General features: G+C 47.1%; 1 protein-coding gene across 2 annotated transcripts; it reads right to left on the bottom strand.

The window, feature by feature from the left end:
* Positions 1 to 19,329: 19,329 nt before the first annotated feature.
* Scara5 (scavenger receptor class A, member 5) lies at positions 19,330 to 117,753 on the bottom strand. Of its 2 annotated transcripts, NM_028903.2 has the most exons (9): positions 117,410 to 117,753; positions 113,482 to 113,599; positions 94,260 to 94,388; positions 52,961 to 53,635; positions 45,652 to 45,732; positions 43,768 to 43,866; positions 41,977 to 42,024; positions 24,377 to 24,571; positions 19,330 to 21,434 (listed from the first exon to the last, which is right to left on the bottom strand). In NM_028903.2, the coding sequence occupies exons 2-9, from the start codon at positions 113,591 to 113,593 to the stop codon at positions 21,298 to 21,300; spliced, it is 1,476 nt and encodes a 491-aa protein (NP_083179.2). In that variant the 5' UTR covers positions 113,594 to 113,599; positions 117,410 to 117,753; the 3' UTR covers positions 19,330 to 21,297. The 2 variants fall into 2 exon arrangements, with proteins under 2 accessions (NP_083179.2, NP_001161790.1); NM_001168318.1 differs by lacking the exons at positions 19,330 to 21,434; positions 24,377 to 24,571 and adding an exon at positions 39,213 to 41,014.
* Positions 117,754 to 118,115: the final 362 nt, after the last annotated feature.

Here is a 118,115-nt window from a genome sequence, read left to right as displayed (position 1 = left end):
TAACCTTGGGTGTCAGGATTCTTGGTCTCCAAGACTTGGCAGAACCCAGGGCTGGTCATCTATGATGACTTTGGATTTTTAAAGCCTCTGACGTCTGTACTCTTAGGCTACCTTTCTCATTCTGTCCGTCTACAGTCTTTGTTATCCCCACCACCTACATTTGCCTCCTTTGCTCCCCATTCTGTCCATCCCTCGCCGGAGGGGTACTACTGCTGGGGCCCTCAGTAAAGAATGGAGTCTACATGTGGGTGAAGACATGCCATTGTTGCCTCCATGTTCAGTTGGTCAGTCACCTGGATACCCCTCAGGAGAGTGGATCTACCTTAAACCATGCTGAAGAGAAAGGAAGAGTCATTTTTCCTTTAATAAGACAATCTGTAACACCCCTCTGTGCCATTGTTTCAGGGCTGCCACTGGGTTCTGTTGTGTCTGCCTTAGAAACTGTAATTTCCCATTTTCTGCCTTCTCATCTATCTTTGGAAGCTAGCCAGAGCCTAAGCAGCTTTCCTCAGCACTCCTGGCTTCACTCTTTCTTTACCATGCCCCACCTTGCTGTGTAGCTGCTTGTCCATCAGGTGGCTGGCCTCCATATTGGCTTAAGGCAAACAACATGAATGTTTCCTCCTCCTCCTCCAAGCGGCTGTTGAGAGAGAGACAGTTTGTCTGCCCTGGTGTTTTTCTTTTAAACTCCGATTAAATCACTCTTGAGCTTTCTTCTGGGTTTGTTCTTCGATTCCTTTATTAATGGGACTCAGAATCTCATAAAGGAACTCTGATTTCTGCGGGGGGTGGGGGGACTGCTGCTGTCACTTCAGCGGCTTGACCACCGACTGTCTCTCTGTCATGATAGTAGCAGTTCAGCCTGTCCTACTTATGACAAAATGTAGGTTGACTCAAAAAGTGAACTCAGCAACCCAGTTAGACAGCCAGGAGCGTGGTATGGAGTGACAGTGTGTGTTCAAATGTGGTGACTGGAACACCAACCACAACACACCCTCCAAAGTTTCCTCCAGCCTGTGACTCACAAGGTTTTAGGCTAAGTCATGAGGAGAATGGTCTCCGGCCTCCAGCCCCTGCAAGGTCTAGAGCCATCGCCTGCAGGATCATGTAAATTTGCTCCAAGCTTGTCTTGCTTAGGCTAAAGGTTCCTGTCACACTAGTTCAGGCTGTGGCTGGTCGGATGCGGGACACCATTTTAACCCACAGGATTTGGCTTTGAGGAGGAAACAGGACGGCGGCAGGAAGTGCAATCAAGGAAACTATGTTCTTAAGCGTGGCCGACGACTATGGGGTCCATCCACTCACGCCACTCAGCGTGACTAGGGTCTCGACATGTGCCAAAACCCGGGCTGTTTACTGAGGAGATAAAGCTGAGTGGGACTTAGACCCCAGGTGACAGTCAGCTAGCTGTATAAATGGCTCTCTCACATATACTGGACAGGATAGAGGGCTGTAAGTGTGACATACAGGACAAAAAACATCTTGCCTATAGTAGCAGATTTTTCTACTATATAGATTTTGGTTAGCAGGGTGTTTGGTTTTTGTTGTTGCTGTTTTATTGTTGTTGTTTTGTTGTTTATGTTTATATTTTTTAAATTTTGCTTTTGTGTATATGTGAGTGCGTATACATGTGAGTGTGTGTATGTGTGTGGATTTGAGTGTGAGTGTACATGTGTGCATGTGTGTGAGTGCATGTGTGTGAGTGCATGTGTATGTATGAGTGTGTGAGTGTGTGCAGATGTGTGTGTATGTGTGTTTATGTTCATGTGTTTGAGTGTGAGTATGTACATGTTTACATGTGTGTGAGTGTGTTTGAGTGTGAGTGCATGACTGTGTATGTGTGTGTTTATGTGCATGTGTGCATGTGTGTATATGTGTGAGTGTGTGTATGTGTGTGTATGTGTTTTTGAGTGTGAGTGCATCCATGTGTGTATGTGTGAGAGTATATGTATACATGTCAGTGTGAGAGTGTATGTGTGTTTCTGTGTGAGTGTGAGTATTGTGTGTGTATGTGAGGGTATGAGTATATGTTTGCGTGTGTTTGTATGTGTGTGAGTGCGCGTATGTGTGTGAGCGAGTGTACGTGTGTGTTTGTGTGCGCCACAGAATGAATGTATTGCTTGGAGGACAGCTTTTGTGAGTCAGTTCTCTCTGATCGCCATGTAGGTTATGGGAATTAAATTCAGGTCATTAGGCTTGTGTGGCAAGCACTTTGAGCTGCTGAGCTTCACTTGCCAGCAGGTGAAGAGGCTTTGAGGTAATAAAATACTGGATCTGGAAGAGAACAGAGATATCATCTAGTTCCAGCCCTCCCTCTTACAAACACAGAAATGTGACTTCCGCAGAAGCTAAGACGCTTGCCCAAGGACACATCCGGCCAGAGGCCGACTCCAGGAGAAAGTTCTTATCTTCTGCTTCCCCAGTGCAGAGAATTTTCCACTGCCCCATGCCAGATTACACACACAAGCATCACTTCTGCATTCCCCGCTCCCATACCTTAGCCACTTCTTTAAATGGTAATGTTTGTGAGTTCCAGGAGTCTGTGCTTATTTTCCATATTCTGCCAATTAATTGTGGTCTGGAGATAATCCATTCCAAGTCCCTGAGCTATAAAGTATGGCATCAGCTAATCTTTTTTCAAGGTAATTCATTCAAAACCTTGCATCAATTACACCTATTATAGTTTAGTCTTTGAGTTAAAAACCAATAATGTTCTTCTTTTTCCCCACAGCATGGTTACTGGGAGAAACTGTTTGTTTCCTGCTTGGAGACTATGTAGCCCAGGCAGGTCCTTAGCTGGCCTCCAACTCGCAATGATCTGCCTGCCCCTGTCTCCTGAGTGCTGGGATTAAAGGCTTGTACCACTACACATGACTTTTGGAGTAACTATACCACTGCGGAGTGCAGGCTGTCCACAGAACCGAAGTAGATATCCTGGGGAGTGAAAAGGGTCAGGCTTGAAGGAGCCCCATCATCGCTTGGTCAGTGACAGGCAGGAACAGTCTGGGACCTACTTTTCTCTGTTACTGCAGCCAGGTGCAACAGTAAGAAGAACTCACTGTCGCCCCACACCCTCCACTCCTCTTCCCAGCAGTCTACGCTGGGCCACTACCATCTGGAAATTATGAAGTCTGTTTGGAAGCCAGAAACACCTTCCACAGCAACTTAAATGGATTGCTTCCTTAGTCAACAGCACATCCAAAAATAAGAAAACAATTAGGCATTGTACAAACCGCCATTTTTATAGCCAACACTTCCAGCTATCAAATTAACCTGTGATGGCTTCTGACTCACAAACTATTCTGTCAAAGAGTCAATGATGTGGTGTTTACAGAAGGGAAGAGGGGGTCATATGGGCTAGTTTGTGTTTAGATAACATGGCACTAATATGGCTTTCTGATGTGGCTGGATGTAGCCAATGCTAGACATCTGGGATACAAAGCAATGGCTGACACTGAATGTCTGAGGATCCCCCAAAGCAAGCAGTGGTGTACCCTTTTATAAACCTGTGACCTTTTATAAACCTGTTCATGGCAGACACCACTTTGGTGTGATTCTCTATAAATGCAGCCTTGATGTCGGAGGTGAATGCCTCCACCTTTTGTGTTTGTCAGCTAGCCTGTATAGGTATGTATGCCTATCTTGTGACCTGTGTGCCCATCTACCCGTGTATGTACCCAGGTGTCTGCCAGTGTCTGCCTGCCTTGTGGCCAGTGTGCCTGTAACTACAGTTTCCCCTATTTGCTGCTGATTCCTTGGATTCTCTTTAACCTCTGGCTATTTATAACCCTCTTTTGTTCCTGGCTGTGGAGCTTGGACCTCACATGCACTCTCTTGTCTAGCAGTATAGATCTGGGCCAACCATTAAACATATGAGCCAGAAAGTACAGGAGGAGGAGAAGGAGAAGAAGGAGGAGAAGGAGGAGAAGGGAGGGGGAAGGGGATGGGATGGGAGGGGGAGTTCTTTTTATCCTTCTTTCCTGTTGTCTAGGTCTCTTATAACAAAAGACAGATTTACAAAAGGTAAACAAACAGATGTGTACTAACATGTATGTCTCCTACACTTGTGAGAAGAAATCCAGAGGTAAACAGACTCTCAAAGACATAGAGTAGAACTAATTCAGACTTAAAGAGATTGTCAACAGACAACAGACAGCATTGGGGACAGTGCAAGGTGGAAATGCAAACATGTGGGAAGCCAGTTACCTGCTTCATAAAGACTTCTTCATTGCATAGAATACCCCAGTGTGGTGTCCAGGCTGTGAAGGGTCTTAGGTCATCTCATGTGATAATTTAGTCCCTATTTGGTAGAGAAGGAAGGAGGGACGACTTTACAGAGTTCTACCCCACTCTAGGGGAAAGGTAGAAAGATGTCTCCTGTACATTTCTCCTTAATTGTTTTCAGCTTGAAACAGACCTTATATCAAAGTATTATATGTGGGGGATTCATACTCTGACGTTCTTTGAACGCCTTCCTGGGCACTCATGGTTCTCTATTACAGTCAAAGCCATAAAGCTTAGGAAATGAAACACTGAATGCACTTGCTCAGTCTCTGCTCCTCTGTTTGCAGCTTTCCCACCTATAAAACAAGGAGGCCGAGTGATAGACCTCTAGTATCCTTCCTGACTCTATCTAGTATCCTTTCTACCTCTGACAGCCATGAGCTGCAGGGCTTGCTGAGCCTGGCTCCTCCTCAGATGGCCATGGGCAAACAGCAGCAGCAGCCAGGAATTCCTCAGAGATTCACCACAACCAGGTTTGACCCAGTCTTACTGATGAGACAGTATGGTGATCTTCATATACTTAAGACCTGGCTTCAAGTCTGGCAGTGGTGGCACACGCCTTTAATCCCAGCACTTGGGAAGCAGAGGCAGGTGGATTGCTGAGTTTGAGGCCCAGCCTGGTATATAGAGTGAGTTCCAGGACACAGGGCTACACAGAGAAACCCTGTCTCGAAAAACCAAAAAAAAAAAAAAAAAAAAAAAAAAAAAAAAAAAAAGACCTGACTTCAAAATTTGAGGTTGACTCTAGACTTCTTGGAGTAGTTTCTCTTGTCTGCCTGTAGATGTCACCAGAGAGCTGACAGCAGACATGTTGAAGCAGGGGTAAACTTGAAGTTTGATTTGCTCCCAGCTTTTCAGATAATTCTTTTCAGTTTTCTGACCTGATGCCCTGTGAAACTGCAGAGAACTGAGCCCCAACGTGTTTTCTTTAATAAGATATATTTATTTTTTAAATGTACACTGTCACTCTCTTCAGAAACACCAGAAGAGGGCATCAGATCCTATTACAGATGATTGTGAGCCACCATGTGGATGCTGAGAATTGTACTCAGGCCCTCTGGGAGAGCAGTCAGTGCTCTTGACTGCTGAGCCACCTCTCCAGTTCCCAAAGGTTTATTTATTTTATGTATGTGAGCACACTATCACCATCTTCAGACATATCAGAAGAGGGCATTGGATCCTGTTAAAGATGGTTGTGAGCCACCTGTGGTTGCTGGGAATTGAACTCAGGATCTCTGGAAGAGCAGTTAGTGCTCCACCAACATGTTTATTTAAAACCACCCACACTGCAGACATTTAAGTGCCTGCCAATTTAGAACAGAGTTGAACCCAAGGGCCTCTGCGCAACCCACATGGAATAATTTAAAAAAAAAAAAAATCCAGTGTTCTCTTTTTGTTTGTGTGTTTAAAGACAGGGTCTCACCAAGTCTGGGCTGGCTGAAAATAAACTTGAAATTGACCTGAACGTTGTGTTTTATAAAAAAGAAAGAACCAGGATATGTTTGGTAGAAGCAAGGTATGGTGAGGTGGAAGGGGGTGCCTCTGTGGGCCCATGCTGAGACATCCCTTCCCCCTGAGGAGCATGGGATAGAGTTTATTTAGGGCATAAGGTGGGGGGAGAGCGAAAGAGGGGGGGGAGGAAGGGAAAGAGTGAGGGAAGAGAGAGAGAGAGGGAGAAGAGAGAGAGAGAGAGGAGGAACATGTGGAGAGAGTGTGGGGAGGGGGATGGGGAGAGACGGGATAGAGAGGGTAAGTGAGTAAGAGAATAGAATGAGAAAGTAAGATAGAGAAGAGGGGGAAAACAGCTCCTTTTATAGTGAGTCAGGCATACCTGGGTGTTGCCAGGTAACTGTGGGGCGGAGCCTAGAGGGAATGCTAACATTCTGATGCTCCAGACTCCTCCTCCTAGGGACTGGTGGTATTCACCCTCCACCTACAGTGCTTTGCTTGCTGGAGGGCACTGTCGCAACAGGATGACACACCCAGCCCCTCCTTTTATTTATGTTCCAAGTTTAGACAAAATTATGCTGGATGTTCCCACTGTAATAATGACATCTACTGAAATACAACCCGTTCTTCACCTAGAATATTCGTGACGGTATCTGTCGCACTATAGTTTATATTTCTTTACATATTCATTTTATTTTATGTGTGTGGGTGTTTGGACTGCCTTATGGGTGTGCCTGGGACTCAAGACCAGAAGAGGGTGCCAGACTCTTTGGACCAGTAATTGCAGATGGCTGTGAGCCAACATGTGGGTGCTGGGAACTGAACCTGGGTCCTCTACAAGAACAGGAGTGCTCTTAACCACTGAGCCATCCCTCCAGCCCCTGTGTTATTCTTTATTGAACACCAATTCCCCACACTTATAAAAAAGATTACCTCTCCCATAGCCCAGAATCTTCCCTGTTATCCAAACTATTATTCAAGTGCTGCTTCAGAGTTTGTAAGCCACTTTCAAATGACCTCATAACTAAAGGTGCCTAGGATACATTCATTTGTAACAATGGCTGGAAGCCCTTCTTCATCCACGAGTTTGTGGAACCAAGATCGGAATCTCGGTCCTTCGATCCCATATTCCTGTCAAATAAAACTTTATAGGAGACACTGATTTGGACTAAGCCCAACAGTCAAGCCAATATGGAATTTAATCACAGTAGCTGGCCTTTATTTAGTTCATTGCAGGAGGCTCTGTAGCCAATTATCTAATTAAGCTGTAACCAATTAAATTGTCTCTCACAGTTCCATTTTCTATAAACGTCAGATTATGTTGTTGGTTGGAGCTCTCAGAATCTGCTCCGGTTTTGGAAGCAGCCTGATTCTTTAACCATTTTTTTTTTTTTTTTTTTTTGGCTTTTGCGTTTTCTTTTGCTTACTTTTGTTTGGTTTTTCTTGCTCACACTAATTTTGCTAAATGTAATTGGTCACAGGAATTTTCCTTTCAACATTCCATAATCTTTCTATTGTCCCAAAGACCTCCACTAATTATAATAAAATCTCTGCTCTGTAATCGCGCCAAGCTGCAGTTACCCACGACTGAGACGTTTCATGTAGGGATTTAACAGTTTTATTTTTGTCTTAAAATGATTTATTATTATTATTGTTGTTGTTGTTATTGTTAGTGTGTGTGTGTATGTAGACATGTGCATGTCACAGTGTACATTTGGAAGTCAGAGAACAACTTGAGAGAGTCGGTTCTCTCCTTCCACCACGGGATCTGGGGGTTGAACTCCAGTCAAGTTTGGGAGGCAAGCGCTTTTACAGGCTGAGCCACATTGCCAGCCCTCCATCTTTATTTGCTAATATTTTCTTCGGCAGTAACGCAGAAGGTAGGTACTACCATTCCCAAAGATGAGCCCATTGAGTCTGCTATTGGGAAGTTGCTTCCAGGTTTTGAAAGTGATGGTCCAACAACAACAACAAAAATGGTGACGTTTACCTGGAGAGCAAATCATATCCCTAGTTCCCACACACCACCATACTTCTTTCCAGTGCAGAGGGGAATTTTTCCTGTCCCCTTTCTTCTTCCTTCTTCTCTTAGATATTAAATACCTAGTGTCCCACTTGAGAGAGTGCCAACTCTCCGATCTAGTTATGCCTAGGTTGAAGTTTGCGTCTTACTTATGCTCGCATGCAACAAAGGTATCTGCATGCTAGCAAAAACCTATAGATTGTTCTGTTTTTTTAAATTGGTCTGTGTATGGGGGGGGGGAGTTGCTGTGGGGTGTTGTATGCGCACATAGAGTGGGCAGTTTCAGAACAGAGACCGCCAATCATTCTCTGTTTTTTCCCTCTGAGACAGGGTCTCTCATGAGCCTGGCACTAGGCTGGCAGCCAGTATATCCTAGCAACATTTCTGCCTCTGCCCCCGACAGTGCTGGGAGTTCAAGCAGACAAGGCCACACCCTAGATGTTCACGTGGGTCCTGGAGATTTGAACTCGGGTCCTCCTGCTTTGGCAGGACCTACTTTTACCTACTGAGCCATCTGCTGAACCCCTTATTCAGGAATTTTATAAATGTGAGCCCTCACCTATGAATGTTTAACTCCTTCCTTTCCAGACCTAGTCGCTTTCCTCTCCTTGCTGGGTCTCTGGACGTGGCAGAAAACCAGCAGAGACCTCTTGACACTTCACCTTATTTATTGCCATGTTCACACTTAAAATATTTACATTAGTATCTGTTTATTCCACCTTGTTGATAGAGTTTCTTTTGTCTGTTGTTTTGTTTGTTTGTTTGTTTGTTTGTTTGTTTTTGAGACACACTTTTTCTGTGTAGCCCTGGTTGTCCTGGAACTTGCTCTATAGACCAGGCTGGCCTTGAACTCAGAGATCTGTCTTTTGAGTGCTCAGATTAAACCCATATAATACTGCCATCACCTAGTGTTGACAGAGGTCTTCCTGGGAAGTCATCAACTTTCTTTGGCCCATTTAAAATGTTTTATTGTACGTAAATATTGAATTTTCTGTGTTTACTGCGATAGTTGTATATAAAAATATACTCCTTGAGTTTGTTAATGTGAAGAGCTGTAATTACCGGATTTTTATCATATTAAACCAAGTTTGCATTGCTAGGAAAACTCCAAGTCAACCTAATGTATAATTCTTGGTGCTTGGTGGGTTCTGTCTGCTAAAATGTTGTTTGTGGCTTTCGTGTGTATGTTGCTGGGTGAGACAGGCCTGGAGTCTCTCTGCTTTCCCGACTTTTGCCTTGTTTTGTTATGAAAGTGATTCAGGTTTCACAGAATGACTCAGTGTGCTTGCTTCCCCACTGTCGTGCTCAGGCGGCTTGGCTGATGCTCGCCCTGTGTTCTGTGAGCACCAGGCTTCACCTTGTAAGTCATCGGTGCTGCTTCCCTTGTGGGAAGCTTCCAACCACAGGTTCTTTCTCTTGGACTCACTGACTCTGCAAGTCTTTCTCTTGGTTCTATGTCCACAGATGCATCAAACTGCAGTCTCACCTAATTCCCCCAAATTCCATTGTTATAATCTTGCTTATAATAGTCATTTGCTATGGTCTCCGATGTTGCTACTTCTCTTCTTCGCCCTCATTCACATTCCCAATTCTTGTATTTACTTTAAAATATTCTTTTGGATTAGTTATTATTATTATTAATTTGTGGTACTAAGAACTGACCTCAGGCCCTGTGTATGCTACATAAATACTCTGCCACTGAGCTACATCCTGGTATTTTGAGATTTTTTTGTTGTTCTGAAAAGGCCTTACTAAGTTATCCAGACAGGCCTTCACTTGGCGATCCTCCTGCCTCTGCCTAGTTGAGATTACAGATGTGTGTCACCATACCCAAGTTATTTGCCATTTTAAAGCGAGCTTCATGACCAAAGGCAGCTTAGGAAGGAAAGGGCTCATTTGGCTTGCCCCTTCACATCACAGTCCATCATTGTGGTGTCCAGGCAGGGACCTGAGAGCTGGCACTGAACCAGAAGTCACAGAGGAACACCTCACTGTGTTTCTATACAATGAGCTGTTGTGTTTTGCAAACAAGTTCAGCAAACAAGCACCAACCCCTTCCCCTGTGTATTTCCTGTCAGTGGATAGTAATCTCCCTGGGTTGTCAGTGTTCTACTGAAAGGTAGTGACAAGAAGAGTTTCTGGGATCACAAGGATCAGATTTGTACACACCTGCACCTTTCTCTAATGTGCTTTATGCAGAGAATGCAAGGCAGGTCCTGTGAATCGTGGCAAATGGGCCTCACACTTTGTAGATGCTCAGTCAGCACCAAGTGAACGTGGTGGTTTGAATGAAAATGGCCCCCACAGACTCACAGGGAGGAACATTAACTGGAGGTGGGCCTTGCTGAAGTGGGTGTGGCCTTGTTGGAGGAAGTGTGTCACAGGGGGTGGGACTTTGAGGTTTCAGAAGCTCAAGTCAGGGCCAGTTTCATTATCTCTTCCTTCTGCCTGCGATTCAGATATAGAACTCAGCTACCTCTCTAGCACCATGTCTGCTTCTATGCTGCCATGCTTCCCTCCATGAACAATAACAATGGACTAAACCTCTGAACCGTAAGCCAGCCCCAGGGAAATGAGACTTGCTGTGGTCATGGTCTCTCTTCACAGCAATAGAAACCCTAACTAAGACAATAAGTGAATAAATAAATAAATAAATAAATAAGCAGGATATAAGATCTGTGTCCGTGACACTTCCCATGGAGGGGGCATGGGTTTCTGCAAGGAAAGAAGACTGAGTCTTTTCCCACTGCAGAGCTGTGAGGTCTGTCCTCAGGACCACAACCAAGTCACGAGGAGTGGAACCCAGGTGGATGACAAGGACCATAGCTTGGACAATAAGAAATTGGCCCTGGTGATGACTAGACAGGACCTGATGCTGCAAAAAAAGAAGAATCCAGGTCAATACCGAGCTCCCCGTTCACTCCCCGCTGCTCAGGGATCACGGTCTTCCAGTTACATGGGTTTCAAAAAAGTTGTGCAATTACGAATTTTGGCATTGACTTGGACATGTTGACTTAGGTCATTGGTTGTCTGTTGATTTTCTGCACCTCCTTGTATTGAGTGAGCATGCGAATCGGTGTATGTTGTTACCCTGACTTGGCTGATGTCCTGGTTTGATCTCTGTAGCTGTGATAAATTATTTTGACCAAAAGCCACCGTGGAAGAAAGGATTTGTTTCAGCTTACAATTTCCAGGTCAGAGTCCATCATTAAAGGAAGTCAAGGCAGGAACTCACTACAGGATCCTGGAGCAATGCTGCTTGTTAACGTGTCATTGGATCACTCACGTGTTCATGCTTCACTAACTTTCTTATACAGCCAGAATAACTTACCTAGGGCCTGTGCAAGTGAGCTGGACAAGGGGACACCAAAGCATTACTAGCTCTTTGGGGCCACAACACAAGCTTTTATCGACTACTTTGGCAATCTGTCTGGTTAAACCTGTTTCTATTTTTACTGAAATGATCTCCTTGTTGCTCACCCATGGCTTAGTTCTGCAAACGCTAAAGGAGAACCCATGGAGAGCCTTGGGACTGAGTGAAGGGTGTCTGGAGGGGGAGGGGGGCTGGCTGGGGGAGGGCTACAAGAGAATGTTGAGGAAGCTTTTGCTTATTCAGTCACCTCTCCCAACCAGATCTTCCCAAGAGCTCATCTTTGCCAAATGGTGCTATGTTTGAACAAAGATGTTCTGTTATGATTCTCTTGGACCAGTAAATAGCTATAGGGAAGACTTCTGCTTCTAGCCTTAGAGAATACTTACCAGAATTACCCACCTTCTGACATAATTGGAAAAGTGGAAATTGCACAACTTTTTTTGAAACCTATCATTTTAGACATTGAAGTGCATGTAACTGGAAGTCCGTGATCCCTGAGCAGCGGGGAGTGAATGGGGAACTCGACATTGGCCTAGATTCTGTTTTTGCAGCATCAGAAGTAATCCGGGTCTACCAGCTGTTCAGAAATGAGGAATGGTGGGTGCTTAGAAATGAGAGGCCAAGCTTTGCAGAATTACTCAGTATTTGAGAGAGGGGAATGGCACAGAGAAAGTTCCAGAAAGGTGTAAAGGCATTCCTTTGAAGCTTTCGCAGCTGTGATAGTTTGTATATGCTCGGCCCAGGGAGTGGCACTTTTAGAAGGTGCGGGCCTGTTGGAGTAGGTGTGTTACTATGAGTCTGAGCTATAAGACCCTCATCCCAGCTGCCTGGAAGCCAGTCTTCTCCTAACAGACTTCAGACGAAGATGTAGAACTCTCAGCTTCTCCTGCACTATGTCTGCCTGGATGCTGCCATGTTCCCGCCTTGATGATAATGGGCTGACCTCTGAATGTGTAAGCCAGCCCCAATTAAATGTTGTCCTTATAAGAGTTGTCTTGGTCATGGTGTCTGTTCAACAGCAGTAAAACTCTAAGAAAGAAGTTGGTACCTGCAACTAGGGTATTGTTGTGATGGGTCTGACCATGTTTTTATTTGGAGGAATGTGAATTTTGAAACTTTGGATTTGGAAAGCAGTGGAATGCTTTAAATGGAGCTCAATGGGCTATCCTGTAGGAATATGGAAGACTTTGTTACCGAGAGTGATTTGAATTGTGTGGACCTGGACCAAGAGGTTTAAGTGGAGAATTTCAATATGTGGCATAGAGACTGTTTTTTGTGGTATTTTAGTGAAGAATGTAGCTACTTTTTGCACCTCTGCCTGACACTAAGGTGAAGAGATTCAGATTAATTGCATTGACAAAGGAAGTCTCAGAAACGCCCAGCAGAGACTTTGTTCTGTGGTAAAGTCCCATGAAGAGCATTTTAGACAAGCACAGCAAGCTGAGAAAGGAAAAAATACTTGTTTCAAGTATTAAAGGGGCACCAGGAAGTGAAATGGAGCTGAATCCTGTGTTCAAGGATATTAAATTGAATTAAGGGAGTAGTGAACTTGGGGCAAGATCCTACCCAGCTAAATTTAGGTCCAGGCATGATAGTACAAGCATTTAATCCCAGGAGGCAAAGACAAGCGGATCTTTGAGTTCAAGGCCAGCCTAGAACAGAGCAAATTCTAGGTGAAGAAAAACTTAAATCCAGGTTCAGTGGACCATACCTTTAATCCCAGTGTTTAGGAGACAGGCGTGCAGATTGCTGAGTTCAAAGTCAGTCTGAATAACAAATTCCAGGACAGCCAAGCTTAGGCACTGAAGGAATTGGAAAACAGAAAGCTGGTGATAATGTAATAGAACAAGGGAGCCATGTTCCAGCCCCAGCAAGCAGCAGAACTCAGTAGCTTTGGCCATGTGGTTCTGGCTTTAGAGTTCAGAGTAGAACAGATCTCTGGGACAATTATTGATGCTGGTTATCTGGAACTAAGAAATTAGCAGTGTTTAAGAAAAGACTAGCATCACTAAGATGAAATCTTCTGGGAAGTGTTTTCTGAGAGCACAAAGAAGCTGTGTTCCAGAAATAGCCAAAGTTGTATCTTGTTCTGCAGCTGTACTTGGTAATGGGTAAGAGTCACCCAGGTGGTACTGGTTTTGAAGGTCATGGAGAACAAGTGAGGCTTGACACTAAGAGAGGCCATGGAAGGCTATTGGTGAAGGTGCAGCCTCAGTTGCAGATGGCCCAGGATTGAAGGGGTCATGCAAAATATTTGAGGCTTGGCACCATGAAGAGAGCCTATGAGAGGCTATTGGTGAAGCCTAGTTGCAGTGGAAGACCCCAGCATATTGGGGATGCCAGTACTACGGGATGATCACCAAGAACATCAGCAGCAGTGGAGTGGATCAACCTGTGCTAAAGAGGGCAGAGCTGGAGAAGTGATGCCAGCCCTTTGGAGGACCCCAGAAGATCATGTGTGGGTTCCAGACATTGGAACAAGACGCTGGAACATTGAAGTTGCCTTAGAGACCCCAAGATGTTCCAGGTGCCAGAGACATGGGCTATATAGCTAACTGATAGCAGAGAGTGGAACCAACCCTGGAGAAAGAAGTTTGTTGTAGTCAACAAAGATGAAAAAGGAGTTTGAGATCTGAAGACCAATTTGACATCAGACATGGAGATGCAGAGTTTGGAGTTTGCCCAGCTGGTTTCCTGTCTTGCTTTGCAGATTACAGTTAAGTCATTGGCTGAATCTCAGAAGAGACTTTGAACTTTGGACTTCTAACATTGTAGAGATTGTTATAGACTATGGGAACTTTGGAAGTTGTACTAAATGTATTTTGCTTATGTTATGTTTAGGTATGGCCCCATAGACTCATATTTGAACAAGCCTATGGGGGCAAGGGTCTGGAATGTGATGATTTGGATATGGTTGGCCCAGGGAATGACACTATTAGAACGTGCGGCACTGGTGGAGTAGGTGTGTCCTTGTTGGAGTTGGTGTGTTACTGTGGGTGTGGGCTTTAAGATACTCATCCTAGCTGTGTGGAAGTCAGTATCATTCTAGGAGCCTTCAGATGAAGGTGTAGAATTCTCAGCTCCCTCTCCACCATACCTGCCTGGATGCTGCCATGTTCCCGCCTTGGTAATAATGGACTGAACCTCTGAACCTGTAAGCCAGCCCCAATTAAATGTTGTCCTTTATAAGAGTTGCCTTGGTCAAAGTGTCTGTTCACAGCAGAAAAACTCTAAGTCAGTAGCTCAGCAGTGATCAGCACATATGTGAAGCTCATGTGGTTGATACAACTTCTTCTTCTTCTTCTTCTTCTTCTTCTTCTTCTTCTTCTTCTTCTTCTTCTTTTTTTTTTTTTTTTTTTTTTTTTTTTTGAGACAGGGTTTCTCTGTGTCGCCCTGGTTGTCCTGGAACTCACTTTGTAGACCAGGCTGGCCTTGAACTCAGAAATCTGCCTGCCCCTGTCTTCCAAGTGCTGGGATTAAAGGCGTGCGCCACTGCACCCGGCTCTGATACAACTTCTAAAGAAAGACCTAAGACTAGAGCATACACTACTGACTCCATTTGGACTCACTCAATGACCCGTCCAGCAGGTCAAGTTATTTGAGGGTCTCTAGGGGACCTTCTCCTAAGAACCAAATGGGGGATAGAGAGAGACGAGAAGCTTGTGCAATGAACGACACATGGAAGCAGTCTGAGTAGCATCAAGGTCCCAATGTATTAGCAAGGCTCAAGGTTTAAATGCACAAGCAAAGAGGAAGTACTTCTCAGCAGGAGGAATGGGGCAGGGGAAATGCACCTCAGCAGGAGGGATGGGGCATCGGAAAAAGAGGAAGTACTTCTCAGCAGGAGGGATGGGTCAGCAGAAATTTTTCTTTTGGTGACTACACAGGGAAGCAGGAACTTGGCAGTATCAGGGTACATCTTGAGGTCAGGACATCTGGCACTGACTTAGGGCTGGAACAAACTGTGGTTGTTCTCGGAGTGGTGCGTCGGTGGCCCGCTTTTGACCCCCTTTTCTTCTCGGGGGGAGAGGCCCAATTCAGAGATCAGGACAATAGTGTTGTCTTAATAGCTCCCAACAGCTCAAGGTCTCCCCCAGGAGAGAGTAACTGTTCTTCTTGAAAGCTGCTTTGCCTATTCTACTTGGTGGAGAAGGATGAATAGGAAGGGTCTGACAGGTAGAATCCACCTTAGCTCTAAAGCTATAGGTGGAGGGAGGAGAATTCAAAGCTTGGGTGGGGCATGTATGCTCTACAGAAGGTTTCGGGAAGGGAGCCAGTTTACAACCAGAACCAAACTGATTCACACCCTGGACCTGTTAGAGAATGTTAGTGTGACTTTTATTATTTTGTTGTCAAAGTCAGTGAAGAAGATTGGGGCAGGAGTTCGAGAAACTTGTCCAAAAATATGTGCAGGTTTCCCTACTGGAAGTGGCTGTGTTTGACTTGTAGACAGTAGGGAGAAGAACAAATGGTGGAGTGCTGCAGAACCTCTGGGTCCCTATGTCTGCGTGGAACGGGTCTCTAGTTGCAGGTGGGCAAAGCGTTGGATGAGATGACAGACAGATGCACATAGGAGAGGTTGTGTAGAATCTGAATGTATTGTCACAAAGTGAACCTCAATCTTATATAGTACAGAGAATACAAGGGGTCCGGAAGTCACAGCAGGCAAGGTACATTGAAGTAACCAGGTACAAAACAAAGGAATGACTACAAAAGGATTTATAGGAACCAGGTAAATGTTTACAGTAAAGATAAAGCAGTCCTGCCTAGGATCAGGTTAGTGACAGGCAAGGATTTCATACTCTAGTGCTATACCTTTGAACCTTGTGAAGGCTAGCACCAGGGGGTTCTGCTCTTGGCAGGTCTCAAGAATAATGCAATATCACAACCCCCCTAATTTCCTAGGCCTTGCTAAATTCTTATATGAGTGTAACTTTTAAGTATCTGGAGAATCTCCATTTGTCAGGAGAATATACAAAGTTGCTTTTAATATGCAATGTAGCCTGTACTGAAGCTTTCTATCTCAGTGAGATTCCCTGGCTCTTTCTGCAGACCAGTTGAGCCACTGGCTCTGTCTATTGTAATGCCTAATTAGTTACTGAATAGGTTAACTTCCTTACTGCCTTCTCACAGGAATCTAAACTCAGGCCGCTTCTGGGATCTTGAAACACTGGGGAGACTAACTATAACAGAATTTAATCTTAAAAGGCATTTATATTAAAATATTAAAAGAGAGCTCATAGATCTATACACCAGACTAACTCGGGAATAGAGTATGAGTATATGGATAAACTCCAGGAGGTGAGCTTCCTTGAAACTCTCTGCCTTGTGAGTGGCTTTTAGGCTTCACAGCCTGTCAAGCTGACTCGACCGGAGTGCGTGGCAGTGGAGGGTACTGCCTTTCTCAGGGTCTTGATCCCATAGATGGAATCACTATGGTGACTACAGGGAGGGAGGAAGGGTAGGCTACCACCCAGGCTTTTGGAGAAAAGCATACTTCCTTGAGGGAGTTCCAGAAACATCTGCTGACTTTTAGCACACTGCAGTGGCCCACAGCAGACTCCCGGGCGTAAGGACTTTAATAAGCAACCACCTAGGAGCATCTAGGACTGTGGAGCCCAGACTTCTCCTCCCAGGCTGCTGTGGTTCTGTGCTGGACACTCCTGCCTATTGTTAGGTGAGTTAGGGCCCAGGGACCATGCACTCAGGACTTAATTGGACTACCTTAGCATCAGTGGTAGTTTGAATGAAAATGCTCCCTTAGACCCATAGGGAGTGGCACTGCTAGGATGTATGGCCTTGTTGAAGGAAGTGTGTCACTTGGGTGAACTTTGAAGTTTCAGGTGCAGTGTTTCTCATCCTGCTGCCTGTGGATCCAGATGTAGAACTAACTCTCTCTCTCTCTCTCTCTATCTATCTATCTATCTCTCTGTCTCTCTCTTGATTTTTCGAGACAGGGTTTCTCTGTGTAGCCCTGGCTGTACTGGAATTCACTCTGTAGACCAGGCTGGCCTTGAACTCAGAAATCCACCTGTCTCTGCCTCCCAAGTGCTGGGATTAAAGGCGTGCGCCACCACGCCCGGCCAGATGTAGAACTCTCAACTCCTCTCCAGCACCATGTCTGTCTACAGGCTGCCATGTTTCCAGCTATAATGATAATGGACTAACCCTCTGAAACTGTAGGCTAACCCCAATTAAATGTTTCCCTTATAAGAGTTGTTGGGATTTTTGGGGGAGCTGTTTGCCACTTCTCTGAAGCACCTTTAATCCCAGCACTTGGAAGGCAGAGGGAAGTGCACCTCTAAATTCTAGGCCAGCCTGGCTGCCTTAGTCAGGGTTTCTATTCCTGCACAAAACATCATGACCATGATGCAAATTGGGGAGGAAAGGGTTTATTCAGCTTACACTTCCACAAAGCTATGCACCGCCAAGGGAAGTCAGGACTGGAACTCAAGCAGGTCAGGAAGCAGGAGCTGATGCAGAGGCCATGGAGGGATGTTACTGGCTTGCTCAGACTGCTTTTTTTGTTTTGTTTTGTTTGTTTCGAGACAGGGTTTCTCTGTGTAGCCCTGGATGTCCTGGAACTCACTTTGTAGACCAGGCTGGCCTTGAACTCAGAAATCCGCCTGCCTCTGCCTCCCGAGTGCTGGGATTAAAGGCGTGCGCCACCAAGCCCAGCCAGATGTAGAACTCTCAACTCCTCTCCAGCACTGCCCGGCTTCAGCCTGCTTTCTTGTAGAACCTAAGACTACCTGCCCAGAGATGGCACCACCCACAATGGACCTCCCCCCTTGAACACTAATTGAGGAAATGCCTTACAGCTGGATCTTATGGAGGCATTTCCTCAAGGAAGGTTCCTTTCTCTGTGATAACCCCAGCTTGTGTCAAGTTGACACACAAAACCAGCCAATACCTCACTAAAAACAGAAAGCTGTCGAAAATGTAATTGAAGAAAGCCATCTTCCAACCTCAGCAAGCAGCAGAACTTGGCAGCTTCATCCATGTGGCTCTGGATGTAGAGTCAGAGATAGAAGAAAGGGGTTATGGGATCTCCTTTCACCACTAAGGAAAGACACTGAGGCCAGGCATGTGGCAGGGGTGTCCCTGCATGGAGGCGTAGAGGTGCCACTGTGTGAAGCTATGAAGGTGAAACTTGGATTGCCTTGGAGACCCCAAGAGATAGAGATGAGAGATGCCAGAGCCATGGGATACCTGTCAAGGAGAACTGCTAACAGGGAGTGAAAACAGCCAGAGAGAGAGAGAGAGAGAGAGAGAGAGAGAGAGAGAGAGAGAGAGAGAGAGAGAGAGAGAGAGAGAGAGAGAGAGTTGCAGTCAACAAAGCTGCCTGTGGATCCAGGTGAAGAACTCTTAGCTCCCTCTCCAGCACTATGTTTGCCTGTGTGCTGCCCTGCTTGCTCTTACTGGACTAAGCCTCTGAATCTGTAAGCCAGCCCCAATGAAAGGTTTTCCTTTATAAGAGTTGCCTTAGTCATGGTGTCTCTTCACAGTCATAAAACACTTTTTTTTTTTTTTTTTTGGTCAAGTACAAACACAAGCATTTTCTTTTGGGTAAGATCAAGTGCAGTCCCGAACCATCCTCTCATGAACAGGCCTCCAGGGCTGTTCTATTGCTTGGAATCTGACTTCTTTGGTGACCACCCAATCAGGCTTAAATGGTATGGTTCTGCTGCAAGTTGAGTGCACCATCCCTCCCTCTCCCCCTCCCCTAACGTGCACATGTTGGATCCTTGATTCCTCAGTGTGGCAGTTGGAGGAGATGTCTAGGTGACAGGGGCAGACTCCTCATAGATGGTGGTTCTAGTTCGTTCTAAGGCAAGCCTGCCCACATGCTTGGTCTCTGCTGTCTTCTTCTGCCTCAAGTTGAAGTAGCACAAGTGCCTTGCCAGATACGACTGACCAGTTTTGAACTTTCAGTACTATAGACAAACCTGTTTCCTTTATAAATCTACCTCACCTCAGGTATTCTGTTATGGCAACAGAGGATAGAATAAGGTGTGTTCTATCACATAATCAGTCTAGACATGTGTGTGTTAGATGTCTTCCGAAAGCACAGAGATGGCTTTTCATGGGCAGCACATGCTAACTAACAACTCTCACCAGAAAGACTGAGATCGCCTTACCAGCTCTCTCCACAGTCCCTGGGTTTTTCACGAAAATGATGGACCACTTATCAGCAACATCTATTTCAAATGTGTACTTTATTGAGATTCTTTCTTACAAAACATCTGAAGTATTCTAGGCCTAGTTTCCATTAGTCCCTGAAATCCAGGCCATGGTCATTTCCATGCCCTCGTAGGTAGGTCTGTAAACTAGCCGACTCTTGTTTTTATGCTTAAAATACTTTTAACATTGCTTTTATAGACATAAAGCCAAACTTGTGTTTCCTCCATGTAAAGACCAAGTGAGAAAGTTGCTGAGTCTTCATCACTGGGGTAACTGGATTTTTTCCCATAATTTTCAAAGTGATGTTTAGGCACCTTTAAAACACCTTTCTAAAAAATACCGCCGTTAGCCTATCTTTTAAAATGTAACCATTATGACGTGCTGAGCAATGGGCAATGTAATAGGAGTGCTACGCTTGTACAGGGATACATACATCGGCTCTGGAAGAAAGTGCATGAGCACATGCATGTTATGTAAACATAACAGTTGGTCAGATCATGAGAACAGTAGTGAATAACACATATTGCAAGCAAGAATGACCAAGATCAAATATTGGCTGAGTGGCCAGTCAGGATCTTTGGGGCAACTATACCTGGATGTACATAGTTTTTCTTGACTGTGAGCAGGATAATGCTCACTTCATAGGATATGTGATTGTGTCTGTGACTCTATTTTAGCCAGACAGGTCTGCACTCAGTTGCTGCCCTGCAGCTCCCCGGTTCTAGAACACATGTACAATCTAGTTCAACCTCCTCCCTGGGTCAAGAGCAAATTATGTTCTCTTTGTAAGCAGGGGGAAGTGCAACTAAAGGCTTGAGGAGTTCCGAGGCCTCTCATTTCCCATGGGAAGGTTATAGGAATTTCATACTTCTTTCTACCCTTTAGGGGTTTACCAGGATTGCATTCCTTGGATCACAGGATTCTATTTAGAGAGGCCTGGAAGGTACAATGTCACCAAGAACCCTGAGACACAGTCTAACGACTGATGGACTCAGGTTAATGTGGATAGCTCCCATGTCACCTTTCAAATCAGCCCTCCTGCGTGTACTTAGAAACCCATTATGTCTGATCTTACATGTGCTTGCTGTAGGATTTGGGACATACAACCTTCTAAGAAGGAATGTCTACAGCCCAAGTTTGTTGCTCAGGCAGGCCTAACAAGAGCACGCTAAGATTCACATGGGAACCTGGTCTCAGTCTTGCTCATTCTTGGTCTTCTAACTTGGAAGCCAGATGAACGGGTCAGGTGAGCACTCCCAGGAGGCAGAGTCCTGCCCTGAGGGACATGCCTTGCCTTATTAGCACAGCAATATGGATAAGTGATTCCAGCACCCAAGATATGATGTAGCACAGCATGGTAGTTATTTCCCTCCATTCCCAGCTCCAGCTGGGTTTATCAGGTATCTGCCATTTTCTTATGTCTCCCATTGGTTTCTCCACTGCTCCTTCCTCTAAATAACATGGTGTGATGAGGCAGAGGAAAAGAGGGAAACAGAGTCATTAAGGGTTTCTACTTGCTGGGGAGGTGGATGGTGAAACTGTGGGATTTGAGAATTATCTGCAAAGTAAATGACCCATAACACCTCCCACCTCCATTGCTGCGCTTGCCTATGACATCATATCATATCAGCATCCATCTGTAACCAAGAGACCAAAGGGAATATGGATCCCCAGGCCCTTATGAATCTTCTTCAGAGAGCTCAACAAACTGCTGGTTCAAATGACTAGGACTCCCCATGTAGAAACCTTGGTGGAAGGGAAAGACAGAATGTAGGTCCCACTGAGCACTTTGGAGCAGTTGTCTGCAAAGAGAGTGACATCCGGTCACCTTCGAACCAGAGTAGGGCCAACTGGCAGCAAGGGTGGGGTGGTGTTGGATCAGGCATGAGCCATGGTTAGGTGGCTCCAAGCAATTCCCCCTCCCCTAGAGAGACACAGGAACGTGGCTCAACAGCAGTGCCCTGGCCTTGGGCTGCGGCCACTCTCAGGGGACAGTACAAGTCACCCCAGCATCCTCAGCATGCCCACAGTTTGTCACCCCCCATTTGGAGAACTGGCAGTGGAAGATGGAGCTCTCGGTTCCCTTGCAGTTCACATCGTCCATCCAAATCCTCCCTGTGCCTGTGAAGAGAAGCAAACACGAGGTCTTAGCATCCATTCGGAAGCAGGAAGGAGGAGAAAAGGGATTGTGCCTACAAGAGAGGCAGCTCAGGGATTAGACCCATAGCCAACACACTCTATCCTCCTCACAGCCAGATGGTCCCCACCCCCTCTCTCCTTTTTAATGGAATCATTGAGACTTTGAAAATCCTCTGTCATTCACTCTAGATCTGCCCTGTGATATCCCTTTACAAAGAAGCTTGAAGGACCAACCATCTGAGCCACCGTACTATTGACTAAACCAACTACATGAATTAAGCTGCTTAGACATGTTCCATGGAGATTATCAGTGTCCTCTATCACAGGACTGTCACGCAGTGAGGCAAGGACACACCGAGGGGGAGAGGCCTCCTTCCGCTGCCTGCCTGGACCCTGTCTTCACCACAGCCTCTCCTTGTCTCTTACACAATAAGCCCTTTGAGGAATGGCAATAACTTGCAGATTAAACATCTCCTGGAAAACACATCACTTCACAAATTACCCAGGGAGAAGGCAGAAGGCTCAAGCGCTCCATTGGATTAGTCACACCCAAAGCAAATAAAGGGAACTAACAAATAAAGAACAGACCCAAGGCTGCCCATCCCAGATGAGTTTGCAGGATGTGGACACTGTAAGAACAGCCTGGGGCTCCACCAGGATGGGCTGCTGTCCAGCCTCTGGAAGGACAATCCACTTGGAGCAGGGTCATCTCACAAGCAGCCCAAAACCGCCATTCTTACTCGTGCAGGGGATGGGGGGGGGGGGCGGGGGCGGAGCACTGCTAAGGAAGCTGCAAATATCTATGCCCCTCACCCCAGGATCCAGAAGCCAGTGCTCTGAAGATACCAGGTACTCATCGTCCCCTGGATTAGAACAGTCCTCTGCCTACACGAGGAGAGGTCCCAGGACCAGTCTGGGAACTCGTTAGGAAGTTATGTTGTCCCGGGTGATCCAGGGATATAGTAGGTCTGAGGAAACCTGCCCAGGCTAGGTCAGCTCCACTCTGGTTGTCCCTCTGGAGGTACACAATAAAGACCTATAGCTGCTTGGATTATGAATGCTAATTGGCCCCCCCCCCCGCCCAAAAAACCCAGTTCTCACAAGAGGGTCTGTGTGTAGCTTCTGGGAACCTGCCCCCATTAATTCTGATCGGTAAATAAAGATGCCAGCAGCCAATAGTTGGAGAGGAGAGGGAAGAGAGAGAGAGAGAGAGAGAGAGAGAGAGAGGTGTTGGGGGTGGGTTAGGTTTCTTGGGCTTGGGACCTTGAGGAAGGAAGAGAGGGAGACCTGCCATGCTGTAGAAGAGTGTGGAGAAAGCATGGAGAGCACCCTGGGCTCTGGGTCGAGAAAGTGCGGCCCAGAGGGCTGCTCAGTTGGGTCCAGAGCAGCCAAGATGGAACATAGAAATTAGTAAGGAGTCATTATCAGTGGGAGGTAGATTCTAGCAGCATCGAGGCTAGGCAGTCGCCCAGCTATTGTGCTGCTTACAGCATATTAAAATATAAAGGTTTTGTGTGTGTGTGTGTGTGTGTGTGTGTGTGTGTGTGTGTGTGTCGTTCGTTCGGGAACATAAACCACTGAGGTGGGAAGCAACTCCATGCCAGGGCATTTATTAAAATATTAATATGACAAAGTCCCATAGGGTAAAAAAAGAGGACAGCGCCTCCTGGTGAACAGATGAGAAAACGGCACAGGCGGTGCCCTTCCTGGGGTGAGATGGAGACTCTAGAGCACATTGTAGTACAACACTAGGTTGGAGGTGGCCATTCAGTCATTCAGCAATCTGGAGGGCCTGCTCAGCACTCGGCACTCTCCTGCATATTTAGAATCCCCCAGTGAACACCACAGATGGCAGGCACACGCATAGAATGCCACTGGAGCTAAAGTGGAGGTTCCCTGTGAGCTGAGGCACTGAGGGCCTGGAAAGCCCCTTCCAGGAGACAAAACAAGAGTTAGCTGTCCTTTAGAGCTGATGGAGAAAGATAACATGCAGAGTCAGCGGGACAGAAAACACCATCGGTGGTCTCAGAAGCACAGTAGATGCACCCTGGGACAAGTGAGGAGTAACAGGAAGTGGCTTAAGGATGGCTTTGTAGTAATGGTGGGTATTTAAAATCCCATCTCTTGAGCAAGCTGAAGCAGGAGGATTGCAAGTTAGAGAGTAGCCTGAGAGGCATAGTGAGCCCAAGGCCAATCCTGAGCTATAGCCAGACTCTGTCTCAAAGAGCAATTGCTGGGGGGGAATTAAAAAGAAAGGCTAACTTGATCCCAAGGGCAATAAAGGCCCACTGAAGTTTCAGAAAGGCGTTAACACAAGCTACTGATCATTGAAGACAGATTGCTGGCAGCTATAGAAGGCAGGCCCAGGAACCAACCTGCAGGCTATGGTGGGCAACTGTCACTCACGGGTCAGCAGATTACCTGATAGCTAAGGGTGATGTGATCAGCTCAGATCCTAGCCCTCCCCACATCAGAATACAGGTGTTCACAACAGCTGATTGGCAGCATGCTAGATCCCAGGGGTCTAGGCTGGGAAGTATCCTAGCATCTGTAAGCACAGTTCCCAGACAAGCACACCAAGACAGAGTAGAGAGGGGTCAGGCACAAGTGCACACAGCCGAGGAACGGGGTACACCGAATAAATGGGGGTGGGTGGGGGGGGAGGTTCTCCAATCCATGTATTGGGAACTGTTGTTTTGGATTCAAGTCCACCCAAGTTTCTTCCTATTCAAGTTCTATTGAGAGAGAGTGTTTATAAGTGTGTACTGAGAACAGGAGTGAGGGATCGGTGTCCCCAGAGTACAGTTGGCCTGTGTGAGCTATATCACATGAAGGTGACGCAGACTTTGGGGAAGAAGGCCAGGCCTAGCATCCATGGTTTTCTTCCATGCTGTCCAATCTGTACCTTACCTCACCATCCTTACCTTGCCCAAAACGAGCTGTCCGGTACACCTCCTCAACCCCGTGGAAGCCCAGCATGCGGCACACCACGTCCCCGTCCTTCTTGTCCCAGCCGTCGTCACACACTGTGCCCCAACGACGATCATGGAACACCTCCACCCGGCCCTGGTGTGGGCCGGAGCCATTCACCAGGCGAATCATTGTGAAATCCATGTCACCTGCCAGGAGAGTCATTATTACTACCCGTCCCTGGACATCCAGGACCCGGTCCAGCCTCCTGGAAAAAGAGAGCTAGGGCTAAAACCATGAGGCTACCTTGTGTCGTGCCAGCTATTTTGTTTGTTTTGCTTTGCTTTGTTCTGAGACAGGGTCCCACACAGCCCAGCTGCCCCCATCCCTGCGCGCCCTAATGCTTGGATTATGGCTATATGCCACCATGTCTGGCTTTCTTCTTACTCCTTGTCAGATTTCTTCTTGCCAACTGATTTCTAAAAAGTGGTTTAAGTTCACAACAAAACTGGCTAGAACATCTCTTCTCAGTATTCGGTGAGTTTCCTTCCTGACCAGGCAGCCAGCCATGCCTGTCAGTTAACTGAGAGCCTAGCTCCTGCTGTTACTCAGGGAGAACACGGGAGCCCTGAAGAGGAAACTGGTTGAAAGGTAGAACCTAGAAGCCACGTGTGACAAGGGTAACTCCCTGGGGACAGACAGTAAGGAGGAAATGGTGACACCAAAATAGATCAGAGACTTGACCTCAGATTTGCTACAGGTTCCCCAGACCTGCCTTGCTTCTGGTCAATACCAGGTCGCTTGAGAGCATGCATATAGTGCTTGCCATGGGGCTGGAAGAAGAAGCCTCTGTGTGAGGTCAGAGGAGGCAGGAGGAAGCTCTGGGTTCCAGAGCAGACCAGGAGGCCTTGAGGGTCGGGTCAGAGCAAGAGCAAGGGATGGAATGTAACAAGGATAGTGAGGCTGACGTTCAGAGAGTCCCCGACTTATTCTGTTCCCTTCCTTACAAATGAGCAGGCATCCGTTAGAGTACAGTGGACACACATGAGTGAGGGACGTGCCTTTGTGAAGCTGAGACTGGGAGTTGGGGGTTGACAAAAGCCTAGGAAACAATTAGTAAAAACCAGGTGTCATGGCACACAGCTATAGTCCCAGCCCCTGGCAGGCTGACGTAGGAGCATCGTTAGTTCATAGGCTAGTCTGGGCTATACTGTAAGATGCTGTCTCAATACATGGATTCTCAAGTAGTGTTACGTGTATAGATAGGGACAGAAGACTGGAGCAGGTGGTGAGGAAGGCATCACTTAGAAATGAAGAGGAGGAAGTGGGTGGAGTGGGGTGAGGTGCAGCCTTGAAGGATGAACAAGAGAGAGTGAAGGGAGGGGCCATCTTGGAAGCTAGGCAAGGAGGGGAGTGATGAGTGAGGAAAGGCACCATATTGGAAGTTAGGCCAGGAAAGAGATCACAAGAGGTGGCATCTAGGAAGTGTGAACCAAGTAGGATATGAAGAGCAAAGGGAGACACCATATTGGAAACGAGACAAGGGAGTTGAAAGTGGGAGGAGGCACTGTCCCAGAGATGCAGCCGAGGAAGGGAATGCATAGTGGGCGAGGAGACTGGAGGAAGGATGTGGAAATGGGAAACCCCTCGTGCATGTACGCTGCCCTCGCCTTCTCTAGGCCTCACACGTGGGTGTCTCCTTCTCTCAGACAGCCTACCCTAGTCCCACATCTGGCTTTGCTCTAGACATATTTATTCGTTCATAATATAAGTGCCTTACTCTCTCAGGTGATCCTGTTCTATGGCTCAGTGTCAGTGACACTGAGGTATCCACTGTGTTTAAAACGCAGGTATCCAGAAATGCACTGATTCCCCTGATAATACAGAACCTGGTGAAAGTACAACTCAGACCAGGGTTTTGGTGAGGGAGCTGAGTACAGAGTCCACCATCAGTGAACCTCAAGGCACCAATCCTCTTACTACATTACTGCCCCACAATTACCCAATGGCTTTCCACAAGGCTGTTCTGGGTTTCAGACTCAAAACTCAGATTGCAGTGGACAACAAGTCCACTCACTTCTTGAGAAGACAAGGATGTGGCCTGTCTTGGATTTTGGTGGATGCTAAGAACCTTTGGAAAATGTCATTTAGATGGTGACATGTTGAAATTCTTAGCAGGTCTCAATGTATACAGAAGTGACACAAGAATATTTGGATGCAGGGCAACTTTACATTGGAAATGTGGTCACCAAAATGATGGGATTCATAACATCATCGTTAAAGATGTCACCCATGGCCTATGCACCACACAGAGTCCTGGGTCCCTAGTAGAATATTCCTCCCAGCTAGCACAACATTCATCTCAGGGGCTGAAAAGAGACTTAGTACCTATGGGGGGGGGTGTAAACTAGAGAGTGGCCTGGAAGTGTCACCCCACCCAGATCTTAGTCATTTCAAATACCAAAGAGCTTGTTCTTTGTCACTTGCCTCCTCAGGGGAAATTATGACCTGCCTATAGGGTCAATAGATGCAGCATGCCCCCAAAGGGTCACAGTGAGTCTGAAAAGCTGTTCTCTCCTCTGGGACTCATCTGGACAGATGGCTCATCTCACTCTTGCCATGCCTCAAAGAATATGGCTGCCAGCTGTGTTTCTTCAAATGTCTTTCCCACCAACAAATCTCAATTCTGTTTTAACCTTCTTGCAAAATATACACTGAGATTTTCCTGGTTAAGGTACCGACTACCCCAATTCAGGGACCTCAGTCAAGAGACAGGTCCCTAAATAGTCCTTGGCCCCCTTGTGCCTACAGAGCATCTTGGAGATACAGTGTGGGTAGCACCCTTTCCAGGCGTGAGGGTGTGGCTACTCCCATCCACATATTTGGGGAGTCACCATGCCTTCCACTGAGAATCTGTCTCTAGCCCAGCCAGGTAGAATGTCGTGTCTTGCTTATATGTTTGGGTTTTCTGTGGATAGAAGGTTTTCAATTGGACTTCTTCCCAGCAGTTTCTGCTTCAAGGTAGAGTTTTCCAACTAAACAATCACCCATCATCCAGAAATGCTCCCACCCCATATGTACTGGCTAGTTTTGTGTCAACTTGACACAGCTGGAGTTATCACAGAGAAAGGAGCTTCAGTTGAGGAAATGCCTCTATGAGATCCAACTGTAAGGCATTTTCTCAATTAGTGATCAAGGGGGAAAGGCCCCTTGTGGGTGGGACCATCTCAGGGCTGGTAGTCTTGGTTCTATAAGAAAGCAGGCTGAGCAAGCCAGGTGAGGCAAACCAGTAAAGAACATCCCTCCATGGCCTCTGCATCAGCTCCTGCTTCCTGGCCTGCTTGAGTTCCAGTCCTGACTTCCTTGGTGATGAACAGCAGTATGGAAGTGTAAGCCGAATAAACCCTTTCCTCCCCAACTTGCTTCTTGGTCATGATGTTTGTGCAGGAATAGAAACCCTGACTAAGACACCATATTTAATATGTCAGCCCCAACTTAACCAGACCCAGCCTCAGCTAGTGTTGTGGTTTGAACACAAACCATAGGCTCCTGTGCTTGAACACTTGGTCCCAAGCTGGTGGTACTCCATGGAAAGTATTGAACTTTTAGGAGGTGGAAACTCGGGAGTAAGTGGGAAACAAGTCCGGCCCAATATCTTGTTTGCTCTGCTTCCTGATTACAGAGACAATGTGCCCTCTTCTGCCACCATGAATTCCTTACCATGGCTTGCCTGACATGCCTTTCCATGACTGGAAAACTCCAGTAGCTTAAGCAGTTGTCCCTCAAATGAATCATGGAGGTTATGGGATGGTTAGTCCAACTTGACAGTTTGTCCCTAACCTGCAGTCCTCAGCTATTGGGCAGAGCTTCCCATCTGTAGCCTTCACCTTCCCAAACTAAGCTGAGATACTAAGATGTCCACAGGGCTGGGCCTCTGTTCTTCTCCCTTCTGCTCTGGGGTTGGGAATTGTGGACCCCCACAACACCTGGAGGTAGATGGTTTCCCCTTATACTGAGAAGCCTGCAGTCATCCCAGGGCTTATTCCAGAAGCCTCACTACTTGGAAGAAACACATAAAGTAGTCAAGACAGGGCATTGGCCCCTTGCAGCCACATGGCCTCCTCACTCTTGCAGTTCAAGGGGCTCTTTGATTCACCTACAAGTTTCTTGGGATGTCAGGGTTTCTGATCTCTGCTATGGCCTCCTACCTTGCTACTCCAACTCCTAGAAACTGCCTCCCATTTCCTGTCATGCTGAACTATCTTTGCCCATTACTGAGGCTGTTCCTGGTCCTCACCCTCACTCCTAAAGAAAGCCCCAGGGTTCCCAGACCCAAACCTGCCTCTCCACTGAAGGGGGAAAGGGACACACTTGGGGTCAGGCTGTGGAGAAGTGGATCTGGACTAGGTAATGCTACACTTAGCTGTGGGCTTCAGGCATCCCATCATGTAGTGCATGGAGCTACTTTAATTAATGTTGACACAATAACTGGGCTTTTCCAATCATCACCAATGACAGAGAAGCATGGAATTTGTCAGTTGGCCAAGACTTTGCCATGGCATAAAACCTTCATGTGACAGGAGGGCCCAGAGGCCCAAAGAGGTGATGGTCAGCCTCTGTGAGTAGGAGAGCTGAGGTCTGCACTGGATACTTAACCCTCTGGGCTTGTTCTATTAATCTGCTTCACAACTATGATGGAGCAGAAGTCCAGAAAATGTACTTTAATTGTCACATGTTTGTTAGAAATTCATAGAAACGCATCAGCTTCCCCGGAGTTGTGTGGGTGAACCATGATGGCTGCCACACTCTTGCAGGGCTCGGATGCTCTGAGTGACATGGGAAGTGAGTGTGCTGCTCTGTGAGACAGGGGAAGGATGAAGCTCAGCACTGGAGGAAACCTGGTGAGCCTGCCCCTCTCCTGTGCATGACCTATTCACTCCTTGTAATAATATGCTGGTGTATGCGTTTCTATTTCCAGCTGCTCACTTAGTTCTCCATCCAGATCCAGCTCTGGAACTCCCAACCACATTGCACGGTTAGAATGTATGCCAAGGGAGAGTGGGACCAGAAACATTGTCTTTCACCTTGAGTCATAGGGTGCCAGCAGCGGCTGGGGACTCAGGGATTCCCAGGCTACCCCAGCCCCATGTAGAGATGAGACTGGAGCCGAGGAAGCTGTTGTTCCTGGAAGGCCCCATTCATAGAGCACTGTTTCTTTCTTCACTCCCAGAACTGGGTCATCCCACCTAGGGAAGCTGGTAGACAGTTAACTCTGGATTTCCAGGGCCTGGAGCTAGCACTCCGCAGACCACAGGGCCCTTGCTTGAGATGGCTCTAGGAAGCTCCCAACCTTGGGCCACATGTACCTAACTCATTTCCCTTGGACGGGCAGTCCTGGATGCTCAGCATTGAGCTAGCTTTGAGAGCTAAACAGAGGTTTGCTGGCCAGAGCTGCATGGATGGATGGGGTTTGTCTTCATGAGCAAGCATAACCAGAGTGCTCCTGCCCCGCTTTCATACCCATCTGGGCCCGAGACACAGTGTTGTGGAGCAATCCCAGGTCATGCCCTGCTAAACGCAGCAACCATGGGTCTGAGGCAGCATCCCCAGGCAGTGAGGAGAGGAGCATGCTGGGAATGAGCTGGATGGGCAGGGCACACTAAGCCGTGCAGCGAGTGATCCTTTGAGTCTGGTACACAAGGCTGACTACCTCTCTCTGTTGGCTCCTGGCCCGATCAGGCGACCATGGCCAAACCCAAGCCAGGCCACTTTGAACCCTCCCCTTAACTGGAACTTCTATCTTGGGCTCGAAGAGCCTCAAGAAGACACAGATATCATTTCCAACAACTTAGTGCCAATGCCCCAGAATCACTATAAGCCTGCTTACAGGAGCTGTCAGTCAACAGTAAGTTCTTGGAGCAGACTTGAGGTCTCCCACATGAGCACTAATAGCAAGACCTCTGTCCCCAGCATCTCTTGGACGACAGCAGCTCACTTTGATAAACTCCAGTTACTGAGTGCATACAGGCTCCTCTGGGACCACCCGGCTTCCCTTTTTTTTTGTAAGTTTACTTTCCTGGCCCCACCAAGCCCTTCTTGGCCCCTCTTCATGTCACCTCTGTTCAAATTGAGATAGAGTACGCTTTGTGCAGAATTCCTTGCCCTGTGGCAGTAGTTACTGCCATTTGAGTTTGTTCAGTATCCTGTCACTAGTGCCAACTTGACTTTGCCAATTAATGTGGTTAGGCTGTGAGATTTGATAAATCGATCAAGGAGTGTGATGTGCCCACAGCCCGTGGCACTTCCTTGTTTGTGGGAAAGGCCCAGAAGGTCTGTCCAAACCACCATAGTGAAAACTACAGAATCACTCAGAATCTCTCAAGAATATGAGCTGGGGAATGTGGAGGTGGGGAGGGGGAGTGCAGGCTGCAGCAAAAATGGCTGAGCGTCAGGAATTGGAGTCACTAGGCCATGATGAGACACTAGACAAGCTGTCCTCTTACTTACGGCTGTGTGCCCAGAGCAGCCTTGGGTTCCAGTAACCCCTTCATTCCAGGCTGTGCAAGATTTGCCTATATGATGGGCCATTTCCCAGGCTCCATAACCTAAAGCGACTCATGACTCCCAGAAACATCTGAAGAGAACAGAACATGGCGTGGGGGGGGGGGGGGACACATTCATCTAATGACTGACTGGTAACCTGCCTCTGAGGGCTCCATTGTTAGTAGAGGTTTGCATAAAGTCAGGAAGGTTTTGCTCCTGTGGTCTTGGTGAGTAGAAATGGGGTGCTCTGCCCTCGGCGGCTAGGCTGGAGTGTTGGCACCACTGGCCCGTGTCCTCTCTGGAAACATAGGTAAACTGGTCACAGAGAAAGCAACTGTGAGTGCCTCTGGGTGCCTCCATGGACTGCTGGGGATGGCTTGCATAGCATGGGTCCTAGCAGGGATGGCATGCAGAAAGCAGATCTACACAGGACCAGGGGCTGCTCCCTACACTTGGGTGGGTCCCTCCTCACTTCCTCTACTCTCCCCAGATTCTGGCTCCTCTACATGCTAGGGCAGAGACTGGGGGGTGGGATTGGGGTGGTACAGAAGCCTGGCTCCTGCCGTCATCAGCAGCTCTCTGCATACTAGTGCAAACTGGATATGATTTGCTAAGCATGGCAGTTCTGGAATGAGATGGGAATTCTGCACCAGGGCCCAGGCCATTCACAGCCCCTTATAAAGCTAATGTGTGGGGATTCTTCTCTCAAAGCAAACATGGCTTTGCTCTTGCTATCCTGTATACACGCATATAGAAGCAGGATGGGGGAGATTCTGGATCTGGCTCGTGGTTCCCTAAGTACCAGGTAGGAAGTGGCCTTGCCTTAGGCTTCTCCCCACCCCTACTCCAGACTCAGATCTCTCATCTTTCCACAAGCCTGACAGCTGCTTACCCTGCCTCTGGGCATAGGAGGGAAGGCACAATCTCTCCTGGGAACCCACCCCAGGACTTTCAAACCAGCATCTGGTTTCACTTCCAGGGTGCTGGCATCTCTGGCTGTCCCTGGCGTTTCTTCATCCACAGGCTCCTTTACCTTGCTTGCACACCCTGTTTGGGGTTTTGTGGCTTTTATGGGGGAGGGGGGTAAACTGTGAAATGTCTTTCTGCTCTCAGCATAACTGAGCAAGTTGCTCCATCCCGCTGACCCCAGGCAGATTTGGGAGGGTCATGTAAGTGGCTGGTAGCTGCCATCTCTTAGAGCTGGTTTCCAGGCTGAAGTAGCCTTGGGACTTCCAGCATGCTTTGGTCTCTGATAGCTCAGAGCTGTCCCCAGACCCAACCACATTAAAGCCCTGTCCTGGGCATATCACAGGGGGAGCTTGCAAGTGAAGCAGGATCAGCATGGAGAATGGAATTCTACCCCTGAGTACCCTGAATGCCAGGCGCTCTACAAAGTATTCCGTATGTGTATCTTACTGTCCTTCACAACTACTCCATGACGTAGTTGTCATAACTTCTCGCATTCAATGGAAGACATGGGCCCAGAACAGTCAAGTGATTTGCCCAGGGTCACACAGCTGCTACAGGGTGCTCAGAGCAATAGCCTCTCCTTTTCCAAACAGTGTGCATCTCAGGCTGAACACTGATGGCTGCTGTCTAATAGCAACCCTTGCTGAATGCAAGGTGCTTTCTCTTTATTTAGGACAGCCACTCGGGGTCTTCAGCACTTACTGCCCTGAGCTACCAGGTCTGTGTCTCAGACATAAAACCCCGTCTGAATGCACACAGGAATCAACCAGCTGGGAGATCGAAAGCCTCCAATACAGGGTCAGTTTTGAACGGTCTGGGGTGTTTTGAATGCTTTGAAGGCGGTCTTCATGCATAGCTACAGCAGTATTAGAGAGAGCCAGATGTGGCATCAGCTGAGCTATAAGCTCACCACCTGTCCAGTCTTGCAAGGCATATGGAGGTCACCTCTCAGGGAAGCTTTCCTAACGGGTGCTCTTCATCTTTGAGAATTATTGTTCCACAATTTTCTCTTCTGCATCCCTGTGCGCTCTACCCCCCTCCACTCTGTTGTGAGAAGATGGCAGCCATTCAGCATCCAGTTGTGTCCCCATTTAGGCATTGAGGCCCTGATAGGACAGGCAAGTAGGTATAGAGAAAGAGTCATTAAAATTGACAAACTGAGTTAGAGAGATGGTTCAGTGCTTAAGAGAACTGGCTTCTGCCACTCTTTCGGACGACCAGAACTTGGTTTCCAGAACTTGTGTTGGCTAGTGTACAACTGACTGTAATTGCAGCTCCAGGGGATCTGACACCCTTTTTTGGCCTCTGTGGACACCTGGACTCATGTGCACATACACCCACATATAAACAAACAAATCAGATTTTTAGGGAAAAAAGATTAAAAGAAAAAAAAAACAGTTAGCAAAAGGAATGTAAAACAAAATAGAAAATGCCCAAGAAAAGTCCCATCTGAGAAGTTGGTGCTGTGTAAAGGACCTATAAAGGCTCCTAAATGATAGTGGGAGGACTCAGGGCTTTTGAGTCTGGGATCTGTCTCAGCGCTCTAGCCCACTTCCAGTCTCAGGAGTGCCTCTCTCTCCTTTAGTAACTATTAACAATTATTAATTTAATAATATTGTCACTATTCATGGTTTAATTCTTTGTTCTAGTACATAAGAAATTTGGACATCTTTGCAGGTACCCACTGGACTCAAAACCAAATGTTAACAATGGTACAACGAAGTATTCAACATCCTGCACTTAATGAAAGAGTAGAGGAGTGGATGGGTGAGTAGGACTCAGACCACGTTTTAAGGGCTCTAAGAACCAGATAGAGCACTAACTTACTCAGAACCTCCCTTGGCTATGCATGGGAGAGTCCTAGAGCCCAGGAATTCTGCTTCTAAAGCAAGAGGGAGAGCTCAAGCTATGGTCAGAGTGGTCCAGTCCCTTGATGTTTGTTTGCCGTGCCTTTCAGTCCCCTCCTGCCAAACCAAAAACAAGAAGGAAGAAAGGAGGTTGTGGAGAGTGGAAATAAACACACAGGCCTGGGGAAATGGGCACTGCAGTTTCTGCAGCTGCGAAGGGGCGGGCTGAGGGGGGGGACAGGGATAATTTAGACCATCTGCCCATTAAAGAAGTTGAACTTTCATTCTCTTATAAAGGAAGAACTCCTCATGCCCTGAGCTGGCCTGAAAGTCCCCACCCCCTAGGCTGGGGTGACACTTCTCAACAGGAAATGTGATCCATATGGGAGCTTGGGAGCCATCCCTGAAGCGAAGGACTGTATCCTTGGGGAGGCTCTCCTGGAGGGTATAGCCTGTGGATACAAAACCCCATTGCTAGGGGTGGATATCTGCTCTGACCCTAACAGGGGACTTGGCACCTCTTCGGGATATTTTATTAAATGCTCTCAAGGGACCATTGCCACTCTCTTCCAAGGAGAGTGGAGAAGGGAAAAAGATTTCTCTAAGTCAGCTGAAGAAATGACCGCTCCTGGGTCTTTCCTGTGCTGGGTCCTCCTTGTGATGGGGTCTCTGGATGGAAGTCACAGCAGGAAACTCAGGACTTTACTGGGTAGAAGATGTAGCAGATACATCCCACAAGGTGTCACTGCCCTGACTGTATGACTGTATTGCTTGCTATCTCTCTATTTCTGTCTGTCTGTCTGTCTGTCTGTCTGTCTGTCTGTCTGTGGAGGCCAGAGATCAGAGTCAGGTGTCTTTCCCCTCCTTTTCTCCATCTTCTGTTTTGAGTCAGGGTCTCTCCCAGAGACTGGGCTTCACAGCTCAGGAAGGCTAGCAGGCTTGGAATCCTCTGTGGTTTCTTGTCCAGCGCTAGGATTACACGTGTGTGCCTCCACACTGGGTTTTTATGTGGGTTCTGGGGATCTGAACTCAGGTCCTCTTGCCCACGTGGCAAGCACTTTACCAACAGAGCCATCCCTGAGTCCCCAGTATTGGCCTTTTAAATTGCTGACTCATGTCTTCCTCTCCCCAGTTTGGTCACATAGTCTATGAAAACTATGTGCATGGCTTTCTGATGCTGCTATTCCTTGGCTGCCTGGTTCCTGGTACTTGACAGTAAAGAAGTGTGTAGGGGCTAGTAGCATGGTTCCATGAGTTAAGGTGTTGCCAAGCTTGACAATCTGAGTTGGATCCCTGGGGCTTACGTGGTAGAAGGAGAGGACAGACTCGTGCAATTTGTACTCTGACTGCCACGCATATACACAATAAGGAAACAAGTCTTATAAGATGCATCTTGGGACTGGAGAGGTGGCTCAGTAGCTAAGAATGCGATCTGCTCTTGGAGAGGACATGAGTTTGATCCCCAGTGCCTACAGAAGGTGGCTCACAGCCATCTGTAACATCAGCTCTGCTGACTGAGGCCTCCGTCTCAGGCACCTACTCTTGTGCACACACATACACACACACACACACACACATGCATGCACACACACACACACACACACACACACGCATGCACACACACACACACACGCACAATTTAAAAAAGTAAAACTAAATCTTAAAGATGTGTCTGTTAAACAATAAAGGAAGAATGCTTGGAGCTAGCGGGAGCTAGTGAGAGAGGGTCAAAGGCCAAAGCTTCTCACAACTACGTTTGTAGGTATCTACTGGTACTGGGCAGCTGTGTAGATAGATGAGGCTCTTCTCCATCCGTTTTTTTTTTTTTTTTTTTTTTTTTTTTTTTTAATTTTTCCTGGTTTCAAATGGCACCAAAAGATGAGAGCCAATCAACATTTTTTTTTTTTTTTTGAGCTAGAAAGGGAGCCAGGAGAGCCAGGTGACAGAGAGCACTGATAATGTCAGCAAGCCTTGAGCTTTCTTTACTCAAGTCCTCCAGAGAGACATGCTGACATTTGAAAGACCTCCCTGGCAAAGGCTTTATGGATCTATTGCTTAATCAGCTCCCATCCCCCTCCCCATCCCTTCAGTCCAATGGCTACTCCTCAGGGGTGGGGGTGGGGGGGGTATTCTTTTTCCTTCCACATCCCGGTTCCTATGTTAGTCTGGGCTCTTCCAAGTCCAGGACCAAGCACTGTACCTACATCCATACTGCAAACCGTCACTTGGAGACCCAAACTTAGTACTAACGCTGTCACCCTGGGTGAGGACATGCCCTCTCTGTAGTGGCTGCCTCTGTTTGAGGGAATGACAATACCCCGAGAATGGGCTGGTGGTCTGTCTCTGTGGCGTGAAACTCAGCATGAGCCAGAGGGAAGATCATGGTGGGGACTGTGGTGTGGTTGGAAGTGACAAGTGTCCCTCCCAGACTGAGTCAGGAAGAAAGCCAGCATGAAGCTCGGCCATCACAGCACCCACAAGACCACCTTGGAGATCTCTCATTTCTTTCCTTTTCTACCTAAATCTCACTAACATCTTCATGAAGAATAGAAGCTGACTGCCACCCATGGTAGGAGGCCAGACCATCTGAAACTGACTCCAAGTACCCACCAAGGTGTCTTCCACAGGATGGGAGGGGCTATGGAGTTAGGACATGAAGCTCTGGCAGCCCTCAGTCTTCTGCAGTTATATCTGCAGGGTCCTCATTATCCTCTACCACCCAGCATCACAAGGACAGAGAGAGAGAGAGAGAGAGAGAGAGCGCTTAGGCTGGGAATCACATCACTCTTGGGTTTGTTTGAAATATTTTCTAAACAAACAGTCCGGTCACTCCTAGTGTTCATACGCATCTCAACTCTGCTTCAACCTAAACTTTCTTTGTACAAAACCCACATCAATGACCCAAGCTTCAGTTCTTTGGCGGTTTCAGCCACCTCCGCCTTTTTGTTGTTTTAAAATTTTAGTTGGGTTTCTTTCTAAATGTGTATGTCATGTGTGTGTAGTCCCGAAGAGAGTTTTGGATCTGCTGGAACTGGAGTTACAGGCACTGTGAGCCACCCCTCTTGGGTGCTGGGAGTCGAACTTGAGTCCTCTGGAAGAGCAGCTAGCCTGTTTAACTGCAGAGCCATCTCTCCAGCGCTGCCAAGGCTCTGTTTGCTCTCCTTCTGCCTGAGGTTTGTGTTACTAAGAATTTTCTTGCAGGGCAAATCCCTGAGAGTAAACCTCTAAGTCCTAAGGGAGCTGTCTCCTGGCACTGGGCAGAAAGATTAACTAACACAGAGCCATGGGGGTGCGCTCGCACAGGGCTGGACCCAGAACAGAAACTGGTTGGCTTGACTAGCAGGCCTGAATAACCCACGAGAATAGCAGTTGAAAGCATCTAGCCCTCCCAAATCCCCAATATGCCTCTGGCTGCTAATTCTTGCTTAGTGCACATGCCAAACATTCATTTGTTTATTGTTTCCTAATAGCTGCCCTTCTCAGGCACTGGCCTGAGACTCCTGCACTCACTCACATGTGTTTAGATATTAGCATTCTCTTGGTGGCCTCGGCACTGCTAGGTTCCCAAGGGGGACTTCGCTTCTTTCGACACTGGCCTTAGTATTTTTCCTTGCTTGGGCACAAGACCCATTCTTGTCTCTCTTCAGCTGCCCAGGGATGGTGAGAATGTCCTTTAGAAGGGAGAAAACAGGAAGAGGTACTACTCCGTGAGCCATCCTCGCAAATGACTGAACTCAAGGAGGCCGCGGGAAGCACCAATTACAGCAACTGAATCTAAACTGGGGGTCCTGTGAGACTGAGCACTGAGCCTGTGGGGTCCATACTAACTCTGAGCAAAGAGTAGGACCCCTGAGTGGTGTCAGGAACCTGTGGTATGGGACAAGCCAGCTTGAGGTCATAGCCTGTGAACGGGCTCAGAAGAAACAAGTGGTTTTCTCTGAGCTGCCCCATGGTACATATTGACTGTTTAGAGTTTGGCGGAGTTTGGGTCTTGTCTTCGTTTTGGATGATGCGTCAGAAGAAGACTTTGCAAAAGACAGGGTCCCTGAGACCCAAGCAGGAGCTGGAGCAGAGGAGCAGCTTGGACTTACAGAGGGGACTGTCCCCCGGGGAGGAAGGGCATGCCTCAGGTCTTGGGAAGGAGGAGGGATGACTTCGCCTCTGGTAGGCCCTCCTAACTACCCCATAGTGCTCATGTCTGCTTTCAACCCGCTGGTGACTTTCTAAAGTGAACAGGTCAAAGCTAACCTTCGGACCACTGAAAAGTTCTGCCGGGATTCTCACTTGTCCCCCTGGGCTTGGATTTTTGTTTCCAATACCTTAAATTCTTACTCAGCCCATCTACTGGGTTATCAGCTCCACGCACAGCTCCCTGAAGCTGGGATGCCATCCATCACTTCCCTCAAGCATCTACTAGACCTCAACTTCCCCTTCAGAGTTTGGATCACAACTCCTCTCTGACCTTGCCTCCCCCTCCCTCACTTCCACCACAGCCCCTCCCAAGGTCACCAGTAACTTTTAATGAGTCTTTCCCCTCTGCTAGATGGAAATTCCTGGGGCGAATACTCAATAGATATTTGCCAAAGGGATGGGTGTCCCGTCTCTTGTCACTCAAGCTAGTTTTCCATCCACATACCTTCTCATTCTGATAGAAGTAAGAAAGGCCAGTCCCCACTCCCCGAAAGTCCCCTCATCTTCTCTGGCCTCTACTCCTTTTCAAAGTCAGTTCTGCCCTAGCCCCTGTGTGGTGACCCCTGCCTGCCCTGGGGCTGGCTCTGCTGTACTTCATCTCCATCTCCACGCGTGCGTCATTTACCATTTCCTTGTTATTCCTCTCTGACATTTTGCATTTTGCTTCAAGCTGATTTTCCTGAGTGAAATGTGCATCTCTCTATATTTCAGTTACTAGCTGTGAGCTTTGGGTGTGTGTGTGTGTGTGTGTGTGTGTGTGTGTGTGTGTGTATGTGCACACTTTAAAGAGTCCCTTCCCCTCCTTTATTTTAAATAGAGGTAGCAACATCCCAGCAGCCATTGGAAAACTATGTGGAATCTCCCTTCCTTGGTCACTCTCTCTCCTTCTTCCCCCTCCCTCAACCCTCCCTGCCATCCTTCTCCCTCCATTGTCTGTCTCTGTCTGTCTCTCTCTGTGTCTCTGTGTCTCTCTCTGTCTCTCTGTCTCTCTGTCTCTCTCTCTCTCTCTCTTTGTGATGCTGGATGGTAGAGATAATGAGGTCCCTGCACGTGTGTATGTGTTTGTGTCTGGATCCTGCTGGGACCCAGAAACCCCTCTACTTAAACAACAAAACACGCTTCCAGTGATAACTATTGATTAATATTGACTTGGGGATTCACCTCATGTCAGGCTGCATAGTTTCTCTTCATGTGAAACCAAACAGAGTAAAGTTTTTGTTGTTTTTAAAACAACCTGAGCTTATATACCGCTTAAAATGTACGCACTGGGATTTAAACAGAACTTTGTACACACATTTGTATCTTGCAAACAGATCACATTCCAAGGTAAAAACAAATGTCTGTTTTCCTTGAGATGTACATATGGATCTTGTTTTTTCCCCTGGCCAAATCTCCAAAAGCCAGGGTTATTTAACGAGATTTTATGGGATGATTGATGTCACTAAGGCCTGAAGGGAAAATAAAAGTCTTTACTTCTCATCAAGAAAAACACCAAGAGGTCTGGATTTTAGATCCATTACAACCACCATCTCAGCAGGTAGCCCTAGAGTCCCTCCACCTCTTGGGTCAAGGACCTGCAGGGGTGGAGCTAGGAACAGGGACAGGAAGTGATCTGAAACCTATCCACACTCCCAAATCCCACAACTCCAGATTCAATATGGGTGAACACCAGCAAGAATTTTGTTCTGCAAAGCATGTTCACACTGACTGCAAGCATGGCCCCCAGGAGTTTTCCCTAATACCACACACTGGCCACTAGCCACTGAGAGGTGTCTCTCATGAACACTGTTACTATAGTAACACTCCCTGCTGGAAGGAACTTCAGGCATTTGAGTTGCAGGTTAACCTGAGGAATTTGGTAAAGGTTTCAAGCCTTTGGCAAAGGCACTGGTTGCCAGAACCCAGCCAGGCAAGCTGGCCCTGCACCACTCAGCTCAGGGTTTTGAGGTTCTCTGGTGCTGCGAACTCACACTTCCTACTCCGTGGATCCCACAGTGGGACTGCCAAGGAACCAGGGAATGACTAAGAAAGCCCCAGTCGTAGTAGGCACTGTGTCCATCAGAATTTCCACAGTTTTCTGAAAGATGAGCCATGGGCCTCTCCTCAGAGCCTGGGTCTCAGGGATATAAGTAACACCTCGGGGTCAGGGGACATATGACTAGGCATGGCCAGACGCAATTTAGGAAGCTGAGGCTGTGGGAAGATAACCAACCCCACTGCCAACCAGAGTCAGACCTCAGTTCTGAACTGAGGCAAAGGTTCAGTCAGCCTGGGTCTTCCGTCAGCGTCTAGAGCCATGAGGAAAGAGGAACTCACTAGGAACTCTGGGGAGCCCAACCATACCACCCAAGACTCCACTGCTCCAAGATTGTAGCTTGACTTCCCACTCCAGATTAAGGAAGCCAGGGACCCAGCGCTCAGCTCTGGGCCTCTAACAGTGGGGAAGGTGAATGGTAGACTTCCAGTACCATGGTTCTAGAGTTCCTGTGCCCCTTTGATGCTTTTCTTCACAGCGCGAGAGGCTTACAGTCTGCCAAGCCCCCTCACCTGCCCGTTCCATGGCACAAGGAGACCAATTCTGGGGTCTCCGAAAGGTAGCTAAAAGTTTTGTACAAGCTTAGGATTTGTGTATGAGCTCTGGGCTCCAGTCTGAATATAGTCTCCTTATGACAGTAAAGAAACCTTCCTTCCCCTGGGAGACAAATCCAGAGCTGATGCCAGTCCCTGGCTGGGTCATCCATAGGCTATAAGGTCAAGTGGATGGGCTCTCTTCCCCAGCCTCTGACTGGGGAGCCTCACACCAGCCAGCTTTGGCTTCCACCTCCTCAGTCTCAGAGCGTAACCAGCGCTGTCCAGGTAGACAATGACCATATTCACTCTGCTGGCTGTGACCTCCTGTTTGGGTTCTCAAGTCAGCTAAGAAAACAGTTGGCAGACGGTCTCCAGTGAGACCCCTCTGGTATGTGGGCAGCGTTTCGGATCTCATTCTCAAAGGTCATCTTTCCACATAGCTCCTCTCTTCCTGCCCAACCCTCCACACGTTGTTTATGTCTCAGAACTAAATGCCACAGTCCAGTCCTTCTCAGCCACCTCGGCAACATTCTGTCAGAAGACGCAAAAATGCTTGATTCTAAGCCCAGGAGTAGGCAGCACCCCAAAGACCACATTCACCACCCTTTGCGGGAGCCCCTCAATAAGCAGTTTAGATTGTACTTCCCCAGCTCTGTACCCAGGCCACATGCCCTGAAGTCATGCCCTGAGCACAGGTGCCCAGAGACATGCTAATCCACCCATGCTCTCTTGAATATACACTCAGAGCCAATGTCGCCGAATGCCGAATGCCGGGTGTTCTATTCTTGTTTGGAACTTGGCTAAGAGGTTCTGTGTGTTCTTCGTAACAGTCTTTCTGGGAGTCTACACAAGGCACGCTGGGGGAAGATACACCTCAGAAAAATGTGGTTCAGCTGGATCAGCCAGTTCTCTTACAATGGCTACAGGAAGGATTTCAGCAGAGGGGCCCAACTGTGTGGTTGCCAGGGAATGTCTTAAGCCTCATGGCCTCAGAAGTAGCAAAGGAGAAGACAAAAGAGGGGGTCCTCTGAGTTTCTCTGAGCATTGCACGAGCCATTTCTACAAAGTCTGGAGCCGAGTTTTAGCCATCATCTCCTCCAGTGATTTTTAGAAAGTATGTCTGAGTTGGTGTAGGGTATGAAATATTAATGGCTAACACTTCATGAGCTCTGACTCAGGTGTCCAGACTCTGTTATAGTCTTACCATAGCCCTAAGAGGTCAGGATTCCTATTCTCTCCACTTTACAAAGATTGTATATAAGGAATTAGTGGTGCTACAGGGTGCTGTGGGGAGGAAACCTCTAGATCCATCTATACAACCCCAGGCCTACACCCCTAGGGGTTGATGATACATATTGCTGGGCCAGTGAAGGCTAAAAGGGGGGAGGGGGAACTCTTTGATGCTCAAGTCCCAGAGTGTGGTTTCAGCACCTGACCTTTGACCACAGGCTTCACCTGTGCCCCAGAGTACGGACCCAGCAGAATTTCCTTACCAGCTCTCTCTCCTCTCTCTCCTTTCTCTCCTTTTGGGCCTCGATCACCTGGAACGGAAGGAAAATACGTGTTAGGAATGGAAACAACACACTACAAATAAGATTTTTTTATCTATGGACTTGCTAACTCAAGGCCAGCGAATCCCTCAGGCAGGGGCCAGCAGCCACCAGAGGTCGCTGTGGAGAAGATAATTATAGTGTCTGCTCTGGTCATAAGGGAAAAGAAGGGTCCCATGAGAAAGCACTTTAGAGCCCCATCTACCATATAGCATCAAGGAATGCCAGGCAGGAAGCGAAGTTAGTCAGTGTTGGAGAAATTCGCACTCCAGCTCATTGGAGAGGAAGGGGTTGAGCTCCAGCCGTCCATGGAGTCAGGTTCTAAGTCAGGCTGGTGTTTCTGGTAGGGCAGTTTCCAAGGACTTGTGGAACTTCCTGTCCAGGGTTGAGTTAAAAGGTCAAGCCTCTCTTAGCTTCCATTTCACTCTACAAAGAAGGAGAACGTCCTGGCCCTACTCACTCAGTGGACAACAGAAAGGCGGGGGTGGGGGGGTGGGGGGGTGGGGGTGGGGATTCTACTTTAAAGGTTTCCCAACATAATCTCTGCAAGTCCAAAGCCCACTGCACACTGTGGTGAAGAAAGCAGTCAGAATTGTCCGGGAGAGAGTATTTACTGTGATCCCAGGTTTGAAAAGAAGGAAAGCAATCACATACATGGTTGAACGTGTTTAGAGAAGTATCCACCAGTGTGTGCTCCAAAGATTTCACCGTGGTTATTCTGAAGAGTCGGAGCCAAAGGGGCCAAAGAAGAAAGGACTTCCTGTCTACTTTACCCTCTGTGTATGTCTGTGCTGTCTAGTCATTTATCAACAAGCATTGGCTCTTTTTATATGGTCTTTTAAAAATATCACATATTTTCAATTAGGATCATAAAGGAAAGACCTCAGTCCACCTGAACACTAGAGAGTAGAATATGATTTCCAAAGACAGAAGACCGCTCAGTCACAGGGTGTATGTGTGTTGGGGCAGGGGTGATGGTGAGCAGTACTTTTTCTGAGTTGTCATGGTAATGAGTGAAATGTAGGCAGTCAGTGCAAAGAGCATCAGGTATCCTTATCTTGTATGTATGTATGTATGTATGTATGTATGTATGTATGTATGTATATATGTATGTATATATGTATGTATCTATCTGTCTATCTATCTATCTATCTATCTATCTATCTATCTGAGACATGGTCCTCCATGTAGTTCTGGGTATCCTGAAGTTCACTGTGTAGACCAGGGTGGCCTTGGAATCACAGAGATCTACCTGCCTCTATTTCCTGCTAGGATTAATGGTGTATAGCATACCTGGCCAATCTGACAATCCAGACTGACCATGAAGAAGTAGATTCCCATGAGGATGAGCAAGGGAACTACCCACGGGAAGAAGGAAAAATATCAGAAGAAGCACGGTTGGCAAATTAAACCGGAGAAAGGAAATAAAGTTGTAAGCACGGGGACTGGAGGGCATGTAGAAGGAGAGGAGGCTGGTAAGACTGAGGACAAGTGATAAAGTGCTTGCAGCCTGGCTCTGTTCTCAGAGACCCCTCACTAGGTTCCCTGCTTTTATCTCTGCAACCTGTATACATATACCCATGCACCCACACATGCATGTGTGCACAGGCACACACACACACACACACACACACACACACACACACACACACACAGCACTCTCCTAGATGGCTCCTATGCTACTCAAGGACTGAAGGAATGTGAGCCCTAGGGTGTGTCAAGATTCAGTATTACCTTTGAATCCGCGCATGCCCATGGGGCCCGTAGCCCCTAGCTTCCCATCATCACCCTTGGGACCAGGCAGTCCTGGGTCACCTCTCTCTCCTGGCAGACCTGGGGAGAGAAGACACAAGGGTGCAGCTGCAGACTCAGGTCCATTAGATGCCCTTATCTAGTTTAATAATTAATATGAACTTGGTCTTCCATAGCCTCTGCTTTCCCTTGCTTAGCATCCTACAGGGCAGCTCAGAGCCTCCCCATACACACCTATATCACCTTTCCCTGAACCCTTACTCTTGAAAGGCCTAGTGTTGTTGTGGTAGTGGTAGGGCCAGTCCCATTCAGATACCTGCAAGCATGCTGGATTTCTAAATTCTGTTTACTCTTTGTGTGCAGGCATAAAGAATCTCATGTAATCCTTATGACATGCATGGGGGGGGGTGTTATTTATACCCAAACTTCAGATAAAGAAACTAAGGCTCCTGGATGCTTGCCCCAGGGCACACAGCAAAGGGCTTTGGAGGCAGGATCTGAGTCCCCTTCTTTCTTACAGAAAGTTCATGATTGGTTAACATCATGTCCTGCTTTAGGCTAAGGTTCTCACTGGTCATTAGGGAGGAGAATGCTGTGGGGATGGCATTAGTGAGTGGGAAGAGTCTGAGGTGACGCCTTAGCCTATTTAAAGGAAGAGGGGGAAAAAACACAAATGAAAAAAACAAAACACTCCCTTTCTTTCCACAAACAAAGTGTCAAAAGCACAAGAATGTCCACAAAACCAATCAATCGGTACATAGGCGGCCATCCCATTAGGCGCTTTGCTCCAGCTTCTTGGCTATCAGACACCGTGGCCACAGCCTGCACTGGATGTACCACGGAGAGCCAGAATCAACAAACACTTTTATGGAGTGAGAGCCCAAGGCCCAAGGGTCCTGACCCAAAACTAGTCATCGCTGTAGAACACAGTTTTCTTAATCAAGTTCCTAATTGTTCTTTCCTGCTTGGAGAGCAAGCTGGTTTTCATTGGGCCTCTTTTTCCACAGCACAAGAAACCTATCTCCCAGTTATTACCCCAGGGCTAATAGCAAATGACTAGGGGAGGCAGTGGCCTCCCAAGGGTGTGAGGACGTCAAAGAAATTGATGGAATGCCTTTCTTTTTCTTCTTGACGTGATGCATCTGTTCCCAGAGTCTAAGAGTCCTGTGGTGATCTCTGAGTCTACTGCAAGATGTGCCCGAAGGGCCCCCACCCTATGATTCATGAGGCAGGAAAAGTGGCTTTTCTGTCCTGAGAGCCTCAGGGCATCCTCCGATGTGGAGCTGAGGACAGAGGGGAGGTCAGGCTGGAGCACTCCCCTTCCATGCCCTATCTTCTCCCCTCGTCTGCAATGTAGAGATTTGGCAGGAATAACCCCCTAAAATAAATAACCAGACCCTTCCCCGCTAAGCTTCCTCTCCTCGCATCATCTTGGAGCCACTTCACTCAGCAGAACGTTGCATGCAACACAGGAATGGGCACACTCAGATGTTTGTCCGAGTCTCCGATAGGAAACTTCTGAGACTATGAGCCTAAGAAAGGCTGCAGGGCATCAGGCAGTGAGATGGGGCAGCAGAGCGTCAGGCTCCTAGCATCGCAGACCGTCTTCGCTTGAAGGCCCTGGCCATGTGAACCCCGATTCCTATGTGGGCAGCAGCTTAGTGAATCTGGGGACTCTTGGGAGTCCCTTCCTTCAGATCCTGGTACTTCTTAGGGAAAAGCATTTGGCCCATTCTACGGTTAAGTTGACAGCTTCCTTGTTACCTGGTGGAAGAGCGAGCGGTGGCTGTCTATCATCCCTAGGAAGAGCATGTCAGGGGTAGATGTGAAGCACTCCCCCAGATTCCTCCCAGTGTACCCCATTACCTCGAGATCCAGGAAGTCCAGGGCTACCTGGCTTTCCCTCCTTCCCTTCATTTCCTTGGTCACCTTTGGGTCCCGGTGGCCCTGAAAGATGACAACAAGAACAAGCAGATTAGAAGGTTAGAAAGCCAGGACACTGGTGGAAAAAGCAAATGATTCTCTCTGAGAGGAGAGGAAGAGCCAGAATTCTGGGCTGGAATCATATAATGGCAGCTACTCAGCTTTGCGGGCACCAAAGGGGTTTCCATGGAATCCCATTCAGGAAGAAACAGGTCCTAGCTAAGCGAAGAAGGGTGGAGGGTATTCAGGGGATATCTGTGTCCCTCTCAAATCCATATGTTCTTACCCCTAAGGTTATAGTTTGGAAAGGCGGGGCTATCTGGGTTTAGATGAGGTCATAGGGATGGGCCCCCCTCAATGGGGTTAGTGTCTTTATAAAATGAGGAAGATCAGTTATGATGGACTATCACTGTAGCCTAGTATTTACTTAGGAAGCAGAGGTAGAAGGATGGTGAACTCAGGGCCAGCCTGGGCTATAGCATGAGACCCAGTCTCCTGTCTGGAGTTGGGGGATGCCATTGAGCTTGGCACTAGCCTGCCTTTCCTCTCCCTTCACTTCTGTTCCTTACCACCCAGCCCTACCCCAACATCTCTCTCTCTCTCCCTCTCTCTCTGTCTGCTAGATCAGAATATGGCAAACAAGTGGTCATGTACACGGCAGGGAAGGTAGCCCTCACCCGAATCCAACTACTCCAGTACCCTGAACTCAGACTTCCAGTTTCCTGAGCCGAAAAGAAAGCAATGCCTGTGGTCAAAGCCCCCCAGCCTGTTTCAGTGGTCAGGGCTGACCGAGACATAAGGAAGAGGGAGAGATCCCGTGCAGAGGGAGCATTCCTACAGGAGCTGAAAGCAGCGATGCAGCTGTGTAAGCTATGGTGAACCGAGCAGCAGGAGCTCAGTGGACTGGGAAAGTGGGAGTAATGGAGGCTGAGGTGCTGAACTTGACTCTGACCAGGTAGGTACGAGGTTGGAAGGGGCCTGGTAGGAAAGCCACATCAAGTCTGCGCACAACAAAGGGAAGAAGATGGCTGGGCTGTGGTGTGAGAGAAAGACAGAACAGAAAGAAGGTGAAAGGCAGGGGCTGTGGTCCATCGAGTGGGAGGTGGAGGAACCCTGGGTTAGGAAAGGGGCCATCGGAGACAGAAGGAACAGCCAGACTGTTTAGAATGTAGGATGGCTGTTGGCTCCCTCTGGGGACGAAGTGAAGAAGGAGGCCTAGCTAAGCTTAGGTTTCAGCGGGGCACCTGGGTGGAGGATAAGTGTCTAATTACTTATGGATGGGACTACCTCCCGGGAGAGGCTCCGGTGTGGCGGAGACTCAAGTATACATGACTGAATTCAGTCTCCACTATACCTATGCCATACGTTCAAGTTACTCGTCTGAGGCCACACAGGCAGACACAGTGATCTCGGTCCAGATCCATCTGGCACTTATCCTTTCTGCCACACCCACGAGGCCAGACGTCTCACCCTTACCACCTTCCTGCCACTCTTTCAGTCACCCAGGAGGCCTCCCTGTCAACTGCCCATGACTAGGATCTGAGGATGCTCCTTGTTGTTTCTGCTGCTGCTCTTTCTTGGTCCCATGGTTCCTGTTGGCACGGGTGCAACCCAGACAAGCAGATCTGGTTTGCTTTGATGTATCCTGTCTACCTGACCCTGCTGTGGGAATCCAGGCTGCAAGCACTCACCTTCAGCTGTACTAGATGAATAGTTCAACTCATCTGTCCCCAGAACATCCTCACCTTCCTTAGGACATTGGGTTTCTGCAGATGCTGTTAGTTAAGGGCATACGGGAGAGGGACGGACCCTAATCATGTGACCAGACAGAGACACAGGCTGACAGAAGCAGAGAGGGGAGGGAGGCATCTATAGGCCATAATTGCCCCAGCCACTAGAAGTTCAGAAGACACCGGGATAACTCTCTCTCAGAGTTTCAGAGGTGTGTAACCCTATGGATGCCTTGGTTGAAGGCTGGCAATCTCTCGACAAGAAACTGTTATTTTTAGCCCCAGTGTGTGATGCTTTCTTTCCCTGGAACCCCAAACACGCAGGCTCTTAGCAGAGCAGTGTCTTGCACAATCAATGCTTGACAAATGAATGAGGATATGAGACCAGAGGGTGTTAATACACACAAAACAACCTGGCTGCCAAGATCAAGATGTACTGATACATTCCAAAAGTTGGCACTGTCCTCAGACCCTAACCGAAGCTGACAGCTATTTAACAAATTCAATGGTTCGAGAGCAAAGGGAAAAGTAGTTAACTTTTTTTTTTTTAAATTCACAAGTTATGTAAAGCATTTAAGGAAAGCTGGAGTTTTTAGGTATCACCATATTTTTTATCCCAACTCTCGGATAACAGGGTCAAGATGTGAAACCTGTTTTGCCAAGAGTTATACAGGCAATGCAAGACGGAGCTAAGATGCAAATGAGCTCCATCACCTGACCCTCTTCCCCATCCCTGCCCTGTACGGAGCTGTCTCCCCTCCTGCCAAGCTCAGCAGCAGAGGAAACCTAGCACAGATCTCTGTTGCTAAAGCTCACCCAGTCCAAAGACTTCACCCCATTTCACTCTTCATCTCTCCAGGACCTTGAGCTCCAGTTGCTACAGCTGTGCCAACCCACAGCCTGCATTCTGAAGTGACATCTGGGCTATATGTGATTACAGCTGCAGTTGCACCTAGGTTGGCCCACAGAAACCCCCCCCCCCCCTTTTTTCTTTTATCTCTCAGAGTTTTATAGTCACACTTCTTGTTTCTTATTTTCTGAGGTAAATTACAATGTGGAAGGTCTGTCTGCCATCTGAGCCCACACGGTCCCTGCCACTGACGGCTGTGCCTTGGTTTTCTGGTGATGCTACAGGGCCCATGAGAGCATCCTGACTCCTTCCTCACTCAAAACATCTCTACCTAAGAGAAGGGCAGGGCAGAGACTGTAGTTCCATTCCACAGCCAGAAGAGCGGCACCCACAGGAGGGGCAGCCCTGCTGGAGAGATACTCAAGGGTAAAGGAACGGGAACAGGATGCACCAATCGGCTCACCTCCACAGAGTATCCCGCATCCTCTTTGAGGAAGGTAAGAGGACAGATGGTCACACAACCTACCCAGGACCTGTACACACACCCCAACCCTTCCAGAGCAGGTATGCTTGTTTTACAAGTGGCTCCATTCACAGATGTACTTTTAACTGGAAGGCAGAATCCCCTTGTCAACCCTAGACCCAGCCACAACTCCTTTACTCACACACCTGACAGAAGGCACTGGGGGGGTGGGGGGGGGGAACTCCCTCCTCCATCCACTAGGTGGTGTTTTCTATCGAAAACAAAGCAGCTGCCAGATAAAGCTGCCTTGAAGACTTGTTTTCATTCATCAAGAGGGTTGACATTTGACTTGGATAAGTCATTTTCGCTCCTGGGGTCTTGTGGTTCTCCACTGTGATATGGGAGGATTAGACCAGATGATTTCAGAGGTCTATTCCCATTCCAAAGAATTCTAGAAAGTTTCCATTTTAGCCATCTGCATATGGCTTGGGTGGCCTGCCTCAAGGCTTGCTGTACCAATGTGTTCTGGCATGTCTCCCCTCTCTGATTTTCCTTCCTTCTCTAGGGATGCCTCCCTCTGTGATGATCTAAGTTCTCTGTGCCTTTAAATTGCACAGGCAGATTTTGACAGAACTCATCAATGCCAAAAGATCCAAAGCAGAAGAAAACACTGCTTTGCAGTGAATGTCTACGAAAGATGAACTGGAGTAGAAAACCCTAGAAAACTGCACGGCAAAGTGAGAATGAAAATCGTCTGCAGCTCCAGGATAATGTAAATGCTCTCATCTTTGAAAAACACTGCAGGCTTGTACAACCACTCTGGAAATCAGTCTGGCCGTTCCTCAGAAAATTGGACATAGTACTACCGGAGGATCCAGCAATACCTCTTCTGGGCATATATCCAGAAGATGTCCCAACCGGTAAGAAGGACACATGTTCCACTATGTTCATAGCAGCCTTATTTATAATAGCCAGAAGCTGGAAAGAACCCAGATGCCCCTCAACAGAGGAATGGATACAGAAAATATGGTACATTTACACAATGGAGTACTACTCAGCTATTAAAAAGAATGAATTTATGAAATTCCTAGCCAAATGGGTGAACCTTGAGGGCATCATCCTGAGTGAGGTAATACATTCACAAAGGAACTCACACAATATGTACTCACTGATAAGTGGATATTAGCCCAAAACCTAGGATACCCAAGATATAAGATACAATTTGCTAAACACATGAAACTCAAGAAGAATGAAGACTGAAGTGTGGACACTATGCCCCTCCTTAGAATTGGGAACAAAACACCCATGGAAGGAGTTACAGAGACAAAGTTTGGAGCTGAGATGAAAGGATGGACCATCTAGAGACTGCCATATCCGGGGATCCACCCCATAATCAGCTTCCAAACGCTGACACCATTGCATATACTAGCATGATTTTTGTTGAAAGGACCCAGATGTAGCTGTCTCTTGTGAGACTATGCCAGGGCCTAGCAAACACAGAAGTGGATGTTCACAGTCAGCTATTGGATGGATCACAGGGCTCCCAATGGAGGAGCTAGAGAAATTACCCAAGGAGCTAAAGGGATCTGCAACCCTATAGGTGGAACAACATTATGAACTAACCAGTACCCCGGAGCTCTTGACTCTAGCTGCATATGTATCAAAAGATGGCCTAGTCGGCCATCACTGGAAAGAGAGGCCCATTGGACACGCAAACTGAATATGCCCCAGTACAGGGGAACGCCAGGGCCAAAAAAATGGGAATGGGTGGGTAGGGAAGTGGTGGGGGAGGGTATAGGGGACTTTTGGGATAGCATTGGAAATGTAATTGAGGAAAATATGTAATAAAAAATATTTTAAAAAACACATGCTCTTGAGTATTTATGAGTATGAGACAGAAAAGAGCAAAGGGGTGGAACATGGTATCTGCTTGTCTGTATGTGTGTATACATGTGAGCTATGCATGTAGGATGTCTGTGTTTGTGTATGTGTGCACATATATGCAAATATGAGTCATGCATTCACCTGTGTGTTTGATCATACATGTACACATACATGTGAATTACACATGCAGGTGTGTGTGTATATGTGTGTGCTGGTGAGCTATGCATGGAGGTGTCTATGTGTATGCTTGTGCATGTATATGCCTATTTGTGTACATGTGAGTTATGTATCCAGGTGTATGTACATATGAACACATGTGAGCAGTGCCTGCAGGTATCTGTGTTTGTGACTGTATCTGTGTGTGTGTGTGTGTGTGTGTGAGTTATACATTCAAAAATATGTGTGTGTGTATGCGTGTTTATACGGGTATGTATAGGCAAGTATGCATATGTGTGTGTGTGAATATGTACATGTGTGTTCAGAGAGGTATAAATTAGAGACAAAATAGAAAGAATTATGGCAGGAAGGCCACTCTAACAACAGTATAAAAGTTCACAAAAACATACTAGAGCACTCGGAACAGGCAGAGCTAAAGACACCAGGATGACTATAGCGCCCTGTGGTCACTGTGGAAACTCAGAGGAGGGACTGCGGTGGTGAGGAGAGGACACAGGGCTGGAGGAGATCTGAACTGGAAAGATTCAGATGGCTCTGTCTACCTCTCTGTTTGGGGACAGAAAGCAGACAGGACCAGAGGGAATGCCCCAGAAGACAAAACAGGAGTCATAGAGGCATAGCCTCACAAAGGCCAGAATCCATGCCTGGTTCTACTCCCACCTCATCCTGTAACCTGGGCAGGCTCTTTATGCTTTCTGGGTCTCAGTGCCCATGGCAGCACCCAAGAAGACAGTAACACTTCCCTAGACAGGTACTGCTCTTAAGAGGTGCTGTGTGGCATGCCCAAGGTATGCCCATGTGCAGCAGGTATACCAATGAGGACAACTTCAGTAGTGCCAACTGCCAGACTACTCAGGGTCTCATGGATCTCAGAGCCGGGCAGGAGAGAAGACAGTGGTTTATCAGAAGAGATGATCTGGGTCTCTAGGTTAACAGCCGCTGAGTGTGCTGGCTAGTTTTATGTCAGTTTGACACAAGCTACAGTTGGAGGAGAGGAGGGAACCTCAATCAAGAGAATGCCTCCCTAAGATCAGACTGGAGGCAAGTCTGTAGTGCTTGTGGGTGGTGCAACCCCAGTGCTGGTGGTTTGGGGTTCTACAAGAAAGCAGATTAAGCAAGCCATGAAGAGCAAGTTAATAAGAAGCACCCCTCCATGACCTCTGAATTAGCTTCTGCCTACAGGTTCCTGCTCTGTTTAAGTTCCTGCCCTGACTTCTTTCAATAATGGACTGCAGTGGGAACCATAAGCCCAATAAACCTCTTCTCGTTTGCTTTTGGTCATGGTGTCTCATCACAGCAATAGCAGCCCACTCATTAGTAACTTCATCTGTTCAAATGCAGGGTCTTTTTATAGAGACCAGTCTGGCCTCCATCTGTTAATCTTTGCACCTCTATTTCTCAAGTGCTATGCTCACAGGCATGGGCCAGCACACAGCCAATCCTGTTTAGGAAATAAATTTAGTGAATTCAAACATACTCTACCTGACAAACATAGTTTTCTTCTTTTGTTTTGGTTTTGTGTTTGTTTGTTGTTTTCTGTTTTGAGACAGGGTCACTCTGAGTAGGCAGCTATCCTGAAACCTTGCTCTGTAGACCAGGCTGGACTTGAACTCAGAGATTCTCCTGCCTCTGCCTCCTGAGTGCTGGGATTAAAGGCATGGGCCCCCACTGACTGGGCAAACATTTTTCTAACTGTCTAGTAGACCAAGATCAAGTTTGGAATTCTCCAGTCCTAGAAGCGCCACTCATTAGGACCTTTGCCACTGGAGAACTTCTCTGCCCTCCAGTCCAATCCTATAGAAGGACCCTCTTCTGTCTCTTGAAGGCTGCAGAGGGTATACCTAATCTCTGACCACCCACCCCATCACCATCCACCCGTGGTTGTTTTCCTGCCTAGGGTCCATTCTCTGCTCCAGGGATGCTTACTGAGCAGAGAGACCCAGTGAGGCCCTGGAAATGGGCACAGGCCATTTAGGTAGGACATTCCAGAGTCATACAGTGTAAGACATAAAGGTGGAGGTGTAAGTTTTAACTGTCACTCCAGGATGGGTCCTCAGGATGAACTTTGCAGGGGCGGGGGGGGGGGGGCCTTAGTAGGGAATGTAGGCAGGAAGGAGGAACTACGGACAGGGTAGTTCACCCAACTACCTTTGGCAAGGGTGATGTTCCTCAAGGCGATGGAGTGTTCCCAGTCCTTCAGACGCAGGTCCTCGGTCACCACGTTGAGTGTGGCCAGCTCCTGCTTGAGCTGCATCTCCATGTCCATGTGCACCAGCCGCATACGGCGAGTGTCTGCGCTGGCATTGCTCACCAGCACCTGCAGGTCCTGTAGCCACGTGCTGTGCAGGGCCACGTCATAGGACAGGCTGTGGTTGAGACCACGGAGCGCACCGCCCACGTCAGCCAGCTCCTCCCCCAGGACCCCCACCCTGCGTGCTAGCCCATCCAGCAGGCCCGCGTGGCGCTGCAGCAGTAGCTGGCTTCGATTGCTTTCCACCTGCAGCTGGTAGAGTTCCAGCTGTGCGGAGTCACTCTGCTGTCCTGTTCGGTCCCGCAGCAGGGCCATCGCCTGCTCAGTCTGTGCCGCCTGCGCGTGCAGCCCCCACAGCGTGCCCTCCAGCCTCTGCACCAAGCCGGCCAGGGCCAACAACGAGTCTGTCTGGTTCTGCAGCGCATCCTGAACCTTCCACACCTGCTCTGTCAGGTCTGCCTGCAATGGAGCCTGCAGCAGCCGCAGCTGCATGTCCCGGAGGCTCTCATTCAGCCGGTTGACGTTCCGAGTCAGCGCCTTCAAGTCATCTGGGGAGCTTCGAGGCCGGGACACTGTGGAAGAGGTGAGGAGTGAGAAGGGGTTGAGTGGAGAGGTCCAAATAACAACAGGGAAGTCTATGGCATATAGCAGGTACTCAATAAAAGGTGACTGAAACGGAAGGGTAGCTGATAATGAATGTGCTTCAATAGATCCCAGGCCCAGTGGACCCCAGACTTATCTGTCACTATAATCATCTGCAGATATTGTTGATACCAGGCAGGATGTTGGCTTTGGGACTTTAAAAGATTCCTAGCAACTCTTAAGTTAGAGCCTAGTGTGATGGTTTATATATTCTTGGACCAGGGAGTGGCACCATTTGGAGGTGTGGCCTTGTTGGAATAGGTGTGTCACTGTGGGTATGGGCTTAAGACCCTCACCCTAGTTGCCTGGAAGTCAGTCTTCCACTAGCAGCCTTTGGATGAAGATGTAGAACTCTCAGCTCTGCCTGCGCCATGCCTGCCTGGATACTGCCATGTTCCCTCCTTGATGATAATGGACTGAACCTCTGAACCTGTAAGCCAGCCATGATTAAATATTGTTTTTATAAGGCTTGCCTTGGTCATGGTGTCTGTTCACAGCAGTAAAACCCTAACTAAGACACCTAGTTAGTGTTCTGCTGCACAAATATACACATCATGTATTAGGCTGATCCACAGGAAATGGACATTATTTTCCATTGGACAGACATTGGATGTGAACAGTTTTATGGAATTCAATTGTCCCAAGCTGGGCAGTGGGGGTGCACACCTTTAACCCCAGCACTCAGGAGGCAGAGGTAGGCAGATTTCAGCGAGTTCAAGGCCAATGTGGTCTACAGAGTGAGTTCCAGGACACTCAAAGCTATAAAAAAAAGTCTCAAAAGAAAAAAAAAGATATTGATTGTTTTCTCCACTGCCCAGGGCACTTCCTGGCAGAGGTAGAAAGGATGTGAGGGAGGGAGGGGTGGGGCTGGGGGTGGGCACTGTGCAAGGATGCTCTCCAAGTGTGGCAGGGCCTTTGTACTCAGGCACTTACAGAACCTGCAGAAGACTGAGCTGTCAGCGTTCTAGAAGGGAGAGGGGTGTATGAGGCCCCATCTCCCCTGAAGATCTATTGGCAGTTAATGGTTGCCAGAGAAGGGAGATGTTTTCTTCAGTGATAGGTCTCTGGTTAGCTGCCTGCACACCTCTAAATACTGTTCACTGGTGTTCCTGTAAACAACTCTCATTAAACTTACACACACACACACACACACACACCCTGAGAGAAAGAGTGTTTGTGTGTTATGATCCCTTCCACTATAGGAAGTAGGTACCAGCAATGGTCGAAAGTTCTCCTACAGGAGTTAAAGACCTAATAGCCAATGACGACATTAAAAGGTGAGGTCTTTTGGAGGTGACTAGGTCATGAGGGCAGAACTTGTGCATGAAGTCCAAGGAAGCTGTCTACTGTGACCCCCACGGGAGGACACACAAGAGGTACCATCAGTCACTGAATCATTAGGAACTGTATTAAAGGGTTGTAGCATTAGGAAGGTTGAGAACCACTACTTTATGCCTCCCTGAGAGCTGCTTAAAGCAACTCCGTCTGGCAATAGGCAGAACCAGGCTGACAGCTACAGTGCTGAATTTGTGCCTTCTTCCATTCAAGATCTCATCTCTTTCTGCTGCAGCAAGAGCACCCCCAGGCAGGGGAGAGCATGTCAGATCTATTCTTAACCCTTCTCTGCCCTTCTAGATTTGATACATTCCTGCTCAGCAAAACAAGCCACTCTGCCCCTCCCAACATTTCCTCATAGAGAGGTCTTTCCCCTTGTTATGAAAAATCCTAAGATAAGACATCTTCATCACTGGGTTCCATCACATCATCCTGGTGTCTCCTGGGAGCTCATGCAAGCTGGGTGCTGAGGTTTCTAGGGACACATGGGCCTGTAGAGCCTGAAATGGAAACCGGTAGCTTCAATGGGATTGGGGCAGGAAGAACTAGATAATTCTGCTTTGGAAATCTTGAAACCCAGAGCACCAGGAACTTAGTCCAAAGCTTAGTCAAACAAGAAAACTGACAGCATAACTTCTCTTTGAGGACTCTGTGTTAGGAATCGATAAGGAGACAGGAGGAATGTTGTACTGGCTGGTCTCATGTGTCAACTTGACACAGCTGGAGTTATCACAGAGAAAGGAGCCTCCCTTGAGGAAATGCCTCCATGAGATCCAGCTGTGGGGCATTTTCCTCAATTGGTGATCAAGGGTGGGAGGGCCCATTGTGGGTACCATCCCTGGGCTGGTAGTCTTGGGTTCTATAAAAGAGCAAGCTGAGCAAGCCAGGGGAAGCAAGCCAGTAAGAAACATCCCTCCATGGCCTCTGCATCAGCTCCTGCTTCCTGACCTGCTTGAGTTCCTGTCCTGACTTCCTTTGGTGATGAATAGCAATGTGGAAGTGTAAGCTGAATAAACCCTTTCCTCCCCATCTTGCTTCTTGGTCATTATGTTTGTGCAGGAATAGAAACTCTGACTAAGATAGATGTTGGGGGTATTGCTCATATTCAGTATTGCAGAGACATACTTATACACCATGTTGTCAGAAGGAAGCAGGCCATGCCACGCATGAATTGCTAGCTTGGCATCTACATACTGATGGTGGCTTGCTCGTTCTGAGATACCTCTTCACCTCAACCGAGATACTCTTGGAGAAACACAAAGTTGAAACCAGCAGAAGTAACTCGGCACTTCTAGATGACTCAGCATATCTAGAAGTTCTTGAGTCCACACAGCCACAGAATGAGGGAAGGACACAGGGAATGATAAGGAGAGAGGCACAGACACCGCACACCTCAGAGACATGGCTGACCCCTGAGCAGCAGGGCAAGCCTGAGCCCCAGAAGGACTGACTGGCTCTGCTCTGTTTTCTCCCTGTGAGATCCATTGTCTGCTCAGATTGCCAGCCCCGTGAGTTAAGAGAAACGTGAAGATTCGGTGCCTGTCTCTCATTCTGAGGTCTTAAGTATCATGAACGTAATTCTGCCCATGAAAAGGGAAAACAGGAAAACAGGACATGAAAGTTCTGGGACCACATGATAACTCGCTGCTGTACGCCTTCCGTGATGTTCCTGGAATCACACAGCATTGCTGGTGACCCCTTTTGGAGGACGCAAGTCACTTTAGATAAGATTCTGTGGTGTGAGATGTGCAGGTTCTATACCCTAGTCAAAGAGAAAGAGAGAAAGAGCCATGGATAGCAACTCCAGTGTGACCAATTCCAACATGAGGAGAATGTAAATTATTCACAGTCAGAACAAACTGAAGGTAGAGGGGCTGAGGAAGCACTCAGCAGTGCCTTTCATGGGTCAAAGCAATGGGGGAAAGTCTAAGCAGAGCCCCAAGGCCTCACTCAGCCCCACATTGCTTAAAATCTACACTTCCCCTGTTCATTTTCTCAGGACTAGGCTTAGACTCCAGACACTTTGGCTGCCTTCTATACTGTTCTAGTCTCTCAACAGCCACTTACATGTTGAACGAGGGTATGAACAGTCAAAGAGTCTAGCAAAAGGGTAAGTTCCTTTAGTCAGGAGACTTCTGGTGAGGTGACCCAAGTGAGGCATGCTCAGCCCCATCTGCTCTCCACAGCCTCTGGTACTGAACGCCTCCCCCATTCTCCTGATGAAGAAACTGAGGCCAGGAGGTGGAATGACCACTAATGACACGCCTCCTGACTCATGTTCCCGTGGCCACACCATTGCTGCCCTCTGGAAGCTGAACTGAAGAGATGTCCATATAAAGGCAGCTTCCAGGGAAACGAAACAGTGAGCAGCCAGAGGCAGCGTCCACAGGACTGGGAGCTGGAGAGACCACAGACAGTGCTTGACTAAGTGTAAAATCAGTATGTCTGCACGTCCCACCCACATTGGCTGAGGCACTGAGATGGGACAGGTGGAGAACAGAGATCTCAGCACTGTCCCATCAGTCTCTGCTCAGGACACCTCAGAGCTCAGATACACCTCAGTTCCTCAGGGGTAGGAAGGACACCCTGAGGTATGGGGTGTCCTGGTTCTAATGTGACTGTAAGATCCCGGGCTGAAGTCACAGGAGGAATTTAGGGCTGCATTTGCCCAGAGTCCAGAGAGACCTAAGCAACTTTTTTTCTTCTTTCTCCTTCCCAGTCCTGAAGGCCCCAAGCCCTGCCCATATGACCCTTCTTTGGTACCCGCAAGCTTTAGGTCCTTGTCTTTGTCAGGGAATGGCGCTAAGTCTGTGTTTATCTGGAGACATCTGACGAGGACCTTCCCCCATCCCAGGGAGTCCCTCTGGGGCCTCGATCATTGCACAACCAATCTGAACACAAATCCAAATGAGAGGAAGAAGTTCCTCCCCGGGCCCACACCCTCCATCAGTGTTGTTTGCTTCGGTTTCTCATCTCATCCATTTGCATGCCTGGGCTTTACAGTGTCATTTCTGCAGAGTTTTCCACTTACTAGTATAATTATAATTATTTCACAAGAATTTTACCATCTTTCTTTTAGTCTCCTATAATTTTGTTGACTGAAAAGCGTTTCTGGAGGGGACACACAATTTATCCCAGCAGATAATGCAAATATTTCTTCTTTATTCTCCTCCCCGTCCTCCTCCTCCTCTGCCTCCTCTTTCTCCTCTTCCTCTTCCCCCTCTCCCCCTCTTCAGATTTTCATAACAACAAAGTCTCAGAAGTTGAATTAGTAGGTCGAAAGATATATAGACATTTCATAGCTTTTTTTTAAAATCCCATAACCAGATGGAGTAGAATCCAGCAAACTTTAGGGAAGCTGAGGCAGAAGGAGTTGCATGAGTCTGAAGCCAGCCTGGGCTACGTAATAAATTAGAAGCCAGCCTGGGCTACATAGTAAATTAGAAGCCAGCCTGGGCTACATAATAAATTAGAAGCCAGCCTGGGCTACGTAGTAAATTAGAAGCCAGCCTAGGCCACAGAATGAAACCACACTTCCCCCATCTCAAAAGCCAAAACCAAACAAATGAAAAAAAAAAAAAAAAACCAAAACAAAACTCACAGTCAAATGACTTTCCCCAAATTGTGTTAATTCATACTTTGAGCACTGACGTTTAATGGAGTCGGTTTCCACCCCTACTTCACTCTGCATCACCATGTTCTCATTGTTCTTTCCACAGACGGAAAGTGGCACCTTGCTATTAGCCTAAGTCTGTTACAGAAGCAGCCTTTTCTAGGTGATGTTTTTGTCCATTGGAGTGGCCTAGATAGTGTAGGTACCTAGACCAATCAGATCATTGTTTATGAGGTCAAATTTTTGGGGGCCCCTGCTCATGCTGGCCAAGCCTAGAGCAATGTCCTTCCTTTGGGACCCTTTAAGCACAGAGAAGTGAATTATCTCCTTCCAACAGTCCCTGAGTGTTCCCTGCTCATGACCCACCCCTCCCCCTTTAATTCCTTCCAGATGGTTGCTGTCCTCAACAGGGAACAATTCTTCCTTGAGTGTGACTCTCCTAATTCGTGTTTATGCAAACAGCTCATTTATCTCCCTTCCTGGCATATCTACTTTTAATGTGTTTTAATTATTCTTCAACTTTTATACTTTCACAAGTGGGAAAATAAACATAGCCAAACACTAACAACCGGGCTCTCCTGAGTCCTCACTGTGTGCCACACACTCTTCTGATTGTGTGCCTTCCATGCTAATACAAAGAAACTCATGCCCCTGCCATATAAGCCTCATTTATCAACTACATCCTCATGGTCCCAGTGAGGAGACTGTGGCAAACTGAGGGTAAGTCACTCACAAGGTCACAGGGCCACGAGGCAGTGGGGAACTGACTTTGGGCTCTCTCTGGAAGTGTGGCTGCAGAGTCCCCCATATGAACAGCTTTGCTCTCTGATGAAAGGACTGAATGCTGAGAGCACTCAGTGCTGAATAAGTTAGGACGACTGTGAGCTCCCCAGCTTAAACCCAGGCTGGAGCCAGGGGACTTGGTAGAAACCACACAGATATGTAAGTTCAGGTCCCATTGCTGGGTCCTCTTTGATGAATTAGTACCTATGTCTTGACAATCTCTAGTCAGTGTGGGAGTGAATGCTTGCCTCAAGCTGCAGTAAAATCAGCTTCCTAAAGAAGCCTGCTTTTCAGAAACGTTCATTGCGCCACCTGGCCCTCCGTCCACAGTCAGTCCCGAGTCAGCTCCCTGGCCACAGCTGTCCTGTTCATGAATAAACCATCATCTTCAGGCTCAGGCAGGGTGCTCCAGATGTGACCTGACCGGCGAGTTATTTCCTCAGCATAGCAAGAGTGCACTGGTAACAGTGAAGCATGTGTGTGCATTTGCATCATGAGTGTATGTGTGTCGCAAGAAGGCTCTCCAAGCCACTGGATGTTTAGTGACATGAATGTTGGGAATTGTTAATCCCTTTCTCTCTCTCTCTCTCTCTCTCTCTCTCTCTCTCTCTCTCTCTCTCTCTCCCCTTCTCTTTCTCTTTGTAAGAGGATATGCTCATCTGTGCGTGTGTATGTACGTGTACATGTGTATGTACGTGTATGTGCACACTCATGTGTGTGTGTATGTGTGTGCATACATGCACCCACACACACATGTAGGCCAGAGCTCAGCCTCAAGTGTTGCTCCTCGAACGCCATCCAACTTGTTGTTTTGTTTGTTTTGTTTTGTTTTGCTTTTCAAGACAGAGTTTCTCTGTGTACCCCTGGCTGTCCTGGAACTCACTCTGTAGACCAAGCTGGCCTCGAACTCAGAAATCCGCCTGCCTCTGCCTCTCAAGTGCTGGGATTAAAGGCGTGCGCCGCCACCACCACCCAGCCCAACTTGTTTTTTGAGACAGTCTCTCTCTGGTCTTGCCAGTGTGGTTAGGTTGGCTGATCAGTGAGCTCCAGGAATCCTTCTACCTCTACTTTCTCAGCACGGGGATTATAAATATGCACCAACATGCCCCCATTTTTATGCAGTCGTTAGGGGTTAAACTCAGGTCTTCATGTCTGCAGGCCAAGTACTTTGCCAAGACAGCCACTGCTCCGGCCCCGCATCCTATGCATTTGTGAGGGACTACACATCTATTAGGCTTCATTTTTAACCCACCTTCCCTTCAGACGTGCGAGGATACATTTATACTGTTCATACTCTTCTTTATCTGAGCTGGGATGCCAAGAGATTGTCTGACGCATAAAACAACGAGGCACTCGGGTCATTTGCCCCTTCCTCATGCTCTCCTCTGAATCTGCTGCCAGGGTAGTCAGTCACATGCCAAATCCAAGCAGGAGGAAAGGAAGGGAAAGAGTAGTTATCACTATCTACTGTCTGGCCAACAGTCCTGGCTTTTAGAAGTTGCTCTCTGGCCCTTCCCAGCAAGCTTGGGAAGTAGGGATGGCCACATCCACTTCTAGGTGAAGCAGCTCTGACAGGTGGTAAGGTGTGTGGGCAGGCTTAGCTGCTGGGCAGAGAAGGCCCTGGAACCACAGCTGTCACCCACTGAACAAAGCTGCATGGAGCATCCTCTCCCACTGGAGGAATGCACTTGCCAAGTGTCCTTCAGTCCCAGACAGTGTCACTGTTCACTGCTGGGAAAATCTAAACACAGGCCTCCCAGTCACTAAGCTCAAGGCCACCCTGTTAGTAGGAGTGAGTTGTAAGCCTAAACTCCTACCAAGGTCCCAACGGCTAACTCTGCTATCTTCAGGCTAGTGACGCAGAAGGCAGGCAGGGATCAGAACTCACAGAACATTATATTCAGAGCAGGGTGTGGGAGAGGATAGGGCTGAAAGATAATGGCAAAACCAGCACATTCGCAGAAGCATCAGGAATGAAGGGCATGCTTTTCAGACAGGCCATGGCACGGGACTGTTACTTGAGGTCACAGTGAGTGATGTGAATGAAAAATTTCATTTTAAATCAGAGATCGGAGCCAGGGTAGCTGGGTCGGGCACTTGCTGTGCAAGCACGAGAGCTTGTGCAATGCCTGTGTAAAAAGTCTGAGCATGGTAGCATGGATCTGCAGGCCCGGCCCTGGTGAGGTGGAGACAGGGGAATCCCGGGGCTCACTGCCGACCCAGCCTATTCAGCCAATTCTATGCCAGTGTGAGAGACCTTGCCTCCAAAAGCAAGGCGGAGAACACCCGAGGAATTGACCTCATGGCTGACCACTGGTTTCTACATGCATTCTCACACATGTGCACGCATGCCCACACACTCCCACACACGTACACAAGAGCAGAGCCTAATATCCTTCCAGCACTTGTGATGGGGAGACTATCACAGAGCTTCGATGTGGATTGTATTGCCAGCCTTGCTAGTGTCTCCTGGTATCCTTCCTTCGTGTTCCACCAGAGCTAACACACAGGACCCACGCTTTGCATTTAGGCCTGCCAAGACTTCTTTCTGCAAGTGGACATCAATTTATCTCTCAGCTTGTGTTTTCCCAGTGAAGGACCATGGGATGAACGAATCTGGTCTGTTGCCTTGCTGATGTGTCGCATCTTCCCCTCAGCACCAGGATGCAGTCTTACCCTCTGACCTCCACCTATCACGTCCTCTTTGTCCATGGCAGGAACAATCAGGGTGGGCTCCAGCACCTGTGCTGGGTCCAGAAAGGAGTCCAGGTGATTAGGAAGGCTCCCACTGCCCAGTGTGTCCCCATGCCCAAGGTCACACAGCAGTGAACAGCAAATATAAAATCCTGGCAGCTCCCTCCACCCCACCCCGTTCGCAGGACAAAGGGCCTTCATTTTTGCTTGTATTTGGCCTTCAGATGCTGTGGGCGGGACCCAAACTCAGCACTGTTGCTCTGGAGATAGCAAGTCTGATTAAGCTGGTCCTGGGAATGAGGGGGCATGATGGAAGTCAGTTTCACTGCCAAGGAGAAGACAACAGCCTGGAAAGTGTACACTGGAGGTTGGAAGTCTGGGTTCATGATGCTCCCAAAGCTAGGTTTCTCCTAAGGCCTTCCATGGGGCAGGACACTCACATTCCTGTATTCCTGGTGTCTCCTTCTAAAACCATGGGACCATGTCCCACCCGTATGACCTCCTTAAGTCCCCCCCCCCCCCCCAGTCCACAGCTGAGTTCTAGAGTATCCCCAGTGACCTGGAGACACACAGACGCATGGGGTCTGTGCTTCTGTTCTCCTCTCTGTAGTCAGAGAGTGTTCTTCCTATCAGCAGATGGAACTCACACTCCCAAGATGGTAGACAGTGAGAAAGTGAGATTAGGGCAGATTCCTAACAGTGTGGACACACTCTCTAGTCTAGCTTGTATTAGTATAATGCATGGGAAGTAATTCAGTGCTCTCTCCTCTCTCCTCTCTCTCTCTCTCTCTCTCTCTCTCTCTCTCTCTCTCCCCCCCATACCCCATGTGTGTGTGTGTGTGTGTGTGTGTGTGTGTGTGTGTGCGCGCGTGTGCGTGTGTGCACACGTGCCTGTGCATACATAAACAAGCAGGTACAAATATCTATGGAGGCCAGAAGAAGATGCTGGGTTCCTTGGAGCTGCAGTTAGGGTAGGGAAGGAGGGAAGGAGAAGAGAAGAGCTAGGAGTCTAGCATGGACTCTAATGTGTTCTTTTGATGCTGAGGGAGCCTGGAGGCCAGCGTGAGCCTAGCATGCCAATAAGCACCATAGGTGATAAAGGAAATGGCTTCTTTGGGTAGAGAAGAACTGACTTCCCAAATTCCCGAGGAATTCTGGCTTTTGTTTAACCACCAGACTTTCGGACACAGAGTTTCCTTTGGACCTGGCAATTGTGAGCTGCCCAGTTTGGGTGCTAGGAACCAAGTTAGGATCCTCTAAGAGCAGTGTGTGCTCTTAACTGCTGAACCATCTCTCCAGCCTCTTGGCTGGGTTTATTTTTTCACAGTAAAAAAAAAAAAAATGTCTACACCATTTGACCTACTAATCCAACTTCTGGGAACTTACTGTTAGGAAAAAAAATTTCAAAAGATGGGGAAAGGTTTCTATGTTTATTTACCAAGTTTGAACAGGAGATTCACCAGGAAGAGACTGGGTCAGTTACAATGTGTCCCAGTGCTGTTGCAAAATATGTCTTTGTTCTTCATCCCCCACCCCACATTTCCTGGCACAGGACTGCTAACTACCTCAGAATCTGTACTATAATATCGGAAATGTCTCCTGGTATGCTAATGGAAGAGATGATGGTTGCCAGTCCCCAAGGACTTCAGGAATGGTATCTGGACACTAGGAAAACCAAGAGACAGTTGGGGACAGTTGGGATTTTTCAGTCCTAACACCATCACCACCCCCTCCCCTGCTACCAACCTTCAGAAAGGGAGGAGGAGCTAAAGACTGAGTGCCTACCACTGGCCAATGATGTAGTCAACCATGGCTACATAAGGAACCTTCCAAATCCTGGAAGACTGGGATAGCTAGAGGATGGCAGGCAAACCAAGGAACTGGGGTGTTCGTTCCTAGCACCCACACTGGGCAGCTCACAACTGTCAGGTTCAAAGAAAACTGCCTGCCGTGTCCCATGCACATCTTAGGATGCCCTTTATGATAAATCCTTAAGCCTAAGTGCTTCCCTGAATTCTCTAGCAAATGCACCAAACCCAATAGCAGGCTTCTGGAAATGCCGATGTGTAGCTCACCAAGCAGAAACACAGGTCCAACAAACCTGAGCCTGCAGCTGGCAGTGGAGGTGACTGAGTCCTGGAGACAGGGCCCTCAGCCTGCGGGGACTGACGCTACCTTTGAGTAGATAGTCAGACGTAAGTTAGAAGACACACAATTGACATCTTGGCAGAACCTCTTGCTTGCTTGGTGTACGAGGAGAAAGACTCACTCTCTGGCGCCATGTGCCGTTTTCTCCTCTGACTTTTGACTGAGAACCCAGAGAGGAGAGTTTGCTTTTTGTCTCGGGATCCCCCTTGTGGGAGTCTTTTTAGTCGTTAAAATTATAAATGACCAGGAGAACGGTAAAGTTCTCATGAAATCATTATACAAATAATATTAGGTGGAATGGCTTCCCAGAAGTGACTTTGCCCAGCCTAGATGTACAAATGGGTGGATCTGAAGCAAAGCAACTGATTTGATGGAGGGTGTGGGCTTAGGGAGGTTTCTTTTTTCTCTTAATTTGGATTTGTGGTCAAATTAGTTGGGCAATGATCAAGGACCCACAGAGGCCGCAGGGAAGCTGATTGTCAATTGTTCCTACAGGAGCACAGTCTCATCCCACTTCCTGTTCTGAAAGCAGCACTCAGAGCTGGCAGGTTCTGAGGAGGGCAGGGCCTGAGGCTTCCAAGGGCCTAGGGACCAGTGGGTTGTGGATGAAGGAGAAAAAGGGAAGGAGATGCTTATCCTGATGGCTTCCCTGTAGGAAAATATGGCCTTAAACCACTCCTGATGACTTCAAACAAAGGTTTGGAACTCTTTCTCCTGCTCACTCCTAATTACAATGTCAGAACCAGGACACCCATACCTCAGGGTGTCCTTCCTACCCCTGAGGAACTGAGGTGTATCTGAGCTCTGAGGTGTCCTGAGCAGAGACTGATGGGACAGTGTTGGGATCTCTGTTCTCCACCTGCCCCATCTCAGTGCCTCAGCCAATGTGGGTGGGACGTGCAGACATACTGATTTTACACTTAGTCAAGCACTGTCTGTGGTCTCTCCAGCTCCCAGTCCTGTGGACGCTGCCTCTGGCTCCTCACTGTTTCGTTTCCCTGGAAGCTGCCTTTATATGGACACCTCTTCAGTTCAGCTTCCAGAGGGCAGCAATGGTGTGGCCATGGGAACACAGGAGGCATGTCACTAGTGGTCATTCCACCTCCTGGCCTCAGTTTCTTCATCAGGAGAATGGGGGAGATGTTCAGTACTAGTGGCTGTGGAGACCCATTCAGTGGCTGGGCTCTGCAGAGAGCAGATGGGGCTGAGCATGCCTGGCTTGGGCCACCTCACCAGAAGTCTGACCAGAATAAAGGGGATAATCCTTCCATCACACTCTACCCTACTTGTCTGCACCTCGAAAAGTTACCTCAGATCTGCTCATGGTCTACAAATAAGTCCAGTCCCTGGCACATTGTTGGCACACAGGCTGGATAGGGTCCATCAGCCAGTCACAACCATCCCATATTAGGATGTCCTATCAGAACTTCAAAGGAGGCCAGTCCCACCAATGTGTTTGTTATTGTCCCCAGAGGCCAGACTGGATACATTGTGTATACTGTGTCCTGGCAGAAAGTTGCCTGATCCTGATCCAAGCACACAGTGTCTCTAATCGTTTTTGCTGATTACCGTGAAAATGAGATCCAAGATGAATTATAAACCCAAAAGACTCCTAAGGAGGAGATTAGTCCTGGCTTCCCATTTTGGAGGCCGGAGTGTCTGAAATCATGGCCAGCCACTCCAAATAACCCCGAGAGTTTTCACTTAGGCTCATGTACCTGATAGGAAAAGGACTGACTCTTTCCAAGTGCAAGTCAAGACTGCTTTGACCAGCATGATGCTTGACACAGAGCCTTGAACTTCACCGGCAATGAACAAACAGTTGTCAAAAGTGTCAGCAAATGATTGAAAAGGAAGGGTGTCGTGAAACACACGTGTCCTCAGCTCTTCCTGGGAAAAGACGGACTTGGTTTGGCTGTTTTGGCAGGTGTGACTTCTGCCCTAAGCAGTCCAAGTCCCCCAATATCCTGCCTATTGTTTCTCAACCCAGCTCTCCTCCACATCTCTAGCTCCCTGCATCCAGCCCATCTGGCATCTCAGAAACATGAGGAACAACTTTTAAATTATACTTTCATGCCCTCGATCCCTGGGAGACCCTGATGGAAGGAGGCAGGAGCCAGTCGATTATGCTTTCTTGGAAGAGACAGCTTGAGGCTCTTGTGACCAGCTCCTTAGTTAGCAGAAAAGGGCAGAGTCCCAAATGGAGACCAACTCAAAGCCATGTGCTGACCTTGGCTTTCTCTATTTCCTGGCTTTATTCTCTCTATCTCCCACCACTGCTCACACTTCAACACCAGCTACTAGGCCTCCACCTTGCACTCTGGTCCCACAGAAATCCCAGGCCAAAATACGAAGCATGCCTTCCCCAACCACAACAATACAGCAACTCAAATCCCATCTTCCTTGTCTTTTAGCTTCTTCACCTCTTGACTCCCCACAGTCTTGAGAAACCACATATGAGTTTTGGGTTTAGACTGTAGGTTCACACACGTTTTAAGTCTCTGATCCAAAAAATGTGAAGTAGCTACTCACTATATGAGTCTTAAAGCTGGTGACCTAAAACATGAGTTCTCCTACCAGGACAGTAGGGGAGAAACCTAGATGCAAAGGGAGACCTTATTGAGGATGGAGAGAATGCTCAATGGTTAACAGCACTGGCCATTCTATAGAAGGCATGAGTTGGACTCCCAGCACTCACATGGCTGCTCACATCTGTCTGTAAGTCCAGGCCCAGGGGATCTAAGACCATCTTCTGGTCTCCAGGGACACTGTATACATATGGTCCACAGAAATACATGCAAATAAAATACCTGTGCACATAAAATTAAATTAAAATGTGAAAACACTTAAAAAGTAAGAACTTAGCCATAAACTCTGCTTGAAAAGGCAAAGCTCAGCATGAAGATTCTCTGAGGAAGCCACACACGGAGTGGACATTCTTCATATATGTTCGAGGAGAGGTGCGGCTAAAATGCTCCTGTCAGCAATGAGGAGAATGTACCAGAGGGAAATGGGAGCCTGAGGAGGCTCAGGAAGCTGTGGTCCTGATGAGAGAGCAAAAGTACCTGACCCAGAGGGCTGTGGTTTGAAGTGTTCCTCCAGAACTCATATGATAAAGACTTGCTTGGACCCTAGCCTATGGTGCTAACTGGGAGATGGTAGAACTGTCATGAAGCAGGGTCTGGTGGAAGGAAGTTAGGTCAGGGAGGATGCATCCTTAAGGAAGCCTGCCTCCTGGTCACTAATGAAGTCAGTAAGTTTGTTTTGACTGTAGAGTAATCCTGCTTTGACATCCCCACAACAATGGCTTGTTAACACAGGATGGTAAGCCAAATAAGCCCTTTGTCCTCTCAGTTGCTTTTTGTTGGGATATTTTTGTCACAGTAGCAGAACTGAAACTAGAACACATCCCAGCAGCCTCATTTAAACTCCATCACCTCTCTAAAGAGGTCTTCATGTGAATCAGTTTCGGGTAACTGGACGTCAGGATTACACCACATCACTTTTAGAGGGCAAAATTCAACCTCCAGAAGGTAGCTAAGTGAGGTCCCTTACACGTGGTTTTTGTTTGAAGATTAACTGGAAAAATTCCCAGTTCCCATGTTCATGAGATTAGGCAAATCGACCCAGGGTACTCAGAAGGCTCTACAGCAGCAATTCTCAACCTGTGGGTTGACTCCTTTGAGGGCTGAACAGCCCCTGTCACAGGGATCGCGTAAGACCATCAGAAAACACGGATATTTACATTCCAATTCATAACAGTAGCAAAATTACAGCAACAAAAATGACTTTATAGTTGGGCGTCACCACAACATGAGGAACTGTATTAAAGGGTCACAGCACTAGGAAGGGTGAGAATCACTCACTGCTCTTCAGGAGAGCCACTCTGAGTCTTTTGGGACCTGGTGGCCTGGAACTCCCAGAACCAAGCCAACCATTTGCCCCCCTTGGGCTCGTGCTTGTGTGATCTGATAGCAGTTCAGACATGTACAAATCTCCCGGTGGGCACAACAGTGTGAATGTGCTTCACACTACCGACTTTACTAGAGCATGATTAAGAGACTCAGTGTAGTGGCATGAGATTGTACCATAATTTATAAAACAAAACAAAACCTCCTGTGAGCAACCTTCTCTATAAGGCAACACATGCTACAGGTGCTTTTTGTGGTTGTTTCAATGACTGGCTAATAGAATGCTTACTATAGATATAACGAGATTAAAAACATCGTCAGGCAAGTTTGGAGCCGGTTTTCAATCGCATGCAGAATGCAGACTGCACCGTAGAGAATAGTGACTTGCTTACTGGTATCTCAACATTGCATTTAAGGAAAAAAAAAATATTCCCAGTTGGCTTGCTAGAAAATAAAGGCCCCACCCACAGTGATGTAATACACAGAGAGAGAGACGTGAATGCGGATTGCTCTTGCAGAGCCCAGCACTGATCTTATCTCCAGAGATTTCATTACCATTTGAGAAGTTCAGGATGGAAATAAACCCTGACAAGCTGGAGTTCACGTATTTCCCAGCCCCTTTACATAAACGTAGCACCCACCCATCGTAAAACAGCAACTCCCTTCTGGAATTTCATTTCATCACTGAGCTAGCAAGATGATCATCTACACATTCTAAAAAACAAACACGTGCTTTAAACCGTATTAGGTATTTTATGTTATACTCATTTCCCCTCCATTAAATTTACTCTTTGAGAATTTCAAGCAGTATTTTTATTATATTCTTTCCCATTCCCCCTACTCTTCCCAGCTCTTCCCCCACAATCCATCCAACTTCGTGTTCTTTCTCTTTCCTGAGGGAAAAAATCCACTAGAAAACGTGGAGTCTGATTGGTGCTGACCTTCTATTCCTGAGCACAGCGTCTGCCCTCGAGTGTGGTTCATCTACCCAGTATCTCTCCACTCAAGAAAAAGACGTTTTTTTCTCTTCTAGCAGCTATAATTTGTAAAGCTTCTTGGCTAGGGGTGGGACTTTGTGCCCACTTCCCCTCCTTCATGCTGGGATTTTTGTCTGGTTTGATCTTTGTCTGGGTGAGCCTTCAGGCCTGAGGACTCCAAGGTTTCTCACTCTCTGCACACTGTCCCAGTTGTGGATCTCTGCATTAACTGCCATCTACTGCAAGAAGAAGCATCTCTCATGAGAGTTAAATGCTACAGTGATCTGCAAATTTCCTTTTTCTTTCTTTTTTTTTTGGTTTAGATTTATTTCTTTATTTCTTTTCTTTCTTTTTTTTTTAGTTTAGATTTATTTCTTTTATATATAAGTACCCTGTAGCTGTCTTTACACACACCAGACAAGGGCATCAGATCTCATTACAGATGGTTGTGAGTCACCATGTAGTTGCTGGGATTTCAACTTAGGACCTCTGGAAGAGCAGTTAGTGCTTTTAACTGCTGAGCCATCTCTCCAGCCCCCAAAGTTTCTTTTTCTTAACAGCTGAATAATATTCTATTATGTAAATGTACCATACTTTCATTATTCATTTCAGTTGATAAATATCTTAACTGTTCCCAGAGTCTGTCTGTTATGAAGAGAGGAGCAAAGAACATGGATGAGCAAGCGCCTCTGTGGTAGGATGTAGAGCCATTGGGGTATATCCCCAAGAGTGATGTGGTGGATCATTCCCAGCCTCCCAGAGGGTCACCATAGTGATTTTCATAGTGGTTGTACCAGTTTTTAACTCCCCTAGCAATGACTGAGCAGTCTCCTTTCCCCACATCCTTGCCAGCATGTGTTGTCATTTATGTTATTGATTTTAGCTATTTTGACTGCTGTAAGATGAAATTTCTAAGCAGTTTTGATTTGCATGTTCCTAATGGCTAAGGATGCTGACTATTATTTAAATGTTTCTCAGACATTTGTGTCTCATCTTCTGAGCACTCTTGTTTAAACTCCATTTAAAATTAGGTTATTTGTTTTCTTGAGGTTTTGATTTCTTTGTATATCTACAATACTAACTCTATCTGATATATAATTGGTCAATATTTTTCCACATTCTGTAGGTTTCCTCTTTGCTCAAATGATAGTGTCCTTTACCATACAGAAGTTTTTGTTTTGTTTTTAAGCTCCATGAGGTACTGCCTATTGTTAGTCTTAATGCCTGTGTTATCAGTGCCAGTAGCTCAACCCTATTGCCTATTTTCTTTGTGTCAGATTCAGGGTATCTTACATTGAGGTCCTTGATCCATTTGGAGTTGAGTTTTGTGCAGGTGATGGGCATGGGTCTATTTGGATTCTTTACACTCAACTATCCAGTTTGACCCCACCCCTTGTTGAAGGAGGTGTCCTTTCTCCTGTGTGCACTTTTGGCTTGACATCATTTTAAAATTTACTGCAGAGATACAACAGTTGGGCTCTGAATAATTCTTCAGAAGGAATGCTTTCATTTATTCTTCATTTAAACTGGTAGACAAGTGATAGCTGGGCAGTTTTTCACATTCATTTGTAAGTTACATCGATGTACATGTATGTGTGTGTGTGTGTGTGTGTGTGTGTGTGTGTGTGTGTGTGTGTGTGTGCTTGTGAGTACAGGTGATCCAGAAGCCAGAGAGGGCACCAGATCTTCTTGAGTGAGGCTGGAGGCAAGTGTGAGTCACCTGTTTGGAGCGTTAGACACCAAACCAGGGTCCTCTGCAGAGGCAATGCGCACCCTTAGCTGCTGAGCCATTTCTTTAGTCTGATTTTTTTATAACAGGCCTCAGGGATAGGTAATGTGTGAAAATTAGGATCTGGCAAGATACTCCAATCATTGGGAAAATGAAATTAAATGTGAGAGAACAGAGACTTTTTCTGCTCCATTTCCTCATTGCTGTATCCTGTCTTCTTGCCCCATGAAAAGCTGTGTCTATAGTCGGATGCTGAGGAGATGCAGGCTCCAAAGAGAGTTTCAGTGTAGGTGGCTGTGGACAGAGGTGGAGTCTAAGCTCACATTAGCAGGGACAGTTTGTCTCTTGACCCAGCATCATGCTTCCAACCCCCAAGCTAGTGGGTATACTCTGCCTTTTCTCACCTACCAGTGGAGTCTCCTCTTTCTGCCCTTTCATTATTATTATTATCTATATCTATCCATATATCCATATATGAACATATGTGTACACTCTGTGTGTGTGTGTGTGTGTGTGTGTGTGTGTGTGTAAGGTTAGAGGACAGAGGTCATGTTGGGTGTCTTCCTCAGTTGCTCTCCATCTTATGTTTTAAGGTAGAGTCATCTACTGATTCCATTCAATTGACTGACCAGTGTGTGGCAGGACTAATCCTGTGCCCAGCTCCCCAGTGTTGGGGGTTACAGGTCTATGTTGCCATGATGGGTGTACAGATGGGATGAGGAACGTAGTGGTCTATCCTCTTGACTGGGGTGGACAAGAAAGGGAGTTAACACTAATGTGTGTCTATTCACAGCCAGGCAGAGAGCCTCGGCTCCTTGTGCCCTGGTCTAATTTACATACACAGTTTAGGAAGGTTGACTGGCTTGTTCAAAATAATTTCACTCAAGAACAGCCAATGCAGAGTTTAAACCAATCTGTCTACCTCATTCTGTCTCACTTCCATGAAAGGTCCATCGCTCCTGCTCTAGCAGGAACCCACTGAGGCTGAGCAAGTCTCCTCCTGTGTTTCCCTGGGATGATGCTTCCTAGCCTCCATTCCACACGGCTGGGATCTGAAATCATCAAGGGCAGCCAGCGTGCTCCCCCATTCTGTCTTTTTGGACAATTTGTTCTGTAAGTGCTTGTTTTCAAACAGCTCAACATCTCTTCCCCAGGGGGGACACACTGCTTTTCATTTGAGCAATGTTGGCTAGTTTTCTCAGATCCATGTTTCTTCACTTGTTGAGACTGTCATAAAGTATTTTAAGGAGGCTAAAAATTATCCTCACTAATAAGCATGAAAGGAATCTGAGACAGACTTGCCAGGACTCTAGGCATTTATTGAGATTTCTTTCTCCAAACTTGAGGTTTGGCTCCTTTGATTTCTCTCATCTCTGCTTTCCAAAATGTGGACCGAGAAGACAATACAATTCTGGACACTTCGAGCTGAGAGTGACCTTAATTTACTCCTCACTTTCAGATGAAGAAATTGGGACTGGAAAAGATGGTGTGACATGTTTTGGATCACTAATATCGCTGGTGATGCAATCAAGACTCATGCATATACTTCTGCAGACAGCTTATGTCTTATTCTTTTATACCACACTGCTGCCAAGGAAACCAACCATCCATCCATCCTCTACCTGCCCATTTATTCATCCATCCATTTATTCATACATCTGCTATGTATTACCCACCTACCCATCTGTCTGTCCATCCATCCATCCACTCATCCTTCCTTCCTTCCATAATTATTTATCCATCTACCCAGTAATCTAACCACCTCATCATTCATTCATCTATCACCTACCCGCCTATCCACCCACTTATACATGTGTGCACTCATCCTTCCATTCATCTATCATCTATCCTTCCACCATTCACCTACCCACCATCCATCATCTATCTACCCATCCGTGCATTCATTCGTCTACCATGTACTGACCTACCCATTAGCGATACGTGCATACATCTACCCAATCATATTCATTCACCCGAATTTGTACTGATTGTAATACAAAGAACATTTCTATATAGTCAGAATCATTCTGATTAAAACCATTAACACAAATAATTATTTGGGAACACTGATTGGTCCCCAGAGTATTTGGCATTATAAAGTCAGTGGTATAGATCTGGTATTACAATAAATATTTAGTGTTGCAAAAGGCTTGTATGGAACCTTGCCAGAGATGATCATCAGTCACAGTGTGGTATTAGATGGATCCAGACCCTTTCTGAACCACAGAGAACAATTTTGATGACAACATTTAACACATTGTAATAAGAACCAACTACATTCAACTACATTCATGTCGTGTTTAGAGTTTTTCAAACTCTGGCAGCTTTGTGTGCAGTGCAGAAGGTTGCATTGAGAAATTGGGTCTGGAATGTTAGAGTTGGAGGAGCTTAGATATAGCTAAGTTAGAAAGAAAAGGGATCACTAATTTGTAATCTAAACGTCCAGGTTCAAATCCGGTCTGCCATAAACCTGCTACATACTCTGCAGCAAAGGTCTCTGTCCTTCTGTGTATCTCATTTTTCATATAAACGTGACACTCTCAACATCTGCTCCAGAGAGTTGTGTGAAGACTCAAGAAAAGAACGAGCTCTAGGTGAATACCTACTATGAGCCAGACTGTGGTTTTTTTTTTAAAGATTTATTTATTTATTATATGTAAGTACACTGTAGCTGTCCTCAGATACTCCAGAAGAGGGCATCAGATTTCATTACGGATGGTTGTGAGCCACCATGTGGTTGCTGGGATTTGAACTCGGGACCTTCGGAAGAACAGTCGGCACTCTTAACCACTGAGCCATCTCACCAGCCCCGACTGTGGTTTTTTTAATGTAGATTTTCTTCCACTCAAGGAAATCAAATATGAGGGAAGAAGATTTGGCATGTATTACAAAGTCCAGCTAAAATCCAGGCTATGGCTACAGTTCCCATCTACATCCTTTGATGCACCCTGACTGCATCCTGATGCTTCCCCTTTCTTCGACGACTATCAGACTTGTTAATATTAGTGTTCCAATGCAGAGCAAAGGACATTTGGTCAGCATTCAATAGCCACTCATATCAGATAAGAACTGAGGCCAAGGAACAGAAATGATATTCCCACTACTGGGGTGTGACAACCAGGCCCTGAGGTGAAATCCAGGCACTCTAAGTTAGGATGAATATTTCCCTGGCCATGGTCTCAGGCCTGTGACTTTTAAAAACCGGGACACACAGCTCTTTACCCTGCTCACCCTTGTGGCCATAAGCCTAGTTCTCCCTGGGGTTTAATGATCACTTGATGCTTTCCAAAGAGGTCTAGACCACTGTATTCTCCTTTCACCCACTCCTGCTAAAGCCATCACACCCCAAACTGCTCTTGTCCTAGTGCATGCATCCACCCACCAAACCATCCACCCATCTACCCATCTATCAATATATCCATCCATCCATCTATCCATCCACCTATCTTCCTATCTATCTAAGCATCTCATCTGCCGATCTATCCATGCAACCATCCACCCATCTACCAATCTACTCATCCACCCATCTACCCATCTACCATTCTATCCATCCATCTACACATCCATCCATCTATCCACACATCCATCCATCTGTACATCTAGCCAACCATCACTCAGTTACCTACCCATCATCCATATATTTGCCCATCACCTACACATTCACTCATGTGTGCATGAATCCATCCATCTTTCTACCCATTCATCTATTGTTTAACTACCTAGCCATCTATCAACCTAGCACTTATCTAATTACAAGAGGAAAAATGTTGAGATAGGCTAAGGTTGAAACACAGACACATTTTTTAAATTATTATTATTTTTTTTTTTTGAGACGGGGTTACTCTGTATAGCCCTGGCTGTCCTGGAACTCACTTTGTAGACCAGGCTGGCCTCGAACTCAGAAATCCGCCTGCCTCTGCCTCCCAAGTGCTGGGATTAAAGGTGCGCGCCACCACTGCTTGGCCACAGACACACTTAAAATGTTAGAAAATTACCTACAAGCTAAGAGTTCAAGTGGTCACAACGTGAAACATAAATGAGTAATTTTACAATCTCTGTTGATTCTATTTGGTAATCACAGTTGTGACTGGAGTCAGGGATGTGCTCACCCCCCCCCCCTTGTCTTCTACATAACTTTGCTACTTCTAGACCCACAAATGATATTCCTTGGCCACGGGTACTCAACTTCTCCCCCTGCTTTAGCTCTTGGATCACATGGGATTCCTAAAGAATTTTGCTAATGTGGCCCTTTCCTGTGCTTTTGGAACACACCTGGAGTTGTGCTGCCTTGAGTGGGTAGGCGAGAAGGAACAGCATCTCCTTAGCTGCCACCCAGAATGTCTTCATACTCCTTAACACTCAGGCCTACCTTGTCATCTCACTCTTAGATACGACTTAACCAACCTTGCAAAGACTATGAAAGCCACATAGCATGAACTCTGCCCACTGTACACCTTACAGTGTCTGCGTTCACGTGATTTCCATGAGGATCCGAATAAGAAGGGTCCCTCTTCACTTCTCCAAGTGACTTCATTATACATATGCAAACATTTTAATTAAAAAAAAAACAACCTGAAATTCTGGTTCAAGTATTTCAGATAAGAGATATTCAACCTGGAAGTTATTTGGGCAAAAAATTATCAGTGGATACTAATATCATTAAGAGAAGAATTATTGGGAAGTCATGCATATTTACACAGTATATCAGAGGATCTCTCAACAGATTGCTTATTTGTGTATGTGTGCACAGGTGTATATGTGTGCATATGTGTGTATGTGTAAGCCAAAAGTTAACCCTAGGTCTTGCTCCACTCACCTTGCTTTGGAGACAAGGTGCCATCTTGATTAGGCTAGACTGGTCAGCCAGTGAGCTCCAGGAATCTACCTATCTCTGTCTCCATGGCGCTGGGATTACAAGTAAAAGCTACTAAGCCTAGCTTTTAAAGTTGATGCTGGGGCTGCAACTTGTGTTCTCATGATAATACAGCAAGTCACTCACCAGCTGAGCTCTTTCCCCTGATTCAGATTGATTCCTAATAATAATTGAAGAAGTCTTGACAGTGGATAAATCTAGATAGTGCCATTTTAAAGAAGGATTAGATTTATTGCCACTCATGAAATTGGTATAATCTGCTTCCTGGACAGGATGTAGTGAGAATGCCAATAGTGTCTATCCCACATCTGTCATGGGGAAACCCAGCAAACCCACGTTGTTGTAGACGACTATGCCCAGCAACTGGCCTATCTTTAAAACAAACAAACAAACAAACAAACAACGATGCAGTGTCATGCAATACAGTAAGGGTCCAGGAGCAATTCAAGATGGCAGAGCAATGAGACATGATACCTACATATATGACCCTAGCCTGGATGGTGCCCCAGAATCAAAATAATGCTGTAATTGGCACTACTGGAGCAACTGAAGAAAGTTAACACAGAGGATAGATCTATGTTCAAATTCTATCAATGTTTAAATACCTGCATTTAGCAGTTACATAGAGATGATAGAAGAGAGTGCCTTTGGTTTTATGAGTTCTTACTAATTTAGGGGGAATATTTGTGCCTCGCTCTCAAATGGTTTTACAGAAAGACAAAGCAAGGAGAGAGAGAAAGAGGAAAGAAGCAAGAGACAACCAAAATGTAGCAAAAGAGTCACAGTTGATGGCGCAAATGAAGGACATGTGGGTACTGGTTACACTGTCCCCTTCTCTGTAGGTTTAAAACAAAGGCACTCACAAATGAAGCTGGTCCAGTATGCACTGGGTTGAACAGGATGATCAGACCCCTAATTCTATGAACTCTACTTCTATTAATTATGGTAACAATAGCATTACCTGGCCTCGGTGTCACCTTTACTTATACTGAGTATGTTACTGGCCTCAAACCCAAACCTTGGTTTAAAAACTGTTGTAGAACATGAATTGAAGCTGTACACGGTAACTAATTCACACCCAGAAGCCCAACACTTGAAAGCCTGAGGCAGGAGGTTTACCTGAGCCAGCCTGAGCTACAAAGTGAGTTTCTAGGTCAACCTGGAGCACAGATTGAGACCATGTCTCTGAACAAAGAAGCAAAACCCATGAGATGAAATTTCACACTGTACCCCATACATTCATTAAATTATTATTTGTCAAGTAAGCATTAAAATTATGGTTTGTTGCACTACAGCCTCCCCATTTCTCTCTCTCTCTCTCTCTCTCTCTCTCTCTCTCTCTCTCTCTCTCTCTCTTTCTTTTTTTTTTTAGATATGTAGCCCAGGCAGGCCTCAAACTGGTGATCCTCCTGCCTCTGCCTCCTTCAGCAAATCCTACTGGTGTGCACCACCACAGCCGGCAACCTCCCTATTCCTGTGGTATTAATTCAGCATTATCAATATTAGATAGTTGGGTCTGAGCTCTCTCTCTCTCTCTGAGAGTCAGGCTTATGCTGCATTCAGAGTCTCCATTCCTTACAGTTCAGTACAGAACTCCCCAAACCACAAAAAGATAAACACATTGTTTGGGATTGAACTGCATAGAACAAAATAGCACGGCACACATGTGACATGGAAAGCAGCACCAAATGAGTAGGATGCAATAGTCACTCATCACCCTCTGCAGGATAAGAAGCAAGCTTCCCTCAGGCACCCCATAGTTGCTTATGGTGGTAAGCATATTATATGTAATCAACTGACTTCACGTTTCACAGTACAGACAAGAGCTTAAAGTCTCAGTTTCCGTAAACCTGTAATTCAATTAATAAACATATGGATGTAAAAAAAAAAACATCATGAGATCATTATCTAGCAAAAAAGAAAAAAAAAGCAAAACGAAAAAGAAACTCTCTTGAAATATAACGAGCAGTGCTACATCATGCTGGCGAGACCACAGTGAAAGCCAATGTGTTTATGCATTGCTGATGACTGTGCAAAATTCTTTTGGAGAACAATCTGGCAAACTTCATCTTGAGCCTTACAAAGTGTTCACATTGCTCATAAACTATTCTCCCTCCTGGGGGTTACCCCTGCAAAAAAAAAAAATTCAAAAGAGCAGAGATGCATAGTGGGGGGTGTGGTGGGAGTCATCCGTCGCTCATCTGCAGTTTGTGAAGACCTGGATAGTCATGAATGGGCAATTAAGAAAAATTAAATCCTAACACACTAAGTAGAGGGACTCTGCTAAAGCCCTCAATATGAGAACCCTGAAGGCTCTTACATAATACCATGGAAAGGCACGAGCGGCGCTAGTAAGCAAATGCACACGAGCACAGGATGAAACAGAAGCTGTTGCTCTTGAAAGTCACCGATCCAAAGCACAGGATGCTGAGTGGGTTCTCACGGACCCAGGTGGTGCTGATATGTTTGAGCTGTAGAGGGAATTTGACCTAATCACCTACTGACCAAAGCTCAACTGTTGAAGTCCCAGAGCCCAGCACTGTAGACCTCATATTCAGAGAAAGCCTTGAGGGAAGTGAAAAAGGTTAAGGGGGAGTGAAAGAGTTTCCTAATCCACACACATGTGCCTACACACATGCAAAGATGCATACACATAGCATACATGCCACACACCATACATACCATATCCCCCTCTCTTATCTTACACATATACATCACACATACCACACACACAAACACATACCATATATACCACACATACCACAAATACCATACCCCATCACATACACACACTACATACATATCACACCATACACACATATCACACCACACATTCACACCACACACCATACACACAAACACACACACACACACATATACACCACACACACCACATATCCCATGTCCCCCATCATATACACACCACACACATTCCACACACCACATGCACACATACTACACCATGCATGACACACACGTGAACAGTGGGGGAAATGGATAGCAGAAACTCTAGCAGACTAGTTTACACTCTCATTGACATCAGTATTTGTTAGAACTCAGAAGCAACCTCACATGCCAGCCTACATTTGATGGGCCTTGAATACTTTCAGAAAAATCACAAACAGGACAGATTCCCACCTGCAGGAGGTACCCCATGTAGTCACAAGAAGTAGATGGAAAGGTCAGGGACTAGCAGGAGTGAGATGGGGTGAATGCTTGATGAACACAGTTCCCCCTTGAATTGCTGAAAAGGGTTCTGGAGCTACAGCTGGTGGCTTGGTCACACAGCAATATGGTTACACGCAATGTCATTAAACCATGCACTTAAATAATTGGGTGTGGTGACACATGCCTTTGATCCCAGAACTTATGAGGCAGAGGCAGGCAGATCTGTGAGTTCAAGACCAGCCTCATTTACATAATGAGTTCCAGGCCAAGCAGACCAACACAGAGAGACCCTGTTTCAGCAAAAAAAAGAAAGAAAGGGGGGGGGGGTAAGAAAGAAAAGAAGAAGAAAGAGAGAGAGAGAGAAAGAAAGAAAGAACGAACGAACGAAAGAAAGAGGGAGGGAGGGAGGGAAGGAAGAAAGAGAAAGAAAGAGAGAGGGAAAGAAAGGAAAGAAAAAGGAAAGAAAGAAGAAAGGAAAGGAAAGAAATCTGCACACTTAAAATGGTTATGAGGGTAGATTTTCTGCCACGCATTTTCCCACAATGAAATGATTCCAAAGGGTAATTTAAGAGGGGTGTTGAGTAGGGTGGAGGGTGGGAAGATGGACTGAGTTTCAGTCTGGTTCTTGAGATTCAACCCCAGGGATGATGGAGGCAACTTGAGGGAGAGTCTGGCTAGAGTCAGGCAAGTTCTCCAGGCAAGCGATTACTCAGTGTCCGCCCGGTCCCACCCAAGTCCACATGATGGATGGGCCAGCTGGGAGGGACCCCATGAAGGCCCAGCTCAGCTTTCACAATTGAAATTTGGGGACCTGGCTCTGAGCCCATCAGCTAGAGTCTTCATTCTTCATCTCCTCTTATCCTTTCTTCCATCAAATAAAGAGGTAGTGGGTCTGGGTTGGGCTTGTTCTACGAGCTTGTCCAAAGGCTAGGCTAGCCCCTCTGCCCAGTAAGTACCACAAGCTTGGGCTTTGTGTAGTTGGGGACTTCCTCAAAACTACCCCTTCCCATGGGCTTTGGTGTGTGTGGAGGTAACATTTCCAAGCCCCTCTCCTAGGAAGAAAAACAAACAGCTGAGAGCAGGCATCTCCAGCTGCTGCACACGCACCAAAGCCAAGAGGGGGAAAAAGTTATCCCAGCCCCAGATGTCTAGTTAAATGGGAAGCAACAGGCAATGGGAGGGAATGGGAACATTTCCATAAAGCCGTTTTATCAAGGAAATTTGAAAGGCCATCCCTGAGAGCTTGTGTGTTTTGCTTCGCAGCTTCACTGTGGTACTGTGATACCTCTGCACATCTGTGTATGAGCAAGTGCCATAAAACAGACCTCATAAAAACCTACATGCCCAGCTGTATGCACAGGGCCCAAATGAAGGGAACAGAGAATTGGCTTGGTGCTTGCTTCTATGCGGGAAAATCACCCCCATGTCAATCACTTCTGGCTGAGTCATCCCCACCCCAAGTCCCATACTTATTAAGAATCCAGTAAGACCTGAGGTCTGGCTTGATATAATCACGTGTGGGCAGAGCTCTGCCTGGCCCAGGTTTTTAGGTTCAATTGGTCTACATTGCTTTTGTGGAGGCCAGGAATAAATCATGACTGGACAACGGGAGCTTGTAGGACAGGCTTTGAGCTAGGAACAGGGTGAACCCCAGCCCCTTTCCCAACCGCTAGAGCCATTTAAATCGGTTGAACCCTTGTGCACCTAATTTTGTTATTGTTGGTGGTGATGTGTGTGTATATGTGTGTGATAGGCAGGTATGTATGGTTGTATGTGCCTGTAAAGGCTAGAAGTCATGTCAAGTGTCTCCCTGTATTATTTTCCACCTCAGTTTTTGAGACAGGGTCTCTGGCTGAACTTGGAGCTCACTTAATGGCTGTATGTCAGTGAACCTTCCACATCCTCCTGTCCCTCTGTCCTCATCACAGGGGTTACAAGGACATCCTGTCACATCTAGGCTTTCATGTGGGTGCTGAGGAGCTGAACTTGGGTCCTCACATTTGTATGGCAGGCACTTCACCCTGAACCAACTCTTATGTCCATTTCCCTGGATGGATTATCATCTTCTGTGGAAACTATGGCCCTCACTGGGCTTCCAACTTCTCACCTGTGAATGGAGATGACACTATAGCACACTAGGGGGGTCAGTTGACATGTCAGATGTGAGCTGAAACCACTACTGCAATGTAACAGTAGAGCTCTCATATATAAGAAGGCCATGGTACCTGGGGTAGTACAAATTAAACAGGTTGGAAAGCCACCATTTTGCTGCTGGATGACATTTCAGAGGAAGGACAGATAAGTACAGAGGACCTTCATACACCTACACACACACACACACACACACACACACACACACACACACACACCCTCCTGGTCACATCCCAGGCCTAATATTGCCCCGTGGAAATACAACCTCAGAAACCAGGGCCAGCCAGAAAAATCCTGACAGGGTTTCAGATCTGTGGCCCCTGAAAATCTGCTATGGGTAGGAGGGGTCATGGGTGTGAACTTGGCTCCCAGTGACTTCAATGGCAAGATAAGGAAATGATTGCTGAAGAATGTTCTGGAAGTGCACCAGCTGGTAGGTAGGTGGATAGTGGTTCATATGGGTGGATTTCTTGAAAAGGTAGGGCTGTGGCTTTTATTTTATGCCTTTTCTGACATCACCCAAGGCACTGGTTGTCAACTTCCCCAATGCTGCAGTAAACAGAGTTCCTCATGTTGTGGTGACCTTGAACCATAAAATTATTTCATTGCTACTTCACAACTGGAATTTGACTTCTCTTATGAATTGTATGTAAATATTTTTGGCGGTCAAGGTTTGCCAAGGTATTGCTCCCGATGGGTTGGGAACCACTGACCTAAGGGGAGAGGATACTATAGACACAGCAAAGCAGTTTTCCCATATCCTTGACCTCTCTGCTGGTTGCTCAAAGTGTAACTAAGCCATCTGCTGTATTTCTCTTGGTGGCATGGATCACTCTTCTTGTGGGCCCAATAATGATAAATCATTTACACATACTCACAGAGACAGGATAATTTGAAAGTTGGGCTACTCCAAAATGGTTTAACCTTTATATAAAGACATAAAATTACATCTTCGGGGCTGGTGAGATGGCTCAGTGGTTAAGAGCATCGACTGCTCTTCCAAAGGTCCTGAGTTCAAAGCCCAGCAACCACGTGGTGACTCACAACCACCTGTAATGAGATCTGATGCCCTCTCCTGGTGTGTCTGAAGACAGCTACAGGGTACTTACATATAATAATAAATAAATCTAAAAAAAAATTACATCTTTGCCTTCTTTAGAGCACCATCAAGGGTAGAGCCCTAGGAAACGATTGGCCACAAAGAAGATGACATCCATGCAAGCATTATCTGCACAGCAAATGGCACACCCCCAGTTCCTTTTGATACCAGGCACAGGCCATGCTAGAATAACAGAAGATAGCCTTTTATCATGAGCCACAAAGAAAAGGAAAGGGAAGGGATCTTTTGCATCATCACAGTATGGGACAGTTTCACTCACAGTGGATCATTTGCAAGATTAAGTGTGGTCTGTGTAGATGCCTGACCCAGAAGCAGGACTGAGAGGGGCTCTCTCTCCCTACGCTTGAACCCGGGGGAGACACTACCATGTGACACCAGGACCAATGGCTAAGAGGACTTAGTAAGATGGGAGACAAGGCATCTAAAACCAGGGAGGGAGAAGGGAACCTTTCTAGGTCAGGGGTGGGTAGGGTTCAGGAGAGGGCTGCCTCTCATAGAGCCCAAGAGCCCAAATGCAAGCTGCACAGGCTAGCCCATCACAGGAGCCTTGTGCTTCTTCCTCCATCCAGAGCCAGGCTCAAGAGCAATCCAGCCTCCTCCTTGACCTTGGCCTGCTGGCAAACTCTACACAATTAATCTTGGCTCTCTCCTGACCCTCAGGTACAGAGCTGGAAGCCTTAGCTCCCAGCAAGAGGAATTTAGTTAAGATAGGATGTTATACTTGTTCAAATTGGCTCCCACCCTAGGTGGGACATGAGAAATGTCCAGAGTGGAGGAGATTGGTGACAGTGGACTTCTTCTGGTAAAGTAGAAGTCTTCAGAGTCTCCACCAGGAGCTCTTTGGAAGCAAGTGCCTATACAGGAAGAAGTGGGGCCTCCATGTTAGAACACGAATAAGGTGGCTCAAGCATGGCAGACTATGGTTCACTGAGGATGCCCATCTGGTGCTAGCAAGGTAGGGTTCACCGAAGAAGTCACCCAGAAGGGGAAATGCAGCATCTGTTTCATAGCTTTCTCCAAAGAGAGAGAGAGAGAGAGAGAGAGAGAGAGAGAGAGAGAGAGAGAGAGAGAGAAGAGAAGAGAAGAGAAGAGAAGAGAAGAGAAGAGAAGAGAAGAGAAGAGAAGAGAAGAGAAGAGAAGAGAAGAGAAGAGAAGAGAGAGGAGGGGAGGGGAGGGGAGGGGAGGGGAGGAGAGGAGAGGAGAGGAGAGAAAAAGAAAAGAAAAGAAAAGAAAAGAAAAGAAAAGAAAAGAAAAGAAGAAAATGGTACAAGTGGGTTTTGTTTTTATTTTTGTCTTATAGTTAGTGAAATAATAGGCTTCAAGAACAAAGGCGTGGCCCAGAAGGGTGCATATGGATCTTGTAGCAGCTGAGACCCCCAAGGAGGAAGGCAGGGCTTCTGGAAACAAGAGCCTGCAAGCAAGGCCCTCTGCTTCATCTCCACCCTGGCCCCCTACCCATTTACAGAATTGAGTGGGGTTAATGCTCCCTAGCCTCCACCTTGCCTTGTGCACCTTGCTCTTCACTTCTGGGGCCTCTGCTGACCAGGATGCTGAGTCAGGTAGGGCAGTATCTGGACAGAGGTTAGAGGAAACCTTCTGGGCCACCTTGGGGTGGGGATTGACTGTATACATTCCCTCAGGGCTGCAGAAACTACAGTGGGTGCCAAGCTCGATGGGATTGGACAGGGAATTCCTGTGGCATTTGAAAAGGGCTGTTTGATTGCCAAAACCAACAGAGTTAGAGAAAATTGAAAAGAAAAAACTATGTCTCATCAAAGCTCCCACCCATCCTACCACTAGGGTTTTCATTGAGTTTCCCTCTCTTATATACATTATTTTATCCTTTTATATACATATTTACATAACAGTCCTCTAAGTGTATACACACAACTGAGACCTCTCTTTCCCTGTAACATGACTCTGTAAGCATTCTCCTTTGTTGCTGAAATATACATATATAGTTTTAAGACGTTACACATTAGGCAACATCTTTTATGCAAGACCAGACTAAGAGCATCTTATACCTGGAGACTTCCCTGCTTAAGAGTGGTCCACCAGTTCAGTTTCCTTCAGTAACATTCACGTATTTCTCACGGGCTGATAAGGACCCCTCCCCAAACAACCTATTTTTCTAGTGAGGATCTGTCCAACTATGGGTAGAGAGGACCCTTAACAGAACTCCAAAACAACCAAACAATTGACAAGGGTAACTGAGTGACTTACAGAGATGACTCCACTCATCCTGGTAGCCAGAGACTGGTCCTAGGTCTCTGGATAAAAAATTAAGAATAGTGTCACCCAGGTCATGCTTAGTTGCGGGCTGGCTCTGGATCCACAGCAACGTTGTATGACCTCAGACCTAAGGTAAGAGTTTTGTTTCCCCACTCTCTAGATCCTGTCCACCGTCCACTGCCTGGTCCTAAGTGGTCATAGTGACTTAAGTCTGGCCTGAGGCTATGAACCACCCCTTCAGGCTGAATGAGAGTATGACTATGCACTTTTATGTGGTGAAGGTATCTGTCCTTATGGTACTCTTCCAAGTAGAACACCAGGAGGTTATTAACATGTTCAGACACAGTGCACCATGTCTGCATGCTGAGAGCCTTATTCTCACCTCCTGTGATACCTGTATTTTCCTTCAGAACAGAGCAATTCCAAGTCACTGTTTGCACGATGCAAGCACAGGTGCACTTGCGTGAACACACACACACACACACACACACACACACACACACACACACACACACACACGTAGGTGTGCTGACAGAGTGCATGGTGAATGAGGTTGAGGTGGTGTGAGGGGAATTCCTCTCTCTGGAATCCATGCTTGAGTAGAGAGCGGGGCCGTTTACAGAGATGGAGGGCACTGGGGGAGAAAAAGATCTGGGTGGGAAAATCAAGAGTTTTGTCTAAAAGCGGTTTGATGTAACCCAGTGGTCATGGAATGTATTAGATTGGGATCCAGGAGAAAGCTCAGAGGTGAAGACAGACAGAATTCCAGAGGACACGATAGTGACGCAGGTCACTAGGAAGACACAGTGCAACCCAGGACTGTGATCCTTGTCCCCCCAAGATGTACAGGTTGGGGTGAGAAGCTGAGAGCACACAGAGAGTGCTCCTCAGAGTATCTCAAACCCTTTGCTGGGCTCAGCAGGGAAGCATTCATTGAGGACTCTCCTGGTTCCAGGCAGGCAACTTCAGAGGCACTTCAGAGGTGACAGCCTGGAATGTAGGGGAACACTCACATCCCTCTCTTAATGCTTTTAACCCATGAAGCTTGGGGGAGCTTAATTCACTTCCCCAGATCACAGATAATGAATGATCCAGCTGGGGATGGCAAGGTAGCTCAGCTATTACAAGCACGTTCTACTCTGCAGAGGACCAAGTTTAGTTCCTAGTATCCACACTGAGCAGCTTACAACCACCTGTAACTCCAACTCCACGGGGATCGGATACCTTTGACCTCAGCAAGCACCTGCACTCACATACACATACCCACACAGAGACACATATACGTACATGTAATTTTTTTTTTCAAAAAGGACAATCAAGCTAAGACACGAACTGTGGTCTGCTGAATCCAAAACATCTCTGCTAATTCTGTCTGTGTCACAGCTGTCTGCTCCACCACCAGGCCCGATCTCTATAGCTAGGTCTGCTCTTTGGTCCTCCTCCACCACTCCCCTCTTCCTCTTCCCTCTCCTCCTCCCCCTCCTCCACTCCTCCTCCCTCCCTCTCCCCCTCCTCCTTCTACTCCTCCCTCTCCTCCTCCTCCTCCTCCTCCTCCTCCTCCTCCTCCTCCTCCTCCTCCTGTGTCTCCCACAGTATGTGGCATTTGGCTGGCCCTTGGGAAGTGATGAGTTGGCTTTGATGAAGGCAGGCTCTGAGTCCTTGGGTGTGCCCATCAAGTCATGTTGCCTACAGGATTAGCACGGAAATTCCGTGCGTTTACGACTTCTCACCAATAGTGTGGAAACAAAAGTATGCCAGCTGTTTGGCTTCAATCCCAGTCCAAACTCACAGCTCCCAGTTAGTGGCAAAGTCTCCTCAGTAGCCCTGAGCTCCCCCAGCAGAAGGCAGAAAGATGGATAGATTGAGCCCTGAACAGGTATGGGGGGGGGGGGGGAGCACAGAGGACTTTCCACCTCTTCCTGAATTGGGGAATGAAGTGTGTGTGTGTATGTGTGTGTGTGTGTGTGTGTGTGTGTGTGTGTGTGTGTGTGTGTGTGTTGGGGTCCTTTCCTCCTTGTAGATGGAGACACTAAGGATATAAGGATCAGTCCTGTGGAATCTCTTGTCCGTTGGTCACAAAGCCAAGATTTGTTCCCCTGCAGTCTATGTCCAATGTTCCTGTGTTTCCCACCAGGCAGTAGATTCTACCTCACACAAGGAGCCTCAGGTAAAGGAAATACTACTGTCTCCTAATGTCCTTCTGTATTTCCGGCCTGAGCCCCAATCCTGTGGGTCTGTGGGTTCAGACATGCAACTCACTCTGAAAATAAAATGTTTTCTAGATTCCTCTGGTGTTATAGGGATGACAAAATCTACCTGAAACCCTATGAAAATGTAACACAGACAGAGGGTCTGGGAGCCAGTGGAAGAGCACACAGGCAGCAAGCAGAGTGACCAAACCCTTTCTCTCAAGGGTCAGGCTGTTACATCTTAGCCTCTGTAGGTCACCTAATGGCTACTACTGCTAACTTGGCTGTTATAGAGCAAAAGCAGCCGTGGTTATATGTGAATGAACAAGTGTGGCGGTGTTCTAATAAAACTTTATAAAAACAGGTGGTCACAGTCAGCTATTGGATGGATCACAGGGCCCCCAATGGAGGAGCTAGAGAAAGTACCCAAGGAGCTGGGGGGATCTGCAACCCTATAGGTGGAACAACAATATGAACTAACCAGTACCCCCCGGAGCTCGTGTCTCTAGCTGCATATGTATCAGAAGATGGCCTAGTCGGCCATCAGTGGAAAGAGAGGCCCATTGGTCGTGCAAACTTTATATGCCTCAGTACAGGGGAACGCCAGGGCCAAGAAGTGAGAGTGGGTGGGTGGGGGAGTGGGTGGAGGAGCATGTGAGGGACTTTTGGGATAGCATTGGAAATGTAAATGAAATACATACCTAAAAAATAAAAATAAAAACAGGTGGTGATCAGATGTAGCCTTTTGCCTAAAAAAAAAAAAAAAAGATCTAGCTGAAACCTCTCTGCTCTTCTTTCCCTGTTGGGCATCCAGGACTTTATTGGTGACCCAGAGAGAGAACTTAGCAGCCTTGTTGTCACCGTGTTGTCTGCCTCTGTCCCTTATCTTTCTCACCTCAGGGAAGTCAGAGGCAGCATCCTGGATGATATAGTTAGGGTTGGGGGTGTCAGGGTTTCAAAGTTATTCTGGTCCTTTCTTTTCCTACCACTTTAGACCTGAGATGATGGGAGATATTCTGAAAGGTGGGGAACCCAGCAGAGTGAGGGGAGATTTAGGGGAGCAGTAGTGTCTCAGGTGAGTGTTGGTCAGATCTCAGGACCCTAGAGGTGACCTGTCTCTTCTTTCAGGGCACAAGGGTGAAAGTAAAAATGTGAGCTGGTAAGCCCCTGGTCACATTCTCCAGGGGACTGTACATGTGGCAGCAGGTTATGGAGTGGGTTTTGGATTGGGACACTGGCACAAGAAAACTGAATGACAGATATCTGCACTCATCAAGTTGATGCAACAGACTGCAATGTTTGGCAGAATCCACATGATGACATCTCACTGGGATCCCTGACAACACCTGCATTTAAGTTGAAACAGCAACAAAACCAATGAAGCTTGTTTTCCTAGCATAGGATTGAGAGCTCCTACCAGGAAGTGTGTCTTTTGAAAGAGATCCAGGGGAGGGGTAGGAAATGGCCATGATTGTTGGGGGCTGCATACTATTCCATAATTAGAACTCTATTGGTCACAACATACTTGCCTGAGCCTTGTATAGGCTGCCCTGGCCACAGCAACCATAAGCAGTGTCTATTTATGTTTATCTCTCTGGAGCTTATTGGGAGGATGGGTGTTGATGGAGAATGGCCATGTGCTTATTCTATTACTTCAGTATTGGCTATACACAGGGAATTAATAATACAAGAGGTAATGGGGCAGTGGCGGCACACACCTTTAATCCCAGCACTGGGGAAACAGATGTGGGCAGATCTCTGTGAGTTTGAGGCCACCCTGGTCTACAACGGAAGTTCCAGGACTGCCAACGCTACACAGAAAAATCCTGTCTTGAACAAACAAAACAAAACAACAACAATAATAACAACAAGAGGTAGTGCCTTATCATGAAAGAGTTTTCTTACAGTGGAAGAGAACAGAGATCCACACCAAATAACTTCAATATGCAAATGTAAGGAGTGAGATTTCCATACACAGGGTCTCCAAACCAAGTCTGCTGAGCCACTGCTGTTGATAGGAATGGGCTTGCTCACTCTAGGGGTTCTAACTGATCAACCCTACAACCAGCATGAGAGACAGCAAGACAGACAGTTATGAGTGCTTAGGCTAAACCAGTGGGTCCGTTAATCTTTTGCTATTCTCACAGCAAAACCCCTCCAAGTGTGATAATAATAATAATAATAATAATAATAATAATAATAATAATAATCTAATGGTTAATGAGTTCCTTTCCTGTGTCAAGAACTAACAGTTTTCACATATTCATTTGTTTAATCGTCACAGCGATCCTACAGGGGCGTGTGTGCTATTTTATAAATGAGGAAGTAAATATTAAAAGGTTACTCTGTTTACCCCCAAGACAGCACAGTCATTCACTGGTGGAGCCTGGAGTTAAACCACAAGTTTGGCCTCCGAGCCCAGAGCCTAGTGGGAACAGTGCTCTTGTTACAATATGTGAAAGACACAGAGAAAAAATAAAACTGTCATTTGACCCATTATTTTTTAGACTATGGCTGTGTTCCATTCAGAGATTATGAAACGAATGGCTGGACTGGGACTGTTTTAAAAACTAGAAAGAATGGAGTAGAATAGGGTAGGAAACCAGGATAGAAAACCATCAGTGGGATCAAACATGTCCGGTCAGGTTTGTGTGTGGGTGGGCTGTGATGGAACGTGCACCAAGGTCATGGTAATATTAAAAAAAAAAAAAAAAAAAAAAAGGGAAAGGAAAGGAAAGACAAGACAAGACACCTGGTCAGGTCCACTCTGCTGATGTTATAAGTGAATAATCTAATATCCATATACCTCAGAGCATCTCAGAGAGTTGATAGGAGATGAGCCAAAACTACCTTTCAGTTTAGTTGACTGGAAAGGAAACCAAGGAAAAGAAAGAGTGACAGTATCGATGGTAGCACTAGGCCAGCTCCTCTCTATGTTGGCTAGGTGTCAGCTTTAGATATACTGACCCATTTAACCCTCACAGCAACCCAGAGTGGCAAGTAGGAATGCCAGCCAGCTTCCCCTACTTTCAATATAAGAACCCTTATATTGAAAGGGGAGGTGCAGAAAAGGTCAGGTGATGTGGCCAACATCACGTGACAGTGGAGAACCTAAAGTTCAAGCCTAGAGGGGCTGGCTCCATGATCCAGACTCACGCTGGTGCGAACTACTTCACAGCCCCTTCTGTCGTAATACTCTCTCTGAAGATTACAGGGTCAGAACATACTAAGATGAATGCGTGTTCACATCTTTAGCTGCAGAACTCTAAGTCTCCAGCCAAGTGTTCTTGAAGGGAAATTCAATATTCATAGTTTTTAGAGACTTGATTAAAGTAAAAACAACCATCATTGAGCATTTTCCCAAGGCTGTCTTCTCCATCCATTCATTCATCCATTCATTCATGCATTCATTCATGCATTTGAAAATAGGCACTGAAGAACCAAACAGAACAGATGAAGAACTGTAAGGAAAAGCCAATTACAACACCCTCCTCTGTTCTAAAAGGGCCTGAGAACTTTGATGAGGAGACTGACACACACCATGATGGGAGTCGAAGAGAGCAGGCTTAGGAAGGGCAAGCACAGGCCCCGAGTAGAGCACAAGTGAGGTGCCTCCGGAATCCTTTCTCTGTGGCCTATGAACTCTCTAAAGGTGGATGGCGGATCTGTCTCTCAGTTCTCATTTTAATTACTTCCAAATTCCTACAAGGTACAACAGGTGACAGCTGTCTCTATCCACATTAATTGCCTCCTCCAAAGGTGATTTTAATGACCTAAGATTCACAGCCTCCTGGGGAGAAAGCAAGGTCACTCTTCATAAATGTATACTTCCTTCTGCAGCGAGGCAGGAAAACTCTGCTGGCCTCAGAGTCAGGATTCTGTAACCTAATGGGCGATGTCCTTGACAGCAGCCACAAACAGGGTGGAATGTCACAGGATTGTCTTAACAAAGACCAATGGTATCACACTCTGACCTCCAAGATGATTGATGTGATCAGAATCCACAGTACAGATGCAGGGTGTTCTAATCGCGCTTCCTCCTCTGCAGGTTTCAGGGACCAACTTGCTTGAAACAAAGTGATAGAAAAGTAAGCCCTCGGTTCAATTCAGTTGGCCAGATCTTCCCTAGGCTGAGGACGCCAAAACTCCAGCTTCAGGAACGGGACATTCTTTTTGCATAAATTTGCTATGAAACATAAGCTACAGTGTGTGTGTGTGTGTGTGTGTGTGTGTGTGTGTGTGTGTGTGTGTGTTTGTGTGTGTCTGTGTATGTCTATATGTGTGTCTCTATGTATGTGTGTGTCTGTGTGTCTATGTATGTCTGTATGTGTGTCTCTATGTATGTCTCTGTGTATATCTGTCTCCCTGTGTGTGATTGTCTGTGAATCTGGGTGTATGTCTCTATGTGTGTTTGTGTGTATGACCATGTGTGTGTGTCTGTGTATGTCTCTGTGTGTGTATGTCTCTGTGTGTGTCTGGAGTCTGGGTGTATGTCTCTATGTGTGTCTGTGTGTGTGACCATGTGTGTGTCTCTGTGTATGTCTCTGTGTGTATGTCTGTGTGTATATCTGTATGTGTGTGTCTCTATGTGTATGTCTCTCTGTGTGTGCCTGTGTGTGTGTGTGTCTTTGTTGGGGGGAGACTTTAAACTCACACTGAGCAGCATACATACCTCATACCTTTTTATTCTCATGACTGAAAATGATGATGGCAATGCCCACTGTTGACAATAAAAAAGAGTTAAAGCTGAGTGTCATAGTAAATGCCTATAACTCCAGAGTCTGAGACAGAGACTTGGCAAGAATTTGAAGCCAACTTGGGCTACATAGTGAAGTCCAGTCCAGCCTGGGCTACAATACAGGAGAGCATGTTGACTGTAGATGGAAAGTCTGGCTGGAGATGAAGCTTCTACAGTGACCTAGAGGCAGCCAGCCTTTCAAGTTTGGGGTCACCCTGAACCACCCCCTCCATTTCCCACCATCTTGGTATCTCCTAGGAAGGAAAGTCTTAGAGGTATTCAGTTAGGCCATCAAAGAACCTTCTTCTGCAAGACAGGGAAGAGCCTCCTCAAGGACCTGTGCTCAGTACCTCCTTCTCCTTCAACTGGAGAAACTGTGCTGTCTGTATTTTCGTGGGCTTCTCTCATGCCACATCCCCCAGAGGCTAACATAATTATCCAGAAAAGAACCTAGGAAAGTGACAATGGCCACACCCTCAGATCCAAGAGATCCATTCCAATCTGCTCAATTTTCCTCGAGTACAGGCAGTAATACATTACGGCAAAACCTACAGGTTCAAAGGTGACAATGATAATGTAAAAACCCTGTTCAAGTACGAACATCTTGAATAGGCAAGGAAGCCTGGCAGCAGTTTCACAGGGTTGGGAAACCACACCCCGCCCTCTTTTCTGAAGCTTCCAGGATATCATCATAAATCGTTTCGGACCACTGAGCCAAGAAAAGAGCCTCTCCTTGTCACGCTGTACAGCACTGGCCCTCAGAGAGTGTGTCTCTGTTCTGAATGGACGTCACCATATTCACCCTTTGCTGGGTGGTCCACCTTCAAGGCAAGGAGTCTATGTCTACCCTTCCCCAGGCAGCAGCTCTTCAGATATCAGAAGAGGACTTTCCTCTCCTCCATGTTTCTCTTGAGATGAGATGGTACCCTTCTATTCCTGTCCTTGGTCTTTGGAGTCCTATCCTAGGTCCCTTCCCTCCCTCTTCCTCTCCTGGAAACCCCCTTTGGTCACCTAAAAGTTTTTGTTCAGAGCAGTTGTAACACTATGGCTTTCATGCTGGGCTGAAAGACTTTCCAAACATTCCAGAAATTTGTTATGGTCTTGGCAGCCAAAACCACAAAACCGGGATCCCAAGCTCTCACCGAGCAGACCAAGAACATGTTCAAATCATCTCCTGGCTGGCTTGGCCCATGGTAGACCTTGCTGGACACCGTCCTTTGGTCGTCAGGATGAATCATGAGTTTTTCTCCATGTTGCTGTTGGCCACCCTCAGTGCAGTGCTTGGTAAGACAGGCACCACCCCTGAGACCCTGACTATGGGAACATGAGGGCACAGGCAACACCGACTATCTTCTTGCAATGCCCAAGTGGCTTGTCCCACTTGATGCAGAGTGAGTCAAGATGAGGGAGGTCCTGGGCATCGCTCTCGGGGGTTTCCTGCAAAGGGTCATCTGTAAGGGCTGTACCTCCAGAGTCTTGCCCTCTAGTTAACTCATGGACCCCACCCTGAGCAAGTCAGCTCTGCCTGGTCAGCAGCCTTGCTCCAAACAACCCCACCCTCTTTCATGCTACAGCCATTTCCCAGAGATCACCATCCCAGCACCACTTACACCCTAGCACAGAACCCACTGCCTTTCGCCTTGACTGGGCTTTAGTCGTCTGACCCTGAATCAGCCTCTAGAGTGGAAACTCCTTGAGAAAATCCCCTGGCCCATATTTAGCTGTGTTTCAGTCTTAGCACGGTAGGTTCTCGTGAGAGAGAGCTCCTTTGGCCAATTGTCAAACTGGCCATATCTCCATTAAGAAAGTGATAAACGAGTGGCCCTTCCTTTGGAGATATCCAGGAAGAGACCACCAGGGCCTGGTTTTACTCTCTACCATGGTGGGATGACCTGCAGGTGGGGAGCCAGGCTACTGGGAGCAGAAGGTCAACAGACTCCTGTTGGATCCCTTTCTTGTCTCTGTCTTTCTTTTTCTCTTTCTTTGTTTATTTTGGGCCGGGCAGTGGTGGCGCACGCCTTTAATCCCAGCACTCGGGAGGCAGAGGCAGGCAGATTTCTGAGTTCAAGGCCAGCCTGGTCTACAAAGTGAGCTCCAGGACAGCCAGGGCTATACAGAGAAACCCTGTCTCGAAAACAAAAACAAAAACAAATTTTTTTCTTCTTTTGAGACAATATCTCTTTATATAACCTTGGCTCTCCTGGAACTCACTATGTATAAGAGGCTAGCTTTGAGCTCACAAAGATCCGCCTGGCTCTGCCTCCAAAGTGCTAGGATTAAAGATGTACACCACCACCTCCAGGTCCTTTTCTAAATCTTCCAGCCTGCCTTGCCCTGGCAGTGCTCCTCTTCCATACACTCCACCCATCAAAGTCCAATCTCATAAACAAACATCGAGGAAGAACCTGTTTAGTTGAGATAGAATCTATTCTAGCTCCTTGTAGCTGCAAAGGAAGCAGGCTTCCCCAACCCTGATTAACCTCAGCAGCAAAGTGCTATGTCTCTATTTTGATGACACCCCAGGGAAAGAACTAAGATAAACCCCATCCTGCTCAGTACATACCACATCCCAGAGGTTGGAGAGTCCTGGAATAAGGCATGTACCCCATGAAGATGCAGGGATAGTCAGAAATCACCCTGGGAAACCAGATCTCTCCTACTGGATTCAGAGGTTCCACCCTCTTAGATAGCTTCCCTTGCCAGTCCATCCCACATAGAAAGACAAAGCTACTGAAGAGCCATGTCCAGTCAGAAAGAACAGCCAGCATCTTCCTCTTTGGTTTCCATAGCAACAAGGACAGCCTTTGGGCTTATGACAGTGAGAGTGGGAGCAGAGCCTCTGAGTCTTCCTCTCTCATCCCCAAAGGCGTGGACAGAGAAAGACTGCTCTTACCTGCTAAGATGAAGATACCCACAAGAATCAGGAAGACCAGAAGATACAGCCCCAGGACTGCATGCTTCAGCGCTGAGAGGGAGCCCAGCTGTGTACAGCAGCCTCCCGCCCGCCGTTTGTGACATGGACCTAAAAGAGGAGAAATGAAACAGGAATGAAAACAACCTCATTTTTCCTGTGAGGTCTCACCTCTCCATCTTGCATACAGATGCTTATGCCCCTTCTGCACATCTGCAACACAGCCCCCACAATCAGGAACTTTCTAGGGCCATCACATGCTGTTCAGCTTTTTTGCTCTCCATCTGCCATCTAGGAATAACCCAAACAGGTTTGTGTGGTCACCATAAACCCTTCTCCAAGTAATAGAAACACACTAAAGTAGGCTTTAAGGTCCATTCTTTACCAAGCATCAGTATCTCACAAGATCCAGGGACTATGAAAGGAAAGTTAAAATGAGAATTGCTGACCCCACCAACCAAGGAGTATATATGGCTCCAGCTGCATATGTAGCAGAGGATGGCCTTGTCAGGCATCAATGGGAGGAGAGGTCCTTGGTCCTATGAAGGCTCCATAGATCCCCCAATGTAGGGGAATTGAGGGTGGGGAGGCAGGAGTGGGTGAGTAGGTAGAGGAATACCCTCATAGAAGCAGGGGGAGGGGGAATGGGAATGAGGGTTTCTGGGAGTTTGGGAAACTGGGTAAGGGGATAACACTTGAAATGTAAATAAATTAAAAAAAAAATCCAACAGCCACAAAATGTCAGATTTTTGTAGAGCAGTTTCCTCCTCGATGAAAACTTTTCATCTTCTAGGGAACTTAAGATGTTTATGAGGAGGAAATAAACTCAAAATGGCTTCAGGAAGTCCCTGAAGCTAACCAGATTCACTAGGTCCTTTTGTCACTGAGAGTGTATGGTAAGAGTCACTCCCAGAGGAGTCCAGTTGCAATCATCATCATCATCATCACCATCACCATCACCATCATCATCATCGTCGTCATCATCACCATCATCATCATCACCATCACCATCACCATCATCATCATCATCGCTGGCCTTACAAGGTGGCTCAACGGGTGAAGATGCTGGCCACACATACCTGGGGACCTGACTTTGGTCTCCTCGGCCCACAGAAAGGTGGACAGAGAGAACTGACACCATAGAGTTTTCCTCTGGCCTCCACAGGGTACTGTCACACGTACCCACACATAAGCATGCATACACACATGCTAATCATGAATTTAAAAGAGTGGGACTTGCAAGTCCCACCTTCTGCAGTGATTAGGAACAAATGGGAATCAAGCACGGGACTCTTGCCAGACCATAGACAGGGGCACCTGTTCTGGAAGAACTTGAGGGCTATATAAGACCTAGAATTTTTGAGATGGTAGAGCGGTGGTTCTCAGCCTTCCTGAGGCTGCAACCTTTTAATACAGTTCCTTGTGTGGTGGTGGCACCCAACCATAAAACTATCTCATTGCTACTTCATAACTGTAACTTTGCTACTTTTATGAATTGTAATATAAATATCTGATATGCAGGATATCTGATATGCAACCCCTGTGGGATTCGTGACCCATGGTTTGAGAACCTCTATGCTAGAAGTTCTGATTGCTACCTTAACTTTAATGTCAGCAACTAACTAAAAACTAAACGAAGGGGAAGGTGGAAATAAAAATGCATCTGGAACCAAAATCTGATCACCAGCTTGTAAATTTGTGTTTAAATTTACCAAAAACCATAGTAACTTCATCCTGTGCTGTCAGACCACCAGCATCTGGCGAAAATAAAACAGCGATTGTTGTCATGGGCCTTACAGAGGGAGCGCGTGTCCAGCTTCTTTGGGCTCACATCCAAAGTCAGCTAACTGAATGCCTGATGTCCTAGTTAGTTTTCTTGGTGTTGTAATAAAATTCCCCACAAAAGCAACAAGGAAAGAAGGTATTGGTGTCATCCGCCCTGCAGGGTGTCAGGAGTGTGATGTCACACTGCACCTGCAGACAGGAAGCAAAGAGAGATGAACCCTAGTCCTCCATCCACTTCCTCCTTTTTAGTCAGTGCTGGAATTCTAGACCATAGGATGCTGCTGTCCATCTTCAGCTAAACTTTTCTGGAAAGACCCTCACAGGTACACTGAGGGAAGTTTTTATGGTGATTCTAAAACCTAGTGAAGTTGGCAATCAAGAGTAACCATGCCGGGTGTGGTGGAGCACGCCTTTAATCCCAGCACTTGGGAGGCAGAGGCAGGTGGATTTCTGAGGTCGAGGCCAGCCTGGTCTACAGAGTGAGTTCCAGGACAGCCAAGGCTACACAGAGAAACCCTGTCTAAAAAAAGAGAGAGAAAGAAAGAAAGAAAGAAAGAAAGAAAGAAAGAAAGAAAGAAAGGAAGGAAGGAAGGAAGGAAGGAAGGAAGGAAAGAGAAAGAAAGAAAGAAAGAAAGAAAGAAAGAAAGAAAGAAAGAAAGAAAGAAAGAAAGAAGAAAGGAAGGAAAGAAGGAAAGAAGGAAAGAAAGAAAGAAAGAAAGAAAGAGAGAGAGAGAGAGAGAAAGAGAGAAAGAAAGGCAGGCAAGAAAGAGTAACCATTATACCTATCAACACAGTTACTTGAGAGACTGAAGCAGGAGGATGGCAAATTTAAGACTGTCCTAGCTACATGGTGAGTTTGAGGTCAGCCTGGGTAACTTACTGAGCCCTTGACTCCAAGTAAAAATAATAGGGCAGTTGGTAGTTCTGTGGTAGAGTGCTTGCCTAGCAGGCATGGGGCCCTAGGCCCTGTCCTTAGTATCACAAATAGCAGCTACTGTTAGTGACAAACCTTGCATTAGGACTCAGGTGACCTGTCAACTCAATTTGTCCTTCAAGGCAGTCCTTAAATTCCACCCAGAGACCAAGAAACTTATAAACTTCCACCACTGCTGTGTCAATTAAAAGAGGAAAGAAAGTAAGGGGCACTTCTCTACCCCATCCCAGACATATTCTTTTCAAAGAACAATGTCTTTGCCTGGCTCTCTGGAAATGATAGACCCCTCCAGAGGGACTGTCCTTTACTGCTCCTGACTGGAGCAGGTACTGAGAAGAAAAGGGTTGGCAAGAGATGCTGAAATCTTTGGTATTTTTTTTTTTAAAGAAAAACCTTTGAAAGATGGTGGGGCACTTGCAATTTCTCGGTACATTTCATTGGCTTTGAGGATCAGCAAAGATCATGTTTCCTCTTGACAGTCCTTACTAATTCTTAGCCTCTGGAGGTTTTATTACTACTGGGAAGTAGTGGGTGGCAATGAATGCCTTTGGATCCAAACAGTTCTGGATTCTCAGAAGTGTTTGACTTGAACATGTTCCCATTCATATATTCCACTTCATTGTAAACACTGCCTTTAAAACACCAAGCGGGTGACGAAAGGATGGATCATCTAGTGATTGCCATATCCAGGGATCTATCCCATAATCAGCTTCCAAACGCTGACACCAGTGCATACACTAGCAAGATTTTGCTGAAAAGACCCAGATATAGCTGTCTCTTGTGAGACTATGCCGGGGCCTGGCAAACACAGAAGTGAATGCTCACAGTCAGCTATTGGATGGATCACAGAGCCCCCAATGCAGGAGCTAGAGATATTACCCAAGGAGCTAAAGGGAACTGCAACCCTATAGGTGGAACAACGTTATGAACTAACCAGTACCCCGGAGCTCTTGACTCTAGCTGCATATGTATCAAAAGATGGCCTAGTCGGCCATCACTGGAAAGAGAGGCCCATTGGACTTGCAAACTTTATATGCCCCAGTACAGGGGAACGCCAGGGCCAAAAAGGGGGAGTGGGTGGGTAGGGGAGTGGGGGGGTGGGTATGGGGGACTTTTGGGATAACATTGGAAATGTAAATAAGGAAGATACCTAGTAAAAAATTAAAAAAAAAAAAACCAAGCGGGACGGTCTCAACAATCTTGCCATAAAACATCAGGCACAACTCAAAGCTCCACTGCCAAAGAAATAAAAGTCAATGATCATTTCCCTCAATCCTTAATTGTTAGCAAATTTTGAGAGTCAAAATTTTCACTAGCATTTGAACAGAAAATCATTCTAACTTACCTGAAATTATCTTTCTAGAATTCTCTATCTCTTTCTACACTAGAATGCAGCTGGTTTTACTCCTGCACATGTAGGCTCTGGGAACACTTCTACTTCTGGTGAGAGCTAGCTTACTGACCCTTTACAGAGAAAAGCCTGCCTCCTGGAAGAGCTAGGGCGGTAGGCACAGCATTGTGTAATGCTGTACACATTATCACAATGGGAGTCCCATCTGTCTTACTCTGGGTCTCCCTTCCTTGAGTCTCAGAACACGTAGGAGGAGGAGACTGACTGCTATGTACATTGCTGAGTCAGATCCAACCTTTGCCATTTGTATGCATGTCACTAGCTTGCCACAGGAAGAGTGTCGAGTTATACGTTGCACAGTAGCACAATATTTTTTTTTGCATGAAAAAAAGAGAAGCCCCCTTCCTTTTATCTTTTATTTGAACACCCACTTGTGATGGATCCCTTTGTCAAAAAACACAAGGAGACTAGACCTTCCTTTGAAATGGCATTTTTTTTTAGGAAGCCTTAATCCCTTCCTAATAATAAAGAAAGCAGTTCCAAATACAGCAGGCTAAGGGCTTCAGACATATATTTCCACAAATCTTCGGACAAGCAGAACAAAATTACCATAGCAAGATGCTTAGAGGATATAACACCAAGGGAAGGGAAGAGATTAAGATGAAGACCAAGGAGCTTTTGTTATCATTGTCCTTTTTCCTGTGTGTGTGTGTGTGTGTGTGTGTGTGTGTGTGTGTGACATCTCTCACTGAATCTAGAACCTGCCCATTAGACTAGACGGCAGGGCCAGAGAGTGGAGGTGTTTCCCTGTCTGTGCTGGAACGGCAGGTGTGCACTCGCTGTCAAGTCTGGTTTCTGACGTGGGCTAAAGGGGATCAAAGTCAGGTCACCATGCTTGTGAAGCGAATGCTCTACTGACTGAGCCATCTCCCCAGACCGCAGAGGATTTCTTGTTGCTTGGTCTTTTTTGGCTAAGATCAAGTGTAGAAGCATATTTTTGAGCAACATCTTTATCTTTAAAAGATGGCAAATTTGGGACTTTCCTTGCACACCCCTGGCCTTCTCAGAAAATGTGTGTGTAGAGTAAACTGTCATACAGAATAACCAATAGATTTATAAGCAGCCACAGAAGTATAAAGGTATATATGAGGAAGAGGTATACCCTGCCTCCATCCCGGTTCCTAGACAGGGGCTTGGCACACGTCAATCAACAAGTATAACCACCTCCCTCCAGTAATCCCAGAGGACAGCAAGGAGGCATGTGAACAGAGTGACATGGTCCAGTAAGTGCTCTGGCAGAGGCAGTGAGTCAGTCTGAGGGGGGAGTCTCCATAGAAAGATCCCACACTGGTGAGCCTGAAGGACGGGCTTGACTGAGAGGCTGATGTCCTCCTGTTTCTCCAGCCTCATGGTTCAGTGAGCAGCTGTTGTAGATTCAAAAGCTGAGACTCCGAGAAGAAATGTTCTTCCCAATGCAAGAACAGCTCCAAAGAGAGTCCTGGCAAAGCTGCTAGCCATTAGGTTTTGTTGTTGTTTGCAGCTGAAGGGACATGGTGACCAGATTGATGGAGAGAAAATGGTGAATGACAACAAAAACCTTCCAAGCCAGTGGCTCTCAACCTGTGAGTCTTGACCCCTGGTGTGGGGAGACTGTCGAATGACCCTGTCACAGGGGTCAGACCATCACAAAACATACATATCTACATTATGATTCATAACAGTAGAAAGGTTATAGGTATGAAATATCAACAAAAGTAATTTTATGGTTGGGGAATTGCCACAGCATGAGCAACTGTATTAAAGGGTGACAGCAAAGTTTAGGTTAGGAAGGTTGAGGAATCCTAGCTCTAAGAGGATCATGGGAAAGGAATTCCCTCAGGCTACGGCCTCTGAAAGAAACAGCCAGTGACCAGGAAGTGATGGACAGGAACCAAGAGGTCAGCAGAGGTTGAGGCTAACAGCTCTGAGCAAGTTGAAAACTAAATCCACATAAAGTGATCTAAAAAAAGAGCTCAGAGTTCCAGTATAGGAGATGGTGATCTAGGCTCAGTGTGCTAGCGTAGAAGATGGTGATCTAGGCTCAGTATGCTAGCATAGGAGATGGTGGTCTAGGCTCAGTGTGCCAGCATAGGAGATGGTGGTCTAGGCTCAGTGAGCCAGCATAGGAGATGGTGGTCTAGGCTTAGTGTGCCAGCATAGGAGATGGTGATCTAGGCTCAGTGTTCTAGCATAGAAGATGGTGGTATAGGCTCAGTGTGCCAGCATAGGAGATGGTTATCTAGGCTCAGTGTGCTAGCATAGGAGATGATGATCTAGAATCAGTTTGCCAGCATAGGAGATGGTGATCTAGGCTCAGTGTGCCAGCATAGGTGATGGTGACCTAGGTTCAGTGTGATAGCATAGGTGATGGTGATCTAGGCTCAGTGTGCCAGTATAGGAGACAGTGATCTAGGTAAGGAGCAGGTGGCTGCTGCCTTACTGCAGGTAACTGCTGGTGCCTCTCCATCTTTAAATATCTGTGCTTGCATGCTGTCTATACTTTTTTTTTTTTTACCATGGCCAGGTTTCCCAGGCTCTTACATTCTTGATATCATCCCTCTTTTGAAGTTAATTTTATTTAAGGAAAAACTGTAACATCATCACACGTGCATTAACATCCTCATAGTAGGTAGATAAAGATTAAGAATGTTCAGGAAGGGACTAGGGAGAATGGCTGTCGGTAAAGGGCTTGCCTTTCAAGCATGAGGACTTGAGTTTGAGTCCCAGAACACACACACACACACTCACACACACACACACACACACACACACACACACACAGCCATAATAGTAATCCAACAACTAGGGAGGTAGAGACTGGGGTTCACAGTCTTGCTCACTTGGTGAGTTCTAAACTAGTGAGAGACCCTGTCTCAAAAGAAAAGAAAGAGAGGTGTACATCAGTTGAGGACCAACATGCATGATTGTCCTCTGGTTACTTTTTATATCCACACACACACAGGCACACACAGGCACAGACAGACACATACATATACACATGTATACACTTACATACACACATGTATACATATATATATAAATACATACACATGCATACACACATACATACACAAACAAATACACACAGAGACATATGTATACATATACACAAACACAGATACACACATGCACACACATACTACACACACATGCATACACAGACATACACACACACACACATATGTAACACACATAAAGGCAGTACACTGAGGATTACTAAATATCATCAAGAGAACTATGCCAGGACCTCACACACATCTCTCATTACATGTAACTGTTGGCGTGAGCTTCTGTCGACTCCACATACTGCAGTCACCTTCCTGTTCCTGGGAGCAGCAAGGCTTGGTAAGGTTCTCTGCAGGAATGTGAGCACATTTATTTTTGCTGGAAAGGTCATCTCTTACACTGGTCTCATACAAATAAATAATTGGCAAATTTCTACTTGGCTACAAAATGCAACTTGGAGCAAAACTTTGTTCTGAAAAGACAAGCGAAGGCTTGGCTCTCCCTACACACCCAGGACTTCCAAACACCACTGGGTGCCCACGTAGGCAAACCATGTAATCAATTCCCTGGAACTTTCTTCGACATTCTTTGGGCTAAACTCCACTCTGCACATTCTCGTTCTGATCCAGTGATGAAATCTGGGGCATAGGAGTCTTTGGTTCTAGAACAAGTCACTTGTCACAGCAAGAGAAAATGTGAAGACACATTTTTGGACAGAAAACGAAATATCTATTGGGGGGGGGCATTTGATTTCTTTCGATAGGATATATCCAAAATGAGATTGTCTTAAAGTATTTTATTATTCCCAGAGGTTAGAAGTGTGGAGTACTCTTAATAATGAGAGCAAGAGTGTGCCCAAAGAAGAGTGTCAAGCAGCCCAGCCCTGCTCCCAGCCCTGTCACGAGGGCAGGAATGGGTGTGGGGACTCTGGAGGGAGATTTAAAGACTCTCTGTCACGTAAGGGCTGTGAGGCCAGGTCAAAGCATCCCACGCTGTCCCTCATCAATACACTCTTCCCCTCAAAAATAGAAATAATGTTTCAGTTTTTTAGTTATAATTTGAGTCTTTGGGGAGTTATCTTCTTAAATTTGTTTTTCTTCCCATCTACAAATGTACTTGCAAGTTGGGCCTGATAAATCTTTATCTCTAAAGAAACTGTGTGGAAACAACAGCAAACAGGGGATGGGGTGATATGGAATCCACAACTTGAGTGGTTATACTCAGGACAGTCCTTTGCTTTGGTTCTCACTGGTCCGGGGCCCATAAACAGCAGGTGGGGCTAGCATTTTATTACTGGGAGGAACCTCGGGGCTCAACTCATCCAAGGATCTCCATTAAACCTGCCCAAGTCTGACTTCATTAAGATCAGCTTCATTCTCACACTGGTTACTCATCCCTCACACTGTTTTCATTGTACAATAGGCACAGTGAAAGGCGGCCCCAGATGACCTCGGTCTCGGCTGCTGCTGGAACTCTGTGCCTTTAATGGGGACTCCATTTAGCTTTGCTCATAAAAGGGAGGAAGATACCCATGCAGCAGGGGCCATGCAGAATGGAAGCCTCTGGCCTGAAGGGACAGTGGGCCATGCAGTAAGTCTTACTAGGACCTTAAACATCTTTGATATGGTGATACAGGCCGCAGTCTTCCTTGTATATTCTGGAGAAATCTCTCCAAACCCTTGGAACCTCAAGAGTAAAGAGAATGCCTTTTGTGCATCAGTAAGATAGGCGGGGCCACCTACGGAGCTTTAAAATCAACCTGGCTACCAAAAAGAGCAAAGTACACAGAGAGGGGTGGAGTGCAGTCCTCCCCTCAACCACTAAGAAGCAGAAAGGGATAAAGGCTGATTGTAATAACTAGTGAGTTACTTAATCATGCTAGATAATTAGATAAAACAAAACAAAACAAGATAAAATACTGGTTTCTGGAGGCTTCGAGAATTTGTGGATGGTGCTGGAAACGGTGTCTCCCCGGAGGTTATAGGGGTTCTGTGCTTCTAACCCATTACCCATTACCCTACACAAAGTTTCCCTGTGGTTGTCAAGCAGTGTCCCTGGTAACACCTATTGTAATAAATGGGGACATGCAGTTAAATAGTGTTTTCCTGAGCCCTGAGCCACTGAAAACAATTAGACCAGAGGACCAGGCTCATGGGAACTCTGACTTATAGCCAGGGTTAGAAGTGCATACCACACCTGGGGTGCATGAGTGGGCTCTCTAATGGAGACAGTGTTATGGTAAGACCTCTCTGTCTATGGGGTCTGATGCTATTTGCAGGAAGATACTGTCAGAATTGAAGTGGATAAGAAGACAGCTAGCTGGTGCCCAGGCACTGTGGAGCTGGTTATTGATGGGGAGAAGCCCCTCTCTCTCTTTGATGAGCTGAGCTAAAGTATTGATTGTTGAGGGGGAGGGGGAAAAAGAAAACCCAACAGCACCGCTTGGCTTGGTTGTATCCTATCTCAGCACAGCTAACTGGGTTACAGCGAGCAGCAAACAGTGATCCTGCTTCACCTCAGGCCTTGCTTAGTCCTGGGGAAGACAGGCCAGAGCAGAAGGATGTGATCACCCACCCATATTGTCAACCTTTCACATCCATTCCTAAGAAAAGGAGAGAAGGTGGTAGAAAGGGCAGCCTGAGCTAATTCCACTTCATGGGGCTCTAGGAGAGCCCCCTCCTAACACTTCCAGATTGTCTTGTCATTTTGTTTCTGTGACCCAAACCCCATCTGTTCCCCTGGTTCCTCCAAATAAAGATTCTTAGAAAACAGTCAATGGCTTGTGCTTATCTTTCACAGGAAACCAATGTAAGGACAGCCTGCTGGCTGCTGTGCCTTTAGAGCTAAGACAGAGATACAAAAAGAGTCCAGGGGTAAAGAGCAGGCAAGGTGAGCCAGCTAGCCACCAAGTGGGATGGAAAGAGCCATGGAGTTACCACTATTCTTGTCCCAAGTGGAATCATATTATATCAGGTTTCCTTAAAAATATGTATTTACCATATATAACATATATACATATATAAGTATGTATACAAAATATATATACATGTTATACATATCATTTATATGTGTGTGTGTGTGTTATACTTGAGGTAACAATGCTTTCACCAAGAGCCATAGACTATCTAACAAAATTCCCAGTGCCAGGCATGAGAAACCTCCCTTCGAGCTGTCGGTCAGAGGAGTCAAAAAGAATCCCAAAGTAGTATAGGCTTTTACCATGGCCTTTGCTTGCCTCTTAGAACTTGAAGGTGACAGAGACCCTATTGCTGAAGTCACCATGTATTTGGACACATGATTCGGAGGAACTGACCCGGAGAAGCCACCTTCTCCCCGAGGAGTATCCGAAGATTGTTGGGTTTTGTTTTTTAGGCAGGGTTTCTCTGTGTAGCTCTGACTGTCCTGGGACTCGCTCTGTAGACCAGGCTAACCTCAAACTCAGAGATCTGTCTGCTTCTGCCTCCCAAGTGCTGAGATTAAAGGTGTGTGCCACCACAATCCAGGTAGTATCTGTAGAGTCGTTGTAAGCTGCCAAGAGAGAAAAAGCAATCGATAGTCTTACCCAGCTGTAAAGCCTACAGACCACACTAATGACCAGCAAGGCAAGATATCCCCAAGGGTACAGTACAAGACGTAGTACCTATGTCATGCAGGCAGCCAACAACTGTCTAAATTGGACTTAAGGCTAATTCAACAGGAGAGAATTAATGTCTGGTACATTAAACATAGACAACCACCAGCTACCGGTGGCTGGGAGGCCATTGATCATACAGGAAAACCTGCTCCAGCCGCTTACCTAAGCCAGTGTAATTCCTAACTGCACTCTAAATACATATTCTTTTGCTCACAGTAAGTGTAGCTCTTGCCCCTCCTCAAAGAAGTATCATTTTGCAGCAGACAGAGTCCATTACACGAAGCCATGACTACTCAAAATGAAGAGAACGGTTGACTGTGGAGTGCCCAACCCCCAACTGATGCATCTACACTACAACTCCCATACCCATGGCTGAGGGAACATCACTGAAGAGGGGACAGGAAGATTGTAAGAGTCACAACAGGGAAGTCATACCTGTGAAATCTCAAAAATTTGGTCACTTAAACAAGACTGATACAAGACTGATATCAAGGTGGACCGAGGATTGGATGCCCAGCTACAGGCAATTACTGATGCTGAGAGAAAAAGATCCGCTTCTGCTAGAACAAGACCCTGTTGGGTTACCCAATACTCAGTGGTCAGCCCTAAACAAATGGGAGTAGTTGGGGTGGGAGACAGGGTGAAGGGTGGAAGTGATGTCAACACAGCACTCACATATGAAATTCTAAAAAAAAAAAATGGTCACTTAAATAATTGAAAGGCAGTGCTCCTGCTTTAAAAGGATGCTACAAATACAGGGGGCTGGGGGTGGGGGAACTGCCTAAACATCCAGGATTTCAAAGAGCACCAAGCCTACAATTCTGCCTACATTCAGGCCAAAAGATCCCATTCTCGGGCTGGAAAGATGGCTCAGTGAAGTGCTCCCCTTGCAAACATTAGGTTCATCCTTAGATGAGCCTGAGTTCATCTCTAGAAGCCATGAAGAAAGCTGGGCACAGCAGTACATGCTTGTGATCCCAGCACCAAGGACAGGAGGTCAAGCAGGCCCCCGGGGCTGACTGCTCAGCCATCCCAGCTTGGCCGGTGAGCTTCAGGTCAGAGAGAAAAACAAGTTGTGTGATACATGAGAAATAACACTAAAGGCAGACCTCCGACTTAGACACACACATGCACACTCCACAACAAACTAACTAACCAAAACCCTCCATGAAGATCATCAGCTTGTAGAGTAGTCCCAAATTCCAGTAAAGATTCAACTTCCTCTTCTGTCCCTGTCAAATGCCTGAGCTGAAAACGTTTGTAACGTGGAAGTGAGGGACTCAGGCAGGTCTGCATCCCCGGCCCAGCTCCTTCCCCGGCTATGCCTGAGTGAACTGGCTTCTCCTTTGGGTAGGGAAAAATCAAGTTTAATGCCCCTGTCTTCTCTTCCTCCCTTCTGCAAGCAGTTGCAAGCAAAGGCTTGGGAAGGGTCACATGGGAAGGGTCACAAGGGAAGGGTCACATGAGAAAGGTCACATGAAAAGGGTCACATGGGTGTCTGCTTTTGAAGACAGGAAGGTTGAGCCATCTGAAAGGGACTGAGCTTGCTTGGTGTATCCCTGAAGGCTGCAGCTGGGCCACCTCCACCCCCAAACAGAGCAGGGTGTGCCGCTGAAGGAAGCTCAGCATCTCTGAGCAAAGATAAACAACACACGTTTAATGCTGGGTTTGTCTGTGGTCCTCTATTTAGGGCCCTCCTCCTTCCTTCCCTCCCTCCCTCCCTCCCTCCCTCCCTTCTTTCCTTTTCCTTCTTCCCCACCTCTCCAAGGGTTTCAGGATCTCAAACAGATAAACAGAGAAACTCATGGGACTGAGTGTCTACTGTCGTGCATGATCCTGGGAGGACGATGACATTATTTTCATTTAAGGATGAGGACTCTGAGCAAAGCCAACCCCTGGGCATCAGATGGCCCGCTCCTATGCACAGACTTTTTAGATTTAAAAAAAAAATGGTCTAGGGGCTGGAGAGATGGCTTAGCAGTTAAGAGCACTGAAGACCCAGGCTCTAAATCCCAGAACTCATATGGCAGCTCACAACTGTCTGTAACTCCAAGGTCTGACTAACAGCCTCACACAGACATATCTGCAGGCAAACACCAATGCACATAAAATAAGAAATAAGTAAAATCTTTTTAAAAAAAAAAAAAGGTGAGACACCCACTAGACATAGAACAGGGTCTTGGAGCTGCAATCACCTTGGGCCTGAGGATGCCTCAGACACGAGACAGAGTAACTGGAACTCAGAAAGGAAAAGCTTTCCTAGAAAGGTCCCCTAGCCTGAGGTGGCCCTGTAGAGCAGGTCTTGGGGTATAGGACACACTCAAGCCCCCATGTCTTCCCTCCTGCCATCTCCTGCTAGGGCCCCTGGTACCTGAACCGGAGGAGACATGAAGCAGAGTGCAGAACAGGGTCAAGTGGTATCAGAGAGCCACACACAGGCATCTGCACCGGGCCTGAGGACCTGTGCCCAGGCTCACAGTGGTTTGTGGGTGGCCTATAATCTGACAGACAGAAATTCTGACCTCTTCTTCCCTCTCTTGCCTTGAAGAGGAAAGCCAGTAAGGATACCAGACCACCAGCATCCCCAGTGGGCACAACCCAATCTACTCTCTGCTCTTATTTAACAGGGCATGTCTCCGGGTGTTACAGTACTGAACGGGTTAACGCCCATATTCAGCTCTAACCTTGTGAAGGGCGGTGACCCTCAGTGAGGTCATAGCCAGACCTTGTGAGCAACCCAGCAGCTATGCCAGGGACGTTTGATGGATGGAAGGTAGATGCAGCAAGTCCCCCGGGAGAGTAATTTAATTTTATAGGGAAGAAACAAGGGACCAGGGAGTCCAGGCTGCAGGCATCCTGCCACTACTTAGAAGCACATGCAACTCATTACCTTCCCTGGCTTCCCATGGGGAGCCGTGGATGACGCCACGCGTGTGGTGGGGCGGGCTGAGGCCACGGAGAGAGCAGGATTATGTTTTCCTAACTCTAACACCTCTCTCTGGGACACACACACACACACACACACACACACACACACACTTCAGAGGAGGCTGGCCCAGCCAGGCACCTTCCATTCCCGGGACTCCTCTGTGTGTTAGAGCCAACCTGGAGCAGTCCTCAGCTGGCTGAACAGGCAGAGGCAACAAAGGCTGGAGGGGGGAGGTGAGGAGCTGTAGGAAGGAACCTGGGAGGGAAGGAAAGGATAGGAATCAGGACTGGCTGTCAGCTGAGTTTCAGTTTAGAGGGATAACCAGTGAAGACCACATGGAGCAAAGAGCTCTTCAGGTCTTTTCTAGGCAGTTTCTCCGAAACATTTCTGATGTGACATCCCCTGTGCTACTGCCTAGCAGGTGGTAGCTCTGCCCTTAGCCTTACAGTCTACAGTGGGCTCCAGGGAGACTGCTGCGCGATAGGACACAGAAAGCAGGAAGCAGCCTCAGAGAGTACAGAGAACCTGAGCTACAGAGGCTATAGTGAAGGCGGGCAGCTGGAAGGATGGGAGGATGCTGCATGCAGGGGACCAATGATGGACCAAGTCCCTTCCCTTTCCTTATCACCTGGGAAAAAAAGAATTAGAGGAGTGGAAGCATGGGAAAGGAGAGAAGACGGCAAAAGCTAGGAGCAAGCAGAGAGAGAGAGAGAGAGAGAGAGAGAGAGAGAGAGAGAGAGAGAGAGACTGGACAGAAGGTGAGTAGTAGAAACTGCAAGGTGGTTGCAGGAGATATGGTGGAGGAGGCCCTTCCTGTCCACCGAGGACACTTCCTGGCAATGGACCCTCTAGCCCAGCAAGCAGCACGAGGCTTCGACCCTCAGACCTCTCTCACTTCTCCTAGACACACTGTTTCTATGCTCTGGAATTCCTACTTTAGCCTGCAAAGCAGGAGCTCTTGGCCCTCCAGTCCTTTGTCTCTAATCCTCTCATGAGGAGTGTAGGGCACAGCAACCAAATAAGAGTCAGTACCAGGTGCAATCACACACACACACACACACACACACACACATGCTTGCCAGCTAGGTGATCATTGTCCTCCCATGAACGCCTTGCTGCACAGGACTCCACTGGCAGCCAGTGGCAGTCCCAGGCCACATCCCTGAAGGTAGCCTTGCCAGGCAAAAGGCAGATTCTGCGTCTTCAGTCTTACCTGTCTCCCACTCAATTTCTCTGTCAGTTCAGAATCCAGAGGAGGGGATTGTCAGCCAATACTTTCCTATTCTTTTCCCAGAAAAGAACTCTGAACCACAGGCAGAGAGGCCCTGAGTCAGGCTTCAGTCCTGTTGCTACGTGAGTGGCCTTGGATAAGTCATACACTAATATCACTTCCTGAGTGCCTGCTACCTACAGAGTTCCCGGAGAACCCAGAGAAGAGCCTGTCACCTTCCCTGGCTTCAAGACATTTGGAGTGCAGTAACGATGAAAAAAAAAAAATCATACACACACCATCTATACACCAAACACACACTGTACACAAAAACACACACACACACACCATACACACCACACACAATACATTCACCATATACACACCACACACACATTATACACACCATACACACATACCATACACACACACACAATACGCATACCTTATGTACACCACACAATACACACACCATATCATACACACACCACACACACACACATACACGCACACCACCCAGAGAAGAGTCCAGCCAGCTAGAATACACTACATTTTACAAAATTATTGGTTATGGTTTATATCTCCCAAACAGACTCAGGTGTTGAAGCCTCCTTGGTCCACAGTGAGGTGGATCTGGGTTCTCATTTAATTGACACCATGATGGGCTTGTAATTTGACATCATTTGTAGGTGGTGGAAACTTCTGAAACCTGGGTCTGCTTGGAGGAAGTAGGTCACAGGAGGCATGTCCTTGGGGACTGAACTACTCTCTGCTTCCTGGCCACTGTAAAGTCAAAAGGCAGCCTCCTCTGCCTGTGAGCCACTCATCATGGTGTCCTGCTCTAGTTTGGCTCAGAGCATTGAATCCAGCCAACCATGGGCTAGAACCTCCCCAGCTGTGATCCCCAAAATCCCTTCCTCCTGTAAGTAGTCCCTGTCAGGTGTTCTGGGCAGTGGCTGGAAACAAGCACAAGCTCTAAGAGCCAGAGCAGGGATGTGCCTGGAGAAGCGTTCTATGGGGCATAGAGCAGGGGGTGGCACTTGAGGTGATAGGTGGGGCACAGGTAGGTGAAGAATATGATGTGAGAAGAAGGTGGCTGCCTCAGGAGCTGGGCAAGAACAAGAAGGTTTGAATAGAATCGACAGACTCATGTTGTGAGTGCCATCATTTGGCAAGGAGGCCAAGAGAGACCTGGAAAGGATGTCGCCCGGACAGGACCTCTGTCTAACATGAGTACTTATACTCACAGTTTTTTCATATATATATATATATAAAATTATTATTTTTATTTTATGTGCATTGGTGTTTTACCTGCATATATGCCTATGTGAGAATGTTGGACTCCTTGCAACTGGAGTTACAGAAAGTTGTGAGCTGTGAGGTGGGTGCTGAGAATTGAACCCGGGTCCTCTGGAAAAGCAGCCAGTGCTCCTAACCACTGAGTCATCTCCCCAGCCCCCACCCAAAGTTCTTAAAGTCACACTTGAATAGCCAGGCTGTGTTTTAAGGATCTTGCTTCATGCCAAGACCCAAGAGCCAGCCTCCAACGAGAGGAAACACTCGTTCTCCACTCCCACTCTACCTTGAGGAGGCAGCCGTAAGGGGGGCCTGGAGCTCAGCCAACCCTTCTCCATTTTAATCTACTGAAGGCCTCTGGGATAGGCCTGGCCCAGGCTTCCATCCGTTTGTTATCTCCTTCCAGCTTCCCCTTGCCTCTCTTGGACTCCCTCTTCTCCCTCCTCTGTTTTGTTCTCCAGAGAGGAAGGTCAGAAAGAAAGAAAGAAAAAAGCACCAGGGTCCTTCCAAAACAGACCCACAGATTTTGCCTAACACAAATCTCCCCACTCCTGTGTCCCCTCCTCCTAGAACCTACGGGCCTGGGACAAAGAGTAAAGTAATACGGAGAACTCAGAAGCAGAGAGCGAAGGCGTCTGTTTTGTTGATTTTAGATTCCAAGGTCCGAAAGCTCTTGTCCATCCTCGCACTCCTCCACTCTTTAGTATTTAGAGAGTGCTTGGTTCTGGTCTGGGGGTCAGAGGCATCAGTGAGCAAAGCACTCCTCCTCCTTTGGAGAAGGTGCCAGCCCTCCTCCAGCTTCCATGCCGAGAACAAACAGTATAATAAACTCACGAATTGCATAGTGCAGTCAGGAGAGAAAAGGTTGTGGAAGCGAGGAAAATGAGAGGAGAGGGGACAGAGGTGGGAGGGCAGCAGGCAGGAGGCAAAATGGGAGGCCAGATGGTATGCACTCTGTAGTGGAGGCTGGGGAGAAGACTGGGGACTCCATCCTGAAGGCGGGTATCAGCGTGAGAGAGGGGAGTTTGGGTTCCTTGGCCATGTGCTCAGGGGCTGGGCTTTAACTGGCTTTTAAATTGGGTAGCATCATTCTCCGAGTTTGAATTTAAAGAGCCACACCCCTAAGGCAGTGACCTCAGAGATACCAGCTGTCTCCTCTTCTGGTGGATGGAGACACAGGCCTAAAGTCAGTCTGGAATCCACAGCTCCTGGCTTCACTGCACTGGAAACAGGAGCCCAGGGAAGGCCTGCTCGGGACGCTAGCACAGCTGAGAGTCCCATCGATCACTGGATCGCCAATGCTCTCTGGCAGATCTCTCAGGTTGGCACCAGGAAACACAGAAGCTGGGCTCATTGCTTGGTTTTGTTTCCCTGGTTGAAATGATTGTTTTTTTTGTTTTTGTTTTTGTTTTTTTTGTTTTTTGTTTTGTTTTTGACCTGAGGTCCAGAACATAGGGGAGAGAGACGGGAGAGGGGAGAAAAAAAAGTGGCAGTCCTGGTGACACCCCATGCTGCAGGCTTCGCCCCTACTCCAGGCCTGGTGTCCCAGGTTGACCCTGGGTGACTCCCTTCAACTACTCACAACCATGGTACTTTCTGGCGAATCTCGGCCTCTTTAACAATGTGCTAATGAGAACAGAACTGGATCAAGAGCATGGTTCCAGCAACATCCTCACTGACTTCACACACACACACACACACACACACACACACACACACACACACACCCCTTGTGGCATACACATGTACACTTGTGTTCTCTTCCCCAGGTGTCAGGATACTGGCTTAGTCTGGGGAACAAGCTGACAGAACCTTTCTCTAACTCTTCTCTTTCAAAATCTTTTATCTTGATTGACACCGTGATGGGGCTTAGAATCACCTTGGAGACACATCTATCTGTGTGTCTGGGAGGATGTTCAGAGAAGTTTAACTGAAGGGGGAGTCCCACCAGCATTATACCATGGGCAGGGGTCCCCAAGTAAATAAAATGGGGAAAGGGAGCTTAGCAACCCCCTCCATCATCTCTGCTTCTTGACTGGGGGTGCATTGTGGCCCCTGCCACCACGCCTTGTCTGTTCTTATGCTCTGCGCCCTCAAATGGTGAGCCAAACATCTTACGGCCATTCTTAAGCTCTTCCCTGCTTTACCTCAACGTCCACACCAAGGGGACTGCTCTCAAGCCTGCTCCTCCTATTAGCCATCATGAGCCCTTTGAGGGCAGGCGCTGTCCCAGTCTCTCTCCAGAGCATCCCTGATACCCAACATGTAGACTAGAACTCAGAGGAAGAGCTAAACGCTGAGAGTTCCCAAGGGTGGGTCAAGGAACCCTACTTCAAAGCTCAGATCTCCTTATCTGCCCCTCCTGTAGGGATTGTCCCCTCCTTCTTCTCCCAGACACCTCTTGCTTTCCTATACCTGCCCCTGTGTGAAAAAGGCAGAGCCAAGGCCGCTGAGAAAGGCTGTGGACAGTGTCACAAAGCAAAGAATCAGGCTGCACACGACACCATGGACAAGGAACTGCTTCTAGGTGCCCAGCCTGATGTCCCTTCAAAACAACCCTGTAGGTCCCATTCCTTTCCTCTCAGAAGTAGGGCGGTGTTCTCTTCTACATAAGCCCAGTGAAGAGTGGGTTTGTGAGTGAAGCAAGCTCTTATTAAATACCTGCCCAATAACAGAACAGATATGTACTAAATGCCTGCTTGCTGGTGCACAGGGGACAAGTGCTGGCAATTCTGTGCTGGAGCCTCTCTGAGGGACTGGTGAGTTATGGAATATTTGACGTCCTCTGTCTCAGCCAGCCCATCTACAAAATGGGTTCTCATTTTGCTAATGATACAGGTTTATTGATATGAATGAGTGAGAAAAGTCACAAAAGAGATTTTTGGAGTTATGACATTCAATATCTGTAGAACTAAATGGGGAAGGCAGCAGGCACTGGGGTATCCAAAGCACAGTGGAAATTAAGGATCTTCAACACCCCAGAAAGAACTTCAACACCCAAGACAGATAGAAGCACTCACCATCCTCACACAGGTTCAGCTTGGACAGGCTCCTGCCATCAAAGGGTTCTTCAAAGATGGAGCCGTTGTCACGGTCACTCACGGTGTGCAGGTACATGGCTTTGTTGTCCATCGTATCCTGAAGCAGTAGAGACACCAGGCAGCATAGGGGACAAAGGAGACACAGAGTCAACTATGTGACAAACAAATGTAGAAACAGGTGCCCACCCATGGGACCCCAGCCTGGAGGTGGGGTCACAGCATTAGGAAGGTTGGGAACCACTGTGTAAGCCTCAGTGACCGGGGAGGGTGGGATAATTGCAAGAAGGAATCTGAAAGCACAGATGCATTGACATGGGTTAGGGTCAGCTGAGGCCGTCAGATGGTCCCTAACCCCACAGCAGGCTGTGGCAGGAATTCATCTCCTGAGGAGTCTAGGGGGTGAGTAGTCTCCATAAGTCTTACTGAGCAACTGTTGGCCAGGGGGCTTCTGCCTACATGATGCCCCCAAGGCTGGGGCGGCGTCTTGAGCTCCTGTCTTGGGAAACTCTCACTTGAAGTGACCCAGCCATGCTGTTTGCATCACAGTGTGGCCCACACTGTCTCATTCTGCTGTGCATAATTGTGTGACTGGAAGGCCATCCTCAGAGCCTGTGCGGGTGGCTCTGGGGGAGAAGGGCTTTATGAGACCAGGGCTGGAAGGGATTTTCTGAGTTCTCTAAGATGGATTTGCATTCTTTGTGTAATGAGAAAAATCCTTTTTATAAAAACCGAATCGCAAAGCGTTTGTTTATACAAAATCCTTTGGCTTTTTCTTCACATACATGGCCTGTAATTTTACACATTACCCTCAGCAACAACTCTAACTGGCTGTCAGTGTGCGTCAACTTGTTTTCCTGATGTTCTTTAGCTGTCTGGTTATTTAACCAAAATAAAGAAGGGAGGAAGGAGAGGGAAGGAGTGGAGGGGAAGGAAGGCAAAGGGGGGAAAGAGGAGAGAAAATAAGTCAGATGGGAGAGGTGTTTATTTATCTTCAATGTGAGTTTTGGAAAAAACAAAACCCTTAGGAAGATGGGCACAAACCCAGCATGGACCAGATACACTGAGATCCTGAGAAATAAGCAGGACCCACAGCCCTGGGTGAGACGTACGGTGCCTGGAAGGTGCCAGTGGGGAGACTGGGAGACTGTGATGGGTCTTAGGAGTCATCCTTCCCTCTTTAGAGGTAGGGCGTGGGGACAAAGAAGGAGGGGAAAGGGCAAAGCAAAACCATCTGCTCTCTCTTTACAACTTGAGCTTGGGCTACCAGAGAAGCTTCAAGAATGGAGACTTGACCTTTGGGGAGGAGAAGAGGCTAAAATTGACCAGTGGCTGTTTAACTGCCCAAGCAACGACCCAGGATCGATGGGGTCTTCTGGTCTATCACTCCAAGTAGGGGGGTGTCACATTCCCCTGCTCTGGCTCATTCACTTGGATACACACACACACACACTGGTCTTTCTTCCAGTCTATGAGAGAGACAGGGGAGGGAGATGGTCCTTGGGTCTATCAGAACTTCTCACATGCTAACACCTTCTAACAGCTTCTGCTTAGCCATTCTGTGCCTTCCCCCATGGTGTCCAATCTGCTAATCTCCTAACTGGTCTCCATCCAAGCCCTCCGCCCAGCAAGGACCTCTAGGTGGGGCACAGGATGGCTCCAGCTCTACTCACATATAGGGGATCCTCCCTGGTCTCAGGATGTGTGTGGTCCTTCCCCTCTGGCCTCAGTCTTAAGAAGCTACAAAGCTGGAGGCCACTGTCTCTGCAGCCTGTGATAACTGTTGCTCTGCCAAAGGCAACTGGGGCTGTAGCCAGAGGTCCCCAGAACCTCTTTCATGCCACCTTCCTTCCCTCCTGATCAACTCCAGACCCCTGGGACCTAGAATGTGTCCACCAGCAACTCCTCCTAGCCATTCTCCCCACTGCCTGGATGGACTGAGCAATGGCCTAGAGGAAGGGGCCGGGACGGAGCAGGTCCAGATGTGAGAGGGATGACTTTGGAAATGGTCAATTCTTTACTACGTGGAAACAAAATGTAAGCACGTTCTGCCTGCCCTAGTTTTATGTGGGGTTCTGTTTTCTCCTCTCAGAGTCCAGAGCAGGTTCTGAACTCTGAGATCCTCTTCTACCATCTATAGACTCAGTTTGTGCTCTCAGGCACGTCACAGCTGATCTTCTAGAGTAGTGGTGATCACGGAAGCTGCTGGTGCATTGGAGACGCCCCTTGGGCCTCAGACTGATTGCCCCCCAACACCCCAAAACCTCCTGGGAGCACTTCCTGGGAGCACTTCCTGGGAGCACTATGAGCAAGGCAGGAAGGCAGATCAATCATTTTGGCATTTCTGGTTTAAAGATAACCTAACCAAGACCAAAGAGGCAAGAATGATAATACTGGAAATAAAGAGTCAACGAGGCAGTAATTAGATGGATGGTTCAGGGGTCTCCACACACAGCACTGACTCCATCATGGGCTGCTGTATCAAAGGTATATATGTATGTCTGTTACTTTCAGTGGCCACCTTCAGGGCCGCTGTAACAGGAGCTGCACTAGGCACACCAGAGGGGCAGCTAGTGCACATCTGTAAGGGCATGAGCAGAGGAGAAGGCTTGAAGGGAAACCTGGGTCACATGGGTGGAACCCCAGGTCCCCTGGTGCTCAAGGAGCCTGGACTTCAGCTTTGCTAATCAGAAGGAAGCCACCCAGGGGTTGTTATGAGTCATTCCCCACAAAGGGTGAGAATAGGGGATGAGCATTGCTTCCAGAGTCATCTGACAGCTGCCCTGGGACACCCTCGAACCCTCTGCACAGGTGCCGGAGGGAGGGAGCTCACGGCACAAGGGCTCCTTTTATTATCTCTCAGTTTGGGAAGGTGTTCTACTTTGCTGACCTGTGATGTGAAGTCCACTCTGCGGAACACCTCCCTGGGAAGGGGGAAGCGAAGAGGACACAGTGAGCATCATGTGAGCTGATACAGGAGCGAGGACCTTTCAAAGCCATGCAAGACAGGGGACAGTCAAAGACTGTAAAATTCTTTCTTCCTCAGCAGATGGGGATCTCAGAGTCCTGAGGACTCCCCATTGCTCAAAAAGTCCCAGAAATGAAGTTGTGTGGGGGTTCCCTTCACAAAAAAGCAACCTCAAAAGTGGCTTAAGACTGAGGTTTGAACCCTGGTTCTGGAAGTTTCTCTGGGAGCACCAAAAGGGCTAAACTCCTGCTGAGGCAGGGAGCTAGATCAGGGGCCTCACTTGCGACTCTGAATCTTTTTCCGTGGACTCTGGTCTCTCACTTGGCAGGGCTTACAGCTTCTCTTTGGACTGCCTGGGTTCTAAAACTCATTTAAACCAAATAAAGTCACTGCAAATTTGGCCCCCAAGAAAAAGTTACTAGATAGGTCTTAAACCTGTTATTTTTCTAACTGGATTCATCAGTTCACCGGGTCCCAACTCACAGTTAGAGAGGCCCAGATGCTTCACTAATAACCTCCTGCTTCATTTGTCCCACCCTGGTGTGTTTACACACATACACATGCCCACGCACAATGCATGCACATGCACCCATGCATGCACCCACACATGCGCCCATGCGCACTGCATACTGTGCACATGCATTTACTCCCTGAATAGGCTCTGGAGCTGTGACATAAGACAGCCAGAGATGCCACTGAAGCCATAGCATCCCTCTGGCATCTGGATGCGGGCTCACACACTACAGCTCTAGTAACTGAGTCCTGGGGCCCCTGTGTGTCTACAGGCTCAGATCCCTCGTACCCTCCCACCTGGAGGCCTGCAACTCCAGGTCCTCTGTCAGCAGGACTTCCCAACTCTCAGCTTCACCAGCACACCGCTTCCTCCATCTGCCCTTGGGACACCATTACCCCAAGCTTCTAGGTCAAAATGTCAAAACTCACCTGTATGCCCCGTGCTGAGGCTGGGCCCTGTCCCTTCAGTTCCCAGCGATTGCCATGGTAGCCAGAGAGCTGACTGCTGCCCCACGAAGACCCAGAAAGTCCCTTGAAGCTTGTACCCACAGCCAGCCAAATCCAGATGGAGTCATATAGAAAGAGTCTTCAGGGTCACCTAGTGATTTAGGCCAGGGCCACAGAGTCACTTCTATGGGAGGATCCGTTCAACAAAGTGGCTGAATAACAGGTCTGCACGTGGGACTCCTTGTCTTGGTGCAGCGTCGGTCAGCCTCAGAAAGCGATCCGGAGATATTCTGTGGAGTCACCCACAGCTCTGCTAGGTACTGACTGGGTGGGAGGTGCTCCAACCTCCAGTCTTTATTTAAAAAAAAAAAAAAGTTCTAAAAGCAACTTCTAGAGGGAGTTTGGACTACGCCTGCCCCCTTGTGGCCATCCTCAGACTTACAACTCTCTGCACAGCATTCCAGCCCTTGGCTTTGGGACTCAGTGATTGTGTTAAAGGCCTTGCTCAAAATACTTTTTGGACAGCTTCTGAGAAAATGGCGGCTAGACCTGGTTTGTGACACACCCAAGGAAGCAAGTCTTGTAAAATTTATTGTAGCACGGAACTGGCGTTTCTCAATTCATTCAGCAAATTTGGCATTTCCTGAAGTTACATCCACTCCCAAAGGACTTGGACAATTCACACACT

The sequence above is a fragment of the Mus musculus genome, chromosome 14, assembly GCF_000001635.26.
Source record: "Mus musculus strain C57BL/6J chromosome 14, GRCm38.p6 C57BL/6J".
NCBI classification, from domain to species: domain Eukaryota; kingdom Metazoa; phylum Chordata; class Mammalia; order Rodentia; family Muridae; genus Mus; species Mus musculus.
Note: the sequence above shows the minus strand (reverse complement) of the source record. Positions and strands in the feature narration are given on the sequence as shown.

Bases quoted from the DNA above. Each gene is read 5' to 3' on its own strand.
- Scara5 (NM_028903.2), bottom strand. From the start codon at position 113,593: ATGGACAACAAAGCCATGTACCTGCACACCGTGAGTGACCGTGACAAC. The intron at 42,025-43,767 runs GTAATACTGAAT...CTTCCGTTCCAG, and splicing joins GGGCATGCGCGGATTCAAAG to GTGATCGAGGCCCAAAAGGA. The intron at 24,572-41,976 runs GTAAGGAAATTC...CTCTCCTGGCAG, and splicing joins AGAGAGAGGAGAGAGAGCTG to GTGACATGGATTTCACAATG.